The 136,686-nt window shown below is 48.2% G+C and overlaps 1 protein-coding gene and 1 long non-coding RNA gene across 20 annotated transcripts; both read right to left on the reverse strand.

Moving 5' to 3' along the window:
• Positions 1-11,818: 11,818 nt before the first annotated feature.
• On the reverse strand, positions 11,819-72,596 carry PAX8 (paired box 8). 19 transcript variants are annotated; one of them, XR_012422055.1, is made up of 13 exons: positions 72,506-72,596; positions 72,047-72,146; positions 54,720-54,899; positions 40,586-40,751; positions 38,288-38,485; positions 36,523-36,611; positions 35,848-35,970; positions 35,392-35,567; positions 30,427-30,547; positions 29,777-29,983; positions 20,877-21,668; positions 14,551-14,637; positions 11,819-13,072 (listed from the first exon to the last, which is right to left on the reverse strand). XR_012422055.1 is itself a non-coding variant. In XM_065526819.1 (13 exons), exons 3-12 carry the CDS (start codon positions 54,799-54,801, stop codon positions 14,551-14,553), a joined length of 1,272 nt encoding a protein of 423 aa, XP_065382891.1. In that variant the 5' UTR covers positions 54,802-54,899; positions 72,047-72,146; positions 72,506-72,596; the 3' UTR covers positions 11,819-13,072. The 19 variants fall into 19 exon arrangements, 16 of the variants coding, with proteins under 16 accessions (XP_065382891.1, XP_065382887.1, XP_065382890.1 ...); XR_012422054.1 differs by having other exon boundaries at positions 38,288-38,488; XM_065526819.1 differs by having other exon boundaries at positions 21,567-21,668; positions 29,777-29,904.
• A 44,067-nt stretch (positions 72,597-116,663) lies between these two features.
• LOC141408267 (uncharacterized) lies at positions 116,664-119,265 on the reverse strand. The gene is made up of 2 exons (XR_012421745.1): positions 118,821-119,265; positions 116,664-118,584 (listed from the first exon to the last, which is right to left on the reverse strand). It is a non-coding gene; the product is annotated as an uncharacterized lncRNA (long non-coding RNA).
• Positions 119,266-136,686: the final 17,421 nt, after the last annotated feature.

Raw genomic sequence — 136,686 nt, forward strand, 5'->3', positions numbered from 1 at the left:
TCACAGGTCCTCAGGGTTTCCTGAATGGCTACTGTCCTCCCCACTGGCCCCTCTGCCAACACCTCTGCCCCCCAGCTTTTCTGATGCCCATGCCCCCTCACCAGCTAATCATGGCTTGCACCTTTACCTGTTCCCTTCATCTTCCCTTCTCCAGAGGAAGAGGTGCTCTCCACAAGCCTGTGACCAACCGGTCCCCTCAGCTGGCACACTGGCCCCTCTTCTCCTGCCTGCCACAGACCTGTCTCCTTCATGGGCCCACTGGGGCTCTTTGGGCCTGTTCTCTACCCGCTTCATTATCATGCCTTGCAAACATCATCGTGAGCAAAAATCAAAGCTGGTGTTGGTCTCTCTTGCTTTCCGTAGCTGAGCCTGGCTTCCCTGCTTTCTGTGATGAATTCACGGGATGTGTGCGCTTTGCCAGCTGTTCCCAGCCCTTACCAGGTTCCCATTCATACCTGGCTCTAATTCACACCTTACAAATTGGCGTCCGCTCCACCTTTGCCTGAAATGCCACCTCCCAGGGCCATTGATGGCTTTAGTCATCAACTCCAATGCCTTCTCAGCCTTCTTCCCCCATCACCTCTCAGCGACCTATGGCCTTCGTAGCCATGTGATCATCTACCAGACCCTGCACCAAGGCTCAGCCTGATCTTGCCCCAGTGGCCAGGTCCTTGAGTGGGACTGCCGGGAATTGAGTCCAGCTTTTCCAGCCATCTGACTGTGGCCAGTTAGCCTCTTATGTTCTGTTTGCTTCCTATAAAATGGGGATAATAACACTACTTATGTCGTAAGGTCCTCATGAAGATTAAGTGAAATTATGCACGTAAACATCTCAGAACAATGCCTGGCACAGAAGGAACACCTGTGAGGTTAGCTATTAATTCATAGCCTCACCAGACTTACCCCACGTCCGCTCCCCTCCTCCTCTGGGCTCTGGCTTAGGCTCTGCCCTCATGCATGCCATCCTGCTCAGATACTGGGTCTCTGCACTTGGCTCTGCCTTGGCCTGCGAGTCAACAAATCTTAGCTCAAACGAGCTTTAGCAGAAAAGGACTTTGATTGGCTCCAATAGCTGAATAATCTGTGTCCAGGTCAGGTGAAGCTTCATCTAGGGCTCCACTCTGATCCAAGGCCCCTTTTCTCTCTTGTTCTTTTAGGGGCTCCATCTCCCAGGCCTATGAGCAGGAGCAACCCTCATGCTTCCAAGATGGCCCCAGGAGCTCCCAAGATCCCTTTTGTTGGTGCAAATCTAGCAGGAAGTGATTCTCTGCTTCCTGGAAGTTTCAAACTCAAATCCAGGAATAGTCTCCTGTAGCAGCCTGCCTTGGGCCATGTGCCCATATCTGAGCCAGTCACTAGGGCAAGGGGTTTAAGGAGATCAGAGTCCATTTCTGGAGAGGATGAGAGTGAAGTCAGCACCACCCAAAACATAGGGACCAGCTGCGGCGAAATTCTGAGTACTAGAAGGACAGGCTAGGAGGAATGGATGATGAGGAGAAAACCAACTAATATGCAGATGCCCTTTCCTCCAGGAGGCCTTCCTTAAGTCTTCCTCCTTCAGTTTCTATCACAGGAAACTCTGTAACTCTCCTCTCCTCTCTCCTCCTCATTTCTTTTCTTTTCTTTCTTTTTTCTTTTCTTTTCTTTTTTTTTTTTTTTGAGACGGAGTCTCGCTCTGTCGCCCAGGCTGGAGTGCAGTGGCACGATCTCGGCTCACTGCAAGCTCCGCCTCCCGGGTTCACGCCATTCTCCTGCCTCAGCCTCCCGAGTAGCTAGGACTACAGGAGCCCGCCACCTCGCCTGGCTAGTTTTTTGTATTTTTAGTAGAGACGGGGTTTCACTGTGTTAGCCAGGATGGTCTCCATCTCCTGACCTCGTGATCCGCCTGGGAAATTGGCCTCCCAAAGTGCTGGGATTACAGGCGCGAGCCACTGCGCCTCGGCCCTCTTCATTTCTTTTTGCCTCTCTGCTTCCAGAGCAACATAAACTCCCTGTGGGCAGGAAATGGAATTGTTGATTTCCACTGTTTCCCCAGGGCCCGATATCTAGAGTCGAAACAATGCACATCTCAAAACTATCTCCTGGTTCTTTTTCTACTTTCTTGCGTATTCTTTTTTGATTTTTTATGTTTTTTGAGATGGAGTCTCACTCTGTCACCCAGACAGGAGTACAGTGGCATGATCTCAGCTCACTGCAACCTCTGCCTCTTGGGTTCAAGCAATTCTCCTGCCTCAGCCTCCTGAGTAGCTGGGATTACAGGCACGTGCCACCATGCCCAGCTAATCTTTGTATTTTTAGTGGAGACGGGGTTTCACCATGTTGGTCAGGCTGGTCTCAAACTCCTGACCTCGTGATCCACTGGCCTTGGCCTCCCAAAGTGCTGGTGCATATTCTTTTTTTATCTTTCCTGCTACTCCCTCTTGCTCTTCCCACCCCTAAACTATGTAGCCTCAAAGATCTTACCTGACTGACTGATGAGCTTTCAAGATGGTTTCTAGAAGACGCCTCTATATCTAAGCCTTCAACTTTCATCTCTGTTCTGAATTTCAGACCTGGGGAATTCTAACTGTCCGCAATACATGGCTCCTCAATGCATCTTCCTGGAAATTACAAATGACCATACGGTACAGTTGTTACTTATCACCCGTAAGACCACACTTGGCGTCGTCTCCTGAAACCTAGTCCTCTCCTGACTCCCCTGTTTCTGTGAGTGATTCTGCGGTGGCTTGAGGTCATCCATTGCTTTGAAAGATCTCACACCAGGGTACAGACGGAGATTTGACCCGGATGGCTGGACCTGTGCCTTCACGATCAGGGTAGAAGCCTCTGGTTGTCTCATTTCTTTGTCCTCCTCTGTGGTGTGACACAGGTGCAGGAGGAGGTACACAGTCACAGAAGCGATGCTTTCCCTGTGCAGGGTGGCTGACAGCCTTGCCCGCAACTCCTGGCCTCCTCCCCCTACATGTACACATTCACTGCTCTGACCCTGAGTTGGACCCAGCTAGGAATTGTGACTTCGGTTACTCGCATTTCCCCTGAGCCTCTAGTCATGGCCAAGGGCTAATCTGTATATGAAAACCCACTTGAAAGAAATCCCAGTGCTGAAGGAAGAATTGAAACATACAGAGTGTTTCCTTGCTCAAGGGAGTGTGGACTTCGGCGCTTTCACTGAGCAGAGGCTGCAGGTGACCACCTTGGCTCTCCCTGCAGGAGACAGCCCAGGGAGACTGAGCCTGAATTTGCTGCCATGTTTTGAGGACATTATCCACACTAGTCTCTTTCATCTGGGCCGAGCTGGGTAATTTTCCTTAGAGTCAAGTAATAGAAAAAGTGTTCTTCTTCTGAGAGCTGGTACATTGCCCTCTTGTGAATGAGAGCTCTGTACGTGACCACAACACCCTTTCATTTGACCACTAAGAGACTGAAGGCCAATTCCGGATCAACTTTACAGCTGCCTAGGGTCTGCGGTACCACCCATGGCATACTTTCTGTGGTCTGATGCTTTATTTTTTATTGTATTTTACTGATTTATGGCATGCATATCATATGAGCTGTCTCAGATTCTCCCCAGAATAAGGTGAGGAATATATTAATATTTAAAATAAAATAAACAAAATGTCAGTGTGTGTGTGTCTTAGGCTGGAAATTCCTTAAGGGCAGGGACCATGTCTGTTTATATAGCACCTGGCACAGTGTCAAATTGAGGCTTAACACATGAATTTTGATGAAGAGCAGAAAGCAGCTGCAGACACTTAGGCCTCATGCTCCCACTGATAGTCATCCAGACGCTGTTTGCCAAGGTCCCCTTCCTCATGCCTGATGAATCCTTACCCCACTCCTGACCATACAGCTTCACTCCCCACAGTCTACCTGGTCCTCACCCAAGCTCATGCTCTCTCACAAGCCCAGCCACACCTGCATCTGCTCAGAGGTTCACCCCAATCACCCAGCCCACCCTTTCACCCACTGTCCCCGCCACCCTGCAGGCCCATCCCAGGCTGGGCAGCCGCGCGTGGTGCTAGGAAATGCCACTGGCATTTGAGGCGTTTGAGGTGCTGTCCCCACACGTGCCTTGGCCCTGTGGGGGCCTCCAGCCAGGCAGGGACCCGGGAAAGGGAGGGAGAGGATAAGCCGCTTCGAAACTCCAGATGCAGCAGTTAAAAAGAGGACAGAGGCAATGATCCTTCAAATTGCCACATCTGTATAATCTGCCTTTTATTTTCTGCTTCATGAAGTTTTATTTCCTATTATTTATTCACCTCCCCGCCCTCCCCTCCCCCGCCTCCACTCCTCCTTAGCAGGCGACATGCTCAGATGGGTCCTGAGCCCTGGCCTGGGTCTGGGTCCACCCCCATCCCCTCCCTGGGGCTGGCTGCTGGGAGGAGGCACCTGCTCCCCGCTTCTCTGACTCCCTGTCTTCTACTTTCCCTTCCTTCCTTGGGACATTTGGGTACTGCATCCCCCCATCATTGTGTTTCAGCCTCCGAAGTCCCCTCCCTCCATCCTTCAAGTAGAGCTCTGAGAAAACGTGCATGGATCATGGGATCATGGAGGTGAGGCCTGTTCCTAAAGCCTGTATCACTGTCACCTCCCCCAGCAGTCCTAGAACTCACAGCCAGGCGATGTCCCTGGCCCTCTCATTTCCTCTGCTCGCCATTTCCCGCTCTCCCCACCCTGGAACCTTCCCTCCCTTTTCTAGTTCTCCAACCTGTGGTTGGAGAGCTGGGCTGGTCCACCCTGGGTGCAGGGGGCTATCAAGATGGGAAGGAGGGGACCAGCCAGATGTGCAGGGAGGTGCAGCCTGTAGTGTGTTTTCAGACCCTGAGCACCCACTGCCCCCTTCCCCACCCAGGTATGAGAACAAAGAAGCAACTCAGAGAGAGACGCAGGCCTTCTGGTCCTAGGCTTGCGGTCTGGTTAGATAGGTCTGGAGCAAGTCTGGAAGACGGTGGTTGGAGTGGGGTGAGAGGGTGTTTGGGAAAGGATGCTCATGATGTTTTATTTCTTCCTCGCCTAGCACCACCTCACTCCTCCCAGATACAGAAGCGTAGGAGGCCAGGGGATCAGCCTTTTCCCAGGAAGACAGGTCGGACTTCAGGCTTGAGGGTTAGAGTTTGCAGTTGCTGTTCCTAGTGGCTGCTTCTCGCAGAAGACAGTGATCCCAGATAGAGGCCTGGGATGACCATGAGGGACTTGGCAAATATCATCTGAAACCCAACAGTATTTTGTGTTCTATATGCAACCGTCTTCTGATCTTCACTTTCCTACTTTGCTCTATAGTTCTGTACAAGTCTCATTTCTTAAGCTATTGTGGTTTTTTTTTTTTTTTTTTTTTTTTTGAGATGGAGTCTCGCTCTGTCGCCCAGGTTGGAGTGCAGTGGCCGGATCTCAGCTCACTGCAAGCTCCGCCTCCCGGGTTTGCGCCATTCTCCTGCCTCAGCCTCCCGAGTAGCTGGGACTACAGGCGCCCGCCACGTCGCCCGGCTAGTTTTTTGTATTTTTTTTAGTAGAGATGGGGTTTCACCGTGTTAGCCAGGATGGTCTCGATCTCCTGACCTTGTGATCCGCCCGTCTCGGCCTCCCAAAGTGCTGGGATTACAGGCTTAAGCCACCGCGCCCGGCCTATTGTGTTTTGTTTGTTTGTTTGTTTGTTTCCCCTTGGGACCTGGGAGGAGTCCTTTTGGGTATCTTGTTTTCTCCTGGTGTCTACCAAAGGGAAACGTTCATAGCAGGTAGTTCATGAAAGACTTCTGAATGAATGAATGAACGAATCAGCTAATGTAAGGGTTATAGCAGAATCCTCATGTCCCAGCCTGTACTAACTGTGGCTAGCTGGCTTTCCTCTGGTTTCTGCCCCATCCTGGACTTTTTTGGAAGCCTGGCTTTAGCTCGGTGGCAAACTGAGTCAGGATCCAAGCTCCCATCAGGGAGGGTGGGGCACCATAAGCCGCCCCACCCCCACCCCAAACACAGAGCAGATTCCACATATGGAAATATGGTGTTTGCCTGATGGAAAATTACCGGGGAAATCTGGGAGAAAGAGGGTTTCATACCTAAACCAGTCAGATGAGGCCCTCGATGCTTTTCACTGACCTGGGTCACTACTGCGTCACAGCATTAAGCTGCACATTTTTCTGGCTCAAGCCACTCATTTTACAGTTGAGGTAAGTGAGCAGTCTCCCGGGGTCGCCAGCAGGGAAGGGACAGAAATCCGGTCACAACCCTACACTCCAGGTGTGGACTCTTTTAGCAACATCCCTCAGCCAATCTCTCCCAGGGGGAAAACAAAGGCAATGACCAGGGGCCACATTATTATGATATGATAACTAGCAAAACTTTAATAACACCAACCAGTTCAGCCCCTAGAATAACAGACTGGGCAGACCCTTTCCCCCTGCCTCACCAAAGAGGGTGTTTCTAGGGAAGAAACGGCTACACTTTGCAGGTAAACACTTTCATCGCCTTCACGGCGACAAGAGCTCCAGGCCTTGTTCCTCCCTTCTTTCTTCCTACTTGTCTCTTTCTCTTCCTTGTTTTCCTTCGGTGGGGAAATGAGTTTCCATTCTGACCAAGCTCATCTGTTTTAAGGACAATTTCTTTCCTGCTGTAGTTAAGTCTTCTGGGTGCTCTCATCTCCCCAGGGGGATGGCTATATGTGGGGGTACCAATGCTACCCACAGCTGGGGGCCTCCCCACTGGGTCCCTCTAGGGGGTGAGGACAGGGGAATGATGTGACTTCGGTGGGAGGATGAGAGGGCCTGGACTGTGAGGTCCCAATCTGTGCTCCTAGCAAGGGCTGTGGCTGTCAGTGAAGCTTGCTACCAGGCCCCCATCTCCAGCAAAAAAAAGCAAACAAACATAAAACAAACAAAAAAAGACAGTATTTACAAATGAACTTGTCTCTCATTGGGGCGGCTCTGGGCGTCTGGGTAGTAGGCGGGTAAGCCTGCGCCCGCAGGGTTGTGTGCAGGAGCGGGAGCTCAGGCTCCTGAAACTGGGGGGAGGGTGCCTTGTCTGGGGGAGGTGCCTTGGCTTCAGGGAGGGTGCTTTGGCTGTGGAAAAGGCAGGAGAGAGTCTGACGGGAAGAAGACCATGGAGGAGGAGGAGGAGAAGTGGGGGGGTCTCAGAGGGGGAGGGGGAGGGAGGCGCAGTGGGGGGGTGTTGGCTTCATGCTGTTACTAGTTTGATTTATCCCTAATGAGTTCTCAGCACATGGCTGCTCCCGGCTCACTCCAGGGGCCAGCCGGCCCGCCCCGACTCTGCAGCAACAGCAGCAGCTCGCTCAGAAAAGAGCCAATTTCCACACTGCACAGTCCGCTTCACTCAGGGGGAAATCACATTTTCCCGGGAGAGCCGCAGGCGGCGCTTCCCTCCACAGCCTGGCCGGCTGCCACGGGGCACAGATGCCAAGGAGCCAGGGCCCCCACCTCCCCTTCTCTCCCCATCCAAAGCCCCTCTTGCTGCCTTCCAGGAGGCCTGAGTCCTTTCACCGTGCGCCTTAGCCCCTGCTGCTTCTCAAGGATAGGGGAAAGAGTGAGGTCAGGGGAAGGAGAGACCTGTCTGCCCTGCCTGCCTGCTCCAGCTTCTTCCAGGAAAGAGAACTAGGCACCCTCCTTCTCTCTGAAGGGCATGGAGATGTGGGGATGGGGTTGATGACAGTGGTGTGTGCCTGTGAGAGTGGGGACTCGTGGGGACAGGTGTCTGCCACCCAGGAGGTAAAGATCTCCAGCGTCTGGGTCCCAGTGGTCCCCAAAGAGCCATGGGAGCTGTAGACAGTAATGAGAAGAGCAAGAAGCCAAGGAGAGGGCCATGGGGCGAGGGCGATAGGGAGAGGACAAAGGGGAGAGGGAGATGGGGAGAGGGAGAAGAGGGGAGGGTGATGGGGAGAGGGAGAAGGTGATAGCGAGAGGGCACTGGAGAGAGGGAGGAGGGATGCTTCCTGGCATTTCATGAGCATGGTCAGGGACTCCAAGCTCTCCCCAAACATTCCCTTTCTCTTTCCCTCATTCATAGCCCTGGAGACACAAATGTCTCTGGAATAGTAGGGAAAGGAATAATTGCTGTAGACTCAGCAGAAAAGGAAAAAGACTAGAAAACTAAAAGAAGTGAACAAAGGAAGGAGATAGAGGTGAGAGAGGGAGCTTCCTCCATGAGAACCATAGCCACGGTGGCTTGGCCACTTGGCGTCAGAAGGTAGCACAGCAGCCTGGGGCAGAGGAGCCACCAGCTCCTTTATGGAACATGGAAGGCTTTATGACCCTAAAGGTTAGAGAGGGGCTGCCAAAGGGCACCCGGAAGGGAGATTTAGGGCCAAGGATGGAGGGAAGTCTGAGATCAGCCTGGCACCGCCCTGCCTGGCCCCAGTGCTTCTTCTGTTGAGCTCTGGGCCTTGTCCAGTCACGCTTTGCAGGGAGGGGCAGCAGAAGTCACTGTGCCCCAACTGGCCAAGTGACTTCTGCTCCTCCCTGCAACTCAAGGGGTGTCTGAGGTCTCTCAGAAGCCTGGCCATGTCCAGATAATCTGAGGCCTGATGATAGGATGCAGATTAGACCTTGGGTTAGGGGTCAGGCTGTGGTCCCGGCTCCTCTGCTGACTCGCTGAATGACCTTGAAAAAGTCAAGGTCAAGTTATCTGTTGGTCTCAGATTCCCCAAGTGCAAAACAAAAGAGGCCAATGTTCAAAATCAGAGATGTAAATAGATATGAATGGGCTTTGTATGGAAAAAGAAACTAAGCCTGTGTAGAGGGTTATTATCACTTCTGAGGCTGAGGCAGGGCAGAGATGCTGTTAAGCTGTGGGTGCAGGAGCTGCCTGTGAGGGAGCTCAAACCCCGCCCCGGCCTCCCTCAGCCTTGATTGACGGGGCTGACGCTGATGCCCAGGCCCAGTAATAATGGCATTGAGGTCTGCAGTCCTCTTCCTCTGGTGCCCACCCCCAAAGGACAAGGAAGTGTGAATTATCTTAAAGAAGCCTCATGGTTTTTTTTTTTTTTTTTTTTTTGAGACAGAGTCTCGCTCTGTCACCCAGACTAGAGCGCAGTGGCATGATCTCGGCTCACTGCAACCTCCGCCTCCTGGGTTCTCCTGCCTCAGCCTCCTGAGTAGCTGGGATTACAGGCATGTGCCAGTACGCCTGGCTAATTTTTGTATTTTTAGTAGAGACGAGTTTCATCATGTTGGCCAGACTGGTCTCAGACTCCTGACCTCGTGATCCACGCGCCTCAGCCTCCCAAAGTGCTGGGATTACAGGCGTGAGCCACAGTGCCCAGCCAGGAAGCCTCATGTTGATATGGATGGGGAAGGTGTGTGTATTTTGAGTGGTAGAAGTGGGAGGATGGTGAGGGCAGGTGGGAGAGGGGAGATTTTAGCAAGAGCCTCACCCTCTCTGTCTTTCTGTTTCTATTGGGAGGCTCCTGCTTCCACTTCCAGTAGGTTTCACCAACTCCTCTTGCCTGAAGTTGTCACCAATGTTGAGTGTGTGGTTGGCACAGAGGGCAGAAGATACATATTTCTTAGCCACAACTCATGGCAAGGATATTGGAGAAGTGAGAGATGATGTGACAAGGGGAGGGGTTGGAAGTAGCCTGGGGGCTGACTTTGTAGGTGACGACTCCCAGTTCCACCGTCTCTACTCCTGGAACTTTCTGGTAGAGGGTACAGGTCAGAGCAATTCTGTTCATCTGGTGGGCCCCAGGCAGGGTTCCAGCTGCCCCCTTTCCCAGCAAGAAACCCACTGCCCTGCCAGGGTGGGTTGGTCCACATGAATTTCCTGCGAGCTCCTAGCACCCTGGGCTGGCCTGGTCTGTGCTAGAACCTGAGGAGGAGGAGTGAGGGTAATGGACCAGGGAGAAGTTAAGAGTAGCCTGCCTGGGAAGCTCAGGTGGTCTCTCTACATGAGCAGTGAAAGGGATTATTCCAGGCGGAAGGGATAGACCCTCAGTGCTCTCAATGCCTCAGGAATGTTTTGGGCCCATGCCTCATCCCCAGTTCTCCTACCAACACACATACCACGCCCAGAGAACCCCCGGCTCCCCTGTACCATAAAGCAATTCCCCTTCACCTGTGACCACTCACAGATGCTGCCCTCACTCCCCCAGGTGAAACTGGCCACTGGGCCAACCCACAAAGCCCCCTACGTGTCCTCCCTGTCCTTGTCATCACACCCTTCTTCACTGTGTCCCCCCATGTGCCAGCCTGAGTTCTCCCAACACCACCCCAAATGCTGGGGCACTTCGAATTGTCTTTCTTTCACCCAATACATAAATGGCCCTATTTTCTGAGCCCGAAAAGGGGACCCATGGTTTGACCATGGGCAGAATATTGGATAGGTACTAGCCAAGGCCCGCTACATGGGGAGCACATCCCCCAGTCACCAAACACCCGCTCTGAGCACAGGTTCCTGGCAAGCCCAGCTCACCTCAGGGAAAGAAAGGCAAGCTTTAAACCATGGTCACCTTAGCCAAAGCACAGCCTAAGCCCCTTTGTTGGTTGTGAGTCGGAAAGGGCCTGACGGGTGTACAGAGTGTCCCCAGAGGGGCTGTGGCTGTAAATGCAAGGGGTGGCTCTACGGGCTCCTTCAGATGCTGTGCATCTCAAAGTGATTTGTGGGTAGGGAGCACTCGGGATCCCAGGGGTTTGAGGTCAGGAAGACTCTCAGATATCATGGATTCAGAGTCGCGCTACAGAGGGAAGTCCTGCCATTGAGAAAAGAGCCACATCTCAGATCCCCTCAGAAGAGATGGATTTTCTTCCTGGGAGGGCTCCCCCCTGCCATGTCATCCATGGCAGCATCCCTAACCTCCCTTTGGGAGGCCGAAGGAGGTAAGAGCCCTGTCTCCCAGCCTCTGTCCTCCCAGCCCTGGAATCCCTGGGCCCCTTCCATCGCACTCAATCCCAGTGCTGTCTGTCCAGCTGTCCACATTCACCTGGGCATCCCAGCTGCAGGCTCCTGCCCCCTTGTTCCAGCTGGGTCTCACATGGAGAGGGTCCATGTGGATACCAGACAGCCCCCTGGAGTGCAGAGCCCAAGCTGTCACACTGCATTTCCCAAATTTCCTGGAGGGGGTTGGCCTAAAGTCCTAAGTTTCTATAGCCTCCCTCACCTTGTCCTGGCCCCACCACACTGTACCTCTCCATTCAGTCAGGTCAAATCTTAAGCAAATCAAAAGAAATCAAATCCCCAGTGGCAGCCCCAGAACCTCCACTGGGTCTAGAACCCTTTGGCATCCCTGATGAGGACCCTGGGGTTTTGGGTACAAGTGTTGGGCTTAGAGTAAGAGGACTTGGTTGAATCTACTACTTCTTATCTTTGGCAAGTCATTTCATTTTTTTCAAAGCCTCAGTTTCCTCATATGTAAAAGGAAGCTGTGTGTAAAACAGGGCTAATTTCAACTTAACTTATATGAAGCCCTCCATATTGTGCCTTGCACACAAGAGAGCCCAGTCTTCTCTCTTCCTTCAGAGCTGTTTATGCAAGCTGTAGTCATAGCTATTCCCAGATCCTTCACTAACCCACCCTGCTGATTCTCTGGCTTCCTGTTAATAATAACAGCACTCCTTGCGGGGAGTCTATGGCTGGCTTGACACTGTGCTATCCTTGCATTTACTCAGTGTCGAAGAACTTGGGATGAGTGAGGTACCCAGCATTCAACATGAATTAAAGGCAGAGGGAGAAGGCCAAGCCAGAGCTGTGGGGCACTAGATGGTCCCTTCCAACCCATGGCCCCAAAGTGAGTTTGTCGGCTACTCAGCTCTGATGTTCTTGGGAGAAAGCCCAGCCCCAAGGTGCCTCCTTCCCCAGCCAACCCCAAAGCCTGAGATGAAGAGCAATGGTTTATTGAGTCATGTGGTAATGGCAGGTTGTCTTTTAAAAAAAGAAAGAAGCATCAAGGAGAGAAGCCCCACATGGCAAAGAGAGACATTTCACTCAGAGGCCAAAGTCTGGGGGTGGAAAGAAGGAAGCTTGACCCAAACAAAGTTTCATTTACAGTATATACAGTCAGGCCTTGGGGGCAGGAGCTGCTGGGGAGCAGAGAGGGACCCTGTATTGTTGGCTTCAGGGGGTGCCTTGGGTCTCTTCAGTAGCTGGTGGGCGTGAGCTGCAGGAAGCACACTGGGCTTGGCAGGAGCTGTCGGGAAGGGGAAGCGAGTTTCCTGCAATTCTGCCTTGCTCTGCCCTGGGTGAAGCCGCACACCACGCCTCACCTCCCAGGCACCCAGGCCCTGTGGAATGTCTGTTTTAAGCTGCCTGGGGCTGGTCCAGCTGATGGCAGCTGCAAAGGGGATGCCCCACTGCAGGAGGACCTGGGGTGGTGCTGTACCTTCACAGCAGCAGGCAAAAGAAGTCAGCTGACAGCCTGGTGGAATTTCTGAGGGACTCGCCCCAGCCTTCAGCCAGCCCATGCCCAAGAGGGAGGTGTAGAAAGAGCCAAGCAAATGATGTGGAGAAAGAGGACAGTTAGAGCCTCCGTGTGGGGCAGGCGGGAGGCTGAGGGAGGTGACTACTCCCTGGGTGGCTGGTGAGGAGAGCCTCAGCACCAGGCTGTGACTTGTGGGCTGGAGGGAAGTGCTTACGGTCCATAATTGCTAGAGTTGTGTTAATAATGGAGCCATGGAGGTGCCCTGTGTACCCCTTGGGCCCAGGCAGGAACCATTCGCCATCCCCCCAAGTTCCTTGGCTATTCCTTCTTCTCTCCTTTGGTGGGTACCAGCTGGGGGCTACGTTTCTTCTTCAATTTTGTCTTTTTCAGCATGGCATGGTTCTCTTTCCCTGGGACTCCTGCCCCTCATTAAGGAGTCTCGGAGGACAGTTTGGCCTTCTCCAAGGTCATCCTGTCTTTCATGGTTCATTAAATTAACCACACAGGGAGTGTGCCGCAATGCTGGACTGGTGGTTATTTTTCATGTAATAAATAAAGATCCTTTGTGTGACTCTCTGGGGCCTGTCCCAGGCCGAGTCCTCCTGTTGCTCAGTCGCTCCCACTGTCCCCATGGTAACTACAGATGGTCAAAGGCCGTGGCAGTGGTGGGCGGTGCGCTCGGCCTTGATGTGGAACTGTAATAATATGGGGAACCTGGACACATTAAAAAAAAATAACAACAACACTGCTGGTCAGAAAGGAAAATTGCACCATAGCCTTCCCTGCATCTGCTGACCTTTAAGACAACACAAGTTAATCATTCATTTCTCTGGCCTATCTGATCATCAAAGATTAACTCCTCTCCAGCCCTATTTCCTCCTTCTCTGGCCTCACCTTTGAGTTTCTGGCCAGAATGAGAACAGTGGCTTCTTGCCCCTTCCCCCTATGGCTGCTCTGACCTTCAACACCCTCGTTGCAGGGAGAGGGCAATAGAAAACAATTGCATGTGGAACCCCAAAGAATCAAGTGCACTGAGGGGTCATCGGGATCCTCCCTAGCCTTGCCCAAACAGTGCCAGGACAGAGAGCCTTCTCTCTTAAGACCCAGGGAGATTAGACTGCTGCGGGGTCAAAGGGGATCTGGGCTTGACGGCCCTTAAGGTGAGGCTCTGCACACCTGCAGGATGGGCAGCCTGGGGAGGCTCAGTGGGAAGGTGCCTGAACCCTGGTATGTCTCATTGCCCTCATCTTTTCTGGTTAAGTTGAATGGAAAGGTGGGTTGGAGTTGAACTCATCTGGCAAACAGGGCCCAGGTCTGCCCCCTTTCAAGTTATTTCTGGAATACAAGGAGGTAATGGGAAGAGTGGGGGTCTCGGGGAATGGATGGTTCCCAGCCTGCAATGGTGCCTGTGGGGTCGGCCATCCTTGGGTCACTGCTTCTGTCTAGCTCAGGTTTGCTCTGATACCCCCAAGGCCACCACTGAGAGAGGCTCTATTGGGATCCCTCCAGTCCCCATTGGTGGGGTTTTGCTTTGCTGGAAAGCTTATCCTCCCAGTCCAGGACTCCAGGACAAGAGAGGGGTGAAGAGAAGCCTGAAAGCTCACTGCAGCTCACTCTCTGGACTTTGACCCTGAATACTGCCAGCATCTCAGGCTAAATATGGGGAATGTGGTGGAACAAAGGATTTCTGTGTAAGGGTTTGGTGCTGAATCATGAGTATTTCGGAGCCACTTAGATGGTTAATGGGGGCAACAGGATGGCATTCTTGAAATCGGCTCCCAGGAAGGAGAGCAGTTGCATTCTGGCAGGGTGCCCGGCGTCAGTGTCTGCACTGTGGGACTGTAAGCCGCGGAGGCAGGAGGTCCTCTCTTAGGCTTTTCTCAAGTCCTCCCCTGCCCTCCCCTTCAAGGCCTGAGCCCTGAATCTTACACAAAACAAAGATTGAAAAGACACGGCCTTAAGAAGCAGGAGGGAAACCAATGCCTGGGAGCCTCTGGACTTCCGCCCTCTTTCCCCAAACCACCAGGTACACTGCCCTCCTGCTGCCTTCTTCCATTACAAACACCACCACCTCCCAGGCTGTCTGTATAATCTGAGGCCTCCCAGCTTTCAGGTAACCTTTGACCCACCCTTGCCCCCCACCACACCATCCATCCTGCCCAGCAAAGGCCTGGGCGGCCCCAGGGACTTACTCAGCAAGCTGGAGTTGGGGAAGCGCCAGGCCTCGCTGTAGGAGGAGTAGGGGGTGTGGCCATAGGCATTGCCAGAGTATTCACTTCCTGTTGGAGGCACACAGGGGAGAGGCCTGTGAGGTGAAGGGCACCAGTGCAGGGCTGGGGTGCGGGGAGGTCTGCAGGGCTGGCAACGGGCAAGCTCAGGAATGGTGGGGGAGACAGTTGGAGCCATGGCAGGGACAGTGGAGATCAGAAGGTCCCTCTATCACCCCTTTTGAAACCCATCGGTCTGGATAATTTGGGGCAGTGTCCTTTTCCGTAGGTACTGGAGGCACTGGTTTGACACACTACAGCCCTCCCAGGAGGCCCAGAAGGTAGATGTTATAACTATCCCCATTTTCCAGATGAAGAAACTGAGGCTCTGGGATCTGCGGAAGCTCCCAGAGCTGGAGGGTTTGGTGGAGTTAGGAAACTGTGCTGTGACTCTAGGGTCCAGGGACTAACTGCTCCTTCTGCTGCCTGGACCTTCTGCCGAAGGGCTCTTCTGGGAGGGCCCCACAGCAGGGGCATGGGGTTAGGCGCCAAAGAGGAAATCTGTATATATGAACCTTTTCGCCTCCGTAGGTATGAGTGTGTGTGTATGCACGGGGGGCTGAGGGGAGGTGTGAGGGTTAAGGGTGGGACAGGAGGGAGAGACCCAGAGGGCACCCACCTCCCGGGAAGCTGCGTCCTGGGACTTGGAGTAGTTTGTTGTTCCATCCTGAGTCTGCCACTTTAAGCAAACTCAATGTATACATTTACACAAAGTAAATCAGATCACCTCCTTCTAGTAATAGATTCTTGACTTTTCCAAAGGAATTATTTACAGATGAAATTAGTTAAGAATTCCCTGACATAACAAAAACAAAGTCAAGCTGACCACCACAGCCACTACCGGTGCTTGGTGTAGAGCTTAAAGTTTGTAAAGCACTTTCCCACACATTATGATCTTTTATTCTCACGACTACCCTATGAGGTACTCATGGATACCAATTTATAGAAAAGGAAACTGGAGTGCAGCATGATTAAGTAGTTTGCCTCAATTCACATTGTTAAATGTCAGAGTAGAACTCGACCTTAGGGCTCTTGACTCTAAATTGCAGATAATCCCTTTATTCACTTACAAGATAATTCCATTTACAAAGCTAGATTCCTGCCAATCCTGAGACTCAATGAATTTCCACCCAGCCTTTCAGAAACTCACCTACGATTGTGAGCTACGTGGTTCTGAGTTTGCTTCTCAGACTCTCTGGACGGGTTGCTTGAAACTCCCTGAGTCTGGAATTGACCTGTCTAGAGTCAAATTCTTACTTCCCATTTCCTGGTTCTGTAACCTTGGACAAGTCACTTAGCCTCTCTGAGTGAGTGACTTACAGGTGAGCCTTGGTTTCCTCATCTATAAAGTGGGCCAAATAATTATTCCTATCTCATTTGGTTTAACAAGAATTAAATGAGAAAATATGTATTAAATGCTTAGCACCATGCTTCAAATATATAGGGAGCGCTCAATAAATGTAAGCTTTTATTATTTTCCCATTAAACAGGTGCGAAAATAAAGCTCAATGAAGGCTTAAATCAGTCATTCAACCAGTCTTACGGCCTGGGTTGGGGTTAGTGGGAGCTGCTTTATTGCCAGACAAGTAGGCGTTTATACAGGAAGAAGAGAGATGAAGAGGAGGAGCCTGAAGCAGAGAAAGGCTACTGGATCCTTTCCTTGTCTAGGAAGTCAATGACAGATAAGAACACAGTAAGAAAGTTCCTTAGGGGCAGAGACTAAGTCTAATGTAAATCAAGCAAAAAATATGGGTAAAAAAAGGAAGGGGGTAAAGAAGTAAAAAGCAAAGCAAAAACAAAAAACAAAAAACAAAAAATACCCTAAGAAATAATTGAATCTAAACCTCTATTTAACAGATGAAAAACTAAGAAATAATCTACTCTAAACATCTATTTAACAGATAACACATCTGTTACATAGGGAAGTAAAGACATTTGGCCAAGGCCACGTGTTCAGTGAAAGCCTGAACTAGAATCCTGGCCCCGTCCTTCCACACTGGTGCTCTCTCTTGCATCTCCCAGTGCCAAGTGCCCTCTGTTTAGCCCAGGTCTCCCGGGTTTCAGCCAATTCTCTATTGGCCACATAGCAAGGGCCCTAGCACCTTTTACCACACCCTACCCAATGGCAAACACAGCAAGCTCTAAAGGACAAGGGAGAGAGGTGGAAAACACAATGTGTTTACCCTCTCATTTTGTCACTCATTCATGCATTCACTCACTCATCCACTTATTTATGTATTTAACTACCGTTTACCAAGTATCTCAGTCACATGGAACCTGGGGCAGGGGATGAGGCTCGGTAGGTGGTACACACCTAGGTGTGGCATCTTCCTGTCACCAGATGTGCCTACCTGCCTGCAGTCACAGCAGATGAAACGTCTCCGCCCCAATGAAAGGCCAACCCTGCCTCTTTGCTCTGCATTCTACCCTACTCACCTTTCCAAAGATTTGGCCGCTCCAACGATCCCATTTTCTGTTTCATCAGTCTCTCCCTTCACCCTGCAAACATACTCTGCTATCTTCTGTCTTTAAAAAATCCCCTTCCTATCCCCACATTCCTCTCTAGTTACCAGTGCCTTTCTCTGCCCCATGGTCTCTGCCTTCATCTTCTTATCCCTTCCCATCAGGCCAACTCTGATCCCCTCAAGTCCCCACAGTCTCTAACTCCATCATACCAACGGTCGCTTCTATATCCACAATTCCCTTGACCGTTTAGCTCATCTCTCTCTCCATGCCTTTGGGTTTGTGATGACGAGTCTTCTGTTTGCTTTGTAACTCAGTTGTCTTTCCTACTCATTCTCCTTGCTGTTCCTTCTCTGTTGAGCTCTAAATTGTTGAAGAACCCCAGGCTTGGTTTCTAGTAGTCTTATCATTAAATGACAGCTTTGTGCAATGGCTGAAATTTATACTCCAGTCAGGATTCTTTCCTGGCTTCAGACATACATGATATACCTACAAACTTATTATAAAACTAGGTATTTAGCAGGCATCTCAATCCTAACATGGCCCAAAAAACTCTTGATTTCCACTTGCCATCTACTACATCACTTCCCCTCCTGGTCTCCCATATATATACTTGCCACCATCATCCATGCCCCAAACCTACAAATGATCCTTGTTTCCTCTATTTTCTCATCCCGACAGCCAATCCACCAGCAAGGTTTGCTGGCTTTGCAGCCAAAATATATTTTCAGGGTCTCTTTTTTCCTCCTTCACTGCTAATTCCCTAGCTCAAGCCACTGTCATCTCTTGCAAGTACTGAAACTGTCTCCTAACTGGTCTGTGCTTTCTCTCTTGACTGTGTACAATTCATTTTCCTAGAAATCAGAGTCGCCTTTTCAAACTTGACCCAGCCACTACCAATTACTTGCTACCATGCTAAACTAGTTCCTGCCTTAGGCCCTTTGCACTTGCTGTTCTTTGGGCCAGGGATGGTCTGCCCCAGTTTATCACTTGGATGGTCACTTTGAACACCTTCTCAGAGAAGTCTCCCCTGGCAACCCAATCTAAAGTAGTTATCTCCTCTCCCTGTGGCTCTTTATTACATCATCCCGTTTTATTGTCTTCACAGACAATAAATTATTATGTTTATTCATTCGTTGACTTATTTACTGTCCATTTCTCTTCACCATTAGGTTATAAGCTCCAGCAATAAAGGAATCTGACTTATTCACTGTTGTATCCCCAGCATCCCATACAGTAGACCTTCAACCAGTATTTGTTAAGTGAAAAAGTGGTGAATGAATGGATGGAAGTACACAAGGATGAATGAAAGTGTGAATGATGGAAGGATGGATGGGTGGAAAGATGGATGGAAAGACAGATAGATAAAAGGATATATGTATAGAAAGATGGATAGATTAATGGAGGAATAGATTGAAAAGGGGATGAAAGATGGATGTATGAGAGGATGGATGGCTGGAAGAATGGATGATGAAAGGATGGATGGAAAGATAGATTAAAGGATAGTTCTGTGAAAAGATGAATGGATGAATGAATATGGATGGAAAAATAAAAGGATTGATGGAAAGATGGATGGATGGAAAGATGGATGATAGATAACTGGAAAGACAGATGAATTAAAAGATGGATGGAGGGGCCAGGCACGGTGGCTCATACCTGTAATCCTAGCACTTTGGGAGGCAAAGATGGGCAGATTGCCTGAGGCCAGGAGTTTGAGACCAGCTTGGCCAACATGGTGAAACCCTGTCTCTACTAAAAATAAAAAAATTAGCCAGGCATGATGGCAGGTCCCTGTAGTCCCAGCTACTGGGGGAGGGGCGGGGGGCTGAGGCAAGAGAATCGCTTGAACCTAGGAGGCAGAGGTTACAGTGAGATAAGATCACGCCACTACACTCCAGCCTGGACAACAGAGCAAGACTTTGTCTCCAAAAAAAAAAAAAAAAGATGGATGGAAAGATGGAAGGATTGGTGGAAAGGTAGAGGATGACCGGATGGATGACGAAAGTTGGAAGGATAGATGGGAAAATGCATGGATATGTGGAAAAATGTATGGGAAGATGAATGAGTGGAAAGATAGATGATTGGATGGATCCATATATCTGGAGCTGCTGGTTCTGCTCTAGAACTGGTTGAGAATCATTGACTGTTAACGGAGTCAGAACAAAAAATAAAATAAAATAAAATAAAATAAAACAAAACAAAATAAAAGAGAAACAGAAGGTGAATAGACAAGGGAAATCTGTCCTAGCCCTTTTCCTGTCCTCCTCTCTTGTAGCCTATGTCTTTATTTCTGGTATGGTAGGAGGCAGTATGGTGTAGTGGAAAGAGCCTTAGACGTGAAATTGAAAAACCCGTGTTTGCACAACTCAGCCACTGAGTATGATTATGACCCTGAGCACACCACTTTGCTTTTGCTTCAGTTTCCTTATCCATAAAGCTGGGATAGTATTAGCCTCTCAGTCTTCTGGTCAGGGTAAAATTAGAAATAAAGTTATACATATTTGAATGGCTACACATGCAGAAGTACATAATAAGTGATCCTTCCTTTCATAATCGATTGAAGAATGTCTTTGGCATGCCTTGCTTTAAGCATTTATCATGTGCCTAACATGCATGCAGTAAGTGCTCGATGAAAGTTTATCCACTTTAATTGCAGGAATCTCCATTCGATCAACTGGGAGATTGCAGGTGGTGGTAAGAGATGGACATATAATTTTTCCACAAAAAAAATTCCTTAAGAATTCATTTGCGCAATGCTATCCCTAGGAACCAAGTGATTCATTTAAATAGTGCTGCATTTTCTAAAAACTGATTTTCATGGAACTCACTGGGAGCCCAACTGTGTGGGACAAGGTCCCTCCTTTGTGGATTTTACTTGCAGTCAGTGTCCTAGTTGTGCTTTTTTTTTTTTTTTTTCTCTTTTTCACAGCACCCACTCAGGATTCTTTCTGGAAACAACCTGGGGGACTTTGATGAGAGGCCCAAGCCTGCCAGCTACCTCACAGGTCAGACTCTGGGCCCCAGAAACCCCATGCCCTGGGCCTGCCCTCAGGGAATGATTCATAATTAAGAGAAAAGCCTTGTGCTTTATGTTTCTTCCTCCTCCTCTAAGCAGGCGGCAGGGGAAGGTGGAGGGGTTGGAAGGGGAATGGGGGGAGCCGACTGGAGCCTGGGATTTTGATTGAGAGGCCCCATTATCCACACTCTTAAAAAAATAACCGAATCTTTTCCTTTTTTATCTTGACCAATCTCATTTCACGCTCCAGAAGAGGAAGGGAGGGAGGGAGGGAGTCCGGGGCCAGGAGGGAGAGAGGAGTCAGTATTCTGTATTTTCAACGCTGCATTAAGCACATCGCCACGGTAACCAGGCAGCAACAAGTGCCAGCTCAGCAGGTTCCCAGGGAGCACAGAGCCTTTTTCCCTCCTCCTTTCTCTCCCTCCCTTCCCTCTGCCCAGGAGATCCCAGCCCACCTGCCTCTGCATAGGGTGCCCAGAGTGGGTGGCTGGCAAAGATTAACTCCTGCCGGCAAGGAAGGGAAGCAGGCCTAGGTAAATATGCCAAGTCTCTGGGGTCAGAGCCAGAGAGGCTGGCCTAGGGCTGGCATGGGGGTCACAGATGCCTTGTGTTCAGACCTCTTTCCAGAAATTCCAGGTCCCAGGCCTTTTTGACCAGTGAAAATGGCTCAATTATGTCTCATCCATCCCAAAGTCTTTCCTATACAGCTCCTAAACCATTGAGACTTGCCCAAGGAAACTCCCATTATCTTCGTTTGTTCAGATCTTGTCACCTTGAATCATCATTGGATGATGACTGGCAGACAAAGAAACCCAAATGACTGGCAGGCAGGTTCCAGGACGGTTCAAATGAGGATGGAGAGCTACTCCAGGCTCGTTTTATCCTCTATAGTACTCTTAGAGTACCTAGAACCGGGGTCCTATCCATGCAGGGTTGAGAGAAAGTGAGATGTGAAGCATATATTTCATCATCATGGTCATCATCATCATCATTATCATCATCATCAATACCCTTCCGATTCAGATTTTACAGAAGGGGAAAACGGATTCATCAGAGTTAAATCACCAGGAGACCAGCACTGCTTGAGGGTAGGGCTCATCTTCCACTCACAGCGTTTTGGGGCCCTTGAACTGCTCTCCATTTATGCTCACTGATTCACTGGAAGAAGTGGTGGAGCTTGGATTTGAACACAGGTCTGTCTCAGCCCCTCCCTTTTCATCATGGAGGGTAATGTGGCAGGCCTGGGAAGAAGGAGGCCGAGCTGGGGCGAGTTAAACAGGGAGTCAGGACTGCACTGGGATATTGTCTCCAGGCATTTACAAGATGCCCCCTTTGGTCCATCCTTCAATGCCCTTCGGGAAGTCTATGAATAGGGCACAGAATGCCTCTTGCCCCTCGTGTCCCACCTTGCTCCAATACTTCCTCTGTGCAGTGCTCCCCTCCCTGCCAGCCCTCTCCTTACCTGCCACCATGCCTGCGATGGCAGAGGAGGCATAGCTGCCCTGTCCGCTGGTGGGGATGTGGGGTGGGTATCCGGGCAGCGTGGGCCCCACCATCTCTCGCCCTGGAAAAATACAGCAAAGAGTCATCAGTTGGACCGTAGGGGCTCCCATATGTATCATCTCACTCTCCTGAGGCTGTCTTCCCCCATGCCATTCCCACCCACTCTACAGTCATTCTCCAAACCCACTTCCTCCTGCCCCCTCCTCTTGTAAGCCCAAGTTCTTGTCACCTCTGTCTGGTCTTCTGCAGGACAGAGGCTCCACCATGCAGGGAGCACTTGTTACTGCAGTCTCACACTGTTCCCTGTTCTCCAGTGGTTTTGTTTACGTGATTGTTATCTTATTAATCCACAAGAATGTCCTGGTATTGAAGGCTGAGGCTATGTCATCTGTTCTTTGTTATCCCCGACAGCAGCCTGCAGAGCAGTGGGTACAGCTGGCCTCCATAAATACATTTGAAGCCACTTGACTCTGAGCTCATCCCTTTCATTCCTGGCTCTGAGGAGTACCAAGAAAAAGACCCTATGAAGGGATGGCATGTATGTGGCCCACTAACTCATCACTATTTTTTGGGGGGAGCCTGTGATAGACATTGCTAATCAACCACTAAACCATTTCCCACTGAGTAGAGGGGGCCTTCCAAGTGGATGCAATCTATCAGAGTTGCAAGGTACAGGAAACCGATTGGCTAACCCCAACCTGTAAGGAGATGTGGCTGAGATATTTCACTTTTACATGACCATGAGCCACATATCTGTCAATTCTATTTTGAAAAGAACCATTTTTAGCAAAACAGACACCAATCTCTCTGTTTCTCTATGGCTTGTGGGTCATACTCCAACCTTGGTGATACCAAATCAGCTCTGTAAAGACCTCATTTCCCAGCTCTGCTTCTCCTCTACGTTGAGAAATCACTTTCCCATTCCGGAGGCCCCACCTGACCTGGCGAGCATCTCCCCATCTACTACATACGACAATGAACATAAACATGATCCCTTGCCCCTGCCCCTCTTCTACTGCTCCTATGTCCTGCAGGCCCCAACCAGACTCTCCTTCACCCCGAGATTCTTGGCAAGGTGACAGTACACCCTGGTTTGCCAAGGTGTACCCAGGTGATGACCACTATCCCAGCATATTTATTAATTATACCTATTTCACTCTCAAAATGCTCCAATTGGAATAATGAGTTATTTGCTCATCCTCGTTCTTGGTAATATTTACAGAGTTTCTCAGTCTCAGCAATATCGGCATGTTAGGTGCACAATTCTTTGCTGCAAGAGGCTGTCCTGTGCATTGTAGGATGTTTAGCAGCATTTCTGGCCTCCATCCAGTAGATGCCAGCAGCAGTTTTCACCCAATGTGACAACAAAAATGTCTCCAGACATTACCATATGTCCTCAGCAGGAGGTAGTAGGGGCAAAATCGCTGCTGGCTAAGAACCACTATGTTGGACTATGACTGTTTTACCCAAATGCCTTCTGTCTCTTCCATTTTGGGGGCTGCTTTTTCCTCCCAAAACCTGTGTGGGTCACTGTGAGCCCCTGTTAACCAACTTACCAAATTCATCTCCTCTATGGTACTGCTTGTCCAACTTTCCGCCCATCAGTCCCCCCCAGGTCCTTCATACCTCAGCCCCTTCAAGGGGTGCCTGGTCATGACAGAAGGGAAGGAAGGTCCCATGAAATCCTGTTAAGTTGCCAATACTACAGTGACTACCTCCTCCTTATCTCTCTTTCTGGAGATTCCCCAAAGACAATGTTCATTTGCTAAATACTTACTGAGTAAGTACTATGTTCTAGACACTTTTCTAAGCACTTGGGTGCATAGCAGAAAGCCAGAATGCTAAATTAGCAAGGCCAGGCACTAAATCAAGAAGGGACGTAGGCTGGGATAGGCATTTGGAGCCAAGCCCGAGGGGTCAATGAACAAAATCAGGCACACTCAACTTCTGCGCTTTCTCTAGAGGGAAGGGCCTGGGAATCAGAGGGCCTGGGGTCCTTATACTGCTTCTGTGGCTAGTTTTCTGAGTGCCCTTAGATAAGCCTAGTATGTGCCCCAAGTGTCAGTTTCTTCAAATGCAAAATGGGGGGGGGGGGCGGAAACCATAGCTGGAGGCACCTTATTACAATTTCTATGAGGTTATCTGTATAATTCAGAGCCAGGGTTTCATGCTACAGGTGGACATTGATTAGTGCAATGGACACATTCTAGAAATGGTTATATGCCAATGAACTCCTACAGAATAAGAGCCATCAGTGTTCATTGGTTAAAACTGTGTGAATGTTTTGGTAAACCGGAACACCACCTTCTAATTTGTCTGACTATTCCTGCAGTGTCCAGCTGTGCTTGGTGCTGGACCAAATGGGGTGAAACCCACTAGCATTCCACAGGTGGGCTCAGTTCACCTGACACAAGGTCATCAAGGGAACAAATGAAGGGTTGGAAACACAGGAGGGGAAAAGAGGATTTTAAGATATTTAGATGTAGAGGGAGAAATATGCAGAAGCTATACTGAGATAAAATCTGAGCTTTCTGTGAAGAATACAACACAATAGACCCTCAAACTCAGCCCCCTTGGCCCTGAGATAAAGCACCGGCTAGGCAAGAGGGAAGGAGTGACAGGAAGTCTGTGAGAGCAGGAGGAGCACAGGGCAGGGACAGGTGGTGAGGGAGGGAGTGATGGAAGAGGGTGGCAGATTCAGGCCTGCTTCCTTCTTTTCTCTTCCCTCCCTATCTCCTCTGAGAGAGAGAGAGAGAGAGAGAGAGAGAGAGAGAGAGAGAGAGAGAGAATTCTAGATCCAGGCCGGACCCTGGATGAAAGGTAGCCACTTAATTCTCTGAACCACATCTTCCTGCCTGTCACATAAGGAACTAGTTTAGATTTCAGCTTGTAAATTGGATTCACCTGACTACTTGATTGGCTGGTAGGGGCTTCCTGGCACCCAGTGTTGAGAAGGATTCTGAGGCAGCTTGTGTCTGCCATGATCGGGGTGGGGAGCAGTGGGAAGTGGTCTTGGCTCTCAGGTCACCTGTTTGCTGGTGCTGGCCTCGTGCCCTGCAGGGCTGCTTCTGGGCTGGCAGACTGCGGCCCCGTGCTCCCCCTCTCCCCGCCCTCATCCTGAACCTACTGCCTCTCGAGCCTAGCAGAGTAGCAGGCAGAGTTCCAGAGCATATACTCCCCTTACAACACAACTTAATGTGGTCCACAGGTGCCCCCACGGGGCTCTACCGCATAAGAAGTAGCCCCCACATTGCTCTTATAAATGAAATTCATCAGCCTCACTCCCCTGTACTCTAAGATTTTAATCTTCATCTCCCCTCAGTCACCTAATGTCTTCCCAATGGGGTAGAGGCTTCTGAATAGGACATCAGAACAGATGCCTGAGGCTTCCTCCCACGAAAGCTGGTCTGCCTGGAAAGACTAGTAAGACTTTCTTCAGCATGGCTCTCACCAAGACTGCGGCACCATAAACTTTCCCAACAGCCCTACAAAACTCTTTGCTCCAATTGCTTCAATACATAGTTCCTTCCAAAAAGCCAAGAAGCTTGCAAGCCTTCTTAGAAGCAAAACCACAGAAGCCATGGGGTGGAAACTGCATCAGGGCCTAACCGTGCCCTCTTATCTACTTCTCTGTTTTTAAGACTCTTCATCATAAAATATCCTAGCTATGAATGCCATCTCCTCTACACCCACATATCCGTCCAATGTGGTCCTATTTTTAAGAAGTTGTCAGAAAGCACAGGCCCATGTTGACTGGCTATGGAGTGGGGTTCTCTAAGAAAACTCTAGCTCCCTCCACACCTTGAAATATTGGTAAATATTCTAAATATTGGTAGAGACCAGAATCATAAAGCTGTTGCCTGGAGGAATTCGGAGGGTAGAGGTGATTTCAGACTATTTTATTTGCCCCCTTTGAAGTCTGCCCTCTATGTAACCCCTTTTCAATTCCTTATCTCGTTCTGATAGCGAAGAGAATTTATGGCAACCCAGAAATCTCTTTGGCAGAACTAAATATAATTTTGTACAAAAGGATGGAGGAGGGGAATGGACTCTTTGATGATAAAACCTAGCTCACAGCTTTCCTTTGAGCTGAGCTGGAGTCAGTCCCAGAGCAGCTGGGACCAGGACGGCCTCGACATTGCTGTCTTGGCCAGTGTGTTGGGACTCCAGACCAGGGTTTCCAAAGGGAACTGGCAGCAATGTTAGGGGCACTCTTGCTACTCCCCAAACCCTGCTGTTTCCTCTTTCTTGGCTGACTGGGGACGAGCTGAGGCTCAGAAGGATAGTCACCTTGGAAATCATACTATCAGAGCCACTGGGCCGAAAGAAGTGACCCAGAGAAAAACACTATGAAGCAGGTAAAGGAGTTGCAGGAGGCGGCAGCGAGGGTCCTTGGGAGTCACTCAGAGGGGTGCAGAAGATTGACGCAGGTTAAAGCTGAACTGACTGTGGAATGAAAACTTACTGTGTCCTCTTTCTTGGTCTGCAGCATTACCTAGGAATAATGTGGTCTCAGCTTCCTTCTCTTTCTTTTCTTTTTTTTTTCTTTTTTGAGATGGAGTTTTGCTCTTGTTGCCCAGGCTGGAGTGCAATGGCATGATCTTGGCTCACCGCAACCTCCGCCTCCTGGGTTCAAGCAATTCTCCTGCCTCAGCCTCCCGAGTAGCTGGGATTACAGGCATATGCCACCACACCTGGCTAATTTTGTATTTTTATAGAGACAGGGTTTCTCCATGTTGGTCAGGCTCATCTTGAACTCCCGACCTCAGATGATCTGCCCACCTTGGCCTCCCAAAGTGCTGGGATTACAGGTGTGAGCCATCGGGCCCAGGCTCCTTTTCTTTCTTTCAAATTCACCTCTTCTTGGGAAGGTCTGCAGCCTCCTGTGCTCTTGGAACCATTCCCTTCCTAACCTTCCCCCACCCCGTCATGTCCTCCCAGCCCTCTCACCATGGCTCAGCCATGTGTTAGGTATTGAGGTCCAGTCTTGACCAGAGGCCTCAGGTGGACAGTCTGCAAGGAGCTCCAGACCAACACTCTGAGCTCAGCATGGACACCAGCCATCCCCTCCCTTGTGCCTGAGCCGCTTTCTGACTTGCTTCCTACTCTTGGCCATTTGCCTGGACCCCGGATCCTCCAAGCCTAGCACTCCTCACTCTTTTCAGAGCCTCTGCCTCTGTGCTCAATTGTCAACCCTTGGGCTAAGGGGCCCTGTGACCAGCCAGCACCCTTCAAAGTGCTCACACCTGCACTTCAGCATCATCTGGGCCTGGGTTGGGGGCTACCAGCCTGAAGGATATGCCGGTGCGGCATATTTGGCTGCCTGCTGCCTGCATGACCACCTGGTGTCTGCCGCCAGCTGTTTTATCCCATGGGTTGGATGACCTCTCAGTCCTGCAGTTGGCCTAGAGAGTGGGCACGTCCACTGAATTAACAGCTGACAGTAGTTGGAGGCATCACCTCTGATTGACTGCATGTTGACAGGGGATGCTAACAGGATGACAGGGAGGGGACAAAGTGTGGGGGCTTTGGGAGTAGGGAGTTTGCCCTGGGCTGTTCCAATTACACTTTACACCACAGCCTGTGTCTGCACTGTGATACATCCATCCACTTCCAGTTGCCCTAAATCCTTCCCTCTCCTTCAGCTGGTCCTGCCAAGCCTCTCCACGGCTTGTACAGCAATTGCTCCCCATCATCATGGGCACCACCGCACCCTCACCCCTTGCCTACCCTGTGACCGCCCCCAGCCCTAGCCTGCCATTCTCAGAAGACATGCAGGCTTGTGTAACTCCCTGTAACTGACATGAGCCTCTTTTTCTCACCCCCTCCCCGCCCCTCTCTTCCCTTCCCCTCCCTTCCTCTCCACTCTCCTCACATTCCCCTCCCTCCCCTCATCCCATTTTCTCTGGCTGACATAATTTTACTGAGCTCACAGGTTTTTCTCCTGTAATCACTTTGGTCAAAACAAATGACCCATCTCTGCTGACTTCACCCTCTTGAATTCTTGAACTCCGAGTCAACATTTTATTCCTCGCTTTAGATCCTTAAACACCATCTCTCTGCCCACACGCTGGATGTCCCTCTCTTCTAAGAAAATTTCTCACATTAGGTGCAGGGATACACAGAGCGGGGGAAAAAAAAAACCCGGGTGCCAGCCAGAAAGAAAATGTAGAGCCAGTTATAAAAAAGGATCCATGGGCCAGGCGCGGCGGCTCAGCACGTTGGGAGGCCAAGATGGGCAGATCATGAAGTCAGGAGATCTAGACTATCCTGGCTAACATGATGAAACCCGATCTCCACTAAAAATAAAAACAATTGGCCGGGTGTGGTGGTGCGCACCTGTAGTTCTGCTACTCGGGAGGCTGAGGCAGGAGAATCTCTTGAACCCAGGAGGCGGAGGCTGCACTGAGCTGAGATCACACCACTGCACTCCAGCCTGGGCAACAGAATGAGACTCCATCTCAAAAAAGAAGGGTCCATGGACTTGTATCACATGACCCTGTGGTAACTCTGGGCTGGCGGAGGTTTTGCTCTGTTGGTGCAGTGGTTTTCAAGTCCAAGGGCTTTCTAGGGGCAGGAACCCCCTTCTAAAAGAGCAGTTCTTCAGGGGTCTGGTGAGCATACATGGCTTCTGTAAAAGGCTTCATTTCAAGAGAGCATTGAGAGGGCCAAATTTGAAACCACTGGTCCAGATGGACTGTCTGACTGGGCTGCCTCTGTGACAGGTCTCCCACGCCCCACTCCCACACTGGTCTCTGCTCTAGCATTTCAAGGTCATCAGGGTAGGAGGGTATGGGAGGTGAGGAGGCATTTACTCTGTCACTAAATACCCACACTCCTTGGAGACAGTGCCAATATTAAAGAGATTCCTCCAATGCTGAACTGAGAGCTAGCTGGCTTCCTCCCTTGGTCCTGGGCCCCAGCTGGGCCCACATCTAAAATAGTCCTATCTCTGTGGACGCCCTTAAGGTATCTGATGACCATATGGGTCTCTGCTCCCCACTTTCACTGCACATCAGGCCCTCTCCAAGCCAAGCCAAGCACTTGACTCTTAGCCATTCCTCAGACCCTGCCTGGATGGGCGAAGGTCCTTCTGCCAGGAGACCCAGCTCCCCTTGAGGTCTGACTCACGGAGTGCAGGCCCAGGCCTCATCCAATTGCAGATGGTGCTCCCACCCAGAGACTTTGGCAGGGACCTTCTCCTCCCTGGGCCAGTTTCCTCAGCAGCACAAGAAGTTTGCTCTAGAGGCTCCCTCGGGTGCTTCCAGATTTACTTATTTTTATTTATTTTTTTCCTTTTTGAGATGGAGTCTTCCTCTGTCACCCAGGCTGGAATGCAATGACGTGACCTCAGCTCACTGCAACCTATGCCTCCTGGGTTCAAGCAATTCTCCTGCCTCACCCTCCCCAGTAGCTGGGATTACAGGTGTCTGCCACCACACCTATCTAATTTTTCGTATTTTAGTAGAGATGGGGTTTCACCATCTTGGCCAGGCTGGTCTTGAACTCTTGACCTCATGATCCACCTGCCTCAGCCTACTAAAGTGCTGGAATTACAGGCGTGAGCCACTGCGCCCGGTCAGTGCTTCAGCTTTAAATATTTTGAGGCAGTTGAGGTTCCTGATGGGAGGTCCCCCACTCCTCCTCTCCCAAGTTGTTGAATCACTGAATTTATCATGTTTAACAGATGTCTGACTGTCCTCCTGGTGATGCTGTTAAGCTAGGTATGAAGATAGCTACATCATGGAAACACAACTGGGACTGACCCTTGGCCTTTTTGGAAATTTGATCCTGAAATTGGTTCCAAAAGTCAATGCCTTTTTCCCTCCAAAATGTTCATTTTTCCTTATATTTATTTATGCATTTACCAAGACCAAGTGTTCCTATGTTACAGCACCTGGCTCCCGGCCTTAGGGTTCCTGCTTTTCCGTGGGGTCTAGGGGTGGTGTATCCCACTTTCCGGCACCCCTAGAGCATCCGCCCCTTCCGAGCATGTCTTCCCAGTCACGGAGACCCTCATGTTGGCACCTCCAAAAGTTGCCGGAGGAATTAGGGAATAGGGTGGTGGTGGACAAGATTGGGGCCAGAGAGGGGGCTGGTGGTCGGCCCTGAGGACCCCCCTCCCACCCACCGCAATGCCTGCATGGCCCCGGGACTTCCCTGTCATACCTGAGAGGAGGGCCTGGCCCGTGAACTGCCCGTACACGGAGGCAGCATGGGGAAAGGCATTGAAGGGCGGGACCGAGGCACCGGCTGGGACCCCGGAGCCGACTTGCTGCAGATCCAAAAAGGCGGAGCTAGATAAAGAGGAAGGGGTGGAGCTAGAACTGGACACCTCGGGGGTTTCCTGCTTTATGGCGAAGGGTGAATGAGGATCTGCCGGAGGGAGGGAGACAACAAGGAGAGAGGGGTGTGAGATGATGGGGCGGGAACATGCACAAACCAAGCCATGAGATGTGGAGGGTGCGGGGCGCGGGGCAGGCAGGCCCAGCTGCTCTCAGAGTCTGGGCCGGGGAGCCAGGGCCCACGAGGTGTGGCAAGGAGGGGAGAGAGAAGCTCGACCTCCCTCTGTGCTTCTGCAGTGAAAATGGAGAGACTAGGAAGGAGTGTGTGCGCCCGCCTCTCCCACAGGAGGGAGAGTGGAGGCCTAGGAGCGGCCTAGGACTGGAGGCACGACCCATTTAATCCACCTTGAGGCCCAGCCAGCACAGCCCACCTCTCCTCTCCAGGCCAGGGCCCCACACACGTTCCGCCTGACAGCCAGCCAAGCTCTGCAGTGCCCCGCCCTCCACCTGCCAGGGAGGCTCCAGGCATCATACCTGCCACCACAGGGTAGGTCTGGTGAGTCGACAGGTTGCGCCCCAAGGGCGTGTTGGAAGGGGTCAGGGTGGCCTTCCCGTCGTCCAGGCTGCTGTTGAGCAAGGGCAGCGGGTAGAGGCCCTGGGGAGCAAAGAGAAGTCAGCGCACAGAGATGATCCGACAAGCCGACCTTCCTGCAGACCTTGAGCCTGTCCTAGGGCTTAGCAGCCCTAATCTCCCCAGGAGATTTCCTCATCGTCCCCTTCTTCCTTTACGTTCTCAACTCCACTCAGCACTTTTCGTTCATGCTCATTGTCCTCCTGCATCCCTGGAATTCAAGGCCAGCTGGTGGCATGGGTGCTCTGGTGTGGGATAGAGGGTCTCAGCCGGAGGACCACACCCTGGCTAGATGGCTGGTCGGCTTCCTGGTTTCACCACACTGTTGTGACCCACAGAATACAGGACGGTGCCAAGGACTGGAGCAGTCTCCAACCGGACTGTTCGGGTCCTTCCATCTGTGATTCTTCCCCAGATAGGGAACCCAGGCACAGAGGTTTAAGAAACTTGTCCCACTTCCATATGGACCAAAGATAGGATTCAGACTTGAGGGATCAGAATGCCTCTGCTGTCAACCACTGTCCCAAACTGGGTGACCTAAGGACCACTTCTTACATTTGCAAAGAGCTTACATCAGAGCTTTGCCTCTGTTGTCCTAGTAGAGTCCCCCAGCAGCCCAGTGACATGGGTGAGTAATATTATGTCTGTTATTGATTTTATACGTGGAGCCTGGAACTCAGAGAGGTAAATGGCCTAGTTTTGTGTAATGAAACTGAGACTAAACCCAAGATTTCGGCTGTGGACCCAGGTGCTTTACCCATCACGTGGATTTCTTCTTTTCTGTCTCCACATCCAAACAAATAGAAGTGTGCAAGTTCAGCTTGAAAATGGTATTTAGAGTTTTTTTTGTTGGAAACACTCTTTATCAAGTACCTGTGGGTCTTCATCAATAAGACCTCATTTTAAATGCCTCGTGGCCTCCCCTTGCCAGGAGCACAGCTGTGACCTTAGGTACTCCTTCTGAAAAGAACTTGTTTAACTAAAGGCAAGTGTGCCTCATCCTCACCATGGCCTCCTCCCACCGGGGAAGCAGATAGCACAGAAAAAAGAACACATCCATTCCCCACATACCTTCACACACGTCACATACCTGCTACATGAGATATGCAAAGCTGAATTCAGGGAATGCTCAGTGGTTACATAACAGTGCCACTAAAGGCAATTGTTTTCAGTGATTTCCATCAAGCTGGGTTCTGCAAAGATCCACAGCACTTTCCGGTTGCATGCTGGGCACTTTTGGAAGCTGCAGTCAATTCTGGAGGCCACCAGGGCACCATTAGCACATAGCAGCAATTACTGACTAAATGGTGCTCTGGTTCCATGCCTTCCAAGGGGGCTCACTTAGAGGCAGGGTGGAGTTGCTTAGGGCCTTTTTTTTTTTTTTGAGACGGAGTTTCGCTCTTGTTGCCCAAGCTAGAGTGCAATGGCGCGATCTTGGCTCACTGCAACCTCTGCCTCCCGGGTTCAAGTGATTCCCCTGCCTCAGCCCGAGTAGCAGGGACTACAGGCGTGTGCTACCATACCAGGCTAATTTTTTATATCTTTAGTAGAGATGGGGGTTTCACCATGTTTGCCAGGCTAGTCTTAAACTCCTGACGTTGTAATCCGCCTGGCTCGACCTCCCAAAGTGCTGGGATTACAGGCGTGAGCCACCACACCTGGCCAGGGTCTAGGTTACTGAAATTGAACAAAACATATAATTTCTAGAGAGTGTAAGAAAAGTTTAAAATGCTTTATGGATGTGTTGTTTTGACAGCAAAATATCTACTCAGAATCCTGTAGCTATTTCAAAATTCAAGTAACTTAAAAATACCTATATAGTCAAAATATTTTGGTGATTTTGTATTCAATAGCTGAAACTTCCCAGTGATTATTGGACTTTTTTTTTTTTTTTTTTTTTTAGCTGGAATTGAACTTGAATTGGGGCAGAGCAGCACGATGCTTCAGAACTTCAGCAAGTCTGAGCCCTGGTTCTGCAATGACTTGCCAGGTAGCTTTAGTCTGCTTGACTGCTCTGAAGCTTAATTTTCTCACCTGTATGGGAGTCATAGACTCTATGAGGCTGATGTAAGCATTACATGAAATTTTATATACTTATACATAACGTGCTTAGCACCGAATACTTGGTGACAACAGATGCCCAGTGAGAGTTATCATAGATATTATTTCAGAATCATGTGAAGAGTCAGAAGCCACCAAATTCTTCATTTCTGTCAGTAAGCCGATATTCATATTCTGCTGATGTTTTTTGATGCATTTGTAAAATAGGGAAATAAAAGCTGTATGACTTCTAGCTATGTCTGGTCATGAAATAGCAACCAGGAATAACATGATGTTTCTGTTGAACACTTCCCCCTGCCCTTTGTTGTTGTTGTTGTTGTTTTTTTTTCAGAGGGAGCCTTGCTGTGTCACCCAGGCTGGAGTGCAGTGGCACAATCTTGGCTTACTGCAACCTCTGCCTCCCAGGTTCAAGTGATTCTCCTGCCTCAGCCTCCTGAGTAGCTAGGATTACAGGTGCATGCCACCAGTTCTGGCTAATTTTTGTATTTTTAGTAGATATGTGATATTGCCATGTTGGCCAGGCTGGTCTCAAACTCCTGACCTCAGGTGACCCGTTCACCTCAGCCTCCCAAAGTACTGGGACTACAGGTGTGGGCCACCGTGCCTGGTCCCCCACTTGTTGATTTTACAGAAAAGATGGCTGTGTTACAACCTGTTAAGGTCAGGTATGAGTACTTGTGCTTCATTCTTGGCTCCCCAAGCCAGCGGGCCTTCCTATGCCCAGGTGAGAGAGCACGGAGTGTTACTTTGGCAGCACAGTCAGTTACCAGAGGTGGGAAAAGCAAAGGCCAGGCAGGACATGAGGGGCCCTTGCACTGGCTGGTTCTCCCTGCCCTTCACCACCCTCCAGGTGAATGACTGGGTGAGTAATGATTTACTGAGGAGGTAATGAATAATTTATGGACACTGCTGGACCTCAGTCTCCTCATCTGAAAGATGAGTGGTTGGAGAAGTTCAATGGTATTCAAATGCTTTTTTTTTTCAGTCTTCAAATACGTATTTACGTAGAGGCACCATATCTGAAGCAGGTGACAGTGGACCAGTCTGAATGAAATGAGGATTGGCAGGCCTGAGCTCCAAAACCTTCTGGTTGCCCGAGCCCTCCTTGTCTTGCTTGGCCTTGGATTATCTCCACACAAATGGAGAAACTGGATGAGGTGGTCACAGAGGTCTCTGCAAGCTCAAAGACTTTCTCATTCCAGGATCCCCCCTGTTCATATGCCAGCGTGACATGGGAGTGCTCTGTAGTCAAGCAGGGTCCTTTGGAGGGCTTAGGGATGGAGTCAGGAAATGGCTCTGGGACTCAGTGGGTGTCCAGAGTCTTATCAGCAGGGTTTCTTTACTTTCACTGGGTGGCTGGTGCCTGTACACTGAGTTTTGCAGGCTTGCTCTCACAGAGCGAGCTTCCTGCAGGCTCCCCACTGCAACCCCCTTTCCTTCCTGGAGCTGTGTGCTGACTGGTAGGTGAGCACCCAGGCCCTCTCCCCATGGCTGCTGACGGCCAGCTTTCTCTGCACCCTCGTGGTTGCCACAGTCAAAGCTGATAAAATTGCTGATGCAGATTGCCTGCCCAGCTGCGAGTGCTGGCACGGGACCAGCAGCCCAGACGGTCACTGGAAGTGGTTGGGCTGATTATTGGCATCATCTCCATTGTCCTACTCAGTTCTTAAAGGCATATGGGCTTGCCTCACTCCTACAGCAAATGACGGCATGGGCAAAGAGGGGCAACAGACACCACCCTGAAGACACTCCTCATCTGGTTGACTTGGTGGGGTTAAGGGAAAAAGATGTGATGACTAGGGACTGAGAGCTCGGTGGTTCTGCCAGAGCTGCAGAGTCTTTGTTGGCCTCGGGGTGGGACCTCTCACATCTCTGTCAGCTTGTCACAGATGCCAACCTGTTATGATTCATTTCACCTGTCCTGAGCACTAGCAAGAAAAATTCCCTGTAGCTTGTGATGTATTATTCTGAATTTCTCAACTCATTCATTCGTTCATTCATTCACTATACCATTACTCTCTATTATAAGGGGGGCACAATGGTAGGTGCTGGGAATAAAAACGACGTTTCATGTTTCATGAGGCTTCTCTGTCCTTAAGGAGTCCGCATGTCTTTGTACCTCTCTGTCTGCCACATTATTAAGCTACACTGTGAGAAGCTACTGAGAGCGGCATGTGGGACATGCAGAAGGACAAGAGGTGGGAGAGATGATTCATGTCGGAGAGGCAGGGGAGCACTCACGGAGAGGGTGATGTTTGAGCCGAGTCATGAAGGCTAGTGGTATTTTTCCATGCAGAGAAGTGGGAGGAAAGGCATTCTGTGTGGAGGGCACACGGTGTGCAAGGGCAGAGAGATGTGAGCGAGGGTGGCGTGCTTGCGGCCATGAGTAATGCAAGAGCATGGGGGTGTGCAGGATGAGTGGCCAAAGGCGGGGCTAGGAAGTGGTGGCTGAGGTCATTATGTGAAGGCTTTGTGCTACTGCTTCAGAGTTGTGGAACCCGACCTCGAGGTCTGGGGAAGATGCTGATGGCAAGGGATGGCATCATCAGGTTGTGCTGCCATCCCTGAAAGGCCCAGGCTCAAAGGTTTTGGGTTAAGTAAGCCAGGAGGGTTAGAAAGAGAGGAAGATGCCAGGGCATCTGGTAAGATAAAGCATGTGTCAGGCTTGGAGTTGCATGAGGCAGGTGCCCTGAGCCCATTGATGCAACTTCCAGCTGCTTTGGTGGCGGAGCGCAGGCACATTTGGAGAGCACACCTTGCTCTGGCCCCTGCCCACTCTGTTCACCTCCCAGGGCCCAGCTTCTCACCTGCTCGCCTTTGGTGTGGCTGGGGGAAGCATAGGCCTCCGGGTAGTGCTGCCGCTCAAATGGGCACTCGAGTGGCTCGAGGTGGTGCTGGCTGAAGGCGTCTGTGCGAAGGTGCTTTCGGGGTCCGCTGCTGCTGCTCTGTGAGTCGATGCTCAGCCGGCAGCTATCCTGATCACCTGGTACCCCCCAGTCAGGAAGAAAGCTTTTAGGGGACATATCTACTCATGCCTTAGGCCAAAGTAGAGGACTGACTCCAAGCCGACTCACTGTGGAGGGAGAAAAAGGGCCAGCCACCTGGGCCCAGGAGCCTTGGCCAACTGACAGACAGGACATGTGACAGTCACATGCCGAGCTCCTACAGAGTCCCATGTCATAAGTGGAAAGGCTTCTGTCCCCATCAAAGCCTGAGCAAACTGCCCTCGTGCACCCCCGCTGCCCCCCTGTCCCAGCACTCACTGTCATCCATTTTCCTCTTGTCACTGCCAGGCTGAGCGATGCCCAGGAGCCCATTGATGGAGTAGGTGGAGCCCAGGGAATCCGACTGGGGTGACTCTGGAGGAGTTACAGCTGAGCTGGGGACTGCAGCGGGGGAGAGGGAGAGAGTCAGGGGTGGGACACTCCTCAGTCCTGGGTGACTCTGGGGGAGTTACAGCTGAGCTGGGGACTGCAGTGGGGAGAGGGAGAGAGTCAGGGGTGGGAGTGACACCCCTCACAGGCCTGGGGTGACTCCAGGGTGACTGCGGGGGGTACGGGGAGAGGGTCAGGGTGCAGGAGTGACACCCCTCACAGCCCCTGCTGACACTGTGGAGGAGGCAGCAAGCCGAGCCGTGGACTGAGCCCCAAAGGGGCTCAGGTCCTTCCTCCAGGGGGCCTGCTGGTGGGAGGGATTCTTGGAGTCAGAGCTGTCTCAAATGTTTGCACCTCTCCATAGTTCAGTGAATCTGCCCTGGGAACAGGCCAGATTTTGTCATAGTGGCACAGCTCCGTCCACACATGGGTTTGTGAATAGTACTGTGCACAGCTGTGTCTGTGTGGGTGTGTCTGTGTGTGCCTCTGTGTATGTGTGGGTGCACTGAAGGATGTGTGGGTACACTGAAGGATGTGTGTGCATCCAGGTCTCTCAGCACTCACTCAGCGTGTGTCCGGGGCTCAGGGACTTGGTGGCCACGCAGCTGTCCATAGGGAGGTTGAATGGTTGCTGCACTTTGGTCCGGATGATTCTGTGATGAAGAGAAGAAAGGCCATGAGAGAGAAGAGGAGGAAAGAGAACTCACGGCTGCCCCAGACCCAGTTGCCTTTTTGACACTCCTTTGGGTATCTCAAAGGCACTTGAAACTCAACTGTTCACAGTAAAGTCCGTGACCCTACTCTGCACGCCTAGTCCTCCCCAGTTGTCCGTATTTCATGATTGGTACCATCAGTCGCTCAAGGCCAAAACAGAGATGGGGCTTAACATCTGCTTCCCTCTCTTTCCAATCAAACCCATCATCGAGTTCTGTGTTTTGACCTTGTGAACCTCGCCAATGTTGACCCCTCTCTTCTTCTCTCCATCAGCACCTTAGTGCATGTCACCACCACTGTTCCACGGTCACTCACTGGCCCACGCCCATCCCCTCTTGATCCTTTCTAAGTGATTCTCCCTACTGCTGCCACAGTGGACTTTCTGAAATGCAAGTTGACCACCTGCTTAAAATCTGCCAACAGTTTCCCATTGCTTTATGACCAAACGCAAGAAGGTATAACAGCTCCCAGCCTCTGAAAGGCCACCTCTGCTGGCATCTTCAACTTCAGCCTATCTTATGCTCCCCTGCTCTCTATCTACTGTTTTCTTTTCTTTCTGTTTTCTTTTTCTTCTTCTTCTTCTTTTTTTTTTTTTTTTGAGATGGAGTCTCACTGTTGTCACCCAGGCTGGAGTGCAGTGGCGTGATCTCAGCTCACTGCAACCTCTGCCTCCCAGGTTCAAGTGATTATCCTGTCTCAGCCTCCCAAGTAGCTGGGATTACAGGCACCCACCACCACACCCAGTTAATTTTTGCATTTTTAGAAGAGATGGAGTTTCACCATGTTGGCCAGATTGGTCTCAAACACCTGACCTCAGGTGATCCACCTGCCTTGGCCTCCCAAAGTGCTGGGATTACAGACATGAGCCACTGCACCTGGCCTATCTACTGGTTTTCTTTTGATCCTATTAGCCACAGGGCCTTTGCATAGCTGTTTAAACTCTTTTCACCTAGTTCTCTTATTTTTTCTTACTCAGGGGAAGACTCATGACCTTCATAAACCAAATAATCCTACGCTAGCTTGCATATCCTCATGTTCCTTTTCTTAGCAGGACTTACAGCTGTATTTTTACAATATTTTTTGTAGGTAGTTGATTAATATCTGTGTTCTCATTAAACTGTAAGCTCCGCAAAGATGGGTTTTGTGTGTCCCCAGGACCTCGCACAAGATGAATGAGTGAATTATGTGCGAATGAATTAATGAACAAGCGAGTAAGTAAATGATTGATTGAGGCAGTGAGTGAATCACTGAGGGACTAAAAAAATGAGTGAATGCTTGAATGTGGGCCGGGTTAGGGGTCTGGTGGCTTAGAAAAGGATCAACTCATGAATATTCTTTTATTGAATGAAAGAGGATGTGGTGTTTGAGGAAGGAAACTGTAGATAGCACACTATGGCTTGGGGCCAGGGGGAGGGTGCCCCACAGCATGGGGCAAGGCAGGAGGCAGGGAGGTATGGTATCTGCCTGGAGCCAGGTGTGCTCCCTGCCTGATTCTTCAGCATCAGGCCCCTTCCCGGCCTCTGCTCCACCCAAGCCAGTTCCTTCTTGTTTCTTTCCTGATTTCCCCAAAGCCCAGGGGCCCCAGCCTGATGCCAGAGGCTGCTTTCTCTCTTACCTATTAATGGAACTGACACTGGGCACAGTGTCATTGTCACAGACGCCCTCAGCCAGGAGCCGGTCTCGGATCTCCCAGGCAAACATGGTAGGGTTCTGGCGTTTGTAGTCCCCAATCTTCTCCACCACCTTGGGGGTGGCCACCTTGGGCTTGGAGCCCCCTATCACTCCAGGACGGATGCTGCCAGTCTCGTAGTACCTACTCCAATAGAGAACCCCAAAGAATTACCCAATAAGCAGGTGGGGTCTTTAGACAGTGACTTAGCCAGAGCCTCCCTCCTCTCTAAGGCCTCTGGGGAGGGGTATGAGAGTGAAACGTGCCCCCAAGGCTGTCCTCAAATGCTTGATATGCATGGAACTATCTGTTTCCCTCGCATGGGTAGGTTCATGCTACTGCCAACCCAGCACCCTCCGCTAAAGGCCTCACCTTGGCTTCTCTCTCTCTCTTCCCTCTGACCAGTCTCTTGTGTCCTAGCACCTGCAACAGCCATCATATGGGACACAAAAGATTTCCCTTATAAGAAAGGAAATCTTGGTGTGCCTGATGTGTGAATGACAGGGGCACAGCAGTTTGCTCTATCCAGCTTCTCTTGGCTAAAGCACGACCTTTTTTTTTTTTTTTTTTGAGACAGGGTCTCACTCTGTCACCCAGGCTGGAGTGCATGGGACAATCTTGGCTCACTTCAAACTCTGCCTCCTGGGTTCAAGCGATTCTCCTGCCTTAGCTTCCCGAGTAGCTGGGATTACAAGCGCCTGCCACCACACCCGGCTAATTTTTGTATTTTTAGTAGAGACGGGTTTCACTGAGTTGGCCTGGCTGGTCTTAAACTCCTGACCTCAAGTGAAACGCCCGCCTTTGGCCTCCCAAAGAGCTGGGATTACAGGCATCAGCCACCAGCCAATGACTGTTTTCTTCGGCCACTTAGAAAGCTAGCTGAGGTCACTGGACCCTCTGCTCTATCTTGCTGGTTCACCTTTGCTCCCTGCCCTGTCCAAGCTTGAGGCATATCCCTCACCCCCCGGTCGCTAGTTTTCTATCAGGTTTTAGCAGGTTCAAGTTGAAGCTTCTCCTCATGGACTCTGGAATCCTGACCTTGCTTGGATCCCCAGCCAGGTCTAGCTTGTTAAGCTGAGCCTCCTCTTCTGGGGCCTCCACCCTTCCCCTCCCTTTATCCTCCAAGTAGTTGCTTTGGCAGATCAACGGCCTATGTCAGCATATCCTCCTCTTCTTGTTGTAGAAACTGTCTGCTCTCATCTGCATGAAAAAGAATCTGGCTCTTTAAAACTCCATTCATCTGTTGCTTCCATCCGAGACTCATCTCCTCTGGGACACCACAGCCCATCACAGGAATCCCCTCTCCCAAGCCCAGCAAAGCATCACACCTTTCCCTAACTACTTCAGGAAGGGAGCCAGGGTTTTCACGGTTCAGAGAACAGTCCAGGTCCCTTTGCCTTGTCCAGGCCTCCTCCTAAATCCACCTAAGGGTCAGAGCAGGGGGACAGGCACGTGCACACAGAGCTGACTGGAAGCTCTGGCACAGAGGCGTTTTTAATGGAAGTGGCTTTGCAGACTGGAATCTGTGACTGTGTCAGCTCAGAAGCAGGCCTTTGCTGCTTCTGGTCTCTCCTGAACCTTTGGTTCAGTGGTTCTCAACCCTGGCTGCAGAGAATTAGAGTCTCTGGCTGGGGACGGACGGGTTGGGGAGTTATAAACCAAAATTTGGGCCTATTTCCTTTAAGTTCTGATTTAATTGGTCCGGGCTGGGGCATAAACAGTATTGCTATTTTTAGAATCAGCCTTCCTCAGGTGACGCTCATGTGCTGCCAGGGCTACGAAGCGCCGATCTGGGGTCTTGGGGAATTATAGTTTGAGAAGCATAAACTCAGATGTCCCTCTTTTAGGGGTTAGACCTTGGGAGCTCATCTGACTGTCTGTCCCCTCCCTAGTGGCCCAATTTCCCTAGGTCTCGGTAGGAGGAGGACCTTTGGGGAAGATTCTCCTGCCTTAGAAGAAGAGAAGCCTACAGCAAATGAGACATAGAGCAAAAGAGAAGAAGGGAGAGGGAGAAAGTAAAAGGATAAATGGACAAAGAAAGAACGAAGGGCAGAAAACAGTAGAAACATGGTGGCGGGGTGGAGGCCCAGAAGGACCACCATAACTGTTCAGGTCTCAGGACCAAAGCTCGACATTGGGAGCAAATCCCTATTCCCCGGGAGGGGAATTCTCCAGCTGCCCTGACGTCAGCTGGAGAGGTCAAGCCCTGCAGGGAAGGCAGCCCGCGGTGAATTTCGTGCTTACCTGCCGAGGATCTTGCTGACGCAGCCATGGCTGACGCGGAGCTGGCGAGAGATGTCACAGGGCCTCACACCCTGGTGGGCCAGGTCTACAATGCGCTGGCGGACCACTTCTGGCAGGGGTCTGCCGTTCACAAAGGCCCCTCCCAGCTGGTTCAGCCCTCCATGGCCTAAGGAGACAATATTCCCAGGGACAGTTGTCAGGGCCAGGCAGGAGTTTGGGTGGGGATTAGCTATGAGAGCAGGTGTAGGGGTGTGTGTGTGTGTGTGTTTGACTGTGACCACGAAATCCCACGGCCAGGCCCTGTGGGCCCCTCTGCAGTTCTTTCTCCCAGGATGCTGGCACAAATGGTATGTGATGCTCATCCCCCACGATGGGATGGTGTCACAGGAGCACCTTGGGCTTGGGGACTCTCCAGGCAGACTCAGCCCTTCACTCCAATTCACAATCCCCTATTTTCTTCCCTCCCTCTGAAAAGTGTGTAAGGAGTTGAGGATGTGGGGTCTTCCCATGCCAATACTGAGCCGTTTGACCTTCAGAAAAACCCCTTCTCTTCTCAGAGTCTCTTTTCCTTTTGTAAAATGAGGGCACAGGTGATTTTCACCTTTCTCCTTCTCCTCATGGAACCAGATTTTAAACTACTACCCCATTGAGAAAAACAAATACAAAAGAATAAAAGTAGAACCTCTCTGGTAGAGCTTGGGCAGAGAAGGCCTGAGCCCTATCTGTGGACTTCTGGCCTAAATGACCCCCAAGATCCCTTCTTTCTCTAACAGGCCAGAGCACCAGGGACCTGCTGCAGGGTCCTCACAGGCACAGATAGCACTGGGTTCCAGGATGGACATGGGGGCTACAGGCCACTGTGGAAATCTGTCCATGTCATGGATGGATATGTGTACACATTCCCTTAGCTGCTTTCCTGACTTGGCCTCTGCTCTCTGGCCCCAGCCTATGTTTCATTCTGAGCCCATCTATCCAGTCAAATCCATATGAATTGAGTGCCAACTATGTGCCAGGCACTATACAGGTCCCTGACGATGCCAAGGTGAATAAGGCAGACATGATCCCTATTCTTCCCTCATGGGGTTAATTACAGTGAGGTCCCAGACCAGCAAACAACCAGTTAACATATTTTGTGACCACTTTTGGGACTGGTGACATGCAGAGAGTTATGGGAACCACTGGAGGGGAACTTGACTTGGCTCAAGGAAACACAGAAGGGTTCCTGAGGAGGTCTAAGCTGAGACTGAAGATAAACAGGTACTGGCCAAGTGAGGGAGAGAGGGGAGAAAACTGTTCCAGGCAGTGGGAACAGAATGTGCAAAGACTCAGAGGCAAGAGGATACTTGTCTGTTAGATTTTCCAACATATTCAACTCTATAGTCCCTAGAACCATTTTGGGCTAATTTCAGGGCCGAGATTTCTATTTTTCTCATGAGGAGACTGGGGCTCAGAGAGTTGTAGTGATCTGATTTATATGTGTTGTTTAACTCAGCTTATATGAGGAGGAGCTTGGATCCAACCAGAATTTAAGGCTCAGATCAGGGCTGCTCCTTGAGGGGAGCCCTGTTCTGGGGCTAGAGCTACACCTGGACGCTTGTCATTAGCATTGCTATTTTGTGCTGAACATGCCATGGTCTTTTCACAACGGGCAGGATTTGGTGATATGACTGGGAGGGTAGAGCCCTGGGGTATAGGAGTCAGGGAGCTGACAGGTAAGAAGGAAGAGCCAACCCCAGGCTTCTGTGTGAACCAGTTAAAGACTATTTATGGCCGAGGGTGGGAAGTGCCTTTGCTGGGCACACAGTGCCCATTATCACCCACTGACTTAGCACATTCAGAACTGCCTTGCAATGTCTCCTCAGGGGCCCAAGCTGTCTTCAGCAGAACACTGAATTTCCCTCTAATAAAGGGGGTGGGGGCTGGGCATGGTGGCTGACGTCTGTAATCCCAGCACTTTGGGAGGCTGAGGCGGGTGGATCACCTGAGGTCGGGGGTTCGAGACCAGCCTAACCAACATGGTGAAATCCTGTCTACTGAAAATACTAATACTACTACTACTACTAATAAAAACTAGCTGGGCATGGTGATACATGCCTGTAATCCCAGCTACTCGGAGGCTGAGGCAGTAGAATAGCTTGAACCCCGAGGTGGAGGTTGCGGTGAGCCGAGATCGCATCATTTCACTCCAGCCTGGGCAACAAGAGTGAAACTCCGTCTCAAAAAAAAGGAGGGTGGGGGTGCTCTAAGCCTCTACCCTGGGCAATAAGTCAGGAGGAAAAGCCCTCTGGCCAAACACCCAGCAAGAAAGATGCAATGATCCATCTTCCTGGTGGAGACAACGGGTGAGCTTGGGTACAGCTTCCACCTGTGCCCATCCAGGCAAGCCTTCCTAGTGACTGCTTCTCCACTGGGGCTGGAAGAGTGCTTGGAGGGCCTTTAGGAGAGCCCAGATGGTGGGCAGAGCGGCCTTTGCCCAGTCCTAAGCCCATTCCTCTGGTCTTCACTGGCCAGAGTGCCATTTATGAATTGCTGCAGCCGTTTGCCCTCACTGCATCATTGTTGCCTTCCGGTTCTTTTGGGTCCAGGCACTGAACACAAGGGGGCGCCAGACAGCCACCCAAACACAGACAAGAGTCCAGCTTTGTCCTTATTTTCCAGAACTTTCCCTGCTGTATCCACTTAAACTTAGGTGTTTGTGCTGGGACCTCTACATCTGGAAGCGAGGTTTCTTAGAGGTGAGGGTTCTTCACCTCTACAAATGTGAAGCAGGTTTAAACAAATTCCATTTTGGGGTGGCATGAATTGGGTATTGTGCCTTAAAAAAATGACGCTGTAAGCTGTGTGGGCCATTGCCCTTAATTATTATGAAGGACTGACTCACATCCTTGGAAACCCAAACCCTGAGAGGTTATTTACCGTCATCAGCAAGCATTGTAGTGCTGGGAAAGATGCATTCACATTTCTGGCCCCTAAACTGAATTCTCTGGTGCTTGTTTTATTTGACTGCCTTCTGAATGACTTTGTGTTACTGTAGAAAGAGTCTTGGGCCTGATCCCTTCCTTGACACTGCCTGTTTTAGTCTTACCATTCGAGAAAGTGGGTTTTATTTTTTCAACCTTAGTGTTTTTATCTATCGAATGGAGCTTAACAAAACTTATGCCTGCTGCTGACTTAAACTCCTATAAGAAGATAGGGGGGCTGGGCATGGTGACTCATGCCTGTAATCTCAGCACTTTGGGAGGCTGAGGTGGGCAGATCACGAGGTCAGGAGATCGAGACCATCCTGGCTAACACAGTGAAACCCTGTCTCTACTAAAAATACAAAAAATGAGCTGGGTGTGGTGGCGGGCACCTGTAGTCCCAGCTACTCCAGAGGCTGAGACAGGAAAATGGGGTGAACCCACAAGGCGGAGCTTGCAGTGAGCCGAGATCGTGCCACTGCACTCCAGCCTGGGCGACAGAGCAGGACTCCATCTCAAAAAAAAAAAAAAAAAAAAAAAAGAAGATGAAGATAGGGGGATCAGGATGGAGAAGTATTTATTTAGATAAACAAATCTTGCTATAAATGTAATGTTTTTCTAATTTGTAATATTCCCATGGTTGAATGTTATGACCCAAGCTTGGGACTAGGTATAGGAAGTGTTTTCTCAAACTTCAGTGTGCATCAGAATCACTTGGCAGTGAGGCTTATTAAAATACAGACTACTGAGCACAATGCCCTAAGTTTCTGAATCAGTAGGTCTGGGATTGAACTAAGAATTTATGTTTCTAAGAAGTTTCCACATGGTGTTAATGCTGCTATGCCAGGGACACACTTTGAAAACCACTGGTTTAGTCCAGGTGATGGCTGGTAAATTAAACATAAGAGAATAACTCTTCATACTCCTCCGACATTCTTCTAAGAATAATAATGATAGTTTGTATATTATGGTTTTCATTTCTTTTCAACTCAAGACATTGACCAAGTGCCTATCATGACTCAGGTACAAAGCACTGGGAATACAACTTTGAACAAGACAAGAATCCTGGCCTTCAAGGAACTTCGAACCTTTTGGGGGATATGATAAGATACATTAGGAATCACCATGTTAATGGTGACCTTTCTTGAAGGATATGAGTCCAGGTGCTCGCGGAGCCCATAAGTGGTTAGAGGGAAGCTGCAAGGAAGAGTATCTAGGAGGTAACTAGGCAAAGAATTTTTCTCAGGGGGAAGAGAATCCATGCGTAAAGTCTTGGTGCCTTCAAGAAATTGAAAGACATTTAGTGTGGCTGTAGGACAGGCAGGAAAGAGAATCTGGAAAGAGCCTGCTGGCTGCGGATGGAGATGGCCCCTATGGTTTGAGGTTTTGAGCTGAGTCCCTGTAATGGAAAGGCTTTCGTCTTTCCTGTGTCCGGTGTGGGGGAGTGGACTCTTCTGGGTGAGTCACCACCAAATGCCCAGAGGTGGGTGCAGTCTTCCTTCCTGCACTGGGGTGGGGGGATGATTGGTGCCCACTGTGCTGACCACCTTTTCATGCTGCTGCAGATGGGGTGGGCTTTGAGGCCGGAAGCCAAAAATGAGTAGGAGCCTCCTGGTTGGGCGGGAAGTGGGGTGAGGGGGGAAGGTGAGACCCAGGAAGAGGTTTGAAGCCTCATAAGCGGACTCTTTGTATGTCTGAAAGATTGTGAGTGGGGAGGTGGGGTGGGTATGGGGGAGGAAGACAAGACCGCCTGGCCGGATGCAAGCAGGTTCCTGAGTGGAAGGTACTCAGACAGGAAATGCAAGCTTTCCTGTGGTCAGAGAGGACTTATCTTACAGTAAAGGGATTGGAGCTCAGCAAAGTTTTAGGTGAAGCTTGCTGTCCAGAAACGTATCCTTTTGAAAAGTGACCATTCAGGGAGGTCTTAGGACTTTGTTGGTAATTTCTTCATCCTTTATAGAGCTCCGAGTAGTTGGGATGGCAGAGAGAAAAGAGACAGTCATTGACCAAAATTCTTGTTACATGCACCAATATCCAAACCCTTAAGATGTGGAAATCCTTTCCCCATGTCCCTATAGTCCTTTGCACAAATTCCTATGATAGCACTGACCACGTTGAACAGCAGCTTTCTCTATTTGGGTTTCTTTATGAGTTACTCAAAGGCAGAGGCCCTGTCTTTGTCTACTGTAATTAGTGTTTTCGTATATACAAGTGGTAGAAAAATGGTTTACATTGGTTATGGTTGTTGCATGGATTCCCACGATTCTGCATGATGGGACCCCCAAATCCCATGCTTCAGTACTTTCCCCTTTATCCTTTTGCTTTATCTGTTGCCACTCTGCCCAGTTCTAAAGTGGCAATGGCTCAATGTGTTGTTCTGCAAAAGTGTCCATTGAACTACCTGGGGCTTTTTGACACATAGAGTGTCAAGGTGGTGGTTGAGCCTTGGCAGGGCTATAGTGAGAGGTGCAGTGGCCTTTTTGGGTGCCCTTCAAATCATGCCAGGCCTATTCCCCTTCTACAAAGGAAAGGCCTTGTCCAAACAAATCAGTCCCTGGCGTTCTCGGCTTGCTGTTTTTCCCTTCCCCCGCTGCTCATTTGCAGGTCTGTGATCTCTGTGTGCCACCTCCCAGCTAATCCTCTTGACTTGGTGCCTTTCTGGAGTAAAGGCCAGGGCCTGTGCCTCCAACTGCTCCTGAAGAAAGTGTCCCTGGACCATGGAATCCCAGTGTCCAAAGTCTGCACACCAGATCACGCCAGCATACATGAGGTTATGGGTTACCTGGACACATGAGACCCTTGGACTGGGTAAAAGGGGCTGGCATGCTGGAAAGCAGCATCCTGCATCTGCTGTTACCCCCAACTTGCTGCATGACCCTTGGTTATCTCTGTGCCTTACAGTTGTCTTCCTAAGGGAAACTGGAACAGAAAGACAGCAGCTAGGTAAAGCTATGGCTTGTGTTTCTCATTGATCTCTTGCCCTTCTACCTGTTCTGGAATCCTACTCCATCAATTATCCTCTCATTTGAAAGCATTACTTACCTCTTCTTTTCTACCGGGTCCTTCCCCTAAACCTAGAAATGGAATTAAAATAATCTATGTTGCCTCTCCAGCCCCTGATCTCAAAATAAATTAAACAAAAAAATTCTTCCCTTAACCATGATACTCTTCTTTCCTATTGTTTTCAACTAAATTTCTCAAAAAGCAGCCATACTTGCAGCCCATTCCTCCCTTCACATTCCGTGCTCAGCCTGCTCTGTGCCTCCTGCTTAGCATGTGCTTGGTGATGAGTGGCCATGGATGGACAGTGAGTGGTTGGAGGGTGCCTTGTGTTCCCTCTTGAAGAGATTTTAGTGACAATCCCATCTCCTGATTCCTTATACCTTCAGTCTAGGCTTTCTCTTTGCTTTAATGGGGTTCTCTTCCCTCATTTGCTCCATGATGTATGTTTTCTCCCTTCAGGCTTCTCTCAGTTCTCAGTGTTTCTCTCCCCTTTCATGGCCATCCTTGGTGATCCCACACACTCTCATTGTCATACCTACTACCCATCTCCTGATGGCATCATGGGCATCCCAGGTAACCCCAGTCAGGTCTTTCCCCCAACTTTTGTTTTCAATTTCTATTGGAGATTTCCTCTTAGGTGATAAGGGGGCTCCTCCTCTAGTGTTGTCTTGGTTGGTAACAATACCAGCTGCCATGCAAGCTCAGGGCCTGCCCCTTCCACTCAGCCTCCTGCCACCTGCCACCACACTCTCTGTGCTGCACGGTCATCAGTCTTCTGCATGACCTTGGAAGTAACTGTGTCCCCAGCCTTGGGGCACTTGCACATGCTGTTCCCTCCTCCTGGAGCTCTTGTCTCCCCGTCTTAGCTAGTTAACTTCTGCTCATCCTTTATATTTCAACACTGAGTCACTTCCTCGGTGGCTTTGCTTTATCCTACAGAGTAGGTGCAGGCTTCTGTTTGGGTATTCTCATAACATGTTCTACCTTTCTTGAATGGCAGTCATAGAAATGTAGCATCAAATATAACTGCTGTTTGGAATCTGGTTGAAAATGAGAGGAAGAAAATGTCTCATAGTCAAGGGAGGAATTTTGGGGAGAATGGGGAGGTATCATAGATAAATTTAATTGCATCTTTAGGTCCAAATTTTTATTTTACATTTTTTGCATAACCATAACTGTATATGTATGAATCATAACTATCTTCTCTCACCAGATTGAAAGCTCCATGAAGGCAAGGCTTCTTTCATTTTGATCATTATTAAATTATATTAGGTATTCAATAAACTTATGTCACATGAATCAACTAATCACCTTTATCTTTTTCCATTCTCCACATGTGAAATACTCACAAGACCACTTTTTACCTCCTAAATATTTACCTAACCAATATCTCCCTGCCTGTCCCCAGCATTCATTCGCTCATTCATTTATCCATTCTACATATATTTTTTATGCCTACCATGTAGCAAGCATTTTAATAGAACTGACTTTATAGAATTGATTTCTACCTTCGTGGAGCTTCCAGGTTAGGGATAGGTAGGCTGAAGATGGGTATATTTAAAAAGTAAATACAGAAATAAATGTGTAATTGTGCTAAGAAGAACACAACAAGGTGCAGTGTTAAAAAATACTGGGGAGGGGGTGCAAGAGAAAATGAGTTCAGGCTGATTAGGAAGATGTCTGTAAATGACATGTAACCTGCGTGGAAGGTGAGTAGGAGTTAACTACTCACCTGGACTCACTGGTCTCCACATCCAACCTTGCTCAAGTGAACCTTTGCTACCCAGCTGGGGAGCAACACATCTAAACCCTAGTCTGGCCATATCACTCCCATATTTAAGAATCCTTGCAAGACATAGCATCATTTTCTTCATGGCAAAGTCCAAGCTACTAAATCTTGAAGTCAATGCCCACCACTACCTGACCCTGACTTAGTGTTCAAGCCTCATTTCTTACCTGTGTGAGCATTGAACCTGATGCCCTAATAACACAGAATTGTTTGCCATTCTTTTGCCACATCTGAATCCTCTCCTGGGTCCTTGACTGTGTCCTCCATGCCTGGAGTGCCCGTCCTCACCTTCTCCTGATTGATTTCCATTCATGCCGTAGGAGTCAGTTCAGGAAGCTCCCTCCTACAGTAAGTCTTCCCTGGCTTTCCCTGCCTGCTCTCTTTGGTCCTTTCTTTTAAATAAGCCAGGACATAATCTCATTAAGCAGAATGTAAGTGCCTGCTGGTTATTGAAAGGAAAGAAGAAAGGAAAGAGGGGAGGAAGGAAGGAAGGGAGGGAGGGAGGAAGGAAGGGAGGAAGGGAGTAAGGGAGGAAGGAAGGAAGGAAAAAAAGAGGGAAGAAGGAAGAGAGGTATAGAGGGAAGGAGGAAGGGAAGGAGAGAGGAAGATCCACAACAAGTTTAGTGAAGCCCACACCTTCTTTGCCTTAAACAGAATTCTGTTTTCCACAGACATATACTCATAGAAACGAGTTACTTAAAGAGGATGGTCCAGATTCCACAGTCCAAAAAAAAAAAAAAAAAAAGAGAGAGAGAGGTTTGCCCTTCTTCTGAAGGAGTCAGGATATGAATGCAGAGGTCTTCCTGTTGGCTTACATATCAGACCTTCAATGTCAACAATAAACGTGTGAGCACTTGCCAGGCTCACACTGTTGAGAACAGCTTTATGGTTGAATGTGACAGTGTGTTCTGCAGGAGTCCTCTGTGAGATTAATGCTACTCTTGCCATTTTACACCACTAAAGAAACTATCACTGACTCTAGTCTTCGGATTCTGAGCCAAGAAGTCTTTTTCTTCTAGCCTTGGCCATAGAGACTCTATGGAGAATAATGGGAGGTGATCTACACAGACTCCTCCCTCACTGGGTTGATAGCTTTGTTGGGAAGATTTTAACATCCATCAAGGGAAAAAACCACCAGAGACAGCTCAAGTTAGGGAGGCAGAGGGTTAGCAGCAAATGCTACTCCTCCTTAGAACTCAGGCATTCCAGACTCGGAGATACCATGAGAAGTTTCTGACTCAGGACTGTGTGGGCCATGCTGCATGCTTATGCCTGCCAGGGCTCAATCAGAAAAAAAAAAAAAAGTGGTCACCAGTTCTCATTGCCAAGGAGCTCAGTACTGTGTTCAAGGCCAAGGACATGATCAATCCAGTCTTAGAATCTGCCTCAGATCTCTTCTGGTATCAGCCAGGGCTTGATCAGAGGACAGAAACCTTCATAGGTATTTCAACAAAGGGGCTTTAATATGGGGAATTGTTGTCTGGTGTTGGAGGGCTGTAAGAGCACAAAGGAAGCACTGAAATAACCCAGAGATAGTAGCTACAGGAAGCAGCAACTGCCCCTTGGGCTGGAGGAAGCAAAAGGAAGAAACTGGAGTTATCAGAATACATGCTTAGAGGAAGGGCCTGTGGAGCTGGGACTTGGATCTCCGAAGGGCTAGCACATTGCAGCTGTTCCTGGGGGTCATGTGCGACTGGCTCTGGGAGAGCTGAGAGCTGGAATCTGATTCAACTACTGCTACTGAGGTATTGGCCGACAAGAGCCACATACTACAACAAGAAGAAAGTCCTTCCACTATCCTTTAAACTTCTACTGCTTTCCAGGTGGCCCATTTATCAGTTCCTCGTGTGTATGTGTGTGTGCACGTACATATATATAAAATACATATAGAATATATATAATATATATGAAATATATTCCTATATAATATATATGGAATATATATAATGTATATAAAATATATATAATATATATAGAATATACATAATAACACCCAAACTGAGAGGTAGCTTTCAAATCTGTCCTCTTGCCCTGATGAGTGGGTGAGGCTTATCTATTCATTTATTTCCATTCCTTGAAGCTACATGGAGGAGAGAGTCAGAAACCCCTGCTTCACCTCTGACTAACTTATGACTTTGGCATGAATTTCTGTCACTTCTTTCTGTCTTTCCTTCTAGGTGTGCCCAGTGATCTAAATAACATGGTGCACGTGTAGCACCTGACACAGGACCTGGGCTTCAGTAGACCCTCCACAAATGTTAGCCATTACCCTCACCACCAAGACCCACCATTTCCATACCAGACACTGCTCCAGGTTCTGGGGACATAGGGGGATGAAGACAGATGGGTCTTTGCCCTCTTGGAGGTTATGGTTTTATGGGAAGATTCTTTTTGTAATGATTTCAAGTTAATTAACTTATTTTTAGCAAATGGCAAAGCTCCCCAACCACTATCTGCCCCTCTTCTTGCCTGGATTGATTTCTCTTCTAACTCTTCCAAAATCCTTAGTAATGATAAAAGGGCAGGGTTCTGGGATGCCCCGGGGGGCAGGAAATAATCCCAGCTCCTTCTTTCCCCTTCTGGCACCCATGACTAGGCTGTTACTGATTGACTCCTGGCTTGTTATTGTTGCTGTGTGCTGGTCTTTGGCGCTCTGTTTCCCTGGTGGGGTGTCTATGCTCTTTAACGCAGCCCAGGAGGACCCTAAGATGTGAGGCCATGAGGACCAACTCCAGCTCCTTGTCTACTACACTCTGAAGCTCAGGCGGATATAAGTGGGTCTTCCAATAGAATATAAAATTTGGCTTCCCTAGATGCTTCTGCCTTAGATCAGCCCAGAGGGTGACTGTGGTGGAGGGCTTAGCACTATTCTTTCATCCCAGGAGGGAGAGGGAGCTGGGGAGGGACAGGGGAGGGAGATAGAGGATGGATAAAGAGGCTTCCTTTGGATTAGACTCTATCTGGGAGAGAATCAAACTAGGCTCGTATTTCACCAATGTTGGACCTAAAAGAAGAGGAAAGGGGGGGAAGGAGGGACGAAGGGCTATCTTTAGTACCCAGCCCCTCTTCCGCATTAGTCAATGCCTAAGAATAATAATTATAGTCAGTATAATGGGAGGTGCTTATTTTGGGGCCAAACTGAGTATTTTACATGCATCTTTTCAATTAATTCTTACAACAACCCTTTGAAGAATGAAGTACATTATCCCCATTTTACAAATGAGAAGTTGAGGAGCAGAGATGGCATGTAACAGGTTCAAGGCTCCACCCTTACAAAGTGGCATGACTGAGATTCAAGCTGAGAGCGCTCAGATGCCATAGTGAATGTTCTGCACTGCTTACTTTTGCCCACCCACCTCCAGTGCCACCCCTGGCAGCAGCACTGTATTCCAAGAATAGCCAGACCTCTCCCTAAGAACAAATATGCCCTTCCGTCACCTACCAAGTATGGGTGCTTTCCAAAACTCACTTCCAAATCCTCTCTAGCTTTTCATTATCTTGGGGCCTAATTTTTCCTCTTTAAATTTTCTCCAGTCAGAGAGGGCACCTAATTTCTTTATTTCCCTCCACTCTTGCGCAGTGGCTGGTTGTCCTCCATTCTCTTTGTTTACATCCATTGCTCCCTCCTTTCTTCGCAGTCTTTCCCGCTCTGGGTTTGCATCCCTGCCCTCAGTGTCTCCCAGTTTCCTTGCTTTCTTTTATTTCCCTCCTGCTTGCTGCCTCCCCAGTTCTTACCAGCTCTCTGTCCCAGTCCTATCCTGTCAAAGATGGCAGACTCCTCCAATGCCACTGATCCCCTACCCATCTGCCTGTAGTCTTCCCTTTTCTCTCCCTCCCCGCTGGCTCTTTTGGCCATCCCCCTTCCCTGCATAATCTTTATTGCTTGCATGACTGCTCAGGTTCTTTATCCCATCTTCCCCTCAAAGGCATTCGCAGCTCCGCTGTTATTCTTGTATTAGCATTGAACCCATTAAAGCTAATTTGTTTGCCCTAATCTCCATTTATTTTTCCCTAGTTGATATTAGATTTCCCTTTCTATTGCTCCAGCATGATTTTCTCTTTGTCTTCCTAATGGTCTACCCCCCTCTCTCTTCCTCTATTAATCTGGTTGGCTTCACTGTGTGGTTTCAAGGCCTTTCTCCGCCTCCCCCAGCCCTTAGATTAACCCTGTCACCTCCCTCCCAGGAAGGGCTTCAGTGTGTGGATTTCTAGGGATGGAGCTGCTTCAAATGTCAATAGACCTCTAAGCTCCTTAAGAAAAGTACTGCTTGACATGAGGCCCTGCCTTTTCCTGGAGCCAGGCTGGAGGCCTTGGGAGCACAGGGGCCAGAGAGCTTGAGGCAAGTGGGACACACTTGCCTGCTCTGAGCCCAAAGGTCACCAAGTCCAAGGGTTCCCTGGGTAGGGTCGCCTTTGGTGCTGCTTCAGAGATTTCTGGAGGTCTCTTCAAGCTGTCTAAGATCCTATAAATTATATTAGCAATATAAGGGATATAAAGTAACAGCAGATGGGCCACTTTCTCCCTTTAAGACCGGGCACTATTTCCCAAGCAGGGGACTCCCTTCCTTTCCTTCCTGCAGGAGTGATGCTCCCCCTCTGTGGATGTGGCCTTGGGTATGGCTACTCCACACCCTGCACTCTGGCCTTCAGAAGCCCAGGGAGAGAAGCCAACCAGGAACAACCTTCCAGAACCTTCTCCATCCTCCCACCGACCTCCCCAGCCCCTGTCCTCTCTTTGAATCTCGTTGTCAAGTGTTTCCTCCAGATGCCTGGCTCCTTGAGGGGAGGTGCAGCTTTTATCTGACCATGCAGGCGTGCTTTGCAGTGGGTAGAGTAGTGCTTTCCTCCTCCCAACTGCACACTGGAATCACCTGGAGAGTCTAGAAACTTCCCGCCTCAGGTCAGTTCAGTCAGAATCTTTTGGCATAGCATCCCTGAATCTGTATTTTTAAAAATCTCCTCTGTTGATAGCCTAGAGTTTATATCTACTCTGTGGATGTCAACAAACACTTATTGAAAGCAATAATTAATTGATTAAACATGAACTTCTAGTCAGGGGCGGCAAATGGAGCTTCCCAGTGCTCCCTGCAGGTTTACTAGAGGTCATTCTTCCCAGATCCTTCCCACTGAGCTTCCTAGACACTTGCAGACTCCTGGCATCACACACCAGGGCTGTGGAAGGGCCCTCTGGGCTTCAGAAGGAAGGTCCAGGGTCTCTGCATTTGGGGAGGGAAACAGACAAGGCAGCTATGGCAGCACCTGCCGAACATGCGTTTAGATGCTTAGCGACTGTACAAGTTACTGCGCTAAACCCTCAACTCCCCCTGAGGTCAGAGGCCTGTGGCTATTAATGCTTTTTTTTTTGTTTAACGGGTTGATATTAAAGCAATTTTCAGTACATTAGATTTCAATTCAGTGAGCACCCACTCTGTGTATAATAATATTCCAGGCTGCGTGTATGTGGAGAGATGGTTTCTGAGTAGAAGACAGTTCTTGCCCTTGAGAAACTTACAAGTTAATAGTCCCTGACATGTTATAGAACCTTAAAGCTTTTCAACCCATTTACATGCACTATCTCCTTCCATTCTGTCCACAAATAGCTCCGTGGAATATCTGTGGAGGTGTGTATGTGGGTGTCTGTGTGAATGTGTCTATGAATGAGTGGGTGTGTGCATGTGTGAGTATGTGTGTATGCTGGGGATGGGGATGGATAGTAAAGGACATAAAGTACTGTCAGGTTCTACAGCTCAAAGTTATAATGCTATAAATGTGAGTTTAGTGGGCAGTGATTTAAAAATCACCCAGAGATGGGTAAGGAGGGAAATAGAGGGGGGTGAGAAGAACCCCTGCTGAGGGCAGGAAACCATGAAAGTAGGGGTGGGTAGTGAAGAGGGAGAGAAGGGGGAACAGGAAGGAAACAACAGATGTAACTGGGGTGACTGCAGAGACTGAGAGGCTAGGGGAACCAGGGAATCTTGAATATAATCAAGTCACATAAAGACGCCTCCCTCACCCGGACAGTTGAACTAAATGACCTCTAAGTTTCTTTTGAACGCTGGGACTCTTTGCTTCTGAGATCTTAACTAAGATACAACCTGATGGGCTTGACTAGCTCATGGAGGAGGCATTTGTAAAGGGTGGGCTTTAGCCTGAATTAGGGTACATTGAGAGAGAGTGTGTGTGTATGTGTGTGTGACTGTTTTGTGTGTGTGTGTGTGTGCGTGTGTGTGTGTGTGTGTGTGTGTGAGAGAGAGAGAGAGAGAGAGAGAGAGAGAGAGAGAGACTGTGTGTGTGAGTTGCAGAGTCTTCAAGGTGGGGGCCAGAAGGAGGGCCTGGCCATCCTGGGGATCATAACAGGTAAGAACAAATGAAGAGGAACCACCTTTTTGAGTGACACACAGGAGCAAAATCTGTGACAAAACCGTGCATCTGTTGTTTCCACACCTGTCGACAGCAGGCACCATGGCGAAGGAGATTATCCACTCTAAAGGCTGTCCTCACCGCTGCAGAAGGAAAGGGGAAGGGACAGAGGCCAACAGACGCAGCCTGCAGGCTGTAGTTTCTGGAGAGGAAACAGGGGGTGCTGAGAATTAGGAGGCCTAGGTTCTGCCCACTCTGTGACGATGCCAGTCTGTACCTCAGTTTCTTCATCTGGCTTGACAGAAGCAGATGATCCTTCCAGTCCTAATGTCTACAACTCTGGGACTGCCCTCAGCCAGGGAACCGAGGCCAGAAACCCCCAGAAGCTGGTACAGAGAGAGCTCTAGAGGGAAACATTGAGTAACCTTCCTATGTGACAAAACACCAGTGGTGACACTGGGGATGCCGTAAGATGAGGGAAGGTAGCACACAGTGGGGCCTGTGGGCTGCCACATGACTTGGATGGTGACAAAGTGGACTGCTGCGGCTCACGGACTATGAAGGTAGATGTGCACAGTGTCTATGGAGTGGCAGAGTTGCAAGGCACACTTCTGAGAGGATGCTTGACTGGGAAGGAGAGGTGACTTGTCTAATGTCACAGACTCACCTCATGGCAGAGCCAAGAAAGAACCTCAGTGTTCTGACCTAAATCCCTGTGTAAGCTCTTTGGGAGCTTAGTGCCTTCTTGGCTGGGGCCATGTTGGCAGAGTGGAGGAAGAAGGTGGTGAGGTTTGCACCGAACATGTCCTGAAGCAAGGCATGCCCTGAAAGAGTTCAGGTTTTTTTGTTTTTGTTTTTTTTGAGACAGTTTCACTCTTTCGCCCAGGCTGGAGTGAAGTGGTGCGATCTCAGCTCACTGCAACTTCCGCCCCGCCCAGGTTCAAGCAATTCTTCTGCCTCAGCCTCCCAAGAAGCTGGGATTATAGGTGCCCACCACCACACCCAGCTAATTTTTGTATTTTTAGTAGAGACAGGGTTTTGTCATGTCGGCCAGGCTAGTCTCGAACTCCCGACCTCAGGTGATCTACCTGCCTCAGCCTCCCAAAGTGTTAGAATTATAGGCATGAGCCACTGCACCTGGCTGATTTTAGGTTCTTGTATCAGCTTGTTTGCTTGTCATTTTTGTTTTCTTAAGTGTTTTTTATTTTTTGTAGAGATGTGATTTTGCCGTGATGCTCAGGCTGGTCTTGAACTCCTGGGCTCAAGAAATCTTCTGGCCTCAGCCTCCCAAAGTGCTGGGATTACAGGTGTGAGCCACCATGCCTGGCCTTTTCTAAGTGTTGAACCTGGACTTGAGGCTCTCTTTGGGGGATTCTGGCTTGGGAAGGGGAGTCCCCTTGTCTGTTGGAGCAACAGGAAAGGCTCTGGAAGATGGATGTCACCTTCCCCTTCTCTTTCTGTCAGCCCCAAGTCAGAGCTTCTGCAGCTGGTGTTGCTCAGACCCAAAGCAGCTGAGGGTCAAGTCAGGGCTGGGTGGGGACTGAAATGGACTAAGGACACATAATACTCAGGTGTCATGAATTGAATTGTCCCCTCCCCTGTCTCCACCCACCACTCTAGTACCTGGGAAACAAGGTCTTTGCAGATGATCTAGTTAAGGCGAGGTCATTAGGGTGAGCTTAATCCAATATGATCAAGTCCTCGTGGAAAGGGGAGATTTGGAGACAGAGATAAAATGAGAAAGTCATATGAATATCAGAGTTATGCTGTCACAAGCAAAGGAATGCCAAAGACTTCTAGCAAACCACCAGAAACTACCAGAGAGGTACAGAACAGATTCTCCTCCAGCCTCAGAAGGAAACAACTCTTCTGACCCCTTGATTTGACACTTTTGGCTTCCAGAACTGTGAGACAATACATTTCTGTCATTTAAGCCCTCCAGTTTGTAGTACTTTGTCACTGCAGCCCTCGCAAACACATGCACAGATCAATAGAGCTTTAGAGCTTTAGCCCTGAATTTCACACAGCAGACTTGGGCAGCCCCTGGAGGCCGCTCTCCTAGGGTAACTGGCTGCCCCGCCAGTTCCCTCCAAATGACTCTTAAGTATAAGGCAGGTTCAGTCAGTCAAGTAGAGGGTAAAAGACTTTCTAATATCTCTTTCGGTGAACCTGTTTCTCTTGACATTACTATCCTTGCTACTGAGTCATCATCTTGTTCTCCATTTGTGGTCCTTGCATCATGTGGCAATGTTTTTTTTTGTTGTTGTTGTTTGTTTGCTTGTTTTTTCAGTGAAAGAACATCAGTGTATCAGCACAGCAAAGCCTCCACATGCCAGGCTGGGTTCCCTCCAATTACCAAGACCTCCAGGCTTCTCCTCCTTTCAAGAACTTTCTGACCCTGGATCCAGTCTAAACGTTGGTTATGCACTCACCTGACATCCACAGGTCCCTTCCAAAGTGCTGTCAGGTAAGTGATTCTTAAATTTAGTTCAGCAAATACCAGTCAGGTCTTGGTTGCATCAGGGATGGGTTTTCACAACAATCTCATGAGGTGGGTGGGGCTGGCCCTTTGCCCCATTTTATAGATAAAGATGCATCTCGGAGGCTCAAATGGCCTGTGCACAGCCTGTTCAGGGCAGACCTGAGACTGCATTCAAATCTGATCTGCTTCTATCCACAGCCAGATGGGAGATCTCTGGGAGGAGGCACAGTGCAAAAAGAAGGGCTGTGCCCACAGCAGGCAGGCATGAGGGACTCCACATGGGAGACTGTGGGTGGGCTGTAGATCAGTGTTTCTTAAATGCTGATCATAAAATAACCCCTGGGAGCTTGTGAAGGAGACAGATTCCAGGGCTCCACATTTGCTAACAAAATCCCAGGAGGTTCTGATATAGAACGCACTTGAGAAACGCTTATGTAAAGCCAAGAAAGAAGGAGAAGGAGAAGGAGAAGAAGAAGAAGGAGGAAGTAAGGAAGAAGGAGAGGAAAAAAGAAGAAAAGAAAGATCCATTTAACAAATACTTGTGAAGCACCTAGTATATGTCTACTAGGTGCTAGATATTGTTTGGAGTTGTATTCCCAGTCTGCAGGAATTACAGGAATCTTGTAATCTTTTATCCTCACAGATGCTCTCACCCTAAATCTGACCAATCACTCTGCCAAGTCAACACCCAGCATCCACTAGGAAGGTCTCTTGCTGGTTCAGAACTCCCCAGACTTGCCAGTGTTTTTTACTCCCAGTGCCCATTGCTGCTCAACCTGGCTATCTGGCCTTCAAGCACAGGCTTCCGTGCCTGCAAGATGCCCCTAGGACCAGGCACGTATCCCAGTGGGGCAGCTCTGGCCTCAATGGCTGCATCAGGTTCCCTCAAAGACTGCATTTCTCGTTTTCTCAGTTCCCTTATTGCCAATTATTATGAAGAAAATAGAAAACTAATTATGGCAATATCATGGGAAAGGATCAGGTGTATTTCATGTTGGAAAAACTTCATATACAAAACTCAAATGTGCAAGTTGGGTCAACCGAGGAAGCAATAAAAAATGTTATTTGAGAATTAGGTGAAAAACAGCAGCCCAGACATTTGCGGAGTCCTCACTCCTCAAGTAGGATTTTGTGTAAGGTGCTGGGGATAGAGAGAAATCTGAAAGGATTCTTGTTCTTTTCTAGCTCAGAGGCAGTTTGTCACGGTAAGAAGCTAAGTGACATTTGTTGGAACAGGTACTGAGTACCCGGGGAGCGGAGCAGAGCAGGTGCAGTGGAAGGTCAGACAGGATGCTCACTAAAGGTAGAGGGTATCTAAAAAGGTCTTAGGAAGAAGGTGGAGCTTGACTGAGGCTTTGTCAAGGAAGTGGGAGTGGGAAGGGTGTTCCAGGCAGCTGCATTGAATGGGCAGAGACACAGAGGTGAGAATGTACATGGTGTATTTTGGAAACAATGACTAGTTGGCTGGAACCATGGGTTTGCATACGGAAATAGTGGGAAATAGGGCCACGGAGGTAGGAGAAAGTCTTCTCAGATTGTACATCAGCGGTTTGCCTGAAAATGCTTGTTAATGATTGGATTAAGAGGAAGTGCAAGGAGAAATCTGATTATTTTGGAAAATCACCAGGCTAAGTTTGTCTGAAACAGAGTCAAGAGAGGAGAGAAACCAGCACATTCTGATAAAGCGAATAACCTAGCTATCATAGATTATTGCCATGGCTTTTCCACTTAATAAAAGCACTGCAAAGCCTGAAGACAACAGAGACAGTAGGTATGCAGCTGTGACAAGACAGCCAAGAAGGATATGAAAACTGCCAACAACAGAAGCTTGAGGTCAAGCCAGGGGAGGATGGAAGTTTCATGCACAAGTGAATAAAATGCCCTAAAACATATACATCGAGTGCACTTTACTCAGACGTTCTGATGGCACACTGGAATTAACGCCGTAGCTTAGCTTCTCTTGTCAAAGCCCCCACAGTTGGGCTGAACCCTGAGCATGTTCCATTGCTGTCTCCTTCACCCAGGGCTGACTGCTGGTGCCTGGAACCTGCACACGCTCCTGGGACTCCGCATCTCTGCTGGGGCTGGTTTTCCCTCTGAGCCACCTTATGGAATCCCACCCTGACCCGGTCACAGCTCAGCATGCCTCCTTCTCCTACTTGCTCAGCATTTTGTGTCTATCTGGACTGAAGCCTTTGCTTTCTCTCTGTGATTGTGGTGAAAGTTCAGTTTGCTTTCCTGTCTCTAGAATGTCAGCACGAAGGCCGAGGCATGGTCTCCTGAGTTCCATAACCCCAAAGCCTAACTCCCTGCCTGCCACACTGAGGGGCTCAGTAGACATTGACATACTAAATTGAATAGTTGAGTAATAATGCTGTTTGAAATAATTTGGAGTTAGATCTTGAGGATTGTGTGGCCAGGGGATGCGTGATTGGGTGAGGGCACATCATAAAAACTGAAGGTAACTGAGCATGTCGGCGGTTGGGGTGAGAAATTTGCGTGGAGCACTCCAGGCACAGAGGCAGCAAAGCCCAAGTGCTGGGGAGTCAGAGTGAGAGAGTGAAGGGGCACTCAGTGCTTCTTTGGGAGCTGGATCAAAACCTGAGATGATCTGGCCACATGGTGCAGACTGAGCACACACTTGGGAGAGAAATGGGCCAGGAGGAGAGGAGAGAGGTTCACTACAGGACAGTGGATGGCTGGGAATAGAAGCCCTCTCCATGGTGGACCAAGAAGTCTGTGCAGCCGAGAGCAAGACAACAGAAGTAATGACTTCTATGGGTAGCTGGGATGGAAACCTCAAGGGTGACAGGGCCTTTAAAGGAAATCTCAAGGAGGGCATCATGTTCCAGGTGTGCTCCAGGGATGCTGAGTAAGAAAATACCACTTTTTCCGTGTGTGTCTTTACTCTGCCACAAGGCACCTGGGCTCCTAAATGACCAACACACACATGCTATACTGGTGCCAGGAAAGAAGGGTGTTTTGTTGGGAAAGTCAAGGTGAGAGGAGGGACCAGGACTTGGCTCCTTTCTTTGAAGGGCGACAGTGTAAATTCTCCATGCTGGGGATCCTACTGATGGATGGAGGCATGTCGATCTCATCATTTCACAGAGCGGGGAGCTACGGCCACGACATGCCTATCACGCAAGTCCAGCCTCACGTCAGCTGGACACCCACCGTTCTGACACTTGTCAGCGCATGGGGCACCCAGAAGGTCACGGTGTTCTGCAAAGAACGCCACAAAACAGTGAGCTCAGCGTCTTGAAAATCATAATGTTTTGCTAAGTCCAATCCCAGATCCTAAAAAAAAAAATATGAGGTAGAGACCATTGAACAGAAAAAATTTACATGTTAAACTTGAATATAAGTACAAGTGTACCTTTTTCCTACCACTGTTGTTCAGTTTTGTTATATTGACCAGCACCTCTGCCCACCCTATAGGGTAACACTGTTTGAGAATCACTGATTTATGAAAGTTATATAAATATTGGCTGATCAAATGTATAAAATATGCATGATGGCACCATATTGTGTGTAATAGTGACAAATGCAGTTCACGTGGGTGCCGAAACAAGCTCGGTGTTGTGCATGAGACTGAGGTTCGCGTTCACACTTCTCCTTTACAGTGTAGTAGACAGAGCATGCCTGAACTGCCTGGGGCTGAGGGGTCTCAGGCGCAGAGTTGCCCGGGAATTCTGAGCAAGGACAGAATGTTAGAGAGAATATCCTGAGCTGAGCAGAGAAGCCCGTCCATGCTAGCTGGCAACCACCTGCCTTCAGTGCTTCATTCTTGGGGGACCTTGAGGTCAGTCCTGGAGTGGATGAGTCCTGCCACTACTGCTGCTGCCCACTTGGTAGCTCTGTCCTTATCTGGGAAGAGCCACTGTGAACCTCAGAGACCCAGTGGTGCTAGGGGCTGATGCAGGCAAATGACTGGCTGCTCCCAGATCTTATGTGAAAACAAGAATGCTGGACCAAAAGGTCTCTACAGGGCTGCAACACTACCCATGACCTGTAACTTCAGTGAGGGGTTGGGGCCAGGAGGGACTCATAGTTGGACACTGGTATTCATCTACTCAGACCTTAAACCACAAGTTGCAAGAACAGGGAGGTCACATGTCAGTGACCTCATGCCTAAATAGATGCACAGCACAGAGCAGATTCCCTGGATAGCTTACACCCTACTTTCCCCAGTGCGTCAATTATGACTTCCTTTCTAGCAATTGTGAGTACAGCCAGTACTCATCAATCACACCGGTAACTTTACAGCTGCATTTCTCAGGGTCTCTGAGAGCAGGGCCTTCTCTGGTCTTTTTTCATCACCCACGGACCTAGGATAGTCTTCTGCATACACTTGTACATTTTAAAGGCTTACTTTTAGTATGTTTATGTGTGTGAGATGGGGAATATTGTGTTCATGTGTGCATGTATATGTCTGTGAGTACTGTGGTCTGTGTGTGTAACTGGGTATGAGTGTGTGTGTAATATGGATACAGGAGACTAGAGTGAGGACAGCCAGGCGTCCAGGCTACAAGGTCTAAGGAGGCACTTGCTCTCTGGGCCAACCCTGCCCTTGCATGAGCCAGAGAGGGAGAGCCTCCTTGAATTTTGCACCCTGGGTGCCTTCCTGCTTCACCCTAATCCCACCGGGTTGTCTGTATGTTTGGATGTGAGTGTTGTACATATGCTGTGTATGTGTGTGCATGCATGTGAGTGTGCATGGATCTGTGTCTGTCTCAGCAGCTGTCACTGGGCCTTCCAGTCCCTGTCAGCAGGTGAAGGAGGCCCCTTCATTCCCTTGGGTCTTGCTTATGCAGCACAGGCCACAGCAAACGCTCCCTGCGTTGGGTCAGCCCTCACTCTAACCTCAACATGCCCTGGAAGTCACTACAGCGTCATGGAAAGAGTCCTAGTGATGAGATGGAGTGTCTGCTCTGCCACAAGTGCTGTGGGACCAGGGTCGGGACATACCTCTCTGGGTCTCAGTTTCCTCACTGGCAAAATGTGGTGACAGAATCTCATCTGTGAGCCCCCTGTAGCCTTGAACAATCTGGATCTAGGTAGACCAGCATCATGAAAGCCTATGAAGCTTCTGAGATGTGCGAGGCATACATTCTCCCAGGTGCTCAAGTAGCTCAAGTCTGGAAGCTGAGAGCCACAGAGATCGAGCCTTCTCCAAAAATTGGACTGCAAGGCATGCCATACAGGCAGAGTGCTAGGAGAGCTTGGGGAGGTGGGGAGGAGGAAGAGGAATCATGGACAGCTTCACTGGGAGGTGGCTTTGGAGCTGGGTTGGGTGAGGACAGCTGGAATGTGGGGAGCACGTGACCAACTGCTTTGCAGACATGGCATGGGCCCCAGCCAGGCCCCAAGGAAAGGAGAGTCTCAGGACAACAGCTGTGTCACTGTCAGCAGGACCCTTGAAAGCAGGTGCCACCTGCAAAAGGGGGAGCCCTGAGGCCCAGGCAGGCCTGTCACAGTGTGGGGCACCTGTCTAGACAGCCCCATGGCCAGCAGTGGGGATGGGCCGTGGGCCATGGCAACCTTCCTGGTATGGGGTACTGCCATGTCCCCAGGGAATATGGGGGGCCCAGGAAGGTCCACAAGGCTTGAAGGACCCAGATCTTGTCATACTGCCAAAGAGATGTAAGGCCTAGAAAGGGGAAAGTTTGCATATCTATGAAGGCATGGAACCCAGGCATTGGAAGTGTCCAGCAAGCGTTTTCGTTTGGCAGAAATATCTCCATGGCACTTGTACCTACAGCCCTGCCACATTTTGCCACAAACTGTCCAGCAGCCCTGAGATGGAGCCCTGGTGTAGACCGTCATGGAACACACTGGCTCTGGACAATGAGGGACCAGACTCAAGAAAGCCAGATGGGGTTTATCTGTCAACAGCCACAGCATAGTTGTGCTGGGGCGGCTGTTCAAGGTAAATGACCTTCGGTGCTCCTGCCGACCGGGGTGTTAGTGTTCAGTCCTTTTCCTACCAGTGAATTGTTTTGTCTGTTCATTCCCCCTCCTGGTTCTGCAGGTCTGCCTTCTTGAAAGGGAAGAGCAAGACTCCAGCTCCCTGCCCTGTAGAGGTGCCTTCTACCTTGCTCAGTGTTGAAGCAAAAGAGCAAAGCAAAGCTTAAGTCAGAGATTTGGTGCTCAGCTAATCACAGAGACTTTTAAATGTCAACCAGGGTTTGCTATCAGGCCAAAGCTGGATTATTATTACCCAAAGTAGAAAATTGTGAGACAGAGGCAGGTGGGGAGGGAGGGAGAGAGAGAAGAAGGCACAGGATTCATGGATTTAATTTTTTAAAAATAAATATATGATGCAGTGTCAATTAAAAACAGCTACTCGTCTTCCTGCAGTCCTGTCTCAGCCGCACACACAGCATAACTGCAAACCCACTTGAGCTCATTTTTGCTCAAAGACCAATTCTGTTAAATCCTTAGAATGTTCTGAATTTCAACACACAGTCCACAGACAGCCATTCTATCAAAAGCTTAGTGTTTTCCCTATGAGTGGGTTTTCTGGTAAAGTGAACTAAGGCGTCCTTTTCCATTTCAGGCTGTGGTAACAACAGATAACAGCCGCAGAGGTCATAGCCAGCACTTTCCATGCGTCCCTTCATTTAATCCCAGTACTCCTAGGTGGTAGATGTATTATTTTGTCCACATGAAATGTTAAAATGTCTGTCCTAAATTTTAAATGGAACAAAGTGCTGGGTTTCAAGTTACTGGTGGCCATTTCACAGGAAATACGACGACAATGGGACTCTGGGAATGTGTTCTGGAGACTTTGCTCCCTGGTGACTACTACATGGAGCATGGAGAAGTGTCTTGAGTGGCAGCTGTGTGCCAGGTGAGGAGACAGGTTTTACTTACATGACTCCCCAGAAGCCCCGCAGCATCACCATATTTTATAAAGACAAGGAAGTACAAGCCCAGAGAGACAACTGACTTGACTAAGTTCACACAAAAATAGCAAGGTCTGGGCCAAGAAGGAAGCCCGGGCTTCGCCTTCTTCTGCCTGCAGGGCAGGGGCTTTCACCCTGGCTTCAAGCTGATTTCAAAAGTCTCTTACCCTCTTGACACCGCACGGCCCCTGAGTTTATCCCAAGAATAATAGTTCTACTGTCCTCCTGGAGATGCCGAAGAATCGAAACTGCAACACACACAGAGGGCCTGGGTGTGTGCAAACACTGTAGTACACACCGATGACAGCAGATTAAGCCATTTCTCTTTTAGGTGTGTCACCCAACCAGCTCCTGGACCCTTCTGCTGTGCTGCCCTGACAGTCACAATATGTCCTAGTGGACTAATTAGCACTAACTACCCAGGTCACCCCAAGGCCATTTAATAAAACAAATACAAAAGAAAAATCCAATGATTATTGTGGCTGAAGACAGAAGAAAAAAAAGTTAAAAGCAGGGATGAATGAATTACTTTTTCTTTCTCAATCTCTCCCTCTGCTTAAACCAAAGACAGGTTTTCATCTGAGAGCCCGGGAGCTAAGCAGCTACTTTCTACATGAAAAAGTGAAAACATTAAAAGCCCTTTCTTTCAAGCTAACATTCTAAAACTGAACCTCTGCAGAGGTTCCAAAGAGAAATGCCTTGCCTTTAAGCCCCTGAATGAGAGGGATCCTGAGGAAGTGCCAGAGGGGATGAACCTAAGCTTTGGGACATAACAACCGGCACCTCCAGTGGCCACCACTCCTAGCTATGCTGTCTGTGATTGGGGCCCCCAGTGCTGGCCCCTAACAGCATGGGGAAGCCTCCCCAGCAACTCTGAAGCTATTTGCATCACATCCAAGATGAACCTAGGTAGGGAGGCCGAGTGTACTTTGGAGATGCCAAGTTAGGGAAATAAATTCCCAAGGGTCCTTCAACGTGTGGTGCCTGAGAATAGCTGCTTTTTTTCCAGTGCAGATGGAGACACGGCAGCCTTGGGGGGATGTGTGAAAGTAAGGGCACCCTCCCTCTGCCTTTCCAAGTGACTGATCATCTCCTTTTTTCTCATAGCTACTTCTAGGAGAGGCATCCAGGCAGGAACCACTTTTCCATTTCACAGATGGGAAGACTGAAAACCATACTGGAAAGGGGCGTATTTTAATTAAACTGGAGAGTGGGGAACACTGATGAGGAAAGCAAGCTGATACACTGAAGGCCCTGCCTGTCACTGCCAGCACAACCACTTGAGCCTTCTTATCAAGGGTTCTGATGGGAGTTTCCACTAGGATTGCAGGTGCCGATCATCTAGTAGCCAAGTTCTGATGAGCTGGACTTTGGGTGGTTGAGGTAGGGAGCAGTGGAAAGGGTTATTGGAGTCATATCAACCTCTTTGAACATCAGTTCCTTCCCCTTTCTTCTATAACAATGTCAATAGCAATACTGCCTGGCAGAGTTGTGAGAATTAAATGATAGGATGCATACTTCTGCTCTCAGCACCACACCACACCTGTGGCAGTCCTCAGAGGGGAGAATCACAGCTTCCATTCACTGAGGGCTCACTAAGTGCCAGGTCTGCTCAGCTCTTGTGCAGCTGTTCTCCTTCTTTGGATGTAAATGAGCAGGAGGAGCTGTGAGGCTGGCTGGGCTGAGCCGTAGGGATTGCCAGTGTCTTCTATGGCATTCAGGACTATGGAGGGTCCACAGGTAGAAACACAGAAACGGAACCCAAGTATCCCTGGGGGACTCTTGGACTTTCTTTCCCTTGATCTTGGACATGGCTCAGTAAAGAGATGCTGGTTTCCACCCAGGCCCATTCCTGGGGAAGGAACCCCCAGCCAAGCAAGGTAAAGCCCAGACTCAGTGACATGAATTACAGGTTTAAGACAGAAGCCTTCCCATGAAGATTTTTCTGGCCGGTGGCTTATATAAGAGAAATATGCTCATTGTATTTCTATCTGGCCAAGGGAGGGGTTAGAGGGGCTTTCCGCAACCCAAATGGTCTTGTCAGCCCTAACTCTGGCCCTAAGGAAATAATTATGAATCCTCAAGATCTACTTAAAAGTGTCATTACTGTAGATAAACAAAGAAGACTGGATGCTTCTTCCAGCAGAGACTCCATCCAACCCAGGGTCACTGACCACTGACTGGATGAACTGGGATTGTCTGGGAGAGTGGAGTTTTCAGGAGCCAAGAGACTCCTGGATTGTCATGCTCTGTACTCCTTCCCCACAAAAGGAATGTCTAGAACTCCTGCTGAAAGTAGTCATCGCCTGCACTTCCTAGGCAGAGTGTGTTAGCTCCCTCCCCAGAAGAACCTGGGCTAAGGTGTTCCAATCTGCATTCGGAAAGAATCCCCCCCGCAAAGAACTCTACACCGGCTAAGAGAAGATAATGTGAGGGCACATTCTCCTCTCTTAGAGGGTGTTTTCAATACTGAGTTCTATCTCTGAAGAGAATGAGGACCTGGTGGGGGCCAGTGCCCCAAGTTTTCAACGAAAACAAAAGCAAAACTAATCTGCAGCCTTGAAGGTGAGCTCGTTCATTCCCCTGCCTCCACTTTTTAAAACATTTTTTTTTTCTTAAATGAAGCAGTTTCATTAATCTTTTGGCTTCTCGCATACTCAGAACCATAGAGCTCAAAGCTTCTCAGCTCAACTGAGAACTCAGCGCTTCTTGGACTGGTAAATAGAGCAGCTTTAAAATGCTTAGAACTGAAGACAGACCAACTGTGGTGAGAGAAAGTAAACACATCCATGCACCAGTCAACCCTAGCAAGCTCCTGGCTGAGATTACAAACTGCAGTTCCTGCCTGAGCTGGCGAGGATGCTGGAGCAGGCTGGGGGACCAGAACCACAAAGCAGCCCTCCTCTGCCCCAGCTAGTTGTGCCCCAGAAGAGCCGGGTCCTCGGGGAATCTTCTTGGGGCCCGGTTTGGATGTTCCTAAGCATACAAGACTCTGCCAGTGTGTTCCTCATTCGTTTCAGATTTGGAAATGTACCAAGAGAAGCGGGAACCGGTTTTATTCTTTCTGATCTGGATGGGACCCCTTTCCTTTGCATTCAAGCTCTCTGCATACAGGTGAAACTTGCCAGTGAGAGACTTGGGATTTTTCACAAAATAGAATGTGATAACGACATAATTTGATATGAATATTTGAGGAGCTTTATCTATGGACAATATATACTTTAAACATCCCCCTCCCCAAGCCACACACACAAATTGTTTTTATGAGAACCAATTAATAAATGGTAATTCATTCAGGCATATCTTCACTAAATTACCGTTTCCTTTAATTGCAGGGGAATTTTCCATTACTAAACTCTCCCTTGCTGATTTTTTTTTTGCATTATTTATATATTCTTTCAATTTCACTAATAGTGAGGTTGGTATGTGATATTATCTGATGTTTGTACGTCTTAAATTTATTTTTCATTTAAAATATTTCCTCATTCTTGCAGCTCCCCATAATCTGGGAGAAACATCAATAACAGCAGACAAGATTTTATAATAAGTGGTTGAAAAAGGCACTGGCTGAAATCAACCTGATAGGAACGCGTCCTGTGTGATTGTGTTTCTCTCATTCCAGGCGTGCGTGTGTGTGCATGTGTGTATGTGTCTCCTTTGGGTTAATGTGGGAATGCTTTCCTATATCAGTAAGTCACAAGTCGATCTATGAAAAGATTGTGCATACAAAATAGAGATGAGGATCACAGGGGCTTTAATAATGAAATAAATATAAACAACACTCGAATCTCTTTATAAATCCCCGAGCACAATGTGTGTTTTCTTGCTTCCTTTTCATAACCCCAAATAAAGACTTTGACAGCCAGATATCCAAGATCCGGATCTGCCAGCTTCCTAAAATTCTGCCTTTTTAAAAAATGTGTAGAAAAGTAGGGGTATCCCATGGTGGTTAGGGGTTGTTTAGAGACTGTGGTAGAGATTTGGTGTTAACAAAAATGTGTTTTTAAAGCAGGATTTCGATTTTCTTATACTGAATGGCAAAGGTTCCACGCACCTGGCTATCTTCATTTCTGAAATAAATGCTTTCATTTTATTCTCTCCAGCTACCTTCTCCCTTTCTTTCCTCTCCACCCCCATCGCCTCCTTTCAGTGTCTTTCTTTTTCTCTTTATTCTTTCACTCCTTTCTCTCTCACAGCAAAATGTTCTGGAGGATGTGAATGATTAAACTGTTTACTCCAAAGTTTAGGTATGAAAAGGCATGTCACTGTACGTAAAGTTTCACCTTTATACCCAACTCCATCAATAATTACAGAACAAGGATGACTATTAGTAAATCTTGCTTACAATTGGCTCTTACAAAAATGATTTCATTTTTTTCTGGGCATACTAAGGTCGACAGATTTTACTTTTCACAAAAATTATTTACACAGCAGAGGAACCTGCTCCAAAATGAAGGCAGCATATAAAGGGCCTTTGAGTGTATCCATAGGAAAATGAATACCTATAAAATGCATCTCAATAAATTAGAGATTTGAGGCCATAAATAGAACCTTTTGACATATTATATTAGTAGATGCCCTCTAATTTGAACCACAGTGTCCCTTAATAATTAAAATTCCATGAGATTGATTTTTTTATTTGGTTTCCTTCACTTCCTTTGTCTTCTTCAACAAAATTAGGCAGAGTCCTTTTGGGGGTAGACTGATAACATTAATTAACTTTCCTTCCACCCCCAAAAAGTTCCAAATAAATGCTTCCAATAGACATCAAAAAAGTGTCAATTAGAAATAATTACTTCTTATCAATCAGTGGGGCAATTAAAGTGACAAAGCTTAAAAAGATACTTATCTTAAAACTAATTCACAAGGTAGCTAAATTATCTCCTAATTAACTTGCATTGAGGAGGGTGGGGGGGATAGACCGTCTTGAAACAAAGATGAATTGATGAACCCCAATACCTCTTTATGTTCCTCAAAGCTGCTTCCCTTCCCTGAAACCTTATTTTCAACCCAGACAGGGAACCTGGGAAGAAAACAGATCCTTTCCAAATGCATTTGTTCCCCTTTCCTCAATTCTAAAACCAAGAGGAAGGAATGGGGCTTTAGATCTCAGATCAGGGAAGTTAGAGACATCGTCCTCTGCCTTGTCTAATTTTACCACTTGAATGAACTATTTTCAGGACCAGTGGGAGTGGGCTGCGACAAGTTATTTAAGACAACTTTTAATGACAGCCTACTTGGTTTTACAAAACTCTTCCTCGCTGCTGCAGTATTGTTCTCACTGGGGCATTTATCATTTCTTCTGCATCTTTGAATTTAAAAAAAAAATGTTTTTGCTTTAGAGAATTTCGTCCCTGATGCAACAAAAATAACGATTTTAAGGAACGTTCAGCCCATCGCTGACCTGGGCACATTAGAATGATTCGCGTTCAACATTCCTTCAGAATAAATCTGTCGGAAAGACAATGTTAAGACTCTCTGCAAGGCAAGACCAGTCAACGACGAGGCGAGAGTGAGCCGTGGCAGGCTGGGCGGCGAAGGCCGCGCACGAAACTTTTCTTGAGCGTCTCGGGTTATTGGGAAGGGTGCGCTCGGCCTCGCTCCCGCGAAAAGCCGTGTCGCTGCCTGCGTCCCGGGCTCTGCTCAAAGAAAACTTAAAGGGGAGCTCCCTAAGCACTGCCGAACTCAGAAATGGAGGTGCCTGGGGAAAAGGGGGAAGCTGCTAAAACCTGAGAGAAAATGGGCTTGTAAAAACAAGAGGTGTCCGCTTATGAATTTAGCTCCAATTATAGACAACAGTGTCAGGTAAACTGATAAGAAAGACGGAGGGCCTCTCCCTCAGGTTTGCCAAAGGGAGGGTTCAGAAAAAAAGCGGGGAGCGCCTTCAACAGTCTGTGCTGTTACAGGCTGTTTTCTTGTTTTATTAGCATTTAAATTAAACTAAAGAAGAAAGTCTCATCCTCCCTTGCCGCGTTGTTTATTTGTTTTGGAAAGAAGGTAGAAGAAGCCCCTCTGTCTTTCTGAAAAGAAGACAGGGGAAAAAATTACCTGGTAGGTCCAGGGGCAGAGGGCTCCCTCCCAAAACCCAAGCGCGATTTGCATCCGAGCTAATGGGAAAGCACGCATCTCATCATTTGGGACTGATACTGATTAAAACTACAGTAAAAATAAATTGTGCCTTTTTTTTCTTTCCATACTCTAGTCCCATTTATTCTAATGAGTACTTCTAGAATGAAAATAAGTAGCCGGAAAAAAAGAAAAAAAAAAAAAGCTCATCTGAGGGACGGGGACATCGTCTCATTTCTTGGGCAGTGACAGAGAGTAAGGGTCCAGCCCTGCCCAGTAAATTTGACTTCTGAGAGCATCCACTCCTCCTGCCACCGCCGGAAGGGTCAGGGGAAGGTCAGGAGGAAAGATGGACCTCCAGAGCCGAGCAGAGTGCCACGGACCAGCCTGGCATGGGATCGGGCACCGGGCACTGCATATTCGGCCTCGAGGATGGTCCTGGTGATGTGTGGTATTGTACCACGGTTTGGCTAAAGACTAAGGGGCTAAAACCTGATCCTGACCTTAGAAAGTGGCCTAGGAGCGCTCGTGGTTCCAGGGCGCGGACCGTAAAGAGGTGCCAGGCAGCTCTACTCCGTCCCAGGTCTCGCCAACCTCGCTGAGCAGGGGAATGGCTGCGAGGTCTCTACCCTGAGGCTCCTGAAGGGACCCCGCGCCTTCTGGGGGCAGCCGGACTATTCTGGCCCAGCTCTCTGAGGGGAATGGGGGCAGGGAGGGTGCATTCTGCTGACTTCGTCTGCAGCTCTAGAGAGAACCCAAGTAAAAAATCTTTCGGCGCCCCAGGGGGTTCCCGCTCCCCTCCTAGTCGAGCCTTGGCCCTGGGACTGGAGACTGCGCAGCACAACCCGGGCCCCGCCGTGCGCTTGGCTAAATAGAGATCTCAGCCGCGCTCCGCGCCCGATCCGACCCTCCTTATTATAACAAATGTCCCGTTTGTCGAGCGGGACTTCATATTCGCGGAGAATTCATTCTGAAATATTGATTTCCTCTCACTTCGCCGGCCCAAATCGATAGCGATGCGCCCTGGCCCCATAAATCGCCTTCTCTGCGGCCGGCCAGGCTCCATCCATCACCGCGGGCCGCGCTGCGCCTCCGCCGCTGTCCGCACTCGCTGCGCGCGGGGACGGCTGCACCCACCAGCCCCGACCCTGGAGCTCCTTCCCAGCAAAGACCCTGCCCAGCCCTGACTGGGAAGGGGGAAAACAGGCATCGCGGCCTGAGAGCTCGAGTGTTTTTGAAGGCCCTGTTCCCGGGCGCAGGTGGGGAGGGGGTTTCGACTCCGCGAGCAGCTTAGTCCTCACCAGCCGGACGCCCCGCGCGCGGCTCCCTGCCTGCCCAGTGCTGGGCCAGGAGGAGTCGGAGAGCACCTGAGTGCGCTGCCGGCTCCCAGGCCCGGGACCACCGGCTCTATTCCCTTTAGCTTGAGAGATGCGGGGAGCTCACAGTCCAGCCAGGGGAGTCACTGGGAAGGACTGCGCGCACCCGAGGAAGAGGGCTCAGAGGTCGGGGACGGGGAAACGGCCAGTCCAGCACCGGTGCAGCCCAGGGACAGAGCAAGAAGAATGTCCACCCTAATGCGCCATGCAAGACTGGGAATGGAGCTCAAAGGAAACCCCCTCTAACTCCACAGAGATCCCCTCACCGTTCTGTGTGGTCCCTCGAAACCAAGACCGGGGGAGGGCGGCTCAGCTGGCCGAGTGGAACCCCAGTGCCCGAGAACAGCGAGGCGGCTCCAGCGAAGGGCCAGGCCCCAGGCGCCCCCAGCTGGGTCCCCACGCGGGTGGGTCCCGAGAATCCCGTGCATACGCTCCCGAGATCCAGCGACCCGAGCGCACGCACGGACGCTCAGCTGCGCGGGGGTTGGGGGTCCTGACCACACCGCGTTCTTACCAGATCTGATGGAGTTGTGAGGCATCGCCGGGGAGTCGCTCGCAGCCCGCCGAGGGCTCTGGGCTTACTCACGCAGGTCCGGGCCGCGCCTGCCGCTGCCCTGCACAAACCCAGGAGAAGGGCATGAGATGCGATGAGATTCGATGCCTGCATCCTCAGGCCCCCTCCCCAGGCCTTATCCTTTACAACCTGCATCGTCTGCCAGGAGTAGGAGGATTTTTAGGCGAAGTAGGGCCAACCTCAGCCCGGCCTAGCTAACAGGCTTCCCGGGAGGATCAAGGATTGAGGGTGCGCTGAAGCTCCAGACTCCAACCTGCGTGCCCACTCCCTCCGCTCTCCCAGTCTTATCCCGTTTAACTTGGGAGGGAAAGGGCTGCCAGGCTTCCTGGGACCCTCTCCCTTCTTCCATCTCCCGGTCCTCACTACAGCCAGCTTCCAGCTAACCCCTGGGTGATATACCTGGCCGGCCGGCTGCAGGCCCTCACTGCTTGGGTCCGCCCGCGAGGGTGCCCTGGGCCCCGTGTCTCTCCTCCTTCTGAAGTTTGTTCCCATCCACCCGGCATCGCCAACCGGTTTTATCCCGCTGAGGCCCTGGGAGATGGGTCTGGCGAGGCTCGCAGGCCGCGGATTGGCTGGCTGGGTGCAGGGGGGTGCGGGAAGGGGAGGATTTTGCAAGGGGGACATGGCTGAGTGGACTCAGGAGTTAGAAACATTCGCTGGGAGCTTCTGTTTCCAGCGAAGGGAAGAGGGAGGCAGCTGAGCCCTAACTCAGCAGGCCTGGAAATATTGGAGGAGTGGGGAACCGAGGCCTAGGAGCCTGAGGATGAGGCTCTCTGGGTCCTCCTGGGTCACTGACCACCAGAAGTAAGAGGAATGGTCTCTGTAGGATGCCCTTCTTGCCCCCTGTCACCCCTGGTTTGCTCACCAGGAAGCAGCCTTTTCTTTTGTAAAAGGAAGGAGGGAACTTCTGTTTTATGCCTGATGCTTTAGGTAGAGCCTGCTTTCAGGGCTGTGGGCAAGATGCTATTACCTTCTCACCACAGCTATGACCTCTTCCAGAGAAGAATTCTGAGCAGCACCTGAAGCCATTCCTTCTGTTCTACACAGATAGCGTCCACACCCTTGCATTGTTAGACTAACAACATTGTCACATAACCCATTCCACAGCAACTCCTCGCCTCTCTCCTCTGGAACACACGCAGCCACCTGCCCTCTTTCTTGCTCCTTGAGGATTTTGAACTTGGAAGAAGAGTTCAGGGGAAGGGCATTGAGGGCCTAGACTTCACCTCTGCTTGGAAAGGCCTTAGAAAGGAACAGGAGTGAGCTGACCTCTGGTCTGGTCTGTAGGAATCAACAGCCTCAGCAATATGGCGGCCTGGGTGTGGTTAAGAAAGGGTCTCATTGGTTGGAATGATGGCGGGGCTGGCGAGCCCTGGGACCAAGCAGAGCTGCCTGGTACCTCTTTATCTTAGTGATGGCAAAAGCTGCCCCCCCCTTCCTCGTAGTTCTCTCTGTCGGGGAGTCGGGGTGCGTATAAGATTGTGAGTGGGTATGAGTGAGCAAATGTCCTGGAACACTGGCAGGCCTGGGGGTCAAGGCGTGGATGTTCCCCCAATCTTTGACCAGACCTCTGGACTCAGGATTACAGTCTAGAGGACAGCCATGCCCTTTGCAGAGATGGCTCTGCAGGCCTGGTGGGGTTGTTCTGGGACAGGAGGCTACGGAGCCAGTGAGAGGGGACAAGGAAGGGGCAGGGGAAACTGGGATATTCAGGGGGATTGGATGTGTGTGTGTGTGTGTGTGTGCGCATACATGTACATGTGTGTGAAAACACATGAACTATTTTTCTGAATTAAAAAAAAGTTTTGTCTTTCATGTCAATCCACAGCCTCCTTCCACCCAGTCTTTCTCATCTCTCTATTTAGGAGAAATGAATCATCTTATGAAAAGGGAGAGAAGAAGGTGTGTGTCCCTAAATGTTTCCTCCACATTTGCGAAGAGTGGCTCTAAACAAAAATAGTTGGTGCTTCATCGTTTTAAATGTTTCTCTAAAATTGCAATTTTAAATTGCTCTGTGGTTTTCAAAGGTCCAGATCCCCAACTTCTCTGGCAGAAGAAGATTTTCTCCCAGAGAGAGACAATCCAAGGGTGTTGGGATGGAAATGGATCCTGGCATAGGTCCTACGGACCCCATGGGCCAGTTTGCTGCCCTGGCTTGTGTCCTTCTGCTGCAGGGGAGGTGTGGAGTGTGGCAGCCACAGCAGGAACTCTCTCTGTCCACCCAGGATTCCCTCCCACCAGGGAAGCAATGCTCCAGGGTGAATCTGATAGGCCCTCATTTCAAACAGTTCTGACAACCTTAGAGGTTCTATCCAATCTAAGGGTCTGATAGGTACCAATATCCATTGACTCTCAGGCAATCATTCTTGCCTATGCACACCTTTTCTGCCCAAGCAATGAACTCTGTCCCTTTCCCATCCCCTTTTTGGGCAAAATTTCTTAGAGGACAAATCCAGCAAGTTATCAGAACATTCCTGTCCCATTTATAAGCTTATCTTTCAAATTTCATTTTAAGGTAAAAGCAATGTGCACTGTTCAAGGTTACTCCTCAGGCAAAAACACGCTCCACACCTTGACAATACCTCTTCTCCAGACTGCAGGTGACATAGCAGATGACCAGAAGACTCAGCAGAGTTCCAGGACCAGCAAGAAGTGAGAATGCAGTGAACTCCTGCTGCAGGGATAAACACGGGCCTCCTGGACTGGCCCTGCTTCTAATGAGAATCAGAAATCAGGCCTGGGTTCCTTGGTATTTCCTAATTCTCTGAGACCAAGGCCAAGGAAATGTCATTAACTGGTATCTTACCTCCGTCTCTTTGGCATCAGTCTCCTCATCTGCAAAATGAAAGGCTTGAAATACATATATTTTTAAAATCATCTTTTATGACAGTATTTTCTCAAACTTAAAATCCATGAATAAATCATAAGAATAAAAATCATATGACTTTCTTTGATGATATTTGAAATTTTAAAATAAATTTGCACTGTGACTAATAGACTTTCAATGGGACTTTTAGAACTCTTTTTTTTTTTTCTTCTAGACATAGTCTCACTCTGTCACCCAGGTTGGAGTGCGGTGGCATGATCTCGGCTCACTGCAGCCTCCACCTCCTGGGTTCAAGCGATTCTCCTGCCTCAGCCTCCCAAGTAGCTGGGGCTACAGGTGTGTATCACCATGCCTGGCTAATTTTTTATATTTTTGGTAGAGACGGGGTTTCACCATGTTGGCCAGACTGGTCTTGAACTCCAGACCTCAAGTGATCCACCTGCCTCAGCCTCCCAAAGTGCTGGGATCACAGGCATGAGCCACTGTGCCTGGCCTGACTTTAGAATTCACTTTTAAAAACTAATACCTCATTTGCCACCTTTTCTTCTCAGGCTTGATGCCCATAAGGTTTTCATGGCAGTATTATCAACTGGCAACTAGTTATACTTTTTTTAAACTCAGGGTTTTTTTGAGACAATGTAGTTCATTGCCAATATCAAAATACAGAAGTAGATGCGAGAGTAACTCTGGCTTGCCTTTAAAAATGCAAGAGATCTGGCCACAGATCTGAGTATTTCTTTGTAGAAATGAGCATTCTTTCAGGTTTAACATTCCAACAATCCTAGGTAATTGCCTAAATACAGTGGTTTTTGAATTTGCATAATATTCTGTGATTTGTTTAATTCTATGCTGGTCTGCTGAGCCTTCAAAAGATGCTCTTTCTTTTCTGGACTCAGCTGTAATGCACTAGCCTTGTGGTAGGATGATAAAGTTCTCTGGTTTGCCCTGGACGAAACCAAGAGTGTTGCCTAGATATGAGTTAAAACTGGGACTTTCCTGGGCAAATCAGGATGAATTGGTTATCCTAGCTGATTAGAGTTGGGGAGTGGGATGGTTTGGGGGTCTTTTATAAGCTGCCCTGTTTCAAATGACTATTGAGTGGGTGGTTGATTGCACAGGTGGGTCATTCTACCTGCTGGCTCAGGTGACTGATACCGTTGAACTCCAGTAGGTCCATGAGCTCTTCCTCTTACTCCTATGTACCCTGGTTTTCCTGCACACACTCCCCAGAAGGCCAGCCTCAGGGGAAGACCACTGCCCCCAACAATCCTCCTTGCTTACTTGCCACCATGCCACTTCCCCTACGTAATGAACCATTGTTGCGACTAAAGTGCATCCCTTCAGGAAGAAAACAGCAGCTCTCTACTTTGCATCAGAGGTGAATATTCCAGCCCTAAATGTGTAGAATGGGACCATTTCTTCTGCCTGAACCTCAGTTTCCTATTCTGTATGTTGTGGGTACAGATGGGGAGCTGGGGAGGGTCAGACCCACCTCATAGCTTTGTTGTGAGGATGAATAAAATTATGAATGTGAAAGCCCTTTGAAAACTACACCTCTGAACAAGAGTTAATTATTATTAGACAACAAAGGCAGAGAAATACGTCCAAGGAGGGCAAAGTTAAAATGCCTCTAAAATTTTGCTATGGAAGTCGGTTCCTTTAATCCTTTCCCAAATGAGCCTTGGAGAGGAAAGGGCCAGTGAACCTGTGCCTGTGGGTGCAGGCGTGGGTACGGGGGTAGCAGTGGGGCAGGGGTGTCTGTGAGGGAAGCAGTTCACTTTTGTTGACCCAGAGAGGGGGAGAGTCAATGGCAGAAGGCCAGCCCCACAGCAGAACTTCCAGCCGCGACTTCATCATTTTGCAGAGGGCAGGAGTGTTCAGGGCACTGGCAGTTTTCGCTCCACCCTCTCCCCTCACAGACTTGCCCAATCCTTCCATAGCCACATGGGATTTCAACCCTGTCCCCGCACTCAGGAAATGGCCGACAGCCTGCCTTGGGGCCTCCTGGTGGCAGTGCCTGAAAATCAATCATTAATTATTCCAGGTTCTCCACCTCTCTAGGCTTTGAAAACACAGAAATAGAAATATAGGTCCTGGCAGGTGAAAGGAAAAGGGCCACAGGCTGGGCTGCCAAAGGCAGTTTGGAAGAAGCCGCCAGGGGCATTTGTCCAGTTGGTTTGAGTGGGAAATGTGTCCTGGGTACTTGTCCCTTGGGCTCTTTGCCCACCCCACAGCCTTTGGCAGCAGCTGCCTGAGCTTCTGGAAGGAGACCCTGGTACTTCCGAATGGGTGGAAGAAAAACTTACTGGGGACACAAAAAGGAAGGTGACAGAGGGAGATAAAAGGATCGATGTACACAGCTCAAATTTTTTTCTCTAGTAATCATAGTTTTTTTTTTTTCTCTGCCTTTTTTTTTTAAGTTACAAAAAATGAGCTAGACCCTTTTGGCTACCCATTTTGCAGATGAGGAAACTGGGTTCTAGGGAAGGTAAGTAAAGAGCGAGGCCACCCAGCTAGCAGATGGCCAACTAGGTGGCCAAATAAAGCACCAGTGACTCAGGCTTTGCCTTAAATATTATAAATTCGACTCACCTCAGCCTAGTTTTTGCTACTCCCCACACCTGCCCCTTCCCCTCAGGAAGGAAGTTTCTGGAACCCAGGGAGTGGCCAGGGTGAGGTCAGACCCCCAAGGCTGGAAAACTTTCCTACCACAGGAGAGGAGAGCAGCTCACTGGGCAGGAATGCCCTCCCCTCACCTAGGCCCCTGTGGTCCAGCCCACGGCAGCAGGAGTCAGGACGCAGGAATCCTCTCTGACCAGTACCAGGGCACTGGAGTGGCTGCCTTCCTGACAGCTGTTCTTGGGGAAGTGCCAAGGAAAAAACCCAGGCCCAGGGCTTTTCATCAGACTCAGGGTTGGCTTTTGTTCTTTGTGGCCTTGGAATGCCAGCGGTTCCTGCTGTGGGCACAAACCATGGAACAGGGCGTGTCCTCCCTAGCTCCTGGCAGTGCCCAGGGGCCTGGTGAAGGGACCAGAGACTCTGCTGGTTTAAACGGGGCAAGGGAATGAGGTTGAGGGATAGAGAAGATTCAAGAGATCTCACTGACCTTTTGCCTGACCCAGGAGGGCTTCTGGTACATTCCGAGTGGAGCAAACTTGGGTGCTTTGCCCACTCCTTCATGGGGTTAGGTTCACTGCAGGGCTGTGTCCTCTTGTGTCATGTTGTGGACCACACAGCGCCTGCCTTCCCTGCATCTGAAGGAGCAGCCTTGAGGGCTTAGGGGTCTGGAGCCCCATTTTCCTCTCTATGCTTCAGTGGCTATCCTTGCTGTTCATGGCCCCCACACCAGAGTGGACATACCATTACCCCAAGGGAATGCTAAGCATGGTATTTCCTTCTAATAACAACAGCTACTACTACTGTAGTTTACTAAGTATTACTTAATGCCAGGAACTGTGGAGTGCCTTATACACAGGCCGATTGATCTTTCACAACACCCAGTGAAGCCAGGGCTTTGAGGCAACTGGGTCACAGAGGGTGCTCTGGGTCACCCATTTGCTGAGCAGTAGAACCAGAATCTGAACTCAGGTCCATCTAACACCTGAACCAGCATTCTCCTCACTAACCCACGGAGTAGCTCCAAGGCATGGACAACTGTCATAACTCCAAGGAAGCTATTAGAACAAACTAGAAAATAAACTTAAAAAAGAGTATCAGTGTCAGGGGCCACTAGTGGACTGTTGAGAGGAAGCTTGACCCCAGTAACAAGACGTATGATTTTTTAGGCCCACAGAGTTGGTAGGTAAGTGAAAGAATGTACAGGAAATCAAAGGCTGGGGTCATGGTGAATCCCATTGCTCTACGACTGAACTCCTGCCGTGCTTGCAAAGCACAGACACAGAACACACTTGCGGCAAGAATGAGTGAATCATCCATTTACACATTTTCTAAACTTGTTTTAAAATTCTTTCTATTTTTAGGCCTACCACATCTCATGTCACGTAGCATTTCCTTTTATTTGTTCCAAACACCACTCCTTTGAATCTCCTGGAGTGTGCTGTGTCCATGGTAATTTCTGTTCACTTTGTCCATATTCCCTGCACTTTATAGATTTTGATCCCACCTGCTCTGAGATTTTATTTTTTAAGTAGAATCACTTGCTCCAGTTAAGATGGCCTAGAGCCTTGAGAGAAGGATTTTTTCCTATTTGGGGTCTGGTACTCTTTCTTCCATAATGCAGAGAGGGCATAGGGGTCACACTGCTGGGCTAGGAATATGGTGGCCAAAGCCAGAACCCTGGCACAGTCTCATACTGGCTGTGTGACCTTGTGCCAATCACTCAACTTCTCTGAGCCAAAGTTTCTGTCTGAAGACTAAGACTAATAATGGTACTTCTCTTGTATGATATTATGATGTTTAAGGCAGACAAAGTGTTTGGAGCACAGTGAGTGCTCAATCAATGTTAGGGGCTGAAAGTCAAACTAGCCACAATAAAGATGGCAGAGAAGCATTGCCCATGGACCTTGGTGTGGCGTCACAGTCACTATACCAAGGATACTGACAGACAGAGAGACGCCCCCAAAATAAAAGCGGGGCAAGGGGGCTGGGGAGAAAGAGCAATGAGGACATCCTGAGGAGGTGGTCTCTCAGGTGTGAGTGAGCTGATTCCTCCCTTCCATCCTGGATCTGAGTGTGCACTCTCTGGGGATCAGGAGTCTGCTCTCAGGGTGTCCAAGACTACAGTCACAGACTAGAGCCTACTCCAGCAGCTCAATGGGCTGCCAAGTTCTACTGTCTGAGAACTCTCTGAGTTCTGAGAGACGGTTCCATGGTACCAGGCACCTGTGGCTCTGGAGAACAGAATCTAGAATAGAAGATACCATTCCCGTGGCTTCCAGAGCCATGGCGTTCTAGGCTCAGTTTCTCCATGAACCCAGGAAGTGGAGGTTGCAGTGAGCCAAGATAGTGTACTCCATAAAAAAGATTGTTCTGTAATGAACTTTACGTATAAATACTTTCCTGGAGAGATGAGAAGTGACAAATGGAACTGTGGGAGTACAGGTTGGGCACCTTTAGAATGAATATGGACAAGTTGGCTTCCCATAAACCTAGTCTGTCTTGTCTTTTTACAACTTTTGAATATCCCTTTAAAGATTAAAGGTAAGCAGGTAGGGAAGGGCAAGAAGGGAGTACCTGGAGAAATTCCCCAGTCCAGGGCCATTACCGTTTTCCAGGCAGTGACCAAGGTGCACACAAGCTTAGGATGGGCATCCTGACTGGGAAATGCTCCTGATCCTGAAAGCAGCCTTGACTGCCCACGGGTAACCAGGAAATAAAGAGAGGGTACATGTCGACCCCCTGAGATCCTCAAGCCACGTTCACAGGTCAAATTAGATGACTGAGTTCAGTCTTATGGTCTCTTGTTCAGGATTCAAGAGATAGCTGTACTGCCATGTTTGAAACTTAGTCTCTCCATTCTAGAGCCCAAGGAGTTGTGAGTTATGGAAAGCAGCCTGGACTCAAAGTCAGAGAGACCTGGATTTGTGATACCGCCCTGCTCCGAGCAGTATGACCTTGGGAAAGACACACTCAAATTCTCGGGTTTCTCACACTTAGTAAAACTCTACATGTAATAGCCACATTTTATTAGCAGGGTGACGTGAAAATGATTTGTAAACTATTAAGAAATGGAGAAAAGTAAGGGATGAAGCAGTTATGATGATGAATATAGTGCCGTGGTTCCCTCACCAGGAGAGCCTTTTCTATTTTCCTCTCTTCCTCCCCTTTGATGTATTTAGCTGTTCAAGCATTTACTGAGCATCTACTAAGTACTGGACTATCTGCTAGGACGTGGGAACATAGAGGCGACTGAAACAACAACCATGTCCTCATGGAACAAATAAACAGGTCCTTGTAGGGAGGTGTGCTTCGTGCTGTAATGTGCCTGGAGTGTAGAGGGGGAGGTGTGGGGAGCAGTGAGGGTACCCTACAGAGTCTTGGCTGTCCAGAAAAAGAGACCTCTAAGCAGAGACTAGACAGAAGAGTTGGAATCTACCAGGCAAATGTGAGAATGTGGAGAGTAAAGGTGGAATGTTCTGGTATTGGCAGAAAAAGGTCCAGAAGCCAGAGAGGGCCAGGTACATTCAGGGAACTGAGTTCAGTGTAGTGGGAGATAAAGTACAGTAATAGAGCGCATGTTTGTGTGTGTGTGTGTGTGTGTGTGTGTGTGTGTGTGTGTGCGCGCGCGCATGCGCACACGCGTGTGTATCTGCAGTGAGAGCTGAGAGATGGGTCTGGGAAAGTGTGCTGAGTTAGATCACAAAAATCTTTGTAGGCATGTTGAGAAATTTGGATTTTATACTAAAAAGCAAAGGGATCTTAGTTGGGGAAAGTGAAGGAACAGGCATGTTTTGGAAAGCTCTTTCTGGCTACAGTGTGGTGAATGGATTGGAGGAGGCCAGGTTGCAGGAGGGGTGGGGTGTTGGTGGGGCACTGTGTTCCCATAATTCTAAGGGGTAATGGCAGCCCTGAGTACAGAGGGAAGTGGTGATGGGGATATGTGGGGAAATATTGTATAGTCAACTTTTGACTCTCAATTCTATCCTCGACTGGTGGTGATGGGCTGCAGCCCTGTGAAGACCAGAATGAGTGTAAGCCCCATCCTATCTTCCCATGTCCTTTGGTGAGCTTCAGCTTCCTCAAGCCCAGTAGTCACTGCAAGCAGATAGGGCTCCTCCCACCTCGAAATCTTCCAGTGGCCCAGGGGAAGTTTCTGTCTGATGACAGATCAGAGAAGTGAGGAGGGGATGCTGGTCTAGGACCAATACTGCCATAGATGGACTGAGGAGATGGTTGATCCTTCACCTCCAAGTCTTGGCTCCAAGATCAGTGTCTCTGGGGACTCTTCTCCAATCTCCCTATTGCAAACCAACCCTGCCTCCCCCAACACCCCACCACCGGCTTTATCCCTTTCACTCCGCTTTATTTCTCTTTACCATTTGACATATTGTCTACTTCACTTATTTATTTATCATCTGTCTCCCCCCATTAGAAGGTAAGTTACATGAGGGCAGGAATTCATGGTAGTTTTGTTTACTGCTGTATCCCCAGTGCCTAGAACAGTGTCTGGCACAGAGACAATGCTCAGTAAATGCTTGTGCTTACCTGAGTGTTCGATGGAATAACTGAGTGGCAAGGGTAACACAATGACCTCATTGTGATGGTGTGGTGCTGGATACTGGGCATGCAGCAGTTAACAAGATAAACGCTGGACTGAAGTCTTAGCCATGCCTGCCCCTCATTGGTTCTCAGCAGCTAGTGGCAGAAGCAGAAACTCAGTAGCCTTTTAATTTTTACCTGGGCATGCTGCCTGCCTCTCTTTTTTTTCTGGATAGCTGAGGACCCTCTGAGTAGAATATGGGTGAGAATTGGGCACAGAACATGGGCAGGGTGAGGGGGTGACCTTCCCCAGATCCCAGGGGCAGTGGGAGACAGCCAGACTACTCTCCTCCTCATTGGCACTCAGTCTCACCACTGAAGGCTCCAAATCTCTGGGCAAAGGTTATAGCACCTGCTGCCCAGGGAACATGTGACCACTTGAGCGCTGCTGGGTTGGAACAATCCACACAATCAGGCCATTGTACTAAACATGCAGGTCCCCTTACCAAGCCACACCCCATTCCAGCACTGCCAGACCCTTGTGGGGCCCTGATTTACAGGTGCCCCTGAGGAGGAGGTGTTGTTCTAATGGCCCTGGGGGAGGATGAGGTCACTTCTCTGGGACTCACTTACTCTGGCCTGCTCTGAGATCCAGGGAGAAATAGATGCGAGAAGGAGTAAATAACCGCATTCTAGCTTCAGGCCCTATGAGGAGTGGTAGACAAGATGATTACTGTTTGACTTCTGATGACATTGGCATTGACTATTGTCCTCCAACATTTGCTTTGCTTGGTGAAGACTGTTGAGCACTTGCTGATTTTTCAGAAGTCCAAAAGATTCCCTTCTGTCATGACTGTGTCCAGAAATTCCCATCAAATGTCACTGTCCATTCTTGAAGATCTTCCTTCCCAGAACTGGTTCTCAGCAGACCATTAGACAAGGATTTGAGGCTACTGAACTCTTGGTTGGTACAAGATTGTGTTTGTTATCGTCCTTCTAGGAGCAAGGAGTTCTACAGGGCTTTGTACCCTGTTGACACTCAGGCCAAGGTCACTGGTAGGTTTCACTCCACAGGACCATTCAGTGACTGCAAGGAAGTCCCTGCTTGGGCTGTTTATTTATTTATTTATTTCATTATAAGTAACCCCAAAGGAGATGGCATGATGAGGTAGAATCCAATTTGACTAAAGCAACTGTTTTTTTTTTTTTTTGAGACAGGGTCTCAGTCTGTCACCCAGGCTGGAATGCAGTGGTGTGATTACAGCTCACTGCAGTCTGAAGCCTCAACCTCCTGGGCTCAGTCAATCCTTCTGCCTTAGCCTCCTGAGTATCTGGGATCACTGGTGCACACCACCATACCCTGAAATTTTATCTTATTTTATTTTAGTAGAGATGAGTCCTGTCATGTTGCCCAGGCTGGTCTTGAACTCCTGGGCTCAAACCATCCTCCTGCCTTAGTCTCCCAAGTTGCTGAGATTACAGATGTGAGTCACCATGCCTGGTGTCCACAGAAACCTTGGCTCTAAAAGGCAAGTGAATAAGGATATATCTTTGCTTGGTACATTGCAAGATACTTTAGTGCCTGACATGTAGTGAGTGCTAAAAAAAAGGTGAATCCGAATCAAGAAGCTTAAAGCCAACCAGGGCCATTTTGGGTTCTGGATATTAGTTACAGATTCAGAGATATCAGTTCTACTTTATCCCCCATCCTCATCATACCTTTCCACAAAGAGAGAGGAAGAGACTGCGCCAGTGCTCACCCGTTCCCATCTTCACTTGCAGGAAAGACGCTGGTTTAGAGGTCAGGACTCAGGCATCTGAGATGCCCTTGCCCCTGACCCTGGCTCTTGGGGCCCAGCAGGTGGTCTCTTTGTCCCATGTTTTTTCTTTCCAGAGTCATCCTCCAGGGGAACACACACACCCTGACCATGGGAAGGGAGGTCTGGCTAAGGAGGTCACTGCAATGGCTGAACACCTACTTTGTGAGCGAGCACCAACTATGTGTCAGAGGTTGACCAAAGCGCGGTGTGTCCAACATTTTCACCATTCTTGGTGACCTTATCTCTAAGGAAAAGGGTCCTGCAACCTTGAACTTCTGAGTTGGACTGTCTTGGAGACTCCTCTAGCCTAGTTACTGTGGGGCCTTAACAGGTGATTTAGCCCTTCTGGACCCCCAGTGACCTCACCTGTGGCATGGGGATAATGAGAACACCTTCATTTCAAGAGTCACATGAGGATTAAATGAGATGATGAAGCGCATTGCACAGGGCTTGTTAAGGGCTCTGCAAATTTTAGACATGCTGGTGATGATGAAGAAGAAATGTGAGTGCTCTAAAGGCTCCAGGAGCTGTTATCCTTGCCTTCACTGCTGCCTAGAATTTGCAGCAGGGCAAATTCAGAATTTGCACAGGGCAGCAAGAAGGCCCTGAAGCTGGCAGTCCTGGGAGGCCTGAGTGTTTCTCACTTGCCTAGTGGACTGGGGACAATCACTTTCTCCTTCCGCACCTTTAGATAGGGGTTTGAGGGTTGAGTCCCCAGGGCTCTGGGTCACAGACACAATGTCAGAGTTGTTGCAAAGGACAGAAGAAGTCCCCTCTCCTCCAGGCGCCCAAGCCTCACCCTTAACTCCTCCGGGTCAGGCCACCTCCTGTCCCCTCTGCCTGCTGAGGATGGGAGGAGTAGGGAGGAGGGGCGGGGTAGCTGAGGAGAAGGGCCCTGGAGAAATGGCGAGCCCCTCCAGGGCCAGGGTGTCTCTCCGCCTCCCCGCCCAGAGCGCAGCCGACTTGCTCTAGTTCTCTCCTCCCACCGGCTAGGTCTCCAGGTGCCTTCCTTTAATTAAAAGTATTTAGCCTTCCGCTACACTGGCCTTCATTTGCATGGGATCCTTCTTTTTATGCAGCCTCAGTATCAGAACGAGCCAGGAGGTTAACGGAGCGTCGTCGTGCAGCGTCCCGGGACACCAGGGCCAAGCGCGCCCTGTTTCCCCGCGCTGCCCTCTGGGACTCCGCAGGCGGCGGCTGTCACGGGGCGGGAGCTGTCAGGTTTCCAGCCCCTCCGCCCCGCAGGGCTGGGCCTCCTGGCGTGAGGAGAGGCGCCGCAGTTTCCGCATCCTCCCCTGGCAAAACGCGTTCACAGCCCGTGCCTCCGTGGGTCTCACCGCCAGGACTGGTCCTCCTAGTATCTGAACGAAGGAGGAAGGCAGCTGTTTTCTGATCCCCTACGTGCGCCAGACACTGGACTGAGTTCCGTGGGTATTCTAGGGAAGGACAGTCACAACTCCTGCCTGGAACTCATAGCTCCTTGGTAGCTACACAAAGAACCATGACATCAGGTAGCAGGTGGTTAAAAATTGCAGGAAGGTTTCACCCGAAGGGGCACTGGTTGTTAGAGAAAAGCAGGACACGAACTGTCAGCGGCAGATCCTTACAAATGTTTTTTGTTTGTTTTCTTAGATGAACATTCTGATGCTTAGATAATCAGGCAAATTCATCAAGGCCATGTAGACGATGGCAGGCAGGCCTGGGGTTTAAACTCCAGCCAGCTGGTCTCCCAGACCCATCTTTTCCCATTCAGGAGGAGAGGAAGCTGACTGCGTGAGACCAGACTCCTTTCCCTCCAAGTGCTTGTGCTCTGATGGAGGCTCAGACACAGACCTGGGAGATTCTGGATCAGGGTGTTTTTTTTCTGACTCCGGTCGCCTCTGTCTCATGGTTCTGGCTTCCTCAACCAACCTGAGGTTTTGTCTGTAAACTGCTCCTGGCCTGCTCACTGTCCCACTCCAGTCCCCCTCCATCCCCAAGGCAATATCTACCCCTTCCAGCTGCCCCAGGGTCTTAGGGACGGACAAGAGCAGGAAGGAGGCCTGATTCTTACAGATAAGGAAAGGGAGATGCAGGACGGGCTTCTCCAGTTCTGCCTAAGTTTTTACTCATTATCCCAGACTGATTCAGGAGTCCCACCCCCCTCACTTCTGTAAGCTAGTTCAGATGGTCTTTTTCTACAAATTTCTCTTCCTTGGACTAGGAGACAGGCATCATGGAGGTGGGATGTGGTAATGGGAGTTGCTGTGTTTCATTTCCATGCAGAGTGTCTGATGCAGAGTAGACAACCAATACATAGTGAATGAATGAATGGATGGGTCGTAGATTGGGCTCAGAAGTAGGCAGACTGCGGTGGCTCACGCCTATAATCCCAGCACTTTGGGAGGCCGAGGCGGGTGGATCACAAGGTCAGGAGATCGAGGCCATCCTGGCTAACACAGTGAAACCCCGTCTCTACTGAAAATACAAAAAGTTAGCTGGGCGAGGTGGTGGGCGCCTGTAGTCCCAGCTACTTGGGAGGCTGAGGCAGGAGAATGTCGTGAACCCAGGAAGTGGAGCTTGCAGTGAGCTGAGATCATGCCACGGCACTCCAGCCTGGATGACAGAGGGAGACTCCGTCTCAAAAAAAAAAAAAAAGTAGATGTAGACGCCCATGTAAAAGACAGAGGAGGAAAGAATGTGGATGAAAAGGTAGAAGGGGTGTGGAATCCCTTAGCCACCAGCATTCTGTAGTCTTCCAGAGAGTAGACACCAGGGGTCATGCCACAGCCCCTCCCATGATACTCCCGAGGAAAGCAGGCAACATTTCCTCTCGCTTTGCTCTGTGGAGCCTCTGGAACCGGGAGCCTAAGGGACCACCATTGCTGTCTTGAGTCAGCCCAGAAAGACAGCCAGTTAATGCTATTCTAGGTTTGGGGTAGACCTAGGTCCAGGGACAGGGAGGGAATGATGAGCTCAGGACTTATTTTAGAGGTGTGGTTTCAGCACATTTTTAGTCATTCCTTCTCCTTCCCTGCCCACTGGTGAAGGACCTAGAAGATGAAAGTCTTTCATTAGCACTTTCTCAGTCATGCACCCAGAGTGGGCTGAGCTCTCCTGTCTCACATCTCCTTTGCCAGGGGTGTTGTGCTGAGTTGGGGGAAGGTGGGGAGACTGCCTGAAATCATGGCAGCATTCATATCCCAGAGTAATTTAATAGCATTATCTCATATCATTTTCATGAGCAATTGATGAGGTTACTGTTGATCTGTTTTACGGATGAGCAAAGTGAAGCTCTGACGAGCTAAACACCATACCCAAGGTCAGGTCATTTAATGACTGTGTACTGAAATCAGGACTTGGACCCAGGCCTTCCAATTCCAGAGTCTGTCTCTGGGACTAGGGAACACCATCAGGAAGGGAACTGGAATCTGGACAAGATCCTTGAATCCCCAGGCTTTGCCCAGGAAAAGTGGAATCTTTGTGAATAGGTCACTTGGAAGAACAAGACAAGCATCTTGCTTGAAATGACACCCAGTAGGTCAGTTCTCCTCTCTATTTCAGGCACTGTGTCTTTAGAGATGTTAAAACACAAATATTTGTGTTGGGAGTAGTGTGATGATATTAAGCAAAGGCTCAGCAGAGTTATTAGCAGACACTGGACCTTTCGATGAGTTTGCCATCACTCAGAAACTGGAGAGCACGATCCTCAGGGAATAGATCTTTAGGGCAGGTGCAGTTTGATGGAGGTGCAGGCAGGCTGGGAATGGGAAGAGGATGAGCACAAGGATCTGAGCAGTGAGCTCTGTGAGTGGTAGGATTCTGAGGGCTGCAAGGATGGCATTCTTAGGAGTTCTCTGAAGCCAGAACCTGGGACTACCTTATCCTCTCTGTGTCCCCACTAACCTACACAGCTCCTGGTACATGTAGGTTCTCAATAAATATTGAGAAGCAGTAAGTAGTAATTGAGTGTTCCAAGAAGAAATAGTTGAGAGAGAAGGTGTGGAAGTAGGAGAGCAGACTGGAAGGCAGCTTTCATGTAGGTGAATTCCACTTTAGGGTTGGAGCTGTGTGAGAGGGAACGAGGTGGAGTGTGTACACGTCAGTGTGAGCTGAAGCTCCAGTTTTATAGTGCTTTCTTGACCTCAAAAAGGACATTTCCAAAACGTTTTTGAAAGGTTTTGTTGATTTTATTGTTGAATATAAAATTGAGCTTACCCTGGAGTGGGTTGTGCTAGGGGTGGGAAAGGTGCTGGCTTAGTGGAATGCAGACAGGTCCTCAATTGAATTTAGGTGAAAAGAAAGGTCTTGATGGGTCTAGAGGCCCAAGGAATACCAACCCTGCACAAGTGAGGCTTGTTTCCACCCAGTGCAGACATAATAGCATGAGCAGTGCCAAAGGTCTTCTGGAAATTGTATTCTATTCACTGACACTCTTTAGTTGAAAAAATGGCAACCAATTAGGCCCAATTAGGCAAAAAATATAGGGGATGGGTTATAGAGATGCAGAGATGGGTTATGGAACCCAAGGTCAATGATGTAGCTGAGTGTCAGAAATGACCAGAACCAGGACCCAGAAAGTCACTCAGTGGGCTGCTGGCCATCTCTTTCTCTCTCTCTCTTTCTTTCTTTCTTTCTTTCTCTTTCTTTCTTTCTTTCTTTCTTTCTTTCTTTCTTTCTTTCTTTCTTTCTTTCTTTCTTTCTTTCTTTCTTTCCTTCCTTCCTTCCTTCCTTCCTTTTTCTTTCTTTCCTCTCTTTTCTTTTTCTTTCTTTCTCTTTCTTTCTTTCTTTCTTTCTTTCTTTCTTTCTTTCTTTCTTTCTTTCTTTCTTTCTTTCTTTCTTCTTTCTCTCTCTCTCTCTTTCCTTCTTTCCTTCTCTTTCTCTCTCTCTCTCTCTCTCTCTCTCTCTCTCTCTCTCTCCCCCCACCCCCACCCTTTCTATTGGCTTCTCTTTCTGCATCTCTGCAGGGAAGTTCTCCAGCAGGCACAAGGCAGGTCCTGAGATTATCCAGTAGATCCTCATGAAGAGAGTGGCCACTCCTCTTTCATCAGAGAGAATCTCCTCATCCCAGCCTGTGTTGCTTGACACCCTGGTCCAGTCTGCTCTCACTGAGGCTATTAGGGGTTCATTTTTGTGAAAAAAGATTGTAGTTCTCAGAGAATAGGAAATCAAGATCTTTTGGGCTGCTTAGACACCTTGAAGATACTCATTGAGGGTGCTTTCTCAGATGGCTTGGGAGTTTTCTAAATATCTATTTGTCATAATTTACCTATCCAGTGTGCTGGAGCTGACTGAAAGGTTGTTATATTCTTAGGTGGGACTAATAGGAAAAGCACATCCAAGATAAAAGTGCTATATTTCCTCTATACTTCTTTGAGTTGCACCACACTTGGGTTAATAGCTCCATTCTAAGCATCACCTACAAAGAAGGAGGCTGAGAAAGAGAAACAGAGGGAACTAGGAACTATGAAGGCAGTGTAAACCATGCCCACTAAGGATGAATTATAGGAAGGAAGGATAGTTTCTTAAAAAATAGAAGACTGAGGATAAAAGTCCTTTTTAGAAAACTAGACAGTGGTTATGAGGAGAGAGAATCCATATGCTTGGTGAGCAATGTGTGAACATCGTGGACAAGTCAGTTTTGCTCAAGTCTAAGCAACACGTTTGAAGCAGTTTATCTGCCCACACTGCAATGGGCATTGCCTTAGGAGGGAGTTAATGACCTATTGCTACGAGTCTTCTTTTTTTAAATTTCCATAGGTTTTTGGGGAACAGGTGGTGTTTGGTTACATGAATAATTTCTTTAGTGGTGATTTCTGAGATTTTGGTGCACCCATTATCCAAGGGGTATACACTGTACCCAATGTGTAGTGTTTTATCTCTCACACCACCTCCCACCCTTTCCCCCAAGTCCCAAAGTCCATTGTATCATTCTTATGCCTTTGCATCCTCATAGCTTAGTTTATACTTATGAGTGAGAACGTATGATGTTTCATTTTTTTATTCCTGAGATACTTCACTTAGAATGATGGTCTCCAGTTCCATCCAGGTTGCTGCGAATGCCATTATTTCATTCCTTTTTATGGCTGAGTAGTATTCCATGGTATATACACACACCACAATTTGCTAAGAGTCTTCTTTAAGAGGAGGGTTGATGCCGGGGATGCTAAGCAGAGGAGACTTTTGGCATTGGGGATTTCCAGACCTGATTGATCATGCAATTGCCTGGAGGAGTTTAAAAAAATCATAGACTCTTGAGTTGGGGTGGGGAAGAATCCCCTGCTGGTGATTCTGATGGTCATCTCAACTTGGAAGCCATTGAATCAGAAGACCTTTAAGGTATGTCCAAATTCTAAATTTTGACGAACTTGTCTACACTTACAATGTGGCCCCCAGACTAGGAGCATCAGCATTATCTGGAAACTTATTTGAAATTCCAGTTCTTCAACCCCACCCAAGACCTACTGAATCAGAAACTCTAGGGGAGTAGATTTTAGCAATCTGTGTATTGCTAAATCTAAATACACAGGTGATTCTGATGCTTGCTCAAACCCGAGGACCACCAATCTTCAGTATTTTTTAGTAATTCTATTTTTAATCTACATATTGGAGTCATGAGTTCCATTGCATTTACCACCTAATATGTCGTAGCCAGCCTTAAAGGTGGCTACTAGAGAATCCCAAAGGCAAAGGATTCCCTGCCTCCCACTATTTAGGCCCTTGCGTATTTCTTTCTCACATGTTATCAGAGTTAGTCTATGCGACCACCAGAGTACAGCAGATTGATGGTATATCAATCCTGAGGCTAGATTTTGAAAGACAAGGCTTCTGTCCTGCTCTTTCTTGGATCACATGTCCTGGGGGTAGCCCACTGCCATGTCATGAGAACACTCAGGTATCCCCATGGAGAAGCCCATGTGGAGAGAAACTGAAGCTTCCTGCCAACAGCCATTAGGAACTCAAGACCTCCAGTCAGAAATTAGGCGACATTGAGGATGTGGATCCTCCAGCCTGAGTCAAGCTTTCATATGAATGTAGGACTGGTTGACAACTTGACTATAACCTCATGAAAAACCCTGAGCCAGAATCGCCCAGCTATGCAGCTCTTGGATTGCTGACCCTCAGGAATAGATGTCTGAGATAATAAATGTTTGTTGTTCTAAACTTCTAAGTTTGAGGTAATTTGTTACATGGCAATAGAGAATAACACTAGACTCTTACTCTCACATCTGCTCTGATAAATTCTACTCTTGGCCATATAGGTGTTCAGACAGGAGACTCCTCAGAGAATATTTTCACAGCTAGAGAAGAAAGTGGAATTTCTTCTTCTTCTTCTTCTTTTTTTTAAACAGACTTCATTTGAGCTGTAAATCTGCGTCTAGTACTGACACTGAAATTTGGTGAATGCACACATCAATTCATTCTTGGCATTTTAAATGTGTCTATGATAAAGTTCCCTTAGGGGATCCGTTCAGAAGCCAGTTGGGAGATATCAGGGGCATCCTTTAGGTCCAGTAGATGCTTTATTCTGCCTTGGCTGGACATTCTGACTAGGACAATGGGTCAGTCTGAGGGAGAGGTCACATGGCCTTTTCTAGAGACAAGTCAGAAAGAATGGCAGTTGCAGGGGGTGGGGAGTAGTAGTTGAGGCTGGTGACACTTCCCTTCCTGTAAAAGAAACACAGAGAGAGGCTAATTGGGTCTTAGTCTTTGCATTTTGTATATGCATATGTATGTGCATGCATGTGGGCTGTTCTTTCCGTTTACCATCTTGGAAGTCTTCAAAGAATTAGTGACCAGGACCACTGGTCAAACATACTTTTTGTTGGTTGCTTTCCCCTGGTTGGTATTTTCTTGTATGGAAAGGGAGCTACAGAGGAGGGATCACAGAACTGGAGAGAGGGGCAGCAAACATTCTGAGTCTCTGAGAACTAAGGCTAGTCCACGAGAAGCTGGCCTGGGTCTGTGAAGGAGGTCTCAGATCTCAGCTCTTAAGATTTCCTTCTGGGATTCCAAGACAGTGTCCTCTGCTGCTTCTTTCCACTGGCTGGACTCTGCCTGTAATTCAGGCAGAAGCCACCAGGTGGAGAAATGTGTAAATGACATCCTGGACACACACACACACACACACACACACACACACACACACACACACACACACACACACACACACACACACACACACACACGTTCATTAATAACAAACATTGTACATTTATGAAACTTAGTTACCATTAATTCTTTCCTGGTCTTTGTTGCCTCATCTCTAAAGTGAAAAGGTTAAGGAAAGTGATTTCTAATGCCTGCTCTGATTTTCTAGGATTCTATAGTATTTCAGTTATAACAAGGCCTCTTTTACTTTTTAAAAATGTATAGGTTTTGGGGTCACAGGCGTGTTCTACATTCCTTCCTTTCCCACAGTTTACTTGAGCTCTCTTTGAACACCACCTACCACTCAAAGTCAGTTTCCTCAACTTCTCTTTATTTTGAAAATGTCTCTATATTTTCACTTACCTGTTTTTCTTCCCCCGCACCCCTTAATTTTGGACACAAACTTTGTGTGCTTTCTTGGATTTCCTCAACTGCCTCTATTTTCTCTTGTTATGTGTCTGGACAATTCTGCATTTTCCCTTCTTTTCCAGACTTGATCACACCATGGGATTTGGTGTTGTGGTGAATGGGGACTGGATGATGCCATCCAGAAGCCCAGGGGATTTGCTCACTGTTGGGTAAATCTTGACTGTTGGGAAACGAGAGACTGGAGAAAGATGGTCAGATAAATCCCCCTCCTCCTTCCTGTGAATACTTTATGGTATGATTTCGCCTTGCAAATCCTACAGAGAAGCCCAGCATGTCAAGCAAACATGTCTCATGAGTGAGCTGCTGTATGTCTGTGATGGTTAATTTTATGTATCAACTTGACTAGACCATGGGGTGCCCAGGTGTCTGGCTAAACATTATTTCTGGATGTTTCTGTGGGTGTGTTTCTGGATGAGATATGCATTTGAATCAGCACACTGAATAAAGTAGGTTGCCCTCCCTCATGTAGAAGTTCCAATTAATTGAGGGCCTGAATAGAACAACAAGGCAGAGGAAAAGTGAATTTGCCCTCTGTCTTAACTGCTTGAGCTGGGACATCAATCTTCTCCCTTTGAACTGGCACTTACAGCATTGGAATACCTAGTTGTCAGGCCTTTGGACTTGGACTGTAGAACCATATTGCTGGCTTTCCTGGTTCTCCAGCTTGCAGATGGCAGATCTTGGGAATTCTCAGCTTCCATAATCACATAAACCAACTCCTTATAATCAATCTCTGTCTCTCAATGTGTCTCTCTTTGTGCCCCTCTCTCTCTCTTTTCTTCTCTCTCTCTCTCTCCATGTAGAGAGAGGGAGAGATCTATCTCACATATAGATCTATATGTGAGAGATCTATCTCTGTATGTATGTCTCTATCTCTATCTCTATGTTGCATTAATTCTGTTTCTCTGGAGAACCCTAATACAGCATCTTCGCAGCTTGGTGTGAAGTTGCCACTAGGATAGCAATGCATTTCATCACAGGGCCTTGCATCCGCACTTGCTTTGCTTCCATTTATTCCTCACTTTCACTGTCCTGAGCTTGCACCCTTCCCCCACATAAAATGTCAGCACTTCAATCCTTGCCTCAGGCTCTGCTTTCTATAGGGTCTAGGCCAAGACACCTGGCCCAGAATGGCAAAGTGTCCCTCACCTTTTTAGGTCAATTATGCCACTTGAGTTCTCCTTTTAATCTTTTTCTTCCTCCTCCATATTTTATTAACCATCCTTCCATTGTTTTGAATCTTCAACTTCTCTCTCTATATGTAGATTCTTTCCTCTTAGTCTATAAACATTCTCGAGTATGTCCATGAAAAGAAAACATTCTCTTTATTAAAATCATTTAATTCCATCTCTTCATGAACACATTTCTTATAGAAGTGCACTTACTGCCTGTATTAGTTTTCTAGGGATGCCGTAACAAAGTCCCACAAATTGGGTTGCTTCAGACAACAGAAATTCATTCTCTTGCAATCTTGGAGACCTGGCTTACAAAATCAAGATGTAGCAGGGCCTTGCTCCCTCTGAAGGCTCTAGGGAAGGATACTTCTTTGTCTGTTCCAGCTTTTGGTAACCCAGGAGTTCCTTGACTTGTGACTGCATCACCTCAGCCTCCACCTCCATCTTCTGTCTTCTTTCTGTATGTCTGTGTCTTTACTTGGCATCTTCCTGTCTCTTACAAGGACACAAGTCATACTGGCTTAAGGACCAATCCTAATGACCTCATTACACCTGCAAAGACTGCAAAGACTGCAAAGACCTTATTTTCAACTAAGGTTCTATTTCTAGGTACTGGGATGAGAATTTTGACATATTTTTGTTGTGTATGATTTAACCCATAAGACTGCCTTAATGCCCTTACTGACAACTGATTCCTTGGCTTTGTGTAATCAGTTTTCTTTCCACAGGTTTCTCCTTGTATGGTTCCTGTGAAGGTCATCAGTGCCAAACTTAATGGCTTTTACTCATTCCCCATCTTTGTGCGTGTCCTGCAGTGTTTGTCATGATTGCCTTTTCCCTACTTCCTGAAGATCTCTACTAACCTGACATCCTAGTTACTGTGCACACCTGTGGCTCTTCCTGTCTTTCAGATTGCTCCACGTGTGCCCTCTTCTCTGACTTTTTCTTCATTCCCCATCTCCAATTCAGGGTTCATTTTTAATGCTGGGGCCTTGGTCACATTCTTTTCTTTCAACACACTATTCTCTGGCCTCCTCCCGACCTTCATGCATCAGTGCTCTCTTCTAAGTAGGGAACAGATATATCTCTCTTGCTTGACTGTCTCCTGAGCTCAGGGCAAGCATTGCCACCAAAGAACCTCAAAAGAAATATATCCCAAGCACAAGACATCCTCTTTACTTACACACACACACACACACCACCCCCAACCCCATACTACCATCTATCCATTTTCTATTTTGCATGCATCTGTGTCAGTCTTTGTGATACTGCTCAGACACTTCAAGTACTTGTGATATTTTGAATGTGGATAGACTCCTGAAGGAGTAGGTGGGATTCATCCAGTGAAATGTGGCTTATTGCCATTATTGTGACCTAATCTTTAGATTCACGCTATTGAGGCCTAGAGAAGTTTGATCTACACTCAATTCTATTGTCTGAGACCCTCAAAGCAGCACCAGAGCAACCATATATATGCAGACAACTTAGGGATATTAGTTTTGTGGACTGCATATTTGAGTACCCCAAAATTTGTATGTTGAAACCCTAACTACCAGTGGGGTGGTATTAGAGATGGGGACTTTGGGAGGCTATTGGGTCATGAGGATGGAGCCCTCATGAAGGGATTAGTGCCCTTATAAGAGAAAACATGAAACTGCTTGCTTCCTCTCATTCTCTCTCTCTCTCTCTCTCTCTCTCTCTCTCTCTCTCTCTCTCTCTCTCTCTGCCATGTGATGACACAGCAAGAAGATGGCCACCTCCAAGCCAGGAAGAGGGCCCTCACCATGCTCCTGACCATGCTGGTTCCCTTCAGCAGCATGTGAAATAGATGTTTGTTGTTTAAGCCACCCAGTCTATAGTATTTTTGTTACAGCAGCCTGAACTGCCTTGGACAATTAAGTAGCTCCAGGCCTAGTTTTAGATCAAATGAGACCTAGGGGCATCCTTGGACATCTTTTCTCTCATAGGTAAATATATGATCTTGACATTAATTCTACATTTTTTCCCCCAAAACCTCTGGTGGAGAGGCTCCCAAATAGCCAGCTTCCTGTAAATGTGGCTGAATGGTGGAATTTGCCTGGCTGCTTCTCTTGGTCAGGAAGCCTGAAAAACTGGCACCAGAGGATCTGTAAATGGGGAGCTGCTGCAGCTTCCTGCAACTCGCCTCCCAGATCCTTCATTCCCTGCCTAGCCAGAGAGCATCCTAAGGGTGACGTTTAGGATTCAGCATTGAGGTAAACTCAGGGATGAGCTGCTTTGAATCCTTCGTTTCATTGATGGAGAGGAAGATGTTCTGAGACATTAAGGACCATCCCCACCGTCCCCCAAGTTCTTTTTATATGGCACCTGCCTTTATTTACTTTCTTTTTAGAAAAGATCGTATCATTCTTAGATGCCCGTTCCTAGGGTGGGCAGAGGGGGCACTCTGTGTGCCCCCTGCCTGCAGTGTGTTGGTGGGGGATACAGTCCCATTGCACATTTTCATCCTGTGACTTTCACCTACAGCTCTGTGGAAATGCTGCCTGGAAGAAAAGCATATCAGGGTATCTTTGGAGAGGTTGCCGTGGGTAGATCCTTGGCGTCTAGAGGTCTCAGCAGAGAGACGAGGGAAAAAAGGAGTGTTTGGGGGTAGTCATGTATTGGGAAATCCAAAGCCTTTGTGGGGTATCTCATGTGTTCATATGGAACCCAAGAATTCTCAACTATTCTCGAGGACTCTGCTTGGACCTTACAAGGATCCGTGCCTTCCTGGATAGCTGAAAATTGGTGTCAGTCACATTTTCAGCAGCTTTTATTGGGTGCCTGCCTCCGGGTCTTGTATTGTCATAGCAGTTTACATACAGCAAGCCAGACCAGGAGTGAAGAATTTATGTCATTTATTATTTTAATTTATTTGTGAATATGTGTGGGGGTGGGAGACTGGGTGCTAGACATGGGCTGAGGTCCAGGCTAGGCACAGGGAGCTGACAGCTGCAGGACATGCTAATTGGTCTGGGAAGGCCTTTGGAATCTAGGAAATTGGCTTTCTGAGCTGAGGCGGGGTCCAGGCAAGGAGGCAATAGGATGCAGGCATCACAAAGGGACCGGGGATCTCCATGTACCCAACACCTAGGTCTCATCACTCGGAGAAACATTCTCAGCTCTTGGTGACCTTGTTCTCCCTCAACATGATACTCACTGCATACAGACTCATTTGACAATTGCCACAAAGGCTTTGGCCTCAGAGGCACTTTAAGGATATAATAGTAGGAAAGGGAGGCTTGGGGAGCCAGAGAGTCACCCACACAAAGCCCCACGCATGTTCCTAGCAGAACCAGGATACACTCCCAGGCTTCCTGAGGCCACATGTCTTTCCTGTGGCTGCCTGGTCATTCCCCTTCACCTAGCAGCTGTCTTACTCCCATGTAGAACAGCAGGGCCCAGCGGCCACCTGCACCTCACCATTTCTTCCAGCTCTGTGCTAGAAATGATGTAATTAGGAAAATCATTTGCTTGTGGACCTACTATGTGTCAGGCACCTACTGAACAGTAGCATTCGATGCTCTCGATGGCCTTACCAGGTCGGCACTGATCTGTTGATGCTGCAGTTGAGGAACTTTAGCTTACATCCTCAAAGTCACCCAGGACATACTGTGCTACTGGAGGGGCTGGGATGCAGCATGGGAGTGTGACTCCCTGAGCGTGGACCGCACAGGCCACCTCGCAGCCGGCATGGTGAGGTGAGATGAGGTGAGGTAAGCTTGCAGCTCCTTGGTGCCAGCCCTCCCACAACCAGAGCTGGGCTGCAGCAGGCTCTGCCCCAGCTTACCTGGGCAAGCGAGTGAGGACTGCACGGCTGGCGAGTGATACATGGAGAGCGTTGCCGCCTGCCTGACAGGAAGAAGATAAACAGCTCCCCGTTAAATCTCACTTAATGCTGATATTTATAAATTTATTCAGCTTGTGTTTACTGAATCGAGAGAATGCCTAATAACATAACGTGCTTCATCTCACATGTTCCTACTAATGAGAATGCAAGTGTTGCTTAATTTTTTTTTAACATTTCATTTGCTTTCCACTCACTCCACCCTGTTCTGTTGTTGGCTTAGAGTTTAATTTGTTGCTAAACACTAGAAAGTTTGGGCTTCTCAGGTGTTAGTGAGGAGAGACTCAAGGTGGGTGTGGGGCGGTGGCTGGACCAAGGGCTCCAAACTGTGCCCTGTCCCACATGCAGTGCTTGGTGACCATGGAGTTGGCATACCCAAAGGATGGGCCATACTGAGGGAAAATGAAAGCTCTGGTATCCTCTGCTGTATTTTGGGGTGGCTTCGTGCATTGGGTCAGAGTTGCAGTATTTGGGGGCTTCGGGACACAAAATTTAGAGTAGAGCAGTGTCCTTGGCTTTGGACAGACAGGAGGGTGGACAGAATGACCAAGGAAACATGAGCAACATTTGTGGGGTGTGGTATAGCTGTGTGTGAGGATGTGTGTGTGTGTGAAAGGGGTGGAGGGCTCTGTCTCTACCTTTGTTTAATCTGCTTACTGAGTTGTCGTTGTTGTTGTTGTTGTTGTTGTTGTTGTTTTAGAAATGCTTTCCCTGGCTGCTTATCGCCCCAAGGTCAACTGTGCTGGCTGCTGAAGGTTCAGTTCTGGGGTACCCAGGGCAGCCTTCACCAGGCAGGAGGAGCCCTTGGAGTGGGGCAGGGAGAGATGGCAAAGAGATCAGCAAAGCTCATGAGGGTGTTTGGGAACGCATTTGGCAAAGAAGCGAAGTTGGAGTGAGCTGAGATGGTCTGTGCTGGGTTTCCTTGGGTGGGGTGGGTGGGAGAGGGGAATGAGGGTGCCTGGCCTCAGAGGCCAGGTAGACAATGAGTCGAGTGGGGTTGGGGGGCACCACGTAGAATTATAGAGCAGGGAGGAGGAAAGACGTGGAGAGGCTGTCCAGTGAGGCAGGACCAGGATGGGGGCACACATGGGATGGGAGAATGGAGGGAGACTAAGTCTGATTCGGGGGAACAAAAACAGAATCTGGGGTGAAGCAGTGGAGGAACTGAGATGGGATACAGGCCTTCCACAGCCTTTCCCTTCCATCCCACCACATCCTCTGTCTTCCCAGCTCCACGTCCTCATACTCTACAGCCACCCAGCACTAGATTTTCTATTTGATGTCTCCTTTTTCTTCTCCTCTTCAACTAACCATGTTGAGGGACTGAAGCATTCTTTCTAGTTCTAAAAAAACATATAACCTTAAACATAAAAGTTGGGTAGAATAATTCATACTTTCCCATCAAATGCCGTGGCATATCCAAACTTATAGATAAGGTATAAATGCTTCCTTATAATTCAGCTGATTGTCCACCGACCCACACTTGTGTCCTGTCCTTGCGTGTTGGCTGGAGGAGAGACTGTGACGAGCGAGACCAGAGTTCCCGCCCTGACCCCTCAACCTTGGATGAGCTATGGGCCTCCTGGGGCCTCATGGCCAAAAACTCTGGGCCTTCTAGCCCTGCTCTGGAGGGCAGCACACTGTGGTCTGGGCATCTTCCGCTGGGCTGGCAGAGCAAGAGGCAGACCAGGCTGCTGGAAGTGGCAGCTGTAGGGCAGTGCTCTCTGCCTTTATATGGTTTGAGAGGCAGGACAAAGCTGTCTTCCATGGGACCTGGTATCTCAGGAAAGGGACTCATGCCTTTTGATGTTATCCAAGAAGCTGGGATAGGCCTGGATTGGGCAAGGATGGAGGCCCCAGTCAAACACCAGAGGCCCAGTTTTTCTCAAGGGCAGGGAACAGATAATGTACCAAGTTTCAGTTCTGCCCATTGCTGGGTTTGTGCCCTTGACAGAGTCCTCTCCTGTCTGGGCATCAGATTCCCTGTCCCATTAAAAGCAGATTGACACTGAATAACTAACGCAACCTCTGCAATTCCATCTATGGCCAAATTTCCACGACCACCTGCCCAGACAAGCCTAAACCATGGTGTCTTCACCAACACCGTCCAGATCTGCAGGGGCTGACACAGGCAGCCTCGGGAGGAAGGGCAGCTTTCTTTACTGGGACCAACATATTGGGGTCCCTCTAGTTTGCTTCTCTGAGGGTTGGGGCACAGGCAGATGTCGTGGACATCAGAAGGCTTGAGTAGCAAACACCCATGTAAGGAGTGAGTTGAGAAGCCCCAAACAGAACCTCTGCTGCTGCCGCCTGTTTCCCGTCCGCCCCCCACCCCTCCACCAACCCATTCAGTCCTCTCCACGTGCAGCCTGTATCCCCATCCACGCTGATACCTCCAAGGCCTATCAGGATGGTCAGCCATCCCAGCTGCTTCTGTCCCACCGCAGCAGCAAGAACTTCCTCTGAAAGCGCCTCTGCATGCCTCCCTCTGGGCGCAGCTCTGTTTGGGGCTCCTTCAGGGGAGGGGGACGGGGGTTCATCCCTTTCTTTTGTGCTGCCTCTCCCTCCCACTTCCGCTCCCCTCGCTGCTCCAGTGACCTTTCACCCCTTCCTTGGACGTCCCTCAAAGGCAGCTCCCGTGGTTAATAACTTCGGCTGGCAGCCCCACACAAAGCCAGGGCCGGAAACCATTGTCCTGGGGACAATGGCCGAGCAGCCCAATAATGAGGTGGCCACAGTGTTGTCTGACATCCCACGTTGCCCTGGCAAAGGGGGAGGGGCAGCGGGGCTCGCCATGCCCTCGCCTCCTGGAGTTGAATTATTCCCCTCCACATGGTGGTTCCTCTTTCTGAGGCAGCACCAGGCACCTGTGCCCTTCGGTGGCTGCATTTCCCTGGGACCGCATGCTGAGGGGATGTCACCCAGAGACCCCGACCCCCCTCAACACACAGCATCGTTACTTTGCCTCATTTTTCTGCTCCCATGTCCCGGGGAGCCCGTCAGCACCGCATAGCAGGGCAATTGATGGGTTCTGGCCAATCCATAAGGGAGGGGAGATCTCAGCCTGCCGCCCAGTGGGGAGCATGTGGCACTCTGGAAAGAGCATGTGCTCTGGAGCCAGAGGGCATGGGTTCAAGGTCTCCCTTGTACCTTCCTAGCTGTGTGACTTTGGGGCAGCTCCTTGACTTCTCTGAGTCTCCACTTATTAATCTATAAAAGCAGAGGTGGGATGGGAGCTGAGAGGAGGACTCTCAAAAGCAACCTCAGAGGTGAGTATCTGTGACCTCCAAGAAGTCGCCATGCCCTTGCCACTCTGGTGGGTGACTCAAACTCTTTGTGAGAGTGGCCTTGCCTCAGTAGTAACTTCACTCTTTTTGGGTAGGCCCACACCTTGTATTCCAAACCAGATCATCAATGACTGAGAGGCATAGTGTGTTGCCTGCTTTCCTCTCTCTCTCCACCTTTTGCCCTCTGCACAGTGCTGGGCACTCAGACAGATCCCAGTGCAGGAGTATGGTAAGGATTGACTGCTAACATCTGCAAGAGGTGCCCAAGCAGTTCCCAGCCCTACTGCCCATTGGAATTTCCTGGAGAGGCTTAAAAGATACCCAGAAATTTTGACCTAATTGGTATGGGCTGTGGCATCAGGTAAAGAAGAATTTATTTATATCCTTAGAAAATGTGCCAACTCAGACTTATTCCTGAGCACAGCCCCTTCCTTGGGGGAGAAATACAGTATATTTTAAGATAGTCTTGATATTCTTAAATACACTATTCTTCATTACAGCTTTACTGTAAGTAATGATTTAAATTTAGGGGTAGTTTTTAAAAATTAATTTTATTGAGGCATAGTTTGCACATACTACAATATCCCCATTGAAAGGGTACGGTTCATGAGTTTTGACAAACGTATACATTTATGTAACCACCACCCCAGTGAAGATGTAGAATAATCCACCATCCCAGAAAGTTCTCTTGTGGGCATGGGATTTTCAAAGCTCCCCAGGTGATTCTATGGTGCAGCGGACTCTGAGCACCATGGAGACTCACTCTTAACAATCTCTGCTTTAGAATCTCAGAGAGGTTGTCCAGGACAGCACTTCTCACACTTTAGCATGCATCTCCTTGGATCTGGTTGAATGCCCATTCCATCCCAGAGTGGGGCCTGGAACCCTGCATTCCTAACAAGCCCAAACCACACTTTCAGGCTCTGGTCCAAGTCTCTCATTTTGGAGGTAAAGGAAACAGAGGCTGAGAGTGTTGATGTGAGTGGCTTGCAAATCCTGATTTTGAAGCTCCTGGACTAATGACAAGCACATCCCTTGCCCTTCAATCTCTTTTTTGATGGCCACCCTAACCTGGAATCCTAAACGAGAGGCATGGCCATGATAGTATCTCTCCCCTGTTTCCCTTCTGAATGTTGTCCACTGCTTCCAGCCTATTCCCATCTGCCTTGTCCTGACTTGAATCACCTTCCTGGGGAAGGTCCCCCTTTTCAGAAACCCCTGGTTCAGAAGGGTTTCTGAACCAGCACCTACCTTTTCCCTATCAACAGCTCCCTTTCCTGGTTCATTCCATTCCTTAATATGTATCAACTCAATTTAATAAGCAAGTGTTTATTTAGCAATAGAACTGGGTCAGACCCTATCATGCCCTTGAGGAGGAAGGCAAACTAGAAGCTGTGATTGACTTAACAGATAAGACAATTAAATAACAGGATATATAAGTGAGGAGAGACCTTAGTGACTCCCCAGCTCAGTTCCTCATTTTATAGGTAATGTTTAAGAGAAATGACCCAGTCCTACTTTCAAGGAGTGTGCTATGTGCAAGGAGGTGCACATAGCATAGACCCATGGAAGAGGAGGGATCTGAGAAGGACTTTGAAAAAAGTGTAGGAGAGGCTGTGAGAAAACAAGGCAGGTGTCCTGACTGAGGACAGGAAGGAGGCACTGTGATGGAAATTGGGCCCCATTTTCTTGGAGGATTGGCAAGAGGACCTGTGGATGGAGCGGCCCACACAACTGCCGGAACCTCAGGCAGTTTTCAAGCAGATTGACCTTCCTGCTGGAACACAGCAGATGAGGTGAGGTTCTCCTCTATCCAGGTCTGTCCTTAGCACCTTATGCAGGGTTTAACACTCATGAACATAAACAGGGTGTGTGTCTGGGGTGCTTTGGGGATTAGGTCCCATGAGCACAGGGACCTGGAGATGCTTCATCTAGAGAAGGGAAGGTGTTTGGTCTGGGAAACATGGGAGTCATGTTTAATATTAGATAGGCAGTCACATGGGATATTTAATTAGCACTGTGGAATTTAGAGAGAGGCAGGTTTCACTTCACCGTTGGGAAGCACTAGGTTCTAACACACCTCCCTGCCCTGGAAACAGATTGAGCTACCACAGATTGAATCCCTTGGGAGGAAGGAATTTCAGTCCCTGAATGTGAACAGCTGAGACTGGATGAGAACAGAGATGTCAGATGCCCAACCTTCTGTGTCCACTCCTCGAGAGTCCACTAGGGGAAGCCAGTCATCATGGTAGCCTCATGTTCATCTTCATGTCTGAGGTTCAGCCCCAGAGCAATTTCCCTGTGACCGTCTGGCTGGGAGACATGTTTCATTTGCCTCCCAGAGGAACAGGCACCTCATTGGCCTCCCAGAATAGATCCACATCCAGAAGAATGTAATGGAGACAGGCAAGAACACAGAAGATTGCATAGGTTTAGGAAAGAAGACGGCAACAAGGTTCTGTTGGGTTGCATCTGAGGAATCTTAGGTACCTAAAAAAATAGGTCTGGAATTAAAATAAGATGTTAGTGTTGAAGGTATAGAAATGGGAGTTAAAATGATGGCATGAGGCTTATCTAGGGAGATCATACAGCTCCAGATGAGTGTGGACTGAATGTCTGGTAGGGTTTTGAGGAGGATGAAGTGAGAGTGGAATTTAGCCACGATCAGCCCTTAGAGTCGGCAGGAGCCCTGCCCTGGCCAACTGTGTGTCCTTGGGTATGCCAAGGTGAAGTTTCCTCTTCTGCATAACAGTGAGATTGTCCACAAGATATTTAAGGTTCTTCTAGCTTAGACACTACAGAATTTACATCTTAAGATTTTAGGGATTCAATTCAAATTCCAATCCAGAAGCAGATATCAGGGCTGATCTGGGCCACCTCAGGAGAATAGCAGGGTCAGTGTCCAGAGGGGCTGGTCCTGGTGGGAGGGCCTTGAGGAAGCGAGACAGAAGAGAAGGATAAATGTGATTTGAGGTGGGAAAGAAAAAATCGGACTGTCCTCAGTCCCTTCAGTCAAGCATTGCAGAAGCTGTGTCTGCCTGCCAATTGTCTGACAATCAGACTGAGAATGTCCCCACAGGACCTCACGGGGGTTGCCTGGTCCATGTTCCACAAAGCAGGAACAACTGCTGGTTAATTATGCAGACACAAGGTGACGAGTGCAGCTGTCTCTAGAGTTAACTCTCAAGGAGCTGCAACTTTTACAGTTAGCTCCCAGTCAAATGTGGGGGACAGGCTTTCCATGGTCCTAGGAGAAATAGGTCTACTGGGCTTGTCCAACCCAAACCCGGTCCCCTCTATCGCCCCCAGGGTTGCTTGGCCTTGCCTCCACCATGCCTGACACTGGCTCTCTGCTGGGAGGAAAGAGCTTGCTCTGATGCTGGCTGTGTGGAACACAGAGGGAAGTGGCAGACAGTCTGGGCCCAGCACTTGGGTATCTTGCTGTAGCCATGCGAATCATCTCTCCAGTTCAGACCTGCCCCTGGGAAAAAGAGCCCAGACCTCATCACGAATGCTTTCTTCGGAGAAAATGAACAGCTGGAGAATGCTCCTGATCAGGAGGCCTGAAGGATGCTGGGATGCAGCCTTCAAGATGGAGCAGTCAGGATGCCAAGTATCCCTCTCGCCCAGATCCTAAGGCACTTTTTCCTACTGATTCATATTGGCCTCAGGAGATGTCTCAACACAGCACCCCAGTCAGTGGAGGTGCCACATAAGATGAACTCTTAATCATCTCTAAAGTAGAGAGTTAAACTCAACACTAGCAAACGACTTTGGGTTTATGTATATGTCGTGTTTCCTCTGGCAACTGCACGGAATCATCTCTAAATATCACATCTACAGTTGGCAGGAGTGGCATGTATAATACAAAATGTCTGGTGGCCCTATTGTCAGAAAACCTGTATAAAAGTGAATTCACAAATGGTTTTTTAGAACTGATGACAAAACGTTACTCGTTATCACTTTTCTACTTAATTTCCTAAAAGGGCAATTTGAAATCACACTGGGATTCTCACAGTTTTGGTTGACACTCAAGTAAATTGCAGCTACTTATCAAGCACTTTTGAATGAATACATGAAGAATGAACAAAATGAAAAAGCTCTTCTGTTGCCCTCAGTGTCACCGGTGTTCTGTATTTCTTCCTGAAACCTTTCCATTGCTTTAAAAACCTTTCTAAAGTGAAAGCAATCTCTTTATAAGCTGCAACATACTGGTGATGAGTTTTTACTGTGGAAACATTCTCTATGCCAGCAAACCAAATCACCCACTTTCTTTTCCTGGGAAGCACATCTTTCTCAGAGCAGAGCTTTGCAAAAAGCAGAAACCAAAGCTTCCACGAGGTGATAGTTACAGCTGCTCTCTCTTCCTGTTGCCTCAGGTGCCAAGGTGCATAGGGGCAAAGTGGCAAGGCCTAGCCTGGGCAGAACTTGTTGGTCATTATCTTTGCAAACTGACTTTCTGAACAACTGTGGTTTATTTCACTTTGGTGTATTTCTACTCAACTCTTCTCTAGTACGTTTTCCTTCCTAACTGTGTTTGCTCTGACTTATGGTAAGATCTGAGTGTAGTTTCCGAGATGCTCTATAGGGTCAAGAATGGGGTGTGTTGTGAGTGATATAAATGCATAACCAGGCAGCATGTGGCATGGTACACACTCAGACCTGCCCATGAAGGCTTGGCATTTAGGTAAGCGGCATTCATACATCCTCCTGGAAAGAGCCACCAGCGTGAGCTTATTGTTGTCCAAGGGTACCATGGACTCTACGTGACCTTTGATTTGCTAGTAATCTTGTCCTTTCCTTTTCTGCTTCCTGCTTGGGTTGCAAAGCCATCACTCCCCACCACCCCTGCCCCTGGCCCCCAACAGGAGAGAAGGGTGGAGCTGGAAGGTTGGTGTAATGAATGCATGCTGAAGTCTGAGATTGAGGAGTAGGGTGGAGGAGAAGAAACACTTTCTGAAGAGGGCACCAGGCATCACAGAATTCTACATGCCCGAGATGGAAGGAGAACTAAGAAGCATCCAGTCCAACTTCCTCATTTCAATAAAGAGAAAACGAGCCAGAGAGGGGAGATTGCTTATAAAGTTCACAGAGCTCATTTTTGAGAAAACTAGGACTGTGTAGTTTGGGTTTTCTGACATCCAATCTCCTACATGTCCATGTCTCATGCTGCTCCAGGGTGGACTGTGAACATTAGTCAGACAGTCCCCTGAGAGCCATCAGTAGTCTGTGAAACCCGAGTCTCAAGGCTGAGAAGCTGGTGGTAGCAGCCTTGGGTGTCTGGGTAAACACCCTTTTATCCTTTTCTAGGCTCTGCACTCCCATTGAACTGGAAGATTTTATGCATTTCAAGATAGTTTAAAAATATTTATCATGTTTCATTTCATTCTAAAACCAATTTTGGGGCAGGGCTATTATTTCCATTTTATAGATAAGAAAACTGAAGCCCATCCAGAGATGGTGAGTAGCTTATGTAAAGTCATAGTAGAGCTGAGAGTTGTAAGTGGCTTGTAAGAACCCCATGCCTGGGTTCTTGGGCTTCTCTTGCTGGCTGTCCAGCTGGGCCCTGCTGCACTTGTTAGTTGCATGGGACAGTCTGCATAGATGGTTAGGGACAGCTTCGCAGTAGGAGAAGGGACTAAGTGCTATAATCTGTTTTAAACTCTAAGAACTTATCTCATTTGGATGTTTACTGGTTTCCTACTTCTTCCAGGGAATTTTAGAGTTTGAGTCATTGAATTCCTAACGAGGGATTTCATCTCGTGCACTGAAAATGACAGTCTTGCTGTCATACAACCTTGGATCTGAGCCCAGCTCTATCACTTAAAAGCTGCATGACCTAGGGAAAGCTACTTAGTCTCTCTGAGCCTCTGTTTCTTCACAGGGAAATAAGTGTGCAGGAAGTTTACTGTGGAGTGTTTCTGGGAGCAGAATCTGCTGGGGAAGAGAAGGAAGTAGAGTTGGACAGAGGAAGAAGCTGAGCAGCAATGTAGGTGATGCAGAGCCCTGAAGCTGGATGGCTCTGCAGAGTGGTACTGACTTGGGGAGAGGGGGACCAGGCCTTTAGAGCCCCATATTGCCCACTCATTGGATGTGGGACTTGACCTTGGGTGAGTTGGCTCTCTATAAAGGGTAGTTCAGAGAGGTCCAAGAGCTGGGAAATGAGTCCTTTAATCTTGATGGGGGATCAGGGTGAAGCAGCACAGCATCCACTGTAGTATGTGCAGTGCTGTTTTAGGATTAAGTTAAATGATTGGAATGAACATACAGCACAGAGACTAGGGCAGAGAACGTGCCTAGTTGACAGTAGGGCATGTTCCTACTGTCAATGTGGCCTCCTCCCTGTTCTTCACTCCACTTCTTATTGGTAAGGAACCTCTGCTTGATCTTTCAGATAAATCTACAGGGGCCACAATCCACAGATCTCACAGAGAGCTCAGAGGACCAAAGAGAAGAAAACCCCACCAGAGAATTTGCCTCCATTCAACAACCTAGCCTGACCATCTTGCTGCAGGGGCATGGAAGTGTGTGTTTAGTGGTAAGAGGGGTTTGGGTGTCTCTGCCAAATCACTTACGAGCTTTTTCAGACAGAAACCATGTCTAGTATTCCATTCTCATTTCCCAAATAGTACTTTTGCTTAGTGTTGCAGGTCACAATGGGTATTTGTTAACCTGATTTAAACCTAACCATATGGAAGGATTATTTTGTGTCTGTGAGGCTGACACAGTAGTAGTCATAGCTGCCTCGTGCCAGGTGCCCTACACATGATTTTCTGTAATCCCGAGAACCCTTCATGGTAACTGCCGCTCCTGTCTACCTTATACAGATTAGAAACCTGTAGCTCAGAGCAGCCAGGTTACAAGGCCAAACTGATCCCACTGATAAGTGGAAAAGCTGGAACGCCCTCCCAGGAGTCTGACTTGTGCCATTCCTATGTCCCAATGCCTTGCTCTGTGTCCTGTATTTCTCTCTTTTCAGGAAAAAGAAGGTAGACCTGGGTGTTCTGTGTTAGAAGAAGCAGCAGAATTATGAAATTCATACAGCCCGGCTAGCCTACGAAGGAACTATAGGGGATAGTGACCCAGCCTGTTCATCCTAAGGGGGTTGATGGGAGATTGGCAGCAGAGGGGAAGTCTCAGCCTGGAAGAAGGAGAGGAGCTGAAATGAATTTGTGAAGAAGCTTGTGGATCTTCCTCCCCAGAGACCACTACAAATAGGACACAGCAGCCATCAGTGGCAATAATCAGTGGTTCACTGCTCATCAGAAACCGAGGTAGGCTGATAAAATATCGGCTAGGGTCAGCCCAGCTGTCCCACTTCAGGAAGGCCTGCTTTGGGAAAACACGAGCTTGCAGGCCAGGACAGGTGGGGTGGCTCCTTATTTAGTCGTCTTAAATTGGCTCCCTATTTAGTCATCTTAAATTTCTTTATTCTTCTTAGAGACCTTTTAACAAGTGCATTTCCCTGGTGCATTAAAAATTGGACTTGGTCCATGTATAATATATAAGATTGCAAAGCCCCACCTACTGCCTAAAGTGTGTGTGCTCACATGCTCTGCAAGTGATCGCTCCATTTCTGGCACTTTGGTGTCCCGGTTGCCTTGAAATCCATGACATGTCTGAACAGGTGTGCATCGTAGAGCCCTAACCTTCCCCATGGACCCTATCCTGAGTGTTGGACCAGGGGATGCCTGCTCTTACTGCTCCTCTTTTCAGGCCCATTGCTCTGCCCCCTCTCCCCTTACGCCTGTGATTGGACCTGGGTTGCTTTTCTCTAGGGCTCACCTTGGTTTCTGTATGCATCTCACACTTGCAATTTGGGTTTTGTCTACTCTGTATAAAATGACTCCTTCGATCAGGAACCCAGACGCACTCATGTCAGCTCCCAGGACCGAGAATGGACAGGGGATTCAGAGGCTTAGAGGAAAGAGGGCTGCCAGAGATGTTCAGACCTCAGCTTCCTGACCCAGTCTCTGTCATTTAGCTTGAATCCTCTCATCCGCAAGTTGTTTGGCAATGTTTGCAAAAGGTGTGGCACACACTTGGAGATGCTCCATGAAAGACAGCTGCTGTTGCTGCTGCTGTGATTTTTATGATCTCATGACTACAGGCCCCCTTGATGGCTGGATGGTGAGAGAGGAAAAGCACAGCTGTACCAAGAAGACAGGAAGAAAGAGGTCCCAGGCACAGCATATCCCTTCAGGGTGGTGGAAATGGACTTCTGCAAAGTATTGCTGCTCTTGCTGCTGCAGACTTTACAAGAATCTCATTTACCCTGGATCCTGGGGCGCATGCTGCTGACAGCTTGTTCCAGGTCATATGTCTGGGAGTTCCATCTAGATCCTAAAGCAAAGACCTGGCATTCTCAGGCCATTGCCGGCATTCTTTAAAATTTGGGTGGTCTTATCTCTAATGAAGAGATCTTTCTCCATGATTACCAGATTGCTTGCAACTCTCAGAAGGGAGGATAAAAATTACAAAGGAGCTCAGGAGTCCAGACCTTTTGCATAGAAACAATAATACAAATTGTCCTTAGATTTCCCTAATCAGCCACTCACAGTATAGCTAAGACCCTGCACATCTGTGTATTCAATGAGATGAACAAGCACATAATATTGTTGCTGTGTGAGTAATTAAACAATGCATCTGAAAATTGAATATACTAGTTTTTGCAAGTACCCTGAATGCTGACCTCTTGAAGAAAGAGAATCAATTGAGGGATGTTGAAGGGGTAGACTTTTGAGGAGACTCTGGAGAAGGATGTGGCATGTTCAAGGACTTTTTAGGTTGGTGGCACCATTTCTTTATGACATCTAATTCCACCTTGCTTCTCATTGATTCAGACAGATCACTTGAGCACTGGTCTTGCATTTATCAGTCATTATTAAGGTCAATTTTTGACTCACAAATAGAATGGATAGAGGGAGAAGATGGTGAGAGAGAAAGAGAGAGAGGAATGATGAGAGGGGAAGGGTAAATTGAGAGGGAAGGAAGAAAATGCACAGAGGCCAGGCGTGGTGGTTCAAGCCTGTAATCCCAGCACTTTGGGAGGCCGAGACGGGCGGATCACGAGGTCAGGAGATCGAGACCATCCTGGCTGACACGGTGAAACCCCATCTCTACTAAAAAATACGAAAACTTAACCGGGCGAGGTGGCGGGTGCCTGTAGTCCCAGCTACTTGGGAGGCTGAGGCAGGAGAATGGCGTAAACCCGGGAGGTGGAGCTTGCAGTGAGCTGAGATCCGGCCACTGCACTCCAGCCTGGGTGACAGAGCGAGACTCCATCTCAAAAAAAAAAAAAAAAAAAAAAAAAAGAAAATGCACAGATTTCTTTAAAGATACTAACCAGGGGATGATTTGTTAAATAAAATGGTTTAGGGGTTTCTGCTGATCCTGAAAGAGAGAGGCAAAGAGGGAAGAAGGACAAGATGTTCATTTGGGGAAAAAAAGGAAGCAGTGGAGCATAAGAGTGAAGGCAGTTGGTTACCTGTGTCTGCCATTAAGGGTGCTATTCACTCAGGACACCCTAGCTCAGTAGGTCAGTGGTGGGCGGTGGGCAGCTGGTAGCTGGCAGAAGGAATGACACATTTGTAAGATCAGGTGTTTATGATTTGAGATGATATGTTCCTGGAGGTCAGGGTCATGTACTGGGGGAGGGTGCAGTAAGGGTGGGAGTCAGCTATTCTTTTTTTATGATGATGATGATTCAGATGGATGTCATCCTGTTTCATATCAACTGATTGATTAATGCTGTCCCTTCACCCATGACACATGAATTGAGCTCCCACTATGATGTGGTTCCTGGGGTATGGTGGTGAGTATAAACAGTCACAGTCTCTCTTCTCAGAAACCTGTAGTCCACTGGTGGAGATAAACATGAATGAAATCGTCACACAAATGCACAGAAATCTGCATTAGCGATAAATGCCATGAAATGCAAACGATGACGGAAGGATTTGACTTGATCCTTTCTGCACTGAGGCTTCTCGAAGAAGCTGATGCTTGCACTGAGACCTGAAGGGTGACAGGAGCCATGTGGGCTATGAAGGAAGAACAGTGAGCCAGGCAGAATGGGCAGCAGGCTCAGAGGCCACATGGTGGGAGATAGCCTGGTGAGGAAGTGGCTCTCCAAGAAGAGAGCAAAGCTTGGGGAGGGCAGGCCTTCAAGGGTAGGTCTCCTTCAGAAGGTACAGATGAGGAAACCGAGGCTCAGAGAGGTGAAGCAATTTAAGCAATAACCCACAACTCAAAAGAACCAGAGCTGGATTCAGTCCTCATAGCTTGGGAAGGCTGTGGCTCCTAGTTAACGTTTCTCACATATTAGGGACTTTGTTCAGTGTGAGTGCTTGGGAAAGACCATGGTATTATTCTTCATTAAAACATTAACAATATTATGTATTGCTAATCAAGCATTGAGAATAGGCATATAACACCATATTATGTCTTACACAAATAGGAGTGTTAATTAAATATGTACATAATAACCAGTCATGTCCTCATTTAACTTGCTAACATATGTTTCTGGAGTGTTTCTGGTTAGTGATATCACAACAGCAAAAATGACTACTGACTGCTATACCAAGTTGAAAAGAAACTTCCAGTAGCATGGGCAGGTGATCACTGTGGCTGCCTGCAATGCTTTCTAGGGTTGTATACCTGCAAATCATCATCACTTTACACAATAGATGCAGTCTAGAAAACTCATATCTAAGTTGAATTCAGGCAACTCAAACCTACAGGTAACCTGAAGAATCCTTTCCTCCAGAACAAAGTTTGATGCATTTATACATTTGTATAACACGTTTTCTCAAAGCAGAGCGTCCTTATAATATGTTGACAAGTTATTTACTTATCTGTGTTTTTTTTGTTTTTTTGTTTTTTTGTTTTTTTTTTTTTGAGATGGGGGTCTCACGATGTTGCCTATGCTAGTTTCAAACTCCTGAACTCAAGCAATCCTCCCACCTTAGCCTCCGAAGTAACTAGGACTACAGGTGCACTCCACCACGGCTGACTTCAACTCACATTTGAGGGGTGACTTTTGGAACACTATGGCAACTGTTTTGTGGTCTTCATAAGTGAGAAGCTGGTAGGTGTATAGATTGTAAGTCTACATGTATACTTTGGTATTTTTTTAACCTGGTAGTTACTACACAGAGTCTACAGCTCTAACTAGAGTGACTTTGGCTTTCTGTACTGGCCTGGAAGCCTTCTTGGCACAGATGACACAGAATAATGGAAGCTGGGTGGCTGACCTTCAAGGATTCCGCCTGTCCAACCACATGCAGCATCTGTAATGGACTTCTTTCTTCCTGGCAGGATGTACCTTGTGCTAAAAACCACTTCCTACTGCAGGCTCACATGTCCTGCATTGGTTCATCAGGCTTTCTGCTCTCACCTGAACAGTGTCTGGCTCCTTTTACCTCCCCGACTCCCAAACTCATCATCTGTCTCCTCTTAGTTTTTGCCTATGGTCTCTGCCTTTCCGCTCAAATGCATATTACCTGCTGGCATGTCCTTAATGCTTCTTCCTTCACTTCTTCCCTCCACTCTCCCTCCCATCTTCCTTCTGGCCCTTCTTCCTCTCTTCCTCTCCTCTATTCTTCTCTACCTCCTCTTTTCTTTCTTCCTTTCTCTCTTTCCCCTCCTTCTTTCTTCCCCTCCTCAAACATTTATTGAGCACCTAATCAGTAGGTTTTACAGATTGGGACAAGGTCAGGTCAGCTTTCAACCCCCACTTTGCTCTGGTTAACATTTTGTTGCTCCTCTTGGACAAGGTGAAGTTACTGATAGATAATTCACAGAGTGACTATCTAATTCTTCCTTGAGGGGTGCTAGGTAGACCTGGCCCAGGGACTGAATGGGGTAGGGGTCTAGATATTAGAAAAAGAACTTTGAATGCAAGCAGACCTGGGTTTCAATCCTGCCTCCCCTAATTACAGGTGTATGACCTTGGCAAGTTATCTAAACTCTCTGAGCCTCAGTTTCTTTTAGTATAAAATTTTGGTGAGAAAAATTCCAATCTCCTAGAGTTGTTGGAAGGATTTACTGAGATAAAGTACAACAATCATCTGGCACATAGTAGGTGGTACACTTGATAACTCTTATTATGAATAGGGTGGCATAAAAATAGAAATATCTTGAGGGTGAGCCTAAAAGATCAGCAGAATTCTATCAAGTCCAAGGGGAAAGTGGAGAATCAGGAACAAGAGATGATCCCCAAACCTGAGATGAGACAAATAATGAGCAGATTAAACTTCAGAAAGGATGGCAGGCTCCAGCCCTGATTCACCGACCACAGGTTGCCTGGGTTCCAGTGTGGTTATGATGAGGTCTTTTAAGAGGAGAAGAACATAGTTGTTCTGGATTTCATTTATAGCAGTCCTTACCCCAAGAAGCCCCCACAGTCTGATTGACCTATGTTCTTCCAACCCCAAGATTGTTTTATGTTTCTTCATTAGTTGTTTTTATTTCAACCAGAATAAGTTTGAGTCTATGTCACTTTGACTAATATGACACTGGGGTTACTAGTCAGCAATTTCGTTTCTAAGGCTGAACTTCCACTTGGCTCACCAGTAGCGTTGATCTCAGCAGGTCTCAGGTTTCATGCTATAAAATTGTGATGGTTTTATTGACCAATTAACATAGGTTAATGATGATTGTTTTTATGAAAGTTGGTGGGTCACCCTCTGGACAGCGGGCTGAACAATGTCATCTCAGTCTTAATCATAGATCATAAAATGTTAGCTCTGGAAGGGTCTCAGAAGCCACGTAGTCCAACCCTCTCGGTTAACAGAGGAGAAAACTGAGGCCTGGAGAGGCTAAACCCTGGATTCAAATGGCCAACAGGATTGAGAGAGACATGGAAGCACGCAGAAGAATAGGCATTTCTCTTAAATAATTCCATCAAGAGGCTCTCATCTCTTTCCATAGCCACAAAACTTAGCCCTTCCAAATGCTAGGTGCAAAGATGATGCTGTGATGGGATTTGTGGGGCCACCCTTTGAGGAAGTGGATATTTTAAAGGCTAGATGACCTCTAAAATTTTGATCAACTTTGACATTCACTGTAGGGCATTATGTGTATGAAATACAGGACACTATACTATAATAATTTACTTTTTTGTTTAAATTATTTCTCCTGGAAGGAAGCTCCTCAAAGAAAGAAACTGTGACACATCTTTGTTTCTCCTGTAGCCTTACATATACCATGTTCTTGATAAAAGATCCTCTGATTGAGTGAATGGCTGGAGATTTTTTGGAAGCCTGTGATGAAGAGTAGCCAGGTCATCGACACAGAGTGCAGGGTGAGTTTCAGAGCAGAGGAGACTCTCGTGTGGTCAGCGACACTTAAGAAAGATGAGATGTATGTGGAGAGGGTGAAGGATTTGCATTGACTAGAAATAACGAGAGACGCAGTCTAAGATTTTTTCTAGAAAAAAATAAAAAGAAACTTTCCAAATCCCATTTAGAAATTCTGTATAGACAAACTGTGACATGGTACCACCTTGAGGGGCAAAAATAGGTTTTACAGATTAGGACAAGGTCAGGCAAACAAATATCCCAAAGCCATGCCATCAGCTCGAAGCAACTCTGCCCCAGCCCACTGCTCTTCCTAGGCCTGGCTCACCCCTGCACGTGGGACAAATCCTTAACCTGCTACAAAGAAACCAGCATGGGAATCCGAGGTCCACCATGTCTCAGAAAAAGGAAGAGAAATGTGAGAATACATTTCCATTTGGTTCACACTTCAGTAGACTGCATTTTTCCTGCCCCATATGCAAGGCGCAAAGGCCCTGGACCTCCCAGCCATCACCACGTGTCTGCCATCTGGCGGTTGTGTTCTCACCTGGAAGCTCCAGTTGCACCTGGGCCAGAGGACCCTGGCTGCTGGCACTTCCCCTCTGCCTGGCAACCTCCTGCTCTGAAAGGGGGTAGTGGTGCTGAAAGATTTTTTAAAATTTTACTGGATCCTGCTCAAGGTTGGTGATCTGAGCCATCTTAATCATCCTAATGAGTTTGCAGCTGTTACTTCTCATTGGAAACATATATTCAGTGCTATCCATAAAGAGTTGGTTTCCACACAGGGTGCTTAGGAGACAGGGGCTCTATCCCCAGGGTGACAATAGGGAATTAAATCTGTTCCCAGGGCCCCTTGTTGTCACTGCAAGAGCACGGAGAAGAGCCCCCACATTTATAGGGGATTGCTTCCACCTGCGGGCATTTCCTTAATGCTCCTCCCTTCACTTCTTCCTTCCATTCTCCCTCCCATCTTCCTTCCAGTCCTTCTTCCTCTCTACATCTTCTCTGTTCTCCTCTATCTCCTCTTTTCTTTCTTCCTTTCTCTCTTTCCCTTCCTTCTTTCTTCTCCTCCTCAAACATTTATTGAGCACCTACTTAGTATGAGGCATGACATTAGGGGGATGTTGTGGAGGGAAGGGATACAAAAGTTGATAGAATCTGGCCTCTTTTCAGGAGCAATTTGCCAAATTGAGTCATAAAGAGAGAAAGCAAAGTTGTGCACAAATGTAACTGTCCCAAACTCCCACAGAGAATCCACTAAGTGTCACAAAGTGAATCTGGGGAAACTGGGGTGTTGCCTTAGAAGCTCAAATGCATTTGGGGGATCAGAGAAGCTGTCCTGCCAGGCATAGCATTTGAATTGGTCCTCAAGGATGGGTGCATCCCTGGATTCTCCACATCCAGAAATGGATTTTTCCTTCTCTAATGTCCACAGCACTTCATCTCCTCCTCCAATGACATCTGTGTGGCTCTGGCAGCTCTCTGGGTGCCTTTCCTCTCCTCCCGAAGGCAGCCCTGGCTGCCCTCTCCCGCTATGGCCTCTGGGCCTTGATACCCTCAGACTCACACAGAACTGAGATCCCTACCTCTAGGGGTTTCAAATGCAATGCAATATGGCCGGCATAGACTTTTATATTCAGGAAACACAGACAAGATAGTATACATTTTGAAAATGGACTTTAAAATGTCAGCCATGTATATTATATCAACAGAGAGAGAGGGGTGCAGTTTTTAAAAGGAGATAAAAATACCTCATGCGTATAGTTTCCAAAGAGGAATGGTGCCCTTTGGGAGGATTTGGGAAGTAGCCTTGAATCAGTCAGCCAGTCTGGGAGAGCTTCATGGAGGAAGGTGGGCTACAGAGACTGACAGGACAGCTTGAGCTGCAAGATTAGGATGGGAGTTTAACTGGGCATGCGAAACCCACTAGACTAGGGTACTCTGAGGACAAAGATTGTGCCTCAGACTCTCCTGTTGCCCCAGTAGCCAGTCTGAGGACTGGCACATGCATAAACAAGCTCTGAAGGAATCATATGGGAGAAAGCTTACTGGTAGGGCAAGACAGTCAGGGAAGTAGAGAGTGACAGTAATTGGAAGGGGCTGGAAAGATGGGCTGGGACAGAGCATAGGCAGAGGGAGGCCAGGCCACGAAGTCACCCTTGCAAAGGGCTTTGAGAAAGGGCATTCACAAAGGCAGCCAGTCTCAGGCTTTAAGGAATTCGATGCCCTGTCGGGACTTTGGGTGGGGAAAATCCAAATGATTGGCCTCATGCACCTAGAAGATGCTCTGCCCATGTAGCACCCCTGTGACTTTGGGCAGGTCCCCTCCCCTCATCTGCATTCCCTCCTCCTCTTGTGGTCTGGCTCCCTGGGAACCCATGGTGGTGATAAGGTCAGAACAGAGTGCGGTGGGTGACTTGGGGGCAGGAAAAGGAGGCTGTGGTCATCAATGAAGGAGGAGAAAACAAGGATATGCACCAAGGAACTGACAATGGGACCATCGAGAGAGAGGTAACAAGCTATGAAGTCTGACAACTGATTCATTTTTCAAGAGTCGAGACTAAAATAAGAGGAGATAACAATAGTAGCCATTTATTGGTTATTTAATGTGTCCCTAGTGCCACATATACATTATCTACCTGATAAGGCAGGAAAGCTACATATACATTATCTACCTGATAAGACAGGTATCATTATCATCCCACTTTATAGATGGGGAAACTGAGGCTTAGAGAAGTAAAATGATTGTTCAAAGTTAACACTGTTAGTAAGTGGAAGAGCTAAAATTTGGAGACTTGATTTTTTACTCTTGCTAGAGCTCTTGGCCATTGCTTTATTTTGTCTCCTGTAAGCAGATTCACTCGTGAGGCTTTATTTGGATTTTAAATGGTGACATATCATGGTTCTTCATGAAGCGAAGATGGACAGGCACCTGCAGTGCTCAGGGTACATTGTGCCGGGAAAGCAAGAACCTCGGGAAGGAGAGCTGGGGATCTGCCATCAGAAGAAAGTGAAGAATAGGAGGCTTTCTCATTTGTAAAGCACTTTCACAGCTTTTGCCTTAATCCATTTTCATGACAGCCTTGGAAGTGAGGCATGAATTTTTTTTAAAAATCCCCATTTTCCAGTTGAGAAACCTGAGACCTGGAGAGGTGAAAAGAATTGCCCAGAGTCATCTAACTGGTACATGGCAGGAGAGCGGAACCTGGTTCTCTTTTCCCTGGGCTCTGCTGTTTGTCAGGGTTGAACATGAGGTCCCCAGAGGAAGCCCACGTTGCTGGAGGGTTAGAGGGGAGGGGGGCAGAGGAGGTACGGCTGGGGTCCTGAGAGCTGAGGTGAGAGAAGTTCTGAGGCACATGACCTCATCTTCAAAGTCCCAAGTAGAGCAGCGGGCTGGGGCTGAGGGTCTGAGAGAGGCATAGCTTGAAGTCCAGAGCTAGAGGACAATGCCAATGGCAAGGAGCCCAGAAATGAATGGGCCACCTCAAACGGAGTGCTCTGTGGGGTGCCCGCTCCAGAATCTAGGAGGTAAGGAGAAGGTCCAGCAGGAATCACGGGTTTCGGTCTCTGCCATTCCTGACTCCCTGGTGCCTCAGGCATTGACAGGCAGGATGCCTGGAGGCCACGGGCTGCAGTGGAAGGAACGCATGCTTTGGAGACAGATTGCTCTGGATTCAACCCCTGGTTTGATCACTTCCTGCCTGTGATTTTGTGTCTCAGTTGCCCTTTCCATAAAATGGAATAACAGCTTTTTTTAATCTTAAGATGTGAATAAGTGAATGCATATTCACAATATCAAATGACTTATTCATTTCATGAACTCAACATGTGCCAGCACTGTGCTAGGATAGTTCTGTGGGCCATGCAGACAAGGTCCCTGTCCTCCGGCAGTTTACTTTGGTGCCCAGCACAACACAGGCCCCTATAAGCACCATTTCATTCCTCCCATCTGTAAAGCTACCCGATTTCTTTCCTGCGGTGCGTGGCTCCATGCCAGTAATCAGGAAGGAGAAAGGGGTGAATCAGAGAAGAAGAACCTAAACTTTGTTCTGAGCCCACAGTTCCTGAGCTAAGCAGGAGCCAGAGGTCAGCAAGGTGAAGCTGGGGGCCGGGGACCAAAGTGGAGGGTTGGCACGTCATATTCCTCCTTATCTGACTGCCCTTGCACCAGAGCCCAAAGAGTTTGACAATGATGATCTCACTAGTGTTCAAAGCTTCCCGAGGGAGGCCAACAGCAAAGCAGAAAGCACTGGAGTGTGCTTGTGTTGACAGCTGCCGGATCAGAGGGCCTGGCTTGGGATCACAGGCTGCGGGGGTGGTGAAGCAGTGTGCAGATTCTGAAGCCTGGCAGCCCCACCCGGGGCCCCAGGAGCCAGGTTCACCCACACAGAAACTCAAGGGAGGCTGCGTTTCCTAATCAACAGCCTGTACCGTGTTACCATGTGGTAGATGCTTTTCCTGTGGGTCATCTCTTTCAATTCTCCCAAGCCTGCAAAGAGAGATTATTGTTCCCATTTTCTAGATCAGAAAACTGAGGCTCAGAAGAATGAAGTCGCCTGCTTAAGGGCGCATGTTTTCATCATAATAGGTGATATGCAGGTTCCCCTCCCTGTCTCCATCACACACACACACACACACACACACACACACACACACACACACACACACTGCAATGACTGTCTCTCTAGGCTGGCTAACAGTGGACCAAGATGACCCAATCCTTACCTGCATCCTGCATCAGTCCACCGGGAGCAGGCAGCAGGGATAAAGGTGGGGAGGAGTGGGTCAAGGAGTCAGACTACAGGCACCCCTTTGGCTCAGGGCATAGAGGGGGTTCAGGACATATGGAGCACCTCCTCGCCCACGTTCGTTTTCCGGGTCTGCCTCTCTACCAGACCTCTCTCCTTCCTCCTTTTTGGCATCCTCTTTGGATTCATTTTCTCCTCTCCTTTTATTTCCCCTTCTCTGCTTCCTGATTCACCCCTTGCTATCTTTTCCAGTCTTTTCCCTTCCTCTCTTCAGTCTCTCCCTCTCCCTTTGCTTCCTCTCCCTGGACTCCCCTGGCTCCTTCTCCCTTTCTCATCCTCCCTCGTGTTTTCCTCTCTTTGTCTCTTTGATCTCCTTCCCTCCTTTTCCGTTTGTCTCTCCCTCGCCTGCGCCCCTCCCCGCCGCTCGCACCCTCCCGCGCGCTCCTCCATCTGCGCCACGAACCCTCCCTCCGCCCCCTCGGCCCCGCCCTCCCTTCGCCAGCCTCCCCCCCTTCCCTTCTCCGCTCTCGCTCTCCGTGATTTATTACTTGCCCTGCTGCTTCTGACAAACTATTTGTAGGAAAATGAGATTTGGTCCGCGCTGGATGGCTCCTCTGGGAGGCAGGCGTGGGGGTCGGGTGTCGGAGGCCCCGTGCGCCCCCCACCCCCAACCAGAGCCCACGGCGCTTACGGAGCTCTTTAAGATAAATGAGCAAAATTAAGAGACTCACTGGGGGAAGAAAACACTGGATGGGAGCGAGCGAGAGCGGATGGTACTTGGTTTCCTCCCAGAAATGTATCCACGTGCGCCCCACTGGGGCCTCCCCCATCTGCTGCAGACTCCAGGGAACTTCCTCCCCTCAAAGACGAACTTCCAGCCCTGGAGCATGTTTCTTCCTTCCCTGGGATGTGGCGCTGAAAAGGGCAGAAACCTCTAGTAAGGCACAAGCAACAGATTGAGGGTGGAGCAGCAGGTCTCTTTGGAAGTGGCCCGGAAGAAACCGGACAGAGAGGATGGGAAGGGGAGAAACAGAAGAGTGTGATGAGGTGGGTGTCCGAGGGCAGTGGGACAGGCTGTCCGGGTGGGAGAGTGGACTTGTGGAAGTAGCTGCAGGCCTAGACTACTTCATCCACACCCTGATCCCCTGGGACCTCAGTAGCTTTCTGCGGGGGGTCCCAGTCACCCTCAGGGCACAGGAGGCAGTGCTGGCTCCAACCTCAGTCCAAGGAGCTGTGGCAGCCTCAGAGGTCCTTGGCAGAAGTGAGCCCTCATTTCTCACCTCAAAGGCAGGGATTTAAGTTTTCTCTTGTCTGAGTGGCAGAACTATAAGTTGTCAGAGGGCAGGTAGTGGGTCTTTGGTTTTTCTGCAATACCACAGGGCTAGCTTACCTTAGGCCATAAGTATTATTTGTTGAGATGCATGAATACAAGAATGTCTTATAAGCTCTAGGCTCAATTTTCAACTCCCACAGATGTGCAATGAAAACAATTTTCCAGACTACTTTTCTTCCCTCTTATTTTGAAAGCAATACACCTATTTTTTCCATCGAACATTAAGACAACAGAGATACGCAACACAGAAGAAAAAAAATCACCTGTTATTCTACTATAAACAGTCTGGAATTTATCCTCAATCTCAAAATACGTATGTGTTAAAGAAAGGTCATATTGTAAACATTGTTTTGACCTGCTTTATTTCATTCAGTGTTAAATTGTAAATACCTTTTTATATCATATTAAATATTTCTTCTATAACAAAATTCTAAGTGGTTACAGTGTTTCATTATAGGTTTGTATGCTCTATGGATGGTTATTTTTTAACAAGGCACTTATTTGTTCATTTTGATTGTTTCTAAATTTTTGATATTATCAAGATTTCCTCTTTTGCATTATTCAGATCAATCTTTTTTTTTAAGACGGAGTCTTGCAGTGTTGCCCAGGCTGGAGTGCAGTGGCACGATCTCTGCCCACTGCAAGGTCCGCCTCCCAGGTTCACACCATTCTCCTGCCTCAACCTCCCCAGTAGCTGGGACTACAGGCACCCGCCACCAGGCCCGGCTAAGTTTTTGTATTTTTAGTGGAGACGGGATTTCACTGTGTTAGCCAGGATGGTCTTGATCTCCTGACCTCATGATCCGCCCGCCTCGGCCTCCCAAAGTGCTGGGATTACAGGTATGAGCCACTGTGCCCAGCCCAGATCATCCCATTTTTAGCACAGTCAGTGTCTTAGTCTGTTTTGTGTTGCTATAACGGAATACTATAGCCTAAGTAATTTATAAAGAAAAGGTTTTTTTGTTCTTACTGTTCTGGAGCCTGGGAAATCCAAGGTTGGGGGGCTGCATCTGGTGAGGACCTTCTTGCTGCATCATTCTATGAGGGAAGGAGGAAGGGGTAGAGAGCAGAAAGGAGTAAGAGAGAAAGTGGGGCAGACTCATCCCTTTTATCAGAAACCTGCTCCCTCAATAACTAACTCCCATGATAACACTATTAATCCATTAATGAGGACAGACACCAATAACCCTTAGGACAGAGCCCAATAACCCTTAAATATCCATTCTCTTGACACTGTTACATTGGAAATTAAGTTACCAACACTTGAACTCTGGGGGACACATTCAGACCATAGCAGTTAGTTAAAAAAGCGTGATTTATGATTTTTCCTGGTTTCATAAGCATAAGATGTGACATATTTTAATAGTTGACAATTCTACAGGGCCTGGTCTGACTTCCTAGCCTGGATCAGCCTTTCTAAAATGTTGTAGATTTTCAAAGACCACCAGTGCTGCAAGCCAGGGCAATCTGGGATGTTCTGGAAGCAAAGGAAGTAGATATGGCTTTAGCCATAAGAATCAAAAAAGATATGGTACTTAAAGAAAAGGATTATTCAGTTCAAATCTTCCTAAAACATTCACAAAACAAATGTGTGTCAAGTTATAATAATGGGTGACGGTACCACTGATTGGTGTTGAGTAAGTTATGTGAGGATACCAATTTCAAAGTATATTAAAATGTAAAACTTGAAAATGGTGGAGTCATCCTAGGTATTATTTCATAAAATACAAGTAGAGAAGAAAAAGAGGATTTGAGCTATAAAGATATGAGAGAAAAACATTCAAAATTATGTGACGTCACATAGGTAACCCTTTCAAGTGACTGGGCACTTTTCAAGTGGAAGCTTTCCTCCCTGCCTTGAAAACAAGGATGTGTGACTGGTGTCCATTTGTCTGTCTGTCTATCAGTCTGGAGTGTGTGGTCTCAGGGAAGGCTGGAAGATGATGCAAAACCCTTTGATCATTTGTTCTTTGCATTTGTGCTGCCATTCAGCACTTGCATACACTGTACTGAGACTTCTATTGACACAACTCCTCCAATCAATGTATTTCTCGGAGGACACCTTACTCACTTGTTCTGAACTTCAGTATCCTGGGTCTCTGAGTGGCTCTGTAAGGGCAGTAACGGTGGGAGGATAGAGTTCACAAACTATGTTCAATATTTGGAAAGGACTGATTACCTACAGTAAAGTGACTTCGGCTAGTAAAATGTCAGGTTTATTTGCTTTGGGTTGATTTATAACAACTCAATTTGGGAATACATACTATCTGGAATGGATTGCTCTGATTGGCATTTCTCTAGGTCCTTGATTTATAAATGAAAGAGAGAACTGATTGTTCAATAAATACAGTCTATTTTTCCTAATTATGTAGGAAATCATGTATTTGTAATAAAAGGAGTGTTTGATGGAACGAGCTCAGGAAGAAGAGTGTAATGTTCAACTCTACTCCCCAGATGCCATTGGGGTAAAAGTTACCCAAAGAAGAGAAGATTCTGTTGACCGTGAAGTTGAAGTATGGTGGGGATTTTCTAGAAAAATCCATTCAAGTCTTTTTCTCTCCCAGATCATGAAGAAAAGAGGGAGCATCTATTGAATGTAAGGTGGAGCCAAAGGCATCTATTGATGACTGAAGAAGAGGCATGAATATGACAAAAACAGGAACCTAGGCCAAAAAAGAGAAAGATGATTCATAGATGATTCAACCTGGAGGCCCCCACCTTATTTTATTAGTGAAAAAAGATGTGGTGGAGATTAAAATGATCCTTTTAATACAGTCCAAGATTTACTCTGCAAAATCCAGTCATATTTTTGACAGTAAATTCATAGCTCTTCTGTCCCCAGTAACAGAACGATGATCTTTATGGGACTGGCATGAGGAAGCTGGCGGGCACGGCCCCCGCCACATTAAACTGTCTCAGTGAAGAGGCAATTTGTTTGATATTAAGAGTTATAAAAATATCAGCACAGAGCGGTTATGCCAGGGATATTGCACAAGCCAATCTGAATTTTAATGTAGTGTGAGCAATAAGCACCGCATTCCCTGAGCTCCTGCCACACTCCCTCTGCAAATATTTGAAGAGAAAAAGACAGAGGTTTTGAGTGTCTTACTCTTTTCCACTTGTGCTACATGTGGGCTTGCTCCTCACCAGATGTGTGGGAGCTGGCATAGGTTTCCAGGTGCCTGGAAGGGGGGTTCTCAGGAAGCCCCACACAGGAGATCCAATGGCGTCCCTGGCATCGTGTGCAGAGAGAATGGGGTCGGCTTGCTAGAACCTCTGTTCATGCCCCTCAGTCCCACAAGCAGTCATCTAGCAGCCAGGACTCAGCTCCTGCACCCAGTTTCTTCTGATTTTCATCCCAAGTATTCTTTAGTGTCTTAGTCCAATGAATGCCATTCACCAAGCATTCCACTCCCCTCCCCATCCTCTAAGTCCACCATAAAATGCCCTTCTTATCTTCTTACTGTGCCCCCATCACACCCTGTCTCTTTAGCCCATAGGTGTACACTGTGACCTCTCCCCTCAGGCCCCTTCCGTCAGTTTTCTCATTATTTCCCTTTACCGCCATTCCTCTCCCTTCACCTCTCAGTCACCTCTTCCCAGCCTCTTCTCCCATAAATATCCATTTAACCTTACAGATAGATCTTTCTGAAACATGCTAACCAATTAATTTCACTTCCACAGGGTGCCTACTCTGTGTCAGGCATTGGGCTAATGGCTGAAGGAGACATAAACATGAACAAGACCTGGTGGTCTCTGCTCTTCAGGGACTCACAGTCCAGTTGGGAGGGGCTGTGGGGGTGCCAGAAGTGGTGGGGTTGCCAGACAAGGATTGTGGTCATTTTTACTCTGAGGGCAGAGTGAGATAAGATCCCCAGCAGAGGTCCAAACACAGGCAGTAAAGGGCCTAAGAAGGAGAGACGTGTCTGAAGAGGGGAAATAGAGAACCTATCACGGTGGCTACTGGCTATGCCTTCAAGAAGGGGTACAGTTGGCAGGTGGCAGTTGGAGAACTGGGCAGAGAAGAGTCTATCTTAGGCAGAGCAGAGAAATGCTCTGATGGGGAAATTCATGGGGAATTGTTAAGAAATAGTGAGTCATCCAGCTTGTCTGACAGGGCTCAGAGAAGTTCAGGGACATGCCCAAGCTAATGAAAAGGTGAGTCCGATATAGCACGCGGTTTGTCTGATTCCCAGTTCAGAATGCTCTTCGTTACACCACAGCAGTAATTCTCAAGGTGTAAGCCTGAGACTCCTGGACTCCTTGAGATCCTTTCAGGGTGTCTGGGAGGTCAATGCTGTTTCAAGATCGTTTGCCTTTCCTTTCTTATTTACCTCCGGGTGTACAGTGGGGCTTTTCACTGTGCATTTGGAGGATCTTTGTGACTCAGTGAACCAACATTTTCCAAGTGACCAGTGAACAGTGCATGATGTTACAAATCATGCATTGGTGAATCATCTGCTCAAGGCCTCTCTCTCTTTCTCTCTTTCTCTCTCTCTCTCTCTCTCTCTCTCTCTCTCTCTCTGTTTCTCTTGGCTCTCGCTCTCATTCTACCCACCTCCATCACAGCAGGCATATCCTTGAATCCTTTCATCTGGAAGTTTCCTTCCTTCCCCTTTCACCCAACTTCGTTTCTGCAGCACCTTCCACTGCACTCCCTCACTCCCTTCCTTCCTTCCCAGATTCCAGATCTAGGCTACTTACATTTCTCAAGCCAGCCTCCATTTCTCCATCTTCTGTTATCCCTCAAACTCCCTCTCTAATTCATCATTCTTTCACAGGCATGGTCTCTGTTTCTTCTAGAGTTTTTGGGGGCTATCTATGCTTCTCAACTTTGGTCACCGGGTTCTCAAAAGTTCTTATTTGCTGCTGCAATGATAGATAAGTGTTCATGTTTGTGAACCATGCTCATCACTTTTGAAGTTATGAGAGACTCTTCTGAACCTCCCAGCCCAGCCTTGGGTCCAACTTCATGCAAAGGAGGAGGGGTGTCCTGGCTGTGATGGAGGGAGCACGGGCTTGGAGACAGGCAGACCTGGTGCAGAGCCAGCTTTGGCCCAGTCTAACAATGTTTGTTTAACCAAGTCACTCCATCTCTCTGAGCATTCAGCCCTGATTTTATTGAGTAAAGATAATAACACTCGCCCTGCAAAGTTCTTATGAAAATTCAATCAGAATTTACACATATGGCAGAGAGTAAGTGCTCATGTAGATTCACTATTATTATCAGAAAGAGACATGATGGCAATCAGTGAATGTGAGTGTTTATTACAAGGCAGTTAATTATTTGTTTTGATTATTACAAATTAAACTATAACCTAAATCACTAGTTCTCCAACTTTCACACACAGCAGAATCACTTGGGCAGCTTGTTGAATATAAGGAGGTCCCAGAATTTCTGATTCAGTAGTTTATGAGTAGAGTCTTCACATCTATAATTTTAATGAACTGATGTACACCAAACACTGGCCCATATATTTTCTGAATTTTCTGGAATCTTAAATTTTCCCACTATTTAATGAGATTATTCAGTTCTTAAAAACCTACACAGCTTGTGTTTGATGATGTTTATTAATATCTCACAGGTTTTCATTCATTCTTTCATTCATTCACTCACATGGATTCTTTGTATTGAACTACTGGTTGCAATATCTCACCAAGCTGTCCTCTGCATAACCCACTATCCCCTGCCTCCCACCCCTTCCGTCTTTCACAGAGCATGGTGTGCAGTGGAGCCAAGAGACCTTGGGCACTTTCTTTAATACTATCAAACCTCTATTTCTTTGCTTTTGCAGTGAGGACAGCACAATCTCATGGGGACATTGTGAGAATCATCCAGGCTAATGTGTGTGGGGGCTTTCTGTGATGTGCCACCCAAATGCTACTTCTAACCATTTTCTTTTGTGGAAAGCCCAGGTGCTTATTCATGTAAAAGAGGGATTGGACTTGCCAGTTTCTGAGGCTTCCAGTATTTTTGTACTTACTCAAACCCTCCATCACTCCAAGGACAGTGCTGGCTCAGGACAGGCTGAGTGGACACCAAAGTCTGGCCTCTCCTCCCCTTCCCATTCAATCCTGACCAAGCAGAACCTGCACTGTCTATACTCAGCTTTTGCAAATATGCTTAATGCTTTGCAAGCCTGTTGTCTTTTTCTTTCTTCCTACATAATTGTTTGTACTTGCTTATGTACCTTGAGTGGAGGATTCTTTTTTTTTTTTTTCTTTTTTTTTGAGGCGGATTCTTGCTCTGTCGCCCAGGCTGGAGTGCAGTGGCACGATCTTGGCTCACTGCAACCTCCGCCTCCCGGGTTCAAGAGATTCTTCTGCCTCAGCCTCCTGAGTAGCTGGGATTACAGGAGCCCGCCACCACGCCCGGCTAATTTTTGTATTTTTAGTAGAGATGGGGTTTCACCGTGTTGGCCAGGATGGTCTAGAACTCCTGACCTTATGATCCACCCACCTCGGCCTCCCAAAGTGCTGGGATTACAGGCATGAGCCACTGTGTGGCCGAGGATTCTTTATATAATCTAAATGCTTCTTCACCTCACTACCTTGGGTACAATGAGGTCACAGGGAACTGTGTGCTTGGCTCCTGGGACTGGAGAGTTGTGGCTAGGAACTTAAGGCTACCACCCTCTGCCATCCTCCCGTGGTTCCTCCTAGCCATCTCAGGTGGTACTCCAGGGTTGCCATGTTGCTTTCATGAATCTCTTTTCTGTGCCTCTTGCTTCTTGTCTGTGTCCCCATCATCACTCTGCTCAGGCTGCCCCTTGAAGAGTGGCCACCACCACTTTCTCTGGACAACTATTAGCTGAACATCTACAGAATGGGAAGGGAAAGGCTTCTCTCTTCCTTTGTGACTCCTTTGCAGGGATGCCTGAGCTCCAAGATGTTCTAGCTCTTTTCACTTTGCATACACACGACCTTTTCTCTGCAAGGAGGCTCAAGTAGTGTTGGCCTCATTCTATGCAGAAACATTTCCATTTACTGCTCAGGTCCTGTTTCCAGATTGGTTCATAATGGTGGCTTCTTTCCCTCAGGATCTGTCCCCTGAAGTTCCTCACTGCAATTTGGCTTTCTTGAAGGCATTGCCAATGTCATCAGACATGTCTGTATATGTCCAAATCCCAAATTGTTTGTTTGTTTGTTTGTTTTTTGGAAGCTTCCCAGCCCTGCATAAATCAGTTGGCACAAATAGACTGAGGAGTGTGGGGTGCAGGGAGCCCAAAAGCTTATCCGGGACATAGAGTTATACCCAGAAAGCATGCTAAGGTGGGCAAAATCCTCTCTGCCATTCTTCATGTGAGAAGCACCTATAGGTAGGATTAGGTAATTAGAGTTTTCACTGAAGGTGGATGGTGAAGAAAATGGCCTGCCCTGCCTATGTGAAGAGTTATTGTTTCTTTCTCTGTCATTTATTTATTTGGGAAATAGCACCATAGGGTCAGCATTGAAGAGAGCAGGAAGCTTTGAAGTATTTTCAGGAGAGTGATGAAGGAGAAGCCAGGGAGCACAGAATCAGGAGAAGGCAGTAGGTGGATGAGGCCAGGACCCCCTGCCTCCTGCAGGCAGGCTGTGGAGCTCAGCAGTGAGCTCCTGTCATGGGTGCTTCCCCAGCTGTTGTATGGAAGCCACTCAGAGAATGGCTAAGGCCCAGAATCAGGAGAAAGGGAAAAGGAGTGAGGGTGTAAAGGTAGTGGAGGGGAGTAAAGTTTCTAGATTGGTTCTGGGGATGCAATAAACTTGAATTGAGAAGAGCCTCCAGTCTGTCCTCAGAATTACTGCATTGATTGCAAAGGTACGATAGACACAGAGGATCCTTCTCCTCAAGGAAAAGGAGATGTGGGATCCTTTACTCATCCCTCATCCCACACTCACTGAGTGCTCTCTGTGACATTCACTTTCGAGCCCTTCTCTGTCAGGGGACTGGCAGGACCTGCACTTGACTTGTGTTGGTGCAAAGTAGGAAGGAAGACTGCCCGCCGGTGCTTCCATTGCAGAGTCCAAGCCCGGATCAGGAACTGCTGTGAGAAAAGAGAGTACAGAGACTGGGAGACCTTGCTGAGAAAGAACAGACAGGAGTCAAAAGAGGGAGTGAACGCCAAGCAAAGAGAAAAATGAAGAGAAATGACTGCCCGGTCCTAAGACTAATTGTGCTGCTAGCAATAACTGGGAAGTTGGGAATGGGCTCTGGCTTGGAAGGAAAGATAACAAGCTCTGCTTTGGACAAGTTTTGTTGCAGGGGTTGGAAGGCCAACCAAATAGAGATCTTTCAGAGACAATAAGAAATATGAGATAGGAGAAGGACAAGGGGTCAGGGTTTGAGAGTAGGCTGAGCAGCAGATAATGAGAGCAATGCCGGGTTGGTGAGATAATTCGTTTGTCTACTTAAGAAATATTCACAAGCCTTAATCCCAGCACTTTGGGAGGCCGAGACGGGCGGATCACGAGGCCGGGAGATCGAGACCATCCTGGCTAACACAGTGAAACCCCGTCTCTACTAAAAAATACAAAAAACTAGCCGGGCGCGGTGGCAGGCGCCTGTAGTCCCAACTACTCGGGAGGCTGAGGCAGGAGAATGGCGTGAACCCGGGAGGCGGAGCTTGCAGTGAGCTGAGATCCAGCCACTGCACTCCAGCCTGGGCGGCAGAGCGAGACTCCATCTCAAAAAAAAAAAAAAAAGAAATATTCATTGAGTGCCTACTGTGTACCAAGCATGGATCTGAGCCCTGGGGATACTGCAGTGAATCAGACAGGGAAGGTATCTCGAATGATTTGTACGGAGGAAGACAATAAGTGCTGTCAAGTCATGAATGAGGCTGGGGGAAGGAGAGAGCATCAGTGTGGGAGGTCAGCCCGGGATGCAGGAGGCCAGGAGAGGAATAATAGCATGATGGATCAGCTGGGGCCTGAGCAGACCTGCATATAACAGAAAATCCAAACAGTGGCAGCCTAAACAAAGCAGGGGTCTTTAAGGATTTCACAAAACAAGATATATGGAGGTGACCATCCAGCTCTGGTTCAGGAATGCCATCAAGTAGAGGACCAGGCAATCTGCTCTCCAGAGCTGCATAGGCAACTGCCTGCATCGTGTGATCGGAGAGTCAACCATGGTCCCCCTGCCCCCAACTTCAGAACCTTGCATTTCTTCCTTCTCTGGTTTGAGGCTGCGGTTTTCCAACTGTACTCTGTGGTGCCCTAAGGAACTGTGGTGATATCTCAGGGGTAGCCATGTGGACTAAAAGGCCAGCCAAGGAGGCTGGTCCTCAGGCACAGTTGGTCAGAGTTTAAACAGAGCCTTTATCAGAGCTATATTACATATGATTATATGCATATATTAACCCCAATTGCTCTTTCTCAGAAGAGTCCCTAAAATGAATGTTTCCTACAGGAACAGGTTGCCTGAATAGCTTTCTAGAGTGAGCAGGGGCTCATTTGTGAAGACTACCCACTGCTGCCACAGGTGTAGCCTACGAAGGCACTGGATAATGTGTACATATGTGTGTGTACGCATGCGCATGTGTGTGCATGTGCTGCGTATGCACTCATCTGTGTATCTTTCAGTGCCATGTACCCTTCCTCCCCTCAGTGACCTGAGCCCTTCTCTCCCTGTCTCTGCATCCTACCCCCAAAACATCCCTTATCCATTCCAAATCTGGGGTCTTCTTTCCAATTCTTGTCCTAAAGCACAGTACCGTGTTGTAAATTTATTTTAGAACTTGTAACTCTGGGGCATTTGAGGTGGGGAGAGAGGAGGAGAAACAGGCAGGGAGAAAGGTAGTCTAGAGAAGAAGCACAGGATGCTAAGTCATGCTTGCTTCCAGGGAGGAAGCCTGGGCTGGTGGAATTTCAGCTGTGAGACCATGCATAGTCCAGTCTCCATGTCAGCGCCATCACTCTCCTAGACTTGGGAAGGGACCTCACATTTGGTAAGAGTAAACTGTGTGCCTGACATTGTCCTATGGGCTCTCCTATAATCGTTTACTCTTCATACCAACCCTGCAAGACAGGCAATTTTGCCCTCATTTTATAAATGAGGAAAACTTGCTTCATTTGTATTTGAAGGCTGCTGTGAAGGCCAAGAGAAAATGTGTGGAAGAAAAATTTAAAACAGGGGAGGTATTGTCCAAGTGCATGGGTCGATATCCCTGGCTAACTTTCCACTTGACCCATAGGCCAATTTAGTACCAAAGAAAATTCATCTACCCTCTTTCTGTCCCTAGCCTACTGATGACAAAAATGGAGCATGGAAGGAGAAGGTCCAGGAAGATTCTGTATTTCAAGGGAATAAGATACAAGTCCTGCCACAAAAGCCTCTAGAGAAGCAGGTAGAAAAATAGCCAGTCTTGTGGGTGAACTGAGGGTGCATGATATAAGCTCTGGCTGGTGACTTTATCTCTCCAAGCCTTAGTTTCTTTATCTGTATAGTGGGATCAATAATAGGACCTGCCTCATCGGGTTGTCGTGAGGAGTAAGTGAATGCACATAAAGAAACTGGGAGTGTCTGCCATGGCGACAGCTTAGTAGCTGTTAGATTGAGTTATTACGGTTTACAGATGAGGAAACTGAGGGACACTTTCCCTAAATCCCAAGCCAGGAGACTTCAGACTGATCTCTGTCTCCCACTCCTGCTCAGAGCCCGGCTCCCTGGAGCCCTTTCTATTGTTTACACATGTGTGTGGGAAGAGCTGCTGGGGAGGGTGTGTGAACAAGGCTTTATGGCCTGAGGAGGGATTGGAGTCGTGTTTCCCTGTGGGTCTCATTTCCCAATCTGGCAAGGCTTATTCAACTCCCCACTTTCCTCACTGCCCCTCCCTGCCGTCCTCCCTGTCTCTCCCTTTGTGAAAGGCCTGTTTCGACTCCTGGCTAGGAGAGTAGCAGTTGGAAATCCCTTCCTAGTCTAAATTTCTAATTTTATTATAGTTGTTTATAACTGTCTCAAGAGTCATCCTCAGGGACTATATTTCCCCTATTTTGTCGCAGACTCAGACTAAGACTCTTAAAAGTCTCCTTAACTTTAACTTTGTAAAAAGATCCATGGAACTGTTTCAAAGGAAGTTGAGTATGAATGAGGAAATGTGAAAGAAAGAGGGAGGGATGGGGAGAGAGAGAGAAGTTTCTACACTGGTTGATGTAAGATCAACAAGACCCTATGGATTTGAGCCATCTGTGGAGATCCTCAGGAGGGAGAGACGGCCCAGGACGGTGCAGGAAGTGTGGGGTAGGTGGGGTGTGTGACCGGGATCCTAGGTCTTCCTGTAGTTTGACCCTGGTACTTCCCACAGAACTGAAATGTGGGTGTCTCAGGAACCTTCTAATATGAAGGGGCTGAGTGGGAATCTCCAGCCATAGTGGCTTGAGAAGGCTCCAGGGAAAGGTAACCCATTTACTCACAGCAGCCATTAACGTTCAGACCCAGAGGAGTTTAGCAGATTAGCTCTAGATTTATAAGACCCAGGAAAGTGGATATCGCGCTGACCAGGAAGGGATGGGGCTGAGGGAAAAGAGGAGACCAAGCCTGCTGGACCGGATTTGGAGGCACCAGTGACCCAGTGACCTGGGGGAGAGGCAGATTTTGTAGGGTCTTCTGGGACCAGTCTGATTATCTTGGATGGTGGGCCTGCTAATGGAGGTGGGTTGGCTTGTGGAAGATATGAGAAGGGAGAGAGATCAGGATATTTTATTTAGAGAATTATGTTAAAGGGTGAAATCTAGAAGCCACAGTCTGAAAGAATTTATATTTAGTGGGGGAAAATCAAAGGATGCAGAAAAGAAAACAAGACAAGGAAATTCTGGCTGTGTCTAAATCCCAGAAACAGGTGCTCAGACCTAAAGAGCTGCTGCCAACCAGAGCTCTTGGTGGACTGACTGATGGCAAGGTGTCCGACTTCTTAGGGTCTCTTGAAATCTCTTTCTTTTGATGCCACATAGAGGCTGTAAGGGGAGAGGTACTTGTTCTGACACCCTGAGGGTGGGCTTTGAGCTCTACCTCCCCTTCACCATCTCATCCTTGGGAGTACCCCATGCTTCCTGGACTCTCAGGGGGTAAAGCCAAGATTCCCAGGTGGGGCCTGTCATCTTTGGGGAATGCCTGCCCCACACACAGAGCCTAAACTTAGAGCACATGGCTGTAGGGTGTCGTGGGTTGATCTAAGGTGTGAGCATCTGCCAGGGTTATTTTATTATCTCCCCTGGCCTGAATGATTCCTCTCTGTTTTAAAACAGACATAAAAGGGTAAAACAAAAATAAAACAATGTGTTCTCAGTCTTGCATCTCACCAGTCTGTAGGTTCAGATAATGACATCCGAATCATAGCTTTGAGCCTTGCTACCTTTGAGCTCCCACCTGCTTTACAGTGTCTTACTGAGTTCCCTCCTCCCAAACATTCTTGGACTACCCCTGGGGTAGTTGCTACAGGCTGTGCAGTCTGAGCTACCATTTGAGGCTGGCTTCTGTTACTTTGGCCTGTCACCTCTACTATTGAGCAAGAGTCTTTGTTTGTCCCAGGATTGCCACGATAAGGGACTCGCTCTGTCATCCCCAATTGCTGCCAATTGGCTCAACCACTGATGTTCGTAGGAAGTGAGAACATTGTGCCCCCAGTGCTTCATTGAGGAAGATCTCAAAATAGGGTTGTCTGTACCTCAAAGGGTTACAATTTAGTGGCACAAAATTTAGTCAGTTTACAAACACACAGACGTTTCTTCTCTGTGTGTCTTTAGGAGAGCTGAGTTGAGATGAGTTCCTAATGTTACTCAAATGCTGCACACAGAACCACCATCACTCTAAGCCCCAGCCCTCCTGCTGTGTCTGGTTCACCTTGGTAGACTTTCTTACTTTTGGTGACTTATCTCACAGGGTTCATATCATTCCTTTCTGCAAATGGACTTCCATAAGGAAACACCAAATAGCTCACCAGACATGTCTGTTTATGTGCAAACTCCTACAGAATCAGTTTAACATTTTTTTTAGTGATATCTCATTTCTGCTGTAATCAAGGGATCACATAGATTTTTGAGACAAAGGTATTTTCCAGCTCCATCTAGCAGAGTGTTCCAGAAGCTCCCTTCTGGCCCAGTTGGGACACCTAGTTATTCCAATTAGCAGCAATACCTAGGCAGAACTTTCCTGAGGACCAAATCTGCCAAGAGTTAGTCCAACACATCCACTACCACCACGAAGCCCAGGACCACCTTCCCACCCCACTGTGGTTGAAGAAACCACACTCCTGGGGCACGACATGCTCCCAAATCCCTGCACCGAATTATCTCATCTTGCAAGCCCTCCACTATTTTGGGAAATCGATACTGTCCTCTGTCTTATGCAACAGGGCACACTAAGGACCCAGAAGGGAGAGAACATTTACTTTAATTAGCATGGACTATAATGCAGAGAACCTGTAGCCATGAATCAAGTGTATCCAGACCAGAGTGGATGAGAGAAGGCAAAGGTCTCCTTTTTCAAACTCCTGAAGCTTCACGCAGTGTCTTTTCTTGGTCACTTATTATCTATGGGCCAGGTGAATGTGCCTTATTGGATTCTTGTCATAACAACTCCACTGCCCATAATATCTTCTCCCTTTTCTTTCCTTCCTTTCTTTTCTCTATCCCTTCCTCCCTTCCTCCCTTTCCTTCTGTACCTTCCCTCTCTCCTTCCTTCTTCCTATACACCTCACATGCTGCTGGGTACTAGAGGGATGACGGATGGGTAAGACATTGTCCTTACCCTTGAAGGGCAAGCGCATCATATGATGGGGAAGGCAGATGTGTACACAATTAACTATAATAAAATGTGTTGAGCAATATAATGGAGATCTGCCCAAAGTGCCCTGGGAACATGGAGGAGGGAGCAAAGAAGCTGCCTTAGGGGTCATCAGGAAAAGCTCCACTGAGAAGATGATTTCTGAGCTGCCTTTTGAAGACCAAATAAGAATGTCCAGGTGCGTAAAAATGGGAAGGGCTTTCCAGGAAGGGAAACTGTGGAAACAGCGCAATGGCATATAGTCTGATTTGGCTGGATAGAGTAAGGAATGCAGGAACATTTGAACAGGTAACTCAGGATCAGTATGGGATGGGATCTGAGTGTCATGCCTAGGAGCTGGCATTTTGTTCAGTATATGATGGAGAGCCACACACAGAATTTTTCTTTGGGCAACGCTTCTTGACTGGCAAGGCTCACACAGCAATACTCAAGGTGGGCAGTGAAATTTGTGTGTAATTGTGTTTAATCAATCAACAGATCGAGTTGGCCAGTGTTTGCAAGGTTCTGTGTTAGCTACAGTGAGACTGCAAAAGATGCATTATGATTCCTATACTATAGGAGATCAGATTCATCCTCACTTAGAAAAAGTTAAGGGTAGGAAGGGGGAGTACAGTATAAGATTGTGTGGTTCAAGGACTGAGCAAAGACAGGAGAGAGCAGGGGAGTCTGAGTAGGTCTCCTGGAGGAGGGGGTCTGAAGGATCAGCAAGAGGCCATTCTTCATAGGGAAGCCACATGGACAAAGACTTGCATGGAGTGTGTGTGGACAGTGAGGAATCTGGCCTACCTGGACATACACTGGGATGCTGGGAAAAAAGAGGAAATCAGAGGGATGGTTAGATGAAGGAAGGTCTTGAAGTGAGGTGCAGCATCACAGGACCTCTGGGTGGGGAGGAACTTTAAAACCCTTCTAAATAAACTGTACATGCCTCACCAGTCCTACATGTGGGTTTCTTCTGTAATATCCCTACACGTGATCATCAGTCTTTGTTGAGAAATATTTCAAGATGGGAAAGATAATTTCACCTTTAGATGTCTCTGTTGGAAAGTCCTAGCTCATGGTTTCTGGTGTTCACTGATTTCAGATATCTCTCTCTGTGTCATCAGCATCTCTCCTTGTTTGCTGCAGAGCAGCTCTTCCGATTTTCTAAACAAGCTCGGCAACCTTTTAACTTCCCCTTTTCCAGGTTGGAAACTCAGTTTCTCCAACTGTTGTTCCACAGGTTCAGCTGGTGAAGGTGCTCCCTTTGATTCTCCTTTGAAGTAGGATCTGCTCAGGGCTGTTAGTCTGGACACACTTCAGTGGGTGGTGACTAGCCTCTGTAAAATGATGCATTTTAAATGGTATTTTGTGAAAATGAGGTGGGGCTGAGAGTTCAGGATAGGCTGGGATGACTCAACTGCAGGAATGTCAAATTTGGGGAACCTTGGATCTGAAAGCCATGGCAATAGCATGGGCAGAAGAGGGGAGCTGACTCGGGAACGGTTCTGAATTTGCTGCTAGAGGAGGCTGTGGACATTCATGGTTAGATTGGAGACATGGGATTTGGATTCATGAAAAACAGGGAGCCTGTATAGGGACTGAAAATATACAGAGGAAAGAGCCATCAAGAAAGACTCCTTTAGGAAATCCTCAGCGTACAGACTGGAGGAGCTCAAGACCCCCACAAAGAAGACAGGGACTCACTGAGTTTTCCAGAGAGCAGCATCGACGACACCTAAGTAGAAGGTTTCCAAAAGGAGAGAGTAGTTAGTGAAAGCAAACGCTCAGGAGGATAAAGAAAATGAGGCCACTGGGTTTACCTAGGGGGAAGTCAGTTTCAGTAGACTCAAGGGGGCCAAAGCAACTCTGGTGGAGATTCAGAAGGGACTGTGTGTCTGGATTCCCCCCTCCCAACACCCCCACCACAGGAGAGCTACATTTCCCCCTCTCCCCTCAGCCCACTGGTCCCTCCCATTGTCTACCTTCCTGCCTTCACTCCCAGTTCCTCAGTGCTGAGCCACCAGTTGGTGGTCTCCTTGGTGGCACGGCTGGGTCACTTTTCCCCAGGAGGGAAGCTGGGGTAGTCTTTCATCAGGGTGCGGCTCCTCAGTGGAGGCCAGGCCCACCCAGGCTGGCCAGCCCACTGTGAGAGCAGTCTGCACTGACAATGCATCAGCCTGGCAGGTGCAGGAGAGAACCAAGGTGCTGCTCTGGCAATGACAGCCTCACAGGCCCCTGGGGTTGCAGCTGAACTAGGGAAATGTATTTCACTTGACATCTGAATACTATGGTTCCCAGGGGGCAGAGGGCAAGCTGGGAGAAGTTCCACCTCTCTCTCTCCCTGTCCAGCCCTTTCCCTACAGGGAAACCCCAACACCATGGTGCATCTTATGAACTCTGTTTCTATCTCCCTCAGCACTGAGCAGTCTGCTCTCCCCTGGCCATCAGCTTCTTACTGCCCAGGAGCTCACTCTGGTCTACGCCAAGGGCAAATGTGTCTGCTAAAGTTAAGGGCGATTTCCAAGCTTCCTCGGCAGAGACCCCAGAATTCTAGTAATGAGGGAGACAGGTTATGCCAGGCCTGTTTCTCCCAGGATGCACTGGGAGCCTGGGAACCAGGAGGGAGGGAGGAGGCTCAGCTGAGGAGCTCAGGATTTAATTCTATGCATCATTAAGTAGTCCTCTGAAAGTAGTGTCCCCCTATACATCATCCATGCTTAGTAAACAGCACGCTGACATTACATTAGCGGCTGGAAATGAATTTTC

This window comes from Macaca fascicularis, chromosome 13 (assembly GCF_037993035.2).
Source record: "Macaca fascicularis isolate 582-1 chromosome 13, T2T-MFA8v1.1".
NCBI lineage: Eukaryota > Metazoa > Chordata > Mammalia > Primates > Cercopithecidae > Macaca > Macaca fascicularis.

Coding starts and splice junctions, on each gene's coding strand:
- PAX8 (XM_065526814.1), bottom strand. CDS start 54,801: ATGGTGCCTGCTGTCGACAGGTGTGGAAACAACAGATGCACGGTTTTG. Junction 21,669..29,776: donor GGGCCAGGCCCTCCTCTCAG/GTATGACAGGGA, acceptor GTATTTTTCCAG/GGCGAGAGATGGTGGGGCCC. Junction 14,638..21,566: donor CATCGCAGGCATGGTGGCAG/GTAAGGAGAGGG, acceptor TGCCTCCAACAG/GAAGTGAATACTCTGGCAAT.